The 129579-nt window shown below is 33.2% G+C and overlaps 1 protein-coding gene and 1 long non-coding RNA gene across 2 annotated transcripts; both read right to left on the bottom strand.

Moving 5' to 3' along the window:
* Positions 1-8196: 8196 nt before the first annotated feature.
* LOC127557027 (receptor tyrosine-protein kinase erbB-4-like) lies at positions 8197-65154 on the bottom strand. The gene is made up of 10 exons (XM_051990513.1): positions 65148-65154; positions 64721-64834; positions 63614-63740; positions 51657-51730; positions 50216-50306; positions 46790-46989; positions 26736-26868; positions 21375-21468; positions 10112-10266; positions 8197-9478 (listed from the first exon to the last, which is right to left on the bottom strand). Exons 1-10 carry the CDS (start codon positions 65152-65154, stop codon positions 9460-9462), a joined length of 1014 nt encoding a protein of 337 aa, XP_051846473.1. The 3' UTR covers positions 8197-9459.
* A 2318-nt stretch (positions 65155-67472) lies between these two features.
* On the bottom strand, positions 67473-70541 carry LOC127553149 (uncharacterized). The gene is made up of 2 exons (XR_007951685.1): positions 70429-70541; positions 67473-67596 (listed from the first exon to the last, which is right to left on the bottom strand). It is a non-coding gene; the product is annotated as an uncharacterized LOC127553149 (long non-coding RNA).
* Between the last annotated feature and the right edge of the window lie 59038 nt (positions 70542-129579).

Genomic DNA, 129579 nt, shown 5'->3' with positions numbered 1-129579 from the left:
CAAGTTTTCTATTTCTTAAACACCTTGTTAAGCAGCAGTTACATGTTCCTAAAAGATAAAATGGTCCTCCCAATAAAGATATTAATAAAGAAACTATGAAAGTTTTTCACAAAAAATACAAGGTGGAAATGTTTAATGTACAGATGTTTTGATATTGAAAAGTAAAAATGACTATGAAACATTTAATTCCATGAAACTGAAGATAAATCCATTTTTGATCTGTTTCTAATAAACATACCAACCAGTTTATATTAGTTTTTTTTTTTTTTTGGAAAAATCAGAATCTAATTATGACCCCTCAGAGATTAATTTAAGGAATAGCTTAAGCACAGACTTCTACACACTCCATCAAATATGCCTTTTTTTCTAATCACAGAGTTCTAAACTTTAAATTTTCTGGTAAAATTCTGGGCAACTGGCTTGTCACTTTTTTTTTTCAATTTTCTAAATTAACTAGTTACACTGATAATCAAGATATTTTACTGAAAGAAGAAGTGAATAAATAGAAATGAAAATAGTTGGTGTTTCTATATATCTGTCTTTCTTAATCCATAGATTATTAACTTTTAAATAAAACACTAAACTGGTTAGTACTTCTCATCTAGTGCAATTGGGAGAAGATTTGAGAGACAAAATGGAAACATGGTTGATGTTACCTAGCATGTTGTGGTAAAGTGGAATGGCCCGTCCATGGGTAGTAAATGCAGTCATGACTAGAGGGACCGCTACACCTGCAGGCAATTACAGAACAGAAAATATCACTCGCCATTCACAGGGACATGCACACTCATGCACCCTGGCTCACACTTGGAGCATCAGGAGGGAGAAAGGAAGTAAGCACTCCAAATACCTATCCATCAGGCCAATGCAGTCATCGATACTTGAGCCTATGCACCTGCAGCATATCCAGATTTTTTTTTAAAGAAAAGGAAAGAAAAAAATCAGTTATTTTCAGAAAAAACAAACATCTTATATATCACATTACTAATTATAATTACTAAATGTTTTCCATAAATTAAACCAGAGTAAAAATAATTATCTATCTGATAAAAATGCAATGAAGAAATGAAATGATCTCTCAAGTAGATCCCATAGAAAATAAGTTCATAGTAAAAGACAATTGGTTGCTGTAGATCTCTTCCAAACAAGTGGTGCTTTTTCAAAATTGTAGATACAATTATTTTGCTCCTTTCACACATATTCCTGAAAACCTGATAAGTCCATGGCAATGCCATGATTATTCTTCTAAACTTAGTTTCTTTTAAAATTTATTTAAATTCAAGTAAAACATCATTGATCACGTTATAACTCAATGCTAACATTAGACTGAGTTGATTAAGAGTGAGCATCTAGAAAATTAACATTTTGTTGAATTCAGAACAAAATCAACAAAAGATTTTATTTTCTATCAGGAACTGCCTTTAAGATACATTTAAATCAAAACAGGAATTCATTTTATAACAAATAATTTACTTTATTGTATTTCAGTTTAACTTGAAAGTTTTCTTTAAAATAGCCCCATTCTTCTTGTGATGGAAAGTGCCATTTACATCCAGAAAGAAAAATGTGGAGACTGAATGTAGATAAAAGCATAGTGTTTTCACCTTTTTTGCGTATTGTTTATGTTTCCTTGCACATGTTTTTCCCCCTTTTGATCTGATTTATTTTTTGCATAACTTGACAAATATGGAAATATGTTTAGAAGAATTGCGCATATTTAACCTATATTGAATTGTGGTCTGTCTTGGAGAGTGAGGAGGAGAGAGAAAAATTCAGAACACAAGATTTTGCAAAGATACATTTTGAAAACTATCTTTGCATGAATTTCAAAAAATAAAATACTATCAAAAACAAAAGAGCCCATTCTGACAGGTAAATAAAAAACAGGTATGTATGGTGGGGAGGAGGAGGAGGGAGAAGAAGGAGATTGCTTAAATTACCATTATATAAAAGTTAATAGTAGTTATTAAACATCCATCCTGCAAGCAAATGAATCAAAGGAGGTCCAAGTACTTAATAATCCCAAGAACTTTACATTCAAGATCAATTACATTTGTGTATCTCATTTATAAAATGAACTGGATGAGTAAATGCCATAGAAAGTTTGACCCTACTAGTCAAGCAAACAACAACAAACTTCATTTGTACAAAGCAAATGAATACTTTATGAAATCTAGATGTTAAATAAATTTACCTTTTGTTTGCCTTCTGATTTATCTAATTTCTTTACCTTTAGAAATTCTATAGAGTCTTCCAACCTCAATTTACTAGCTCATTTAAGTTAACATAGAGGCATTTTTTTAAAGCCTCCATTCTCTGAAACAAAAAAGCAGTCCAAAATTAGAGCCACTCCAAATGGACATTAAAGTGCTCCTAGAATAAATGTAGATTGGCCATTACTTCAGAAAATTCATAGAAATTAGTGATCTAAAATGAAAATGTATAATACTAGCTAAAACAGTCAATGTCTTTACTTTTAAAATATGAATTTTAACATTTCACTTATTCAGAAATCCTTTGTCATTAACATCTCGACTAAAGTGAGGCAAGATGAGCATTAATTAGCTTCCTCAGCTCTGGGACATTCACCTGTCATTCAAGTTACAATGATGATTTCATATCTTTAAAGAAACATACCACAATACATTTGAATCAGCATCACAAGGATATCCACATATCTATTTTTATACATACTTTTTCTAGAAATAACTGTCTTGACAGACAAGAGTTGTTTTTGATTTTGGGTTCTATTTTGATTATATGAACTGAGTAGCAGACTCTAAACTCTTTCAGATGAAAATATTACATTTTGAATTTGTGCCTTTGATAAACCCAGAAGAAGATATTTAGAGGTGAACTTTGAAGGTGAAGAAATCTGAAAATGAACTTATAGAGACTTTTGGTTCTATCTCTTTAGGATTATTCGTTCTTTATATTAAAATATAAACTATTTAAGCTCCTGAGGACAGTTCTCTCTTATATTTGTATCCTTAGTACTTCATGCAATACCTGACAATTCAATTCAATAAACATTTATTAACCACCTTCTATATATCAAGTCACTGTGCAAATAGTATAATGATTAATTTGTATCCTCCGGAGAACTACTGTACGTAGTAAAAATTTCTTAAATATTTCTGAAGTAATGTCATTTAAATATTTTTGAATTGGAATGAAACTGGTATGGAAAAGGTATGAAAGATTAGATATTGATAATACCTCTTGTTCATGCCAGCTTTTAAAATATTTTCCTGGTGTAACAGGCCTTATTTCATTGCTTAGTTCATCATGCAAAAGTAACTTTTTGGGCATATTTAATTAATTTTTATAATTAAAAAAATCATGCAAAAAACTCCCTAACATTTTATAAGCAGCTGAAAAGAAAAAATTGTAAATTTAAAATGATGAAATTGCGAGATGCATTTAAAAAAAAATATTCCAAGTTATATATTTTCAGAAGGAGCTGAAAGAATTGCATATATGATTGCATATATACAAACATATATTACACACACACATATACATATATATTTTACATATGCATAATACATGCATGCATGTATTAATGCCTTACTCTAAGCTAAATATCATTTGGCAGTGTAGTATTTACTGATTTAATTGTCTGATACATCCACAAATATGTCAATGCGAGTTTCACTATCCCCATTTTATAGTTAAGGAAATTGAGGCAAAGAGAGATTAAGTGACTTGCTGAGTCACTCAGCTAAGTCTTTGAGGTAGGATTCATACTCTCCATTGTGCTTCCAGTTGCTTCATGGCTGAAGACTATTCTCTTTTACTGTATACATTGACTATAGTGGAGCAACACCTAGGTTGGTTCGTTCCTTACAGGAGGAGGTGTCTCAAGGCCAGGCAATAAGTTTATTTTCATATACTCATATACATCTTAGATCAACAGAAATCTGACAGCTCCCTAATTTATATCATGGTATTTTCCACATTCTTTTTATGAGTTATTAGTGCCATTTACTTATTTAATCTAATAAAGCTGCAATTGGTTTGTTTTAAAGCAATTATAGATCCCAATGAGATGAAAGCAAGCAATTTATAGTAGCTATTTTTTAATGGTTGTTTTGAATATTTTTCAAATAAAAGTTTAAAGAATGTGTGTGTGTATGTGTAAGTGTATATATACGTATATATGCACACACATATATATTATGTATGTATATGTATATATGTATATTTAATCTGACAACAGAAATAAATCATAATAAAACTTTTATATTGGTAAGATATTGACAATATATTAGAATAAAGTGCCATAATTTATTTTTTGCTAAATAAATGATTTTTTTTAAAGGAAGAATTCTAAAAACATCTGACATCCCACTTTTTAAATTAATTATTGATCTGAAAGACCATATACAGCACAAGAAATAAACACAATGGTATAAAGCAACCCAGTATCTTATGCCCTGAAAAAATTCTGTGTTTCTAACCAAGCTATCAACCTATAGGGAAAGGAATTTAATAGATAATTTACTTGTTGATACTGATAGATCTCATTTATATTGAAAAAAATGAATTTGGGATTATGTAATGCAGTAGATTTCAAAAGAATTTTTGGACAGAAGTATGTATTGTAGGTTGGAGGAGAGTTCATTTCTTAAATATGTTTTCATAAAGCCATTTTCTTTGAGCAATTTTATACTGACAGATTTCTTAATATGTAAAAAAACCTTGGTTTTTCTTCTGAACTGTCTTCTATATAGAAAAAGAAGAGACTAATAGACTACCTTCTGTCTAGGAAAAGTTGTGATAGTCTATAAATAGTAATACATAGATTTGTTTCTTATTAAAAATACTTCTATGGTCATAATTTATGTGCCTTAAGGTAAGTTTTTGATATCAATAATTTCTGATATTTCTCAGACACCTCTGATATCTCTTCCTCTTTCAACTTCCTTTGGAATTGATTCTTTAATTCCTTCAAATGGTATCTTATCTGTCATGGTTCTACTCCATCTTTATTTGGTCTAGTTGTTTTGCTTTTCCCATCTGTGTTTTCTTCTATAAGCAATACAGGCTTATGGTGTTAGAGTCCAAGTGAGATAATTGATAATACTTGATGATGAAAAGTTATTTTAAGTTATTTAAGATTCTGAATATTACACACAGGTCAATAGAGAGGAGTATAATGGGCATAAAAAGAATTCAATGGATTGCATACAACAAGTTATGACATAGAAATAGTGTGAAGGATACTATAAATGAGATTTTAAAATCTGGCTATTTACATTGTAAACATGGAATGAATAATCTAATTCCTCTGTTTGTATTCTTGTGATTTCAGGTTAACTCAGGGAATTCATTAGCATAATGTATATACAACATTTGAACTTATGGGAGGATATTAACAGAAGATAGATAGTGAGCTAGATTTCAAATTCCATCACTAGAGAACAGAACAATATCAGAACATATTTACATTGATCCATTGGAGTATTGGCAGTAGCAGGGTGATATATTAGATAACCAGATAAATATATATCATCATATAAAATATATATATTACATAATATATATATGTGTGTGTGTGTGTATATATACACACACACACACACACACACACACACACATATTGTATAACATGTGTATTCAATGAAAGATCCATTGTAATGATATTTATTGACATTGAGATGGTCCTTAATTTTCAAGATCTCAAGATTTAAACTAATAGAATCAAAGCTCTGGAAAGTTCATTAAACTACCAAGTCCTTGACCAACAGCTTGGATGTGAAAGGGCTGTCTTGTTGCTCTATGGGGCCCAGGCTAGGTAAATTCAGAGAAACTCATCAACAGACTGGCTTTAGTGATGACTATACTGATGACGAGTCCATAGAAGGATTATTGACACTGATGAAATGATATGTCCTTGAAGAATTTGGATAATAGTATGTACCAATGATACATTCCCTGCCTTCTTATTATAGTGTTATTGCTAGCAATAATGTTGCAGCCTATACATACACATTGTGTCCTTCCATTGATCTTTGGGTTAAACAAAAATTTTTATTCTTCTGAGATCAAAGTATTATATGATTCACAGCCTTATAGATTTATTATTACAATTTTTTTGAAAATGTATTTTTTAGGGAGGAAGAAGCAAAAAGGCAGTTTGATATCATTGAAAATTTCCCCAATGTAATACCTTTATAAAGAACAAGGTAGGCTACTGGACAGGGCATTAAACACAGAATCAGAAAGCCTGAATTCAAATCCAAAATAATTATTATGTTTCTAACTGAGCCAATCACTTAACTTAACTGAGCAAGTCAGTTCCCTTACCTGTAAGATAGAGATGAAAATATTACCTACTTCGTAGGCTTATTTTAAGGATCAAAATAGGTATCTCAATCAATATTTAATCTATCATTTACATATATGAGGATATATGTGTATATATATAATACAGATTACATATAATATGTATTTTCCTATATATACATATTTGTAAATGAATAAATGTATGTGTATACAGATACAGAGAGATACAGCTATATCCATCTACATAATTTTTTAAAATTTCTCTATAACTTTTATCTATTATTATTACCCTTGGGAAATCTTTGTTCTATTTGGACTTTGTATAATACTTCCTTGAAACTGGAAATATACATATCCTCCATGAGACTGGAAATAGGTACTAGATTCCTCACCAGGATGTTTCAAATGATATGTGACCCTATCTGCATCTCAGTAAAGTACAAATACCAATAAGAACCATCAAGTTAGAACCATTTCAGAACAGAACTTAATGATTGTTTGTATGTGTGTATATGAATGTATATTTGTCTGTATATATTCATACATTAATTTATATAAATTCAAGGGCCATGTAGATAAATTAGGGAAGGCTTGAGGATGAACTTTTTGTTCATGAAGCCACCTACTAAGGTATGGAAAGCTGATACCTCAGTTAGTAAAAGGAGTACTTCATCAATGTAGTCACAAATTTTGATATATTTAAATATAAGTATTTCATCTGAGGCACTTATTATGATCATCATATTCAATATAAGCTTAATGGAGTAAGTGCTTTTTAGATTTTGTCAGATGATTTTATTTTTTGGGTACCATTAAAAAATAAAGGTAACAATTTTCTTTCTAAAATGTGATGAAAACACCATTACAATTAATTTAGTTCTTGGATTAGTAAACTGTCACTTTTGAGACTTATAAAAGTGATGCTGGTGGCTATAGGGAAAGCTGGTCTAGAAAGCCTTTACCATGAATTTCTAAGATCATGTATATCTGCACATGTTGTTAAACATATTTCAAAGGGAAAATGGTCATTAGTTGCATCACCTAACCAAAGATTCTATGATTTTAACCTGAACTGCCATGGTTTTGTATGTCCAATTTGAAAAACAAACAAAAAGGATTTTCTAATGTATGTATTTCATCAAAAAATTTCAAAGAGGAGTGTTGGCCAGTAGTAGAGCAGAAATGAAAACTCCTCAGTCCCAAAATTATATTCTGGGGCTTGATTCACACATCTGAATTCAGTGATCCTAGGCACCAAGGAGGTTGCTAGAAGAAGGGAAAGCCTAAGGCTAAAATGCAGATTAAAAACACATGGGATTGAATCAATCATTAGAGACTCCATTTGCCCCACAACATGATGCATTCCAATTCTATCTGTCCACAACCTTGAATATCCCACTGTTGAAGACTGGTTCCTTTCTATTTGCTCTCGGTTCCCAGGTGAGCATTTGGGATTTGTTCTTCTCTGTAATACACCTTCATCCTTCCTTCTGGCCAGGATCCAAGATCTTGCAGTTCAGAGAAAACGATTTCTTTTTCAGAGTTTTCTACTTCTATCTTCCCGCCTGTATGTATTTCCCTTTATTGCATAACTGTGATTTAAAGGAGCTGGGAGGAAGACATATCAGCAACAGATCCAGCCTGTGTCTCTGCGATCTCACTTTCATTTCCCTAATGGTCCCATTGTAATTAGATTTGCAAAGGCAGCAAAAGGTCTCATTTTGAATGGCAACAGCTGTTGACATCAACATTATATTGAATAATTTACTGGTTTAATTTTAGCTGCAAAACAATAAAACCCTCTTGTGGATGATTATTTTAACAAGTAAAGTTCCCTCTCCCTTACCCCTTTACCCCTTCATTCCCCCACCCCCACCCCTCCTTCACCTAGCCCTGGACTCTTCCTTCCTTTCCAAAGGTACCTGTTGTTCTTCATGAAATATTTTAACTCAGGAAAAAGCACCTTCCAAAACACACAACTAGTATCCAGTTATCACTTTTTAGCTTCCTCCATGAAATATTTCTTCGTGATGATTTTAGCCCCATGGGTCTTTGTGCTAGCATACATTACTCAATGAAGTGACAAAGGTATGTTGGCTGAACTGAACTTGGATGGCAGAGTTTTTAGTATCCCACCTTTTAAGGACTGCCACTGAGGAAAACAGCTTAAGCTGCTGGTACTCATCCTGTAGAAAATAGTTGAAATACTTAAAAATGGTTGCCTTTTCCTCTGGCAATAGGTAGTGTTGGTTGCTTAGCTTCTGCAATATCTCCTTACCAGTTGGTCATTAAACTAGCAAAGATCTTGAATTCTCATACTTACCTGCCAGAGTTAATGTATCCATAACAGCAGGAGAAGGACTTTGTGTTATAGCTTAAGGGGGAAAAGTCTCTCAGTTCTAGAATAAGTTGGTTTTACAACGAACTGGGGGGAAAGCACTGCTTTAAAAAATGTCCTATAAGCAGTTATTTTTCAGTGTGGGTGTAACTATCCAGCAAGATTCAGCATCATCTTTTAGGGGAGGTGATGGAGCTTCAATGAAATAAAAGACTTTCAATCAATTCTATTGAAAAAAAAACAGAACTAAACAGAAAATTTAATTTACAAATACAGGACTCAAGATAATCATAGAAAGGTAAATGGGGAAATACATATTATTTAAAGGTTAAATTGTTTACATTCCTAGATGGGAAATAGGTGGGTGAAAGTATTTCTTCAGATTTTCTTCTTGTGTTTTTTATTCTTTTTTTTTTCCTTTTTTTCCCCTGCTTCCTTATAAGTTGTTTTGTAGTCAGGATTCTCATTGTCTTTTTTGATCATTGGCCCCTACTTGTAATTCAAGAAAATTTCCTAATCAAAGCTTAAGTATGGCTATGTCTTCATTCTCTCCAAAGGGATTAACATGTACTCTTCAGGAAGTATGTGGGAATCTGATAGTCATTGTAAAATAAATTTTATTAACTAAATGAGAAAAGAGACATACACATCTTTAAACTTAATATATTGCTTAAAAAGAATTCAAGATTATAAGATAATATGAAATTAAAATGGTCTTTAAATAATGTATCTGTCTAGGTCAGTTTTTTTTAAACATTTCTGTTTTCTCAAGTTTCTCTGTTTCATCTGTCATCCCCACTTGTTCTGAAGGAGTTGGTCAAAGCTCTGGATCAAAGGGATATTTCTTCACTGAAAAACATTTATGACAAAAAAAGAAAACTGTATCTTTGAATCAAGATTTTTTTAAAAATCAACATCAAAAATATTATTATTGATTCTCAGAACTGGAAAGGAACTTAGAGGCCCTTAAATTCCTAACCCATTTAAAGAATACTATTCTTTTCACAATCTCCTTAGCAAAGATAAAATTCTCCACTTTTAGCTGAAAAATCTTCCATGATAGGGAACATTTATATATTGGTTCCATCTTCAAAAACTAATCAAATTCATCTAATGTCATTTTTTTTCCATTTTATACTGTCTGTCCCTTTAAGTCACTTAAATTATTTTTAAAAAATATATTGTTAGGTTATTATGTAATGAAGAACAACTATCAAATTCTTGAATAGTCCAAGTTGTGTTGAAACTAAATTGTTTATCATGGAATGAAAAAAAAAAAACTGATGTAAAGATAATTTTCTAATTGATTGTTTCACTTCAATGTCTCTCTAAACTCAAAGCATCAGATATGAATCAATATTAGAGCCTAGAGTAAAAATGGTTTCCAAATAAGTAGAAGGAATTTCTTCTGGCCAATTTAAAACATCTACATTGACCTGCTACATTTACAAAAGTCAGAATTTTCCCTTTCAGAAAACTTACCCTTGGGTGCAATTTGGGTGACAGGGGTGACATTCATGGTCCTGGTCAGCATATTTGAATATGAAGCTATTAGCACCCTGTAATCCATCAGGACATTTTTCCACACAGTTTGGACCATCCTTAAAATGAGAACACTTAGTACAGTTATCTGGTCCCTGCAAATGAGAAGAGAAAGAAAAATGGATATGCTTTTTTCTGAAATTATTAAGAAAGTTGGCTTGCTAGGAATACATTAAGCATTGTCTTCTCAGAAACTGGAAACATTTCCAAAATAATGAATATGGATTTAACTATGTAAAAACAATTAATTACAATGAAAAACACACAGCAAATTCTTAGGATACCTTATTGCAAACAGGACCTTTACAGAATAATACAAAAAAAAAAAAAAGTTTTGCTTTGGAATATTACAGTTGTCTTCCTTTATCAAAATTTCTTGGATCTACCATTAGGACACAATTTTAGCTTCTCTTCTCATAACTTTACTTGTTTTGTTCCCAATATTAACTGACTAGAATGGAAAGTGATCAATTCAATGGAATTAAGGAATAACAGCATTTTCTTTCCATGGTAATTTGACAGTTAACATTAGATTACAATATCTGGCAATACCACATTTGTTCTGAGACCATTTCAGTCATCTTCATTACAACTTTGAAATAGGAAGTAAGGACCCTGAAAATAATTGCTAATGTACTCAAATGGAAATATTTTTTCCTTATGTACAACATTCTAAATATTATTGATGAATGAAAAAAAAATTATAAAAACCATTAAGTACTTAATATGTTTAAAACACTGTGCTAAATGCTGGCAATGCAAACAGAAAATCATGATAGTCCCTGTTATTTAGGAGCTCACATTTCAGAGTTTTGGCTTTAAGTTACAAAGAAAGACCATTTAGTCCTTAGGGTTCTCCAACAAATCATATGGTAATGTCTCTTCCTTAATGTTACTTCAACTGAGAAAAATACAGGAGATGAACCATTTCAAGGTACCAAGGAATTTGGGGGCAAGAATTCTCTTTTCTAGGTCTTCAGTGGCTGTGGCTATGAAGAAATGGAGGATATGGTCCCTGAAGAGGTAGATACCAGTTCTCATTTTCCTAAAGTCCTCTGGAATTTAAAACTCTTTGCAACTTGGACCCTTCCTAATATTTTAGTCCTCTTATAATTCACTGTCTTCCATGTACTCTAGGATCCAATTACATTAGCATGCTTAACTGTTCCTCACATATGATATTTAATCTCTTATTTCCATGATATTGCAATTGACTGTTCTGTATATCTGGAATGCTCTTTCTTTTTTAGTATCTTTGACTTTTCAAGATGTAATTTGAATCTTATTTTATGTAGGAAACCTTTCCTATTTTCCCAACTTGCCAATGTTCCTGCCCTATGAAATTATCTTCCATTGACTCTATTTATCTTGTATGTACTTAGTTATTTACATATTATCTATATCAGTAGAATGGCAGTTCCTTAAGGATAAAGACTATTTTTGCCTTTGTATCTCAGCACTTACAGGGGCTGATATAGTAGATGCTTAATAAATATTTGGTAATTGATGGATTGGTTAATTGGTAGAAGAAGATATAGTATGCCTTTTGTCTTCAAAGAAAGTTCCACTGGATACTTGTTGCCAGGGTTGGGTTAGAAGCAGAAACAGAGGTTGGGGTAGGATCCAGATGCTGGCATTTTCCGGACTCTCAAAAAGAGCAAGCAAGCAAGTTATCTTTGTGACTATACTCTCCTAGAATCTCATCTAATGCATGGAAGAAACCTTGTCATAAAAAGGTCTTTAAAATAAGGTTTTTCCTCTACTTCATTGAAAGAGAAGGTTGGATACTACTTTTCCATTAATTGTGTAACTTTAAGGATGAAATTTGATACACAAAATCATTTATTAAAATATGCCTCCTTTTTTGTGTTTTCACCGAGATAATATCAGTCCACTGGTAGAGAATTTTTCTAAAACTTTTATAAAGAAAGTAAAGTAGGCATATGGATTAGTTATTGAAGTCTTCTCCATATTTTTCCAGTTTAAAATCCTCTCAATTATCGCCCATATTTGTTTCCATTTGTTTGGCTTTTTCTCCTTTAGGATGTTTTTAAAATTTGAAATGGTATCTTCAAAAATCTGCTGCCCCCAAGAACATATTTTTGCATGTGCTTTGTCTGGTCCAGTTTTAATAACTAATATGTCTTTGCACTTAGCAAAGAGATCTGGTCTTTTCTGGCTCAATAGAGTATGGGATTCTCTTAGTTTCCCTGTTGCAATAATAATTTTGTATCAGTTAAAATTTGTATTAATTAAAAATTGGAAATGGCAATATTTGGAAGTAGAGAGTAGAGTTCAAGTCATTACAAGAAGTAGCATAGTTCTCTTCCCTAACTCCAAGCATTAAACAAATGACATTCCATTGCTCTGGAATAGTAAATAGAAAAATCACAGAATTTCAGAACTAGAGTAACTCTAAGAACTCAGAAACTATTTAATCTAAATTAATTTCCCTAAAAATTGATATATAAATACATCAGGGACAAAGGTTATTGAAGAGTCTAAATATAAGGGCTCCATTATTATCATTGATGAAAACTGATCCCTAGAAATGCTGACAGGTCTTCTATTTCATATTTCTTGGTTCTTTTCCCTTTCAGTTTTATCTCTAACTGCTCTGTTAGTTATCTCTAACTGCTCTGGTTCAGTTAAGTCCATTGTGCCTAGCTTACTGAATCCTTCTCTTGCTTTGTGAAGTGAATCTGCTAATAATCTTCAAAGGTTCAAAGAATCTTAGACTTAAAGGATAGTTCTCTATTTTGAAAATGTCCCTTTCGATATCCCTGAGAAGCATTTGTCTAAGTCTTTGCTTAAAGATCTAAAAAGAGGGAAACCCCATTACCTCCCAAAGCTATCAAAGTTGCTTTTAAATGGGTCTAATTGTTGAAAAGGTTTTTACTATATTGAGCTTAAATCCAACTCTTTGCAGTACCTATCTATTGCTCTTCTTTGTATTTCATAGACTCAAAAAGAACAAATCTAATTCCTCTTTCATGATAGTCCTTCAAATACTTGAACTCAGCTATTTCTTCTCTAAGCCAAGCATTCACAGTTCATTCAACTAATCTTGTATTGTGGCATGAACTTTGTGTTATGGCATTCTGATTGTCCTTCTGTGGATGGATATCAATAGCCTTTATAAAATGTTATTATGTAGAAGTGAGCACATACTCAAGATGCAGTCTGAATATTGACTTTCAGCAGAATTATCATCTTCCTAATAGGTATACTAAGCATCTTTTACTACAGCTTAGATTCACCTGGGCTTGTTGACTGTCAATTGATACTGAGCTGGCAAGCTTCTAAAATCTCCAGATTTCTTTCACATAAACTATTTTATAGCCATGCTGCTCTTCTGGGTCAAATTACATTTTTGTCTAAAAGAGTTAATATGACTTTGAATTACTCTAAGAGCTTTATAGATTCCAGGCAATAGTGCTGAGGCAGTCTACCCTAGTCATATCACATATAAGATATGATATTAAGTTCTGTACATTATATTTTAGAAAGGAAAATGATCATATAGAAAGCTTCTAGAAAAGGGCAATATAAAGGGTAACAATGGCTAGTTGAAGAAAATAAATATATTTAGCATGGAGAATACATGTCACCTGTATCCTAATATTTGAAAGGATGTTATAGAGAAGAAGGATTAGACTTATTCAGTTTTCCCTCTAAAGAATAAACCCAGAGTGAGAGCTTGTAAAAATGCAAATTTAATCTTTACATAAGAGGGAAATAGTTTTCTTACCATAAGAATTACCCAAAAGGTTGTGGGCTACATCAGAAAGTAGTGGGTCATTTCTTCAAACAATGGATAGTAATTACTTGCATGCAATATAGTGAGTTGTCTGAATAAATGGATTAGACACATAAATATGTATTATTATATATTTATTTTAGATTATATTATATTACATAACTGTGGGTATCATATCTATTACGTGTATAATATTAATGAGGTCCTAGGTATCCAGGTGGGCATTAGCAGAGAAAGCCTAAAGCACTGACAGGATTATGACTCTCCCTGAGGTAAGGAGGAAGAGCATGATCTCAGCCTGAAGTGGGTTCTTTGTTCTTAAGAAATCTTTTTTTTTTTTCAAGTGGACTTTTGATTACATACCCATTCCAGGGAGAGGTCTCTGGAAATTTCACTTTTATTATATCCAATTAGAAAGTCAAGTTATGATGTCAAACCCCCAAAGTTATGTTTTCCTTATAAAGGATCTGCTCATAATATATATTCTTGCTAAGTTTCTCTAGCCTACCTGTCAATAGTTATATCTAACTCTTTTTAGGGTCACCCTGCCATAATCCTGCCTTGTGGTGTTTTTCTCCTAGTTATATTTAACTCCTTTTGGGGGTAAGTCGGCATGCTAAGTATCACAATAGCACACTTTGCCCCCACACTTGCCACACTTTGATTGAATCTTCCTCCTGGCAAATTGAAAGTTCCATTGGAAAACATATCTATCCCTTTGTTAATTACTAAAGCCTCTTTCCTTACTAAAAGTCCTTATGAATTTAAACAGCTCATAGCAGCATAATAAAACCTATGTTCTTTGATCCGGATGATGTCTAAACCCACAAATTCTTTTGAGATGACACATAACGCCATAACTTGCTATACCAGCCCATAACTCCAATATACTTTTGGGGTATCACTACTGTATCCTATCATTTTTGGTAACCTCATCATTTTGGGGCTTGGTATGGGGAGAGTCTGACTCTAGCAAATAATCTCAACAATACAATATCACTATAATATTATTTATTAGATAAATAATATGGTATGACATTAATTGTTGTATCATATATAAATGGATACTGAAGTTCCCTCTTTGAGATTTGATAATTTTTGTTCTTTTATTTATGAAGAAAATTTTTCCACTGTTTCTACCACTTTGTAAATACATTTATGGACTAAATCAGTTTTGACTTTCTGACATGTTTATGCATTTGGTAAAAGAAATAGTGGGATTTGTTTAGTTCAAGTATTTGGGGTGGCTTTTATTTTATTTTTCTTTACAATTTCTATAATGGTAATTATTTTTAATCAGTGACTTGTTGGAAATAATATTTGGAGGTGGTAAGAATTCATATTCCTGAAGAACCTGAGCATTGTTCTTTCCTGACTGTTAAGTTCTCCTTTGTCTATTGATTTCCATTGGTCTAAAGCAATAGATAATAGTATCATAAAATCTTAGGATAGGAAATAATATCAAAGACTATTTAATCCAGTTAGAATTTGAATGAGAACACTCCAAATATCATCCAATCTTTATTTGATAGACTCTGATAAGGAGGCACTCCCTCTTTACCAAGGCAGTTCATTTCAATCTTAAAGACTCCTAAAAGTTAAGAAGGTTTTTCCTTACATAGAAAAAGTCTGTCACTATAATTTCTACCCATTGATCACATATAAGGATTTTTTTGGGGGGTGAGGAGTCAGGTGAATGAACCTGTGAGTTCATCAGTATAGGATACTCTAAATGTAGAAACTTTTACTAATAATAATTAGTAACTCTTCTATTATATATTATTTTTCAAACATTATAAATGCCTGAGACACTGAGAAGGATCCAAGTTTGTAAATATAGAACTGTACTCTATTATGTAACAATTTCTTTTGTGAGTTGTATAAAATACTAGATTGTCCAACATTTTCTAGATATGATCTATGTTTGTCAATACTTTATGTTGTATTTCTTTCTCATTTTCTTATTTTGACACTAAGCAAAATGATTTTTAGAAACTTAAGGAGAGAATAAGCTCTATAAAAATAATGAATTTGTATTACAATCCACCCATAGTATTATGTTGAAAGCCTAATTCAGTATAACTCAAAGCTTTTCTAGTCTTATCACCTATTGTCACCATTCCTGAACTATGTTCTGGCCAAAGGAACCCCATTTAAAATTCTCATACATAAAATTCTACTTTCCATTTTTGATGTATAAGTATTATATATCCCATATGTATATGTATATATACCCCATACATATATATGTATAAGTAATATCCCATGCTGTGAACACATCTCATTGTATCAAGACCTCTCAGAATTCCTAATTTATTTCAAAATTCACATAAAACATACTCTTTCTCACTCTTTTCCAACAATGGTGGACCAATCCCCTTTGGAATCCTCTCCCCTTAAGTCCCATAGCACTCACATGGCAGATAATTCAATAAATCTCTGACCTTCAATATACTCTTAGAAATTCCAATTCCTTTCATCCTCCCTGTAGCTGAACACTAATATGCTTTGTCTTCCTCAATTAAATATTTAGTGTATAATGAAATAGGGGTTGCCCCTTAGGGACCTTCAACCATGAATAATACACTACCACTTGGTACCAATCCTCATGAAAGCTTAGGGTTCCTGATTATGGGGAATATATGGTAGTGTGAGATATAGGAATTCTACCTTCAATTCAAAGACTGTACAGGAAATCCTTTAAATATTTCCTGTTCATTTACTGTTTGATGATAAGAAATCTTTTTATTGACAGATGAGCTGAAGTTCAATTTGTTATACTAGTACAAATAAATAAAAGTTTTCTTTCTCTCCTTTTGAAAGAGTAATAATGAATGATTTAAGCTTCTGGATAGAGAGAAGGTAGTAGGTGCTGTTACTGGATGCCTTATCTCATCACTTCATCAAACTGGTTGTGAATTGCATCAGACTCCTTTATTTGGTCTCTTCTTGGATTTCTTTGTAGATCTTAGGTAAATTAATATTAGAGATAGAAGAGACTAGCTTGCAACTAGCTCACTTCTAAAGTTTTGAAGAACAATAAGAGGTCCACAAACTACAATCCATGGAAAAGTGGACTGGTATTCAAAGCAGATAATCTAGTTCTGAAAAATAACATGCTTCACTCAACCCAATAGGATTTGTGTCGATAGCCCAAGCAGTATTCTTCAAGCAAGGGAGAAACTGGTCAATTGAGTATGCTGCACTGTGAAATGGACTTGTTAGAAGGGATGTTTGTGACAAATACACTAAGTCTGGGTCCCCTTTCTTCAGTGACAAAATTGGTAGATAAATGTACACTTCTGATTTCCAATATTTGAGTCTTCCTCTGTCTTCTCAACAAATTTTGTGATTGTTCATGATTAACTTTTATGACCTTATTTGATGTTTTTCTTGGCAGAGCTACTGGACTGGTTTGCCATTTTCTTTTCCAGTTCATTTTATAAATAAGGAAACAAGCAGAGTTAAGTGACTTGTCCATGATCACACAGCTAATAAATGTCTGAGGCCAGAATTGAACTCATATAGATGAGTCTTTCAGAGTATTCTCTGTGCATTCTGTGCTCTGTGTTATGTAGCTGCCCATCTGGCCCCCTACCCATACCTTAAAGAATTCTTAGTCTGTACATTGGGAAAAGACTGCTAATAATGACTTCTTATCTCCTATCAAAGAGTACAGTTTTCATGCTTCCAATTTTAACACCTGCTCCAGGGCACTTATGCACATATTGTTGCCTATTAAAAGAAATCATTTACTGCACAAGTATGCACAGTAGTACACCTAAATTATCCTACAAGACAATTGACTTGCTGATGTCTTCTTGTTGAGCTTGGGGGGAAAGAAAGACTTACTATGTATGAGTCAATTGGGTTTTTCTGTTCTGGATTAAGAATCATGCAATGTAAAAATGAACTGCCTGAGCAAAAGAGACAAAGGCAATATGAGCATTAAACTCAAATTCCATTTGCATTCTAGTTTTAAATATGATCAGGTACCGTTTGTTCTATTCTCCTAGTTTTCTAAATGTCCCTAAAAATGTGATTTAGATAAACATAAATTTTTTAAGCATAAATGGATTTCTAAACATGACAAAATTCAATAAATGTTTTAAAAATCCCAAAGAAAAAATAAAACTAACTTCCAATTTCACCATAAAAAAAAAGAATTTTAAAGAAACTCAAATGGCTATAGATTTAATTTTACATACTTAAACTGATCTTTTGGACCTAAATCCCCAAAGAACCTAAGAGCTTTGAAGGCACTGATAAACATGATGAGTGAAAATAGAAGTGAAGACAATATCCTCTTCTTATCTCTGACTCCAGACCACTTCTTAACTCAAAAATCTAGGTCCCCATTTGAGAATTGGCTAAAAGCCAGAAGGTATAGACTGTATATCTCTAAGTGAATAAGTACCATTTCTCTCTGATAAGTAAGCAAAACATGTAACTAAACAAGGATTTAGAAAACTATTTTTCTCTTGTCTCTCAACTTATTTTTCTCCTTTATAGTTTGTCTCTGTCTCAGTCTCTTGATTTCTGTCAACTCCTCCAGTTGAATCCACGCAATAAATGACGAACATATGAATTCAGCATCAGGGTTATGATTACTTTAGCAGATCACAAAGCTGCTCCCCTCTTCATATCAGTTCCCTCCAGCCTCACTGATAAAAAGCAATGACTTTTTTTATCCTTACTTGTGAATCTTGTTAATCAACAAACATTTTTTAAAGAGTTTGCTAGCTTCAGGCATCATGCTAACTAATGGGATTATAAATGCAGACTGAAAGATAGCCAGTCCTTGCCCTCAAGAAATATCCATTCTGGGGGGGGGGGGGGGGGCAAAACTTTAAATGGAAGATGATAAGGATGTGTGTGGAGGGGGAAAGGAGGGAAGGGGAAGAGGGGAGGGGAAACTTGGAAGCCAAGGTAAAGAGAGTGAGGAATGTAGCTTAGAGCTAAAATGGTAGGTCTATTGCCTTTTTTGTTGATTCCAGCAAGATCCAACCACTTTTTTTAAAAATAGTTTTTAGTTTTAGAAGCTGCAGGATTAAAGGGTATTTCCAATGTGCAAATTCTAGGGCTACAATGAGTTTCTAGTATAAAGAGATTTCTTGAGCATGGTGGACAAAGTCTGAAGTGTACCCCAGAGCAAGGTGCTGCTTCATAGAATGATGGCCGCAGAATAAGCAAACACTACAGAATCAAACTACTCAACCATCCTTCTTATTACAAAAGAGGAACCTGAGATCCATAGAGATTTGTCCAAAGATATACTCGTATTCAGTGCTAGGTTTGGGATCTGAATAAAGATCCTGAGTTCAGCAATGAATATGTTATTTTTCAGTTTGTTATATGCCTTGAAGAAATTTAGAAAGAAAAAACAAAACAAAACAAAACTAGTGCTTTCTTTGAAACACCCTCCAACTTAATACTGCCCATGTCCAAACATGCTAAATTTGAGATTTCTTAAGGAAATCCTCTCTTAAATTTTCCAGGATTTACTATGTCATGTTTGAGAATTTCAGCTCTATCCACAAGAAAACAATAAACTTGATTACTTCTTATTATACTATAATAACAATGATCCCTACCTCAAAGAGCTAATTTTTAGTAGGATTTGAAGAATTATGCATTGAAAGAAATAAATATAAAAAAGAAATTGCTGCAGAAGTTTATGAAGGTTCTTCTTCTCCTTAAATTTTCCATCATACAACTAGTCTCAGTTTTTAATAGGATTTAGTGGATTAGAATTCCCACCACTTTAAGATTATAAATTGCTGTTAGGTTAAAGAGTTATTTATAAACCCCCAAATCTCCTCCTGAATGAAGAACTTTATTAAGGCTGAAAAAAAGTCTTGGAACTTAGTAATCATAATGTCAGTAGGCATCTTTGAAAAGAAAATTCCAGTAGACTGGTTAGTCAGTGAATAAACATTTATTAAGCATCCGCTGTATGTGAAACGCCCTAATGAGTACTAGACAAACAAAGAAAGGGGGAAAGGGAGATTTTGCCACTCAATAAGGATGAATCAGAATCTTGGAGATAGAAGCCAAATGAGAAAAAGCAAGTAAATCATGACAAAGTATACTAGATAGAACTCTTTCTAGAACCTTGGCCCTGAAATGCAAAAGGCTTATTAATGTTTATAAATGTTTAAAGAAGGAATGAGTCGAGAAATGGTTTTCTCAGGAAAGGGAAAATGAGAGTATTTATGGACAAAGAGAAGGGTAGTAGACAGAGAGGAGACCTCAGAGCTACAAAGAACTGGGTTCAAGTTTTACTTCTGATGCATAATGTTTTTTGTGATCCCAAGTAACTCATCTCATTTCCTTCTAACCTAGGAAATTTTTCTAGAATTCTAAGTTTCAGAGTCAGTACTGACCTGCATGGATAGAATCAGTTTTCTCATCTAAGAGTTTTCTACATAAATTAAATGACAGATCCAAACCCTAGACACAGAAAGAATAAAGGAACAAGAAACTAAGGGAATAAATAATGCACCAAGATACTCTGGAAAAAGGATAAGGGGAGAAATGAAGAGAGTATGTGTTTTAAATTGGTGTATCAGTTCAGAGAACAAATATATTTAAATGGTTTTTGTTTGGTTTGGTTTTACTTTTTAAAAAGTCAAAGTAATTTATTTTGAGTGAGGGAAAAGGGTTATAGTTAAAATTAAGAAGAGAATGAAAGGTTTGGAAGAAATGAAAAATGATTTGCTGAGTTATAGTGAGAGATCATTTCAAGTTAGCTAGCATGAAATTTGTAATCAAACCAATAAGCATACAAACGTTACTTTTGTAATAATCAGTAGCCTGGGATTGAAAATGGAAAAGAAAGATTATAGGTGTTTTCTAAATTTGGTGATGAAACAAATGTTTAAAATGTTAATGTTTCCTTTTGGATTAATGTTTGTCTATACTGGAAATCTTTGCCCCTACATTTATTAATGTCTAATGATATTTGAGACATGATAATAATGATACCTTGAAAAGTGATGTGAAGGATTATTATGATAATTTGAATGAAAGAGGCACAGTGACTTTAATAATAATAATTAGACTAATTCATGGATAATTTATGACACAAAAAAGAAGGCTCTGCTTTAAGTATAACTGTCAAATAAGCAGCAGTTATCTGTATGCTGTATTATTCTGAAGTCTCTAATCTCCAAGGGAATCTTTTTTGATCACACTGTCCTTCCTCTTGTCAAACATCCATAATAGTTGATATAATTACTTTGTGCCATTCTTAGTAGTATGTTATGACTATCCTGCTTCAGTTTCATTATTTGTGGTTTTATCTCCACTACTAAATTATAAATTTATAAGATTAGATGAACAAATAAATGAAACAATGCTATGATAAGCATATTTGTACATCCAATAAAATGCCTAGCTACAAACAGGGATGTTACAATATCATATTTACTTCATGCTTACCGGTCCATGGCAAGTCAAGATGCCATCTTCCATCTTCTCACATTGAGAGTCACATTCCACACAGATGGAACCATTCTCAAACTCTCTAAATTCACTGGAAAAAAAAACATCAGGCACATGAGGATAAGTGAGCAAGAAGGCCATTGACATGAAATACATAATAACATCTGTTAAAAACTCTTCTTTCAAAGATAAATAATAGAGTTGTTTCTATATATGCTACAAATTTTGGAACTTTTTTTTTTTTTCTGTACATGGAGGAATAACTTCTCCATTAGGGGAAAATGCAATTGTTAGCCAGATGGTTTTCCATATTCTCCACTAGAGTGAATACTCAGTTCCACATTGGGGAAAGCTACTTAGTCATGTAATATGATTCAATTCAGCCTACAGTATAAAAGTGAAGATTTCATTGACATGGCAAAGACATTTTTTTAAATCATTTTACCTAAAATTAATGAGTGTGGATGTCAACGAGTTTAAAAGTCATTAAAAAATTACTTAAGGCTAAAGCTTAATATTTTAACACCTGAGGATAGCTATTGAATTATTATATTTTTTGTTGTTGCTAAGTTACATGAATGCTACTGATCCTTAAAAGCTCAATATTCTTCAATTTCTTTTTGATGAGTCTTTCAATTTTAAGAAGAAAATCTTAATGTGATAAATTTGGGGTTTTTTAGATTTCTGATCTAGTATCATTAATATTAATGCTTTTATTACAAGTATCATTGAGAGGCAGCATTGTGTACTGAATAGTGCAAAGGACCTAGAGTCAGGAAGATCAGTTTTCAAATATTGCCTCATATATTTACTATGTAAATCCTAAGCAAGTCATTTAACTTTTATCTGTTTCAGTTTTCTCATCTAATAAAATGAGGATAATTAGAGTACCTTTTCCACAGAAATAAAAGTAAGAGTAAAATGAGATGATAAATACAAAGTGGTTCATAAACCTTAAAGTGGTATATAAATCTATTATCATCATAATCAACATCCTCTTCTTTTTCATCAAGAGTTGGCCTCTGAATCAAGAAAAAATGGGTTCAAGATTTGCCTTTGATATATTATGGTTGTGTAACATGGGCAAATTAATTTATCTCTCAAATGCCCAGATAACGTCTTTTGAGGGGAAGTTGTAAAGGTACTTTCCTAGAGGGAATGCCTCGTTGTGATGATTTTTTTAAAAAAGGATTGTTTTAATTTAGTTATATTTTCCCATGTAGATTCATTTGAATTAAATGATTTTTACATAAAATATAAAAGATTTTTTAGAAAACCTTTCAACTTTTTAATTATGTCATCTAAAAATTAATGTTCCATCTTCTCTTAAATTGTGGATATTTGCCTTTAACATAATCATGTGACTTCCATCTATCAACTGCTATTGTTTATGATACATGTGCAAAAGTAGCTAAGAATCAATGATATTGAGTGATGGGATGGTAGAGGGTGTAAAGAATAAAATAAGTACATGTGATGCTGGCAAGAAATATAACTCTGTAACATAACTTCTATAATCTACATTTACCAGACACTCAATGGTTGAAAGCCAAAGAATCAACATTCAATTCTCCTATAATAAAGTTTCCTTTATGTTACATATTTTTGACCTCTCACCAGTTAGGATTTCAGGAGGGAGTGATTCTCTACTTTACAGATCCTATATCCTCTAAGTGACAACTCATGGCACAGACTAAGGGAAGAGACCCTCAACCTATGAATTTGCAAAAGTGGTTAAAAGGATAATTCACAATCTACTTCTAATAACAATGATGTTCAAATTAAAAAAGGCCATCTGGTAACTATGTAATAATTGCATTTGCCATAGAGCTGCCAAAATGATATTTCTAAAATGCAGGTCCAATCCTGCTGAGGAAGCTTCAGAGTTCCCTATTGCCTCTATGATAAAATATGAACTCAGTTGTTTGGCATTTAAAACCCTTCACAATCTGGATCCAGCTTCTCTCTCAGGGATTACTAACATTATTCACATTAATACTCTCCCTCACACACATTTCATTCTAGCTATTCTTAACTGTTTTGTGTCATGGACTCTTTAGGTTGTCTGGAGAAGGCTATGAATCCATTCTTAAAATGATATTTAGTATCTCCCTTTACAATTAAAGAGTATGATAAATTTCATTTAGAGATTAGTGGGTGTTAGGGGGAAGAAGCACCTGGGTAGTACCGTGGATAAATAAAAAGATAGTCTTGATTTCAGGAAAATGAATTCAAATTTAGCCTTAGATATTTACTAATTGTGAATAGCTGTTGACTCATTTTTCCTACATATATAAAGGACTAAATGTCACTTTTCTGCCAGTGTTTTGAGAATGAAAAGAAGTAATATAATTTTAGCATAGGGCTTTGTAAACCTTAAATTGTTAAATATTATTATTAATGCTGTTGTAATTATTATAAATATTTAAGATTTCTCATCCAAATTTATTGACCTCCTAAAATGTATTCACAGAGCCCTTAGAGGTGTCTATATACTCCATGATAAGACTCACATTTCAACTTATTTGCTGCTCTCTTCCTTAATTTCCATTCTATATCTTTGTTCCTTTGCATATATTATTCTCTATGCTTAGAATACTTGCCATCCTTACCAATGCCTTAGTATTTGTACTAACTTCATCTTCTTCAAACTTTATCTCAAATACTATTTCTTTTAAAAGGCTTCTCCTGATTACTCCACTTATTAGTTCATCTCTACCCATTTTTTTAAAATGTTATATTTACATGCATGTAGCTGTCAATATTTTGTAATCCCTATCCCCAGGAGGATTCTTGCTTATTGGATATAAGGAATTTTTCAAAAGAATACTTTCAGATTCTTTGGAAATTCCTTTCAATAACATAATTCATTTCCTGATAACATCCAAAATCAAGATTTCAGCCATAGAAAATACTGTCTATCAATATAATTCTGTTTGTAAAACTTGTTCTCCAATTAAAGATGCTTTTTTATTCAAAAATAGGCAAATGCTAACCCTTTTTCTGACCTCGTCTTAAATCTCCAAATATTTTTTGAATATTCCCTCCAATGATATGGATCATAATCCCTTTAGGTCTACTCATTTTGTATGACTCATTTCTATATTTCTGTGTAGATTAGGCAGAAAGTCCCAGAGTTCTTTATTTCTATTGATATTACAATGATGGCAATAGGCAGTACATAAATGATTTCTTGCTCTTACTACATATTCAGGTCATTTTCTTTTTCAGAAATATGTTTCATAGGCTCATAAATTTCAGAGTTAGAACAGAACTAAATAACCATACACTATTTCCTCCATTTTTTGCAAATGAAAAAACTGAGGCACACAGAAGGTAGGTGACTTGCTAAGAGTAATACAAAGTATATTTCTGAAGCAAAAGTTGAATTCAAGATTTCCTTATTCCAAGCCCTATCCACTTTGTCATGACAACCCTTTACTTTGTTTCTTCTGAAAAATTCTTTCATCATGTAACTTATCAAGTAAAACACTCTTTATAATAATTATATGAAGCATAAAAGAAGACAATTCAAAGGGAAAATATACATCATGTGTTGCAATATTTTGTCTCAATTATAACTGATATTTTTGGGGAAAATATTAAGAGTGTTGTTTTCATACTTAAACATTTCTTTATCATCTTTTCCTCATTTCATAGAGGATGTTTTGCCTTCTTTCCAAGAGACTGGTATAACTAGGTTTGAACTCTTCAATTATTATCTGCTCAATGACAGGTACTCTCTGATACTAGTATAAACCAAAGAGATCCAGCAAAAAATAATTTTGGGAGCTTTATAGGAAGATAGGGGACACAGGGCATTGAAGTGAGACAGAGCAAATCTAATGTTTGAAAACCCTTGCAGTTAAGCATATGAGAACATCTGATTTGGGATCAACAACAAAAACAAAAGACACATCATTCCTAATGAGGGACAACCATGATGCATGAAATGACATAATATGATAAACTAATTTTATGAGGATATGAAATTCTGCACAACAAGGTACAGGGTTGATATTATTGTTTTCAACAAGATAGCTGTAGTTCCTGAGGGAAAACAAATTAAAATGTTCTTATAACTGATTGCTATAGTCCTAGTAGGAGAATATTTCCAAGAAAGACTTCACTGTAACCTTCCTCCAAACATTGTCATCTATTTACATGACAGATCATCAATCAAGAAACTGAAACAATAGTCATCCCAAACATAAAACCTTGTAAACACATTGCACTTATTGATATAGAAGTGAGTCATTTTACTTCTTAATGCAGCTAGGTGGTACAGTAAATTGAGGGTAGGAATTAAAGTCAAGAAAACTGAATTGAAATCCTGCCTCAGAAATGTATTAGCTGTGTGACCCTGGGGAAGTCATTTAACTCTGTCTGACTCAGTTTCAGAATTTACCTCTGAGGATTGTTATAATCTCAAATTAAATAATGTGTTTTTTTTTAAAAGCTCTTATCATGGTACATGACATATAGTAGGTGTTTAATAAATATTTGTTCCCCTACCCCTCATTTTTGACATTCATTTTCATCTGTAAAATGATAACATGAATACTTTAAAAAAAAATCTAACTGGGTTATCATGACATTCATATCAGCTAATAATGTATATAAAATACTTTGTAAATCTTAAAACAGTATGGAAACATCAATAACTTGTATTAGTGACCTAATCCAAAGTTACAATAAGAGATATTCTTTCACTGCATATTTATAAACAATATAGGGAAGTTTGACATGGACCTAAATTTGGAATGCAGAATATAAAGGTTGGAAAAAGGAAGAAAACTGGAGACAATCATCTATTTCAGGTAATATGTTAGAATTATCTGTATTATCCAAGCTGTCTATTTAAATTATCATTCAATCAGATCTACATGCTACTCATAAAATTGTTTTACCATCGAGTTGTCAGACTCATAGTTTACCAGATGCAATGGGTCCCTCATATGGCAGCAATTCAGATTAAAATGTGATTGGTAAATATTTAACAAAAAAGTGAACAAATAATAAGAAACAGATAATTTTAAGTTGTGAGTTTTTTAAGTCAATGTGTGGTCAATAGAAATCTATATTTATTTGAATCTTACAACACTCTTCCTAGGTAAGACACATATAGATTTTATTCCAAATCTATGCCTTCTTTTTCTTTCTAAAGAAATATCTTGTACATTTCTATAAAGCATTTGATCCCTCAAACAAAGGTTAAGTATTTGATGTTCACTGAAAACTTTGAGCAATATGCACATCCTCAAAGTTTATTAGATTGATATTGTCTAAAAATGCCAATATGATAGAACGACATGAGAACATAAGAGGAAAAAAAATTAGTGAGCAAGTTTTTTTTACCCATCATAGAGGTTACAGGATTCAATGCAAGTCCGTCCCCTGCTGAAACGTTTACAAGATAAGCATTGGTCTGGGCCTGGCCCCCAGCAGCCATCACTTGAACACAGAAGATTACATACCATTCCTTCTGCAGCTGGAAAACACAAGAGGAAGGAGGAATAAAAGTTAAGCCTGAATCCAAATGCACATATATATAAATGTAATTTTTAATACTTTGAATTTTCAACTACAGAGTCAAATGAAACACCCTATCTACATTTGAAAAATATAAAAGCCTAAAGAAAATAATTATTATCATTTATTATGATATTATACATATCTATTCAATGTTATTATTCTTTAAAATAGTTCATTCACTTCAGAGAAAGCAGAGACAGCCACTACAAATCATAAAGTGTTACTTAATGGCACACTGCCATGTGAATGAACTACATTCTTTTTTGAGGCAGGGCCATTAATTTTTGTTTCTCCATTTAAGATCAAAGTCCAGGGTAGTCTACAGCCCATCAACCTCCACCTTCTTAAAGATTATATATTATAATGATGGTTATAAAAGAATACCAAGACTGATGCCTTGAGGAGGGTGACCTTGAGAAAACTTTTAGTCCATCCTCCTTCAGGATCATCGTTTTTTAGTTTTTAAATCACTTTCAGTCATGTTTTATACTTTGTGAATGTATTTGGTGTTTACTTGGCAAAAATAGTAGAGCAGTTTGCCATGTTCATCTCCAATTCATTTTTATAGCTGGGAAAATTGAAGCAAATGGGGCTAAGTGATTTGTGCAAGGTTACTTAGCTAGTAACTATTTGAGATCAGAACTGAACTTAAGAAAATGAGTCTGCTTGACTCCAGGCCTGGCCCTGTATCTACTTTGCCACCTAGATGCCCTGATTATGTATTAACTATCCACCTTCCTCAAAAAATATTCTATTTCTTAAGGTTCTTCGGGGGGGGGGGGGAAACTACACTCATTGGAGAGAATGTAAGTTCCTTGAGAGTTGAAGATCAGTTTTTTTTTGTTGTTGTTTGTTTTTTTATTTCTCATGCTAATACAATGCTTGAAATAATGGCATAGGGATTTATTTAATGTTTATAAAATTAAATTTCAACTACAAAGTCAAATGAGATACCCTATCTACATTTCAAAAACACAAAACCCTAAAGAAAATAATTATCATTTATTATTATATTATACATATCTATTCAATGTTTTTATCTTTAAAATAGTTCATTCACTTCAGAGGAAGCTTCAGAGGAATCAAATATAATGCTTGAGACAACATAGGAGCTTATTTAATGTTTGTAAAATTAAATTCAATCATATAACCGTAATGCTTTTATCATCAGTATGTATTAATCTGTTATTCACCATCATAAGTCATTTCAGAAAGAAGAGATAAACCTAAATGACATAGCTTCAATATTGCCAACCTTGCCAAATTTTATAAATGTAAGTCCATTCCCTTAAACTTGTTTTATAGACTGATTATATCTGATTATAAAGACCTTAGAAAGGAAAACTCAATCACTGATAATCTGTGGTGAATGAGCTCATCAGATTCCTCCCAACAAAACTATACTAGAAGAAATCAACAACTAGTGGTAGGAAAACAGAGAACATAGGATGTCTTGAAAGGTGAGAAGCTAAAATACAAGGATATTATGGAGGAGAGAGGAAAAAGGGAAGAAAGGATAGATACAGGAGATAGAATAAAGGATGTCAAGGAAAATCAAAACTAATTCATATAGGTGATAAAATCTCAAGTAAAAAATTAGCTTGTATAATAAACTTTTACTAATCTCATATTATATGCTAGGTATTGTGTGGAATTCAATGTATACAAAGAAAGAGAAAATTCCCTAAAGGGGAAAAAAATACATATTAATGGGAATGATCAGAGAAGTAAAATAGCATTTAAATAACTAGATACATAGAAGATGAGAATAGCAGGAACATAATTTGAAAGGAGAAGACATCAGTACCTGGACAGATAAGGAATGACTACCTGCAAAAGGTAAGCTTGGAGGTGAGTCATGAAGGAAGCTAAAAGAAGTAGACAAAATGGAATGAGATCATTTTAGACCTGGAAGACAGCCAATGGAAAGGAACAAAGAATACAGACAGAATATCATGCTTGAGGAATTTCAAGCAATCTAGGACTAGTGTCTAGGGAAAGAAGTAGATTCTAAAGATCTTTAAACACCAAAAGATAATTTTATATTTTATTCTGGAGGTCATTGAAATTTCATTGTATTCTACTGAGTCAGGATGGTGGTGACGTCATCATATGCTTTAGAAAAATCTCTAGTCACTGAGTGGGAATATGCTGGAGTAGAGAAAAACATGGCAGGGAGCACAGTTTTAAGATTATTGCAGTAGTTCAGCTAACAGGCTAAAGGTCTTGAATTAGGATTGTGACTGTATGAGTGGGGAAAAAAAAAGGCCAAATAGGGAAATGTGAAGGTTAAAAAAAACCACTACAAAATATGGCAAATATTTGGATTCATGTAGGGTAAATAAGGAAAAATTTCAGGAAATACTGAGAATTCAAGCTTGGGCAACTGGAAAGACATTGGTGCCTAGACAGCAAGAAGGAATTCTGAAAGGGAAAGGTTTTAAAAGTTAAGAAAATGAGTTTATTTTGGATACGCAAGTTTGAGCTAGTGGTAGAAAATTAAGGTCAAGAAATTCAATGGTCAATGTAATATTAAAGCTTAGGAAAGAGACTTGGACTGAATATATAGAAATGGGAATCTTCCTGCATATAGATGATAATTGGTTAAATTATCAAGTAATACAATAAAGATTGTAAAGAGAAGAGAGTTCAGGTCGTGGATAATATCTGCAATTAGTGGGAATAACAAGAAAGAATTCATGAAATATAGTAAGAAGAAGTTGAATGATAGGAGTGTAAAAAAGGGAGGAAGTGGGTGAAATGAAAGACTTTTTATGAGGGATGAGAAGATACATAGTAGTTAACCTAAATGGGATATCAACTCATTTAAGGAAAAAAATATAATGGTTGCCCAACTGCAGTGAGGCTCCAGTGGAGAATAATTAACATAAATTTATATTGGATTTCATTAGCATATTCAGATACATTTTAAAACTTTTAAGGCAATATTATAGCTTTTATTTCTTTCTAGACAAACCATTTTGTGAAAATATATAGATAAATAATATTTATCAAAAGAAGTAGTGACTTCTTTGACAATAAATGCAAGATGTTTGTGCAGTGAAACTAGACTATATAGTTTAATTTTTCAGAAGATTTGAGATGGTGATTAGACTAGACTGGATGTATATAAGGATAAAATCAGAAGTCAAAAGACCTTGAATGTTATTTTATACTTGAGGATAAGTGGCATGAATGGACTAGCCTACATCATAGAGGTATTAAGAAATAGAGCCAAGATTGGATGAAAGTTTTCTAATGACAAGTTCAATGTCTTCTCTGGGCTGTGTGTAAGCAAAAATATATCAAATCCCTCTGAGAAGATCTGATGCTCCAAGTTATCAGAGAGACTTTGAAATTAATGACTATAAAAAGAGTAAGGATTAGGGATAAGGAGGATGAAGATGATGATGAAGGCTTGAAAACAAACTTCCCAAAAACATTATAAGGAGCATGATGAGAGTAACTGTTTCCTTTTTGGTATTAACTTCCAATCTTAAGTTTAAGATCAATAGCCATAGATATCATTTTCCTAGAGATTCGGAATAAATAATAGGAAAATGTAATCAATTAGTCAGAGATGGAATAGTTGGAAATTCAGCAATCAGATTTCTTTGATGTTCTTTTTCAAAAGACTGAAGGACTGGAGCAACCCAATAAGACTTTGTCTTTGAACTGAGAAAAATTGAGTTAGGAAAAAAAAAGTTTAGATTACTCTTTCTTTTTCCTTTTTTTGGGGGAATAAACTAGGTTTTATAATCAACTTCATTGATACCTCTTCACCTAGTGTAGTTGCTCTTAATAAAGTACTGGCACTTATAAATAGACTGGTATATAAAATTTTCATTCTCTCTCTCTCTCTCTCTCCTTCTCTGTCACAATCTCTCTCTCTCCATACATGTGCAAGTGTGCCTGCACACACACATGTACCCTACAATAATACTTGGTCAATAAATAGATATATACGATTGTAATAAACATGAAAGCTAAACTAATCTATTGTCTAGACATTGGCTAAGGGACACTACTATACATTGGTAAGTTTGGGTTGGTGTTTGGTTGTTCTATATTGAAAGTGATATTTTGAAATAGTAGTACTTGGGCTAAATTTATTATACTATGGATTTCTAAAGTTTTTTTTTTTTTTCAGGAATATCAAATGTTCTTTTGTAGTATTTTGGCTGAGAATAAACAAAAGAACTAAGATAGCCTAGGAAGATGATCTGTGATATTGTATATGAGAAAGCCCAGATAGGTCTTTTCTATAGAAAATGAATTATAGGCATTTGATTGTCTTTAAATCAGACTACCAAGAAAAGAAATTCAGAAGTTGATAGAGGCCCAATAAGACTTTGGTGAAAAGAGAAGGTCATAAGCTAAGAATAAAGTATTTACTTTGATTCATATCTTTTTTCTACAAAACAGAACATCTCAAAATGGTCTATTTCAAAAGTTTCTTTTGTCTTTCTAGTGCATTATAATCCTAAGAGAGATAAATTATATATGTGCTTATTTTGTCATTTATTAATTGATTCACTGAAAAGTCATAGAAATTGTTTCTGAGGCGAGGTTCAAGTTCTCCCTCTGAAACATATTAGTTATATAATTCTGGGAAGTCACAAAATTTCTTAGTGTTTCAGGAAATTCTATCTTTATAAACATGGTAATGTCTTTTGATTTTTTTTATTACCTAAATTTCCCAATGTATTCCCCAGATATTCAAAATAGCAAGCTCTTAATGAAAGGGAAAAAAAAAAAAAACATGTGGGGAGGAGGAGTTCAGCAGATACAAACTATTAAAACTTCTACAATTGCATGATGTTTTCCACTCCCATATCCTCCCATCTTACAAAACTTCAAGAAAATTCCAGACAATCACTTGTCTGTATTCACATATGTGTTTTATTAGATGCCCTCTGGGATCTTTTCCAATACTCAAAATCTCTGATCTATGCAATGAGGTGAGATGAGATGTCTTCTCAGAGTTGTCATCAACTCCATTTGTTTCTTGCTCTGTATATCCATGCAATTGTGAAGTATTGATCCTATCTTCATAATATTTTATTTCTGCAGCCTATTATCTATTAACATGGCTACTGAACTAATTCAGACTTTCCTCATGTGCCCAAACTATTTCAATAGACAGTCAATTTTCCTGCCTTTATTTTCTCCTCTCTCTAATCTATTCTCTACAATACTGCCAAAGAAAAATTCCTAAAGCATATGTCTGATCATGTCATTCCATGGTTTAAAAAGTGTTAATGATTAATGTTTCTAGGCTAAAATATGAGCAGCTCTTTTTAAATATTTCAAGTTCTTCATAATTTTCCTTCAGTCATATCACCAAATTCCTTTTCACCTGGGTTCTTCTGAAAATGGAAAGGGAGGGAGAGAGAAAGGATGAGAGAGAGAGAAAAAAAAGAAGGAAGGAGAAGAAAGGGAGGAAAGAAAGATTTTGTACCATCCTAAATCTTTTAAAATATTATGTCATTTGAGCCTCACAACAATTCTTTCTATGTAGGTTCTTTTACTATCACCATTTTACAATGGAGAAAATTTAGGAAAACAGAAATCAAATGAATTCCTCAGGGTCATATAACTCGTGTCTGAAGGGGGATGTGAAGATTTTTGGAGAAAGAAGATTCAAGTTGGCAAAGAGAAGCCAAGAAGTTGCCTGAGCTCTCCCCAGTTCCATTGGAAACAATGTGAAATAAAGTCTTTTAGTGGATTCTAGAGTATCAGAACCCACAAAAAAGATGGAATGAAACAATTTTCTAGATCAAGATAATTTAGAAGGAATTAAAGAAAGTGCTATCTAATTTAGGTAAAAGGGGAGCACAGCCCAGAACAGGCACAATATGGGAAAACTAACAAGAATTCATAGCCATAACAGAGATCAACAATCAATCCCTTTGTACTTGTTCAGCAGGCTAGTTGTGAGACTTCCAGCCCCAGCATAGAGGGCAAATTTGGAGTCCTGAAATTTCAGCAAAACAGATGCGGGCCAGGTCATTCCGGCAGAGTGGACAAACAACCATCTCTTCCAGCCCCAGTGTAGAAAGAGAGTGACAAGACCCCTGTCCTCCAACAAAAGAAGCTTGGGACAGCATCCCCTGTGCCCTAGAAGCAGAATTCAAATTTTTGAAAATGGGCCAAAAAACCCCAAAAGAGCGCCAACCACAGAAATGTACTAAGACAACAGGGAAGATCAGAACACACAAAATGCCTACACAAAAAGTCTCAAAGATATATATATATATATATGTCTGTCTCAAAAAGTTCTCTTGGAAAATCTCAAAAAAGATTTTTTTTTTTAAATCAGGTAAGAGAAACAGAAGAAAAATTGGGAAAAGGAATGAAAATTCTGTTGGAAATTTTTTGGGGAAAAAAGAGTCAACAACTTGGAACAGGAAGCACTGGTTGAAGAATACAACTCCTTAAAAATAGAATTGACAAAATGGGGGTAAAAAATCTCCTGAAGAAAAGAAATCCTTTAAAAGAAGAGTTGGCCAAATTGAAAGGGAGGTAAACAGCTTAACAAGAAAATAATTCATTAAAAATTAGAATTGGGCCAGTGGAAGCTAATGGCTATGAGACATTGGCATCAAGAATCAATCAAACTCAAATCAAAATCAAATATAAGCACTGGAAATTATATGAATTACAATTTATTTAAATTTAAAAGAAGATCAAGTCTAAGTAAGATTTGCATTTTCTTTTTGTAAAATTCCCTTACTGTTCTCAATGGAATTTCTTTATATGGCACCTGAAGTGTGTTTATGAGTTGTAAACATGCTACAGATTCAGTGAGAGGTATTTGGAAGTCTTATTCTTTGTAAGCATAGAAGATCTTTCTTCTCAGAAAAAAATTCAAATAATTATATTTTGAACTGGTGAAGCAGACTCTTTGTATATTTTTGCCATCATTTCGCCTGGATTTTGAACTAAGAAGACAAGGGTATTTTATGATCTAATAATTAAATTGAGAAAAGAAATTTACTTCTCTGGATTATAAAGTGTGAATAAGAATTGAAATGATATGGACTAATATCATTGTTTTCCTAATAATATTTATAGATTCCCAAAAAGGAGAGTGATATTTGTTTAATCAAATAAGTCATAACTTTAGAATATCATGTCAAAATATGTGTAGTAGAAGAAATTCAACAGAAAAGGAAAAAGAAAAAAAATAATTATTTTTAAGTAGCACAAAAATCACTAATTTTCAGTACTTGTAATGGTTCAGTACTTGTAAATGGTTGTGGGGCAGTTATAGGAGAAGCAAGATGATATAATGGATAGAACACTGGGCCTGGAATTAGAAAAAAAACAGAGCTCAAATGTGACCTTAAACACTTTCTATTTGTGTGACTCTGGGCAAATCACTTAAACCTTATTTGCATAAAACTGGAGAAGGAAATAGCAAACCACTCCAGTATCTTTATCAAGAAAACCAATGGACATGGGCTCATAAAGAGTCAGACATGGCTGATGATTGAACAACAAATAGGATAAAAATAATAATAATGATGATGACCACAGCACCCAACCACAACAAAAATGACAATAACACTGTGTTGCTGTTTTCTTTTCTTGATTTCATCCTGAGCACTTCTCAGTAATATTTTTAGAAAGGTAAGATAAATCATTAAGAATATGAGAAAAGGTAACATGGAGGCTAAGGTGGGGGCTATTTACCCAGTTTCACTTGGCAATTTTTAGGGATACTAAGCAGAATACCTGTGCCCTGAGCAATGTGATTAATTTTATCACTGACTACTTGCCCACTACTTGCTTGAAGTACACTTCTCATGAGATGTGATAAGGTGCACTCATCTGAACCCAGTTACCCTACAGAATCTTCTAAAGGTCCACAGTATAGAGGTAATGATTTTTCTTCTTTTGCTTCCTTCACATTTACGAGGAAATATGAATGAGAGTGAGAATACCAAAGTGATAAATCTGAATACAGATTATGAAATTCTATAAATATTAAAAAGAACAGTTCATATTTTATCCTTAAGGCTTTAGGGAATAATGATTCCCTAAAAACCATTTCCTACAGTTGGAGGGAAAAACAAATAAACAAACAAACAAATAAACATATATATTCACACACATATACATATGTATTTATATAAAAATATATGCATGTTATTTTATTTTCATCAGATGGAATTTTAGGTTGGCTTATCTTTTTCTCCCCAATAGAAAGCTAAAAAGAAAGCTTCTCTATATAACATGGAACAAAAGACCAGGGGAGTCATTTCTTTGAAACTCTTAAGAGAAAAGAAGTCATCGATCAGTACTGAAGCTTCAACAACCTTTGACTTTCCAAAGTGATAGTTGCATGCTGAGGAGGGAAAATGCTATATTCAATGACAGTGCATGAGAGCATTATACAGCTCTCTAAGTAAACTTTACCAATGTTTTATTAGACAACTTTTAACTTTCAGTGTGTTTTCCCTGGAGACTTTAAGATAGATTTTTCTTTATCTCACCTATCAACTAAATTTTATGGAAGGAGAATAAAATGCCTATTTTTCTTGCCCTTGTAAAGAATAATAAGTTTATATTCAATCAAGTGGAGGCAAATTTAAAATAATACATTTAGTCATTAAGTTATCTAAATTAAAAAATACCTAAAACACATGAGTGAATTATATTTCTAAACAAAGACCTAGATGGTAAGAGGGATCAAAATATATGCATTGTTAGACAACCATGACCTTCTTTTCCCTCCCCACAGTAGAACAAAGTTATTTTCATTGTTCTTTAATGAATGATGGCTTTTTTTTCAGAGTTGATTCTAAACTCTTTGTCATCTGCCATTTGAAGATCTTTTGCATTCATTAAGGTTGAAGATGTTTTCATCTTATATAGCAGAGAGTATTAGCAGTGGGATGAACATTAGATGATGAATCCTCTTATCATGGTCATCCATGAAATATGCAGTGTTTATGGGTTAGAATGGGAAAGGAAAAGATGGTGGAGCAAAGAGTACCTTTAAGGGTCATAGAGTGTTATTTATATCAAAAACTAAACTAAACAATGATGTAATAACTGATACTCTGCATGATATTTTTGTTCAAAAAAAGAAGAGCTGATGTGCTACTACTATAACTAAAGAGCACCAATTTTGAAACATTTAATATAAATAAAAACAGAAAGTAGAAAGAAGTTGTAACAAAGTAAAAAGAAAGTTCAAGGATTTTTCTTGTAAGTATAATATAGGACTTAGAAGATTTGGTTTCTTTTTGTACCTAAAGAAAAATAAAAGAAATAATCTACCATATGATACTTGGACATTTCCTTTTTCAGTGTTCCTGATTCAGTCCTGGTCAAAAGGACCGCTATAGAGAGAAGATTATGTTCTATCAACCTTAGCAGATAGTGAATAGGGGATATATAAGGACCCTGGTTGAGTCTTTCCAATGAAAGCCCAAGCAAAGAAGAGATGACAGGCTAAGCATTATAAACAATGAGATAACCAGTATTTTTTGTTTGTTTGTTTGTTTGTTTTTGGTTTGGCTTGGTTTTGTTTTATTTTTTTCTGGACCATAATGCACATGGAAAGGAATAATGTACAAAAAGGTTGGCAAGTTATATTAATGACAAATTATGAAGTATTTTAAATTTTAAATGAGTTTGATCTTAGAAGTAAAGGGAGCCACTAGAGTTTACTAAAGAGAAGAAAGAGATGATGAAATCTGCACTTTATGAAAACCAAATCACTTTGACAGCTGTAGTAAGGATAGATTGAAGAGGGAGGAGATTTGAGTTAGGAAGGCCATTTTGGAAGCTATTGTGATAATGTGCCTGACAGGCTGTGTTCTTCCATTCCTAACATAAGGTCTCAGACCGCTGGGGGCCATTACTATAACATGGCCTCACATTACATTGTCAGGAATAAGAAAGTATACAAACTGCTACTCCCTGGACTTTTAGGCAGCCAAGATGAACAGATTTCCCTTCAACTAAATGCTGTGGGAATGTAAATTGGCTGCTGGCAAATTTAGCTCCCTTAGGTACTACAGAAATCTGAAGGGATGATGGAGACAGCCTCATAATAACAGGGGCCAGACACTATGTGACAGATCAAATGTACTGCACAGATGTGACCTTTCATTTAAAAAAGGTGCCATTTGGCCCTTTTGCTTCAGAAATCATAAGCTCATCATGAATGTGCAGACATCATTTGGCTGTAAGACAGTAGGCTTTTGATAGCAGAAACAGTTGAACACAGACAAATGTAGAATAATTTTCACAATATAAATGGAAGAGAAATCTTAGGTAGATCCAAATCATTCTCTGGTGATAAACTAAATACAACTCTCAAACTGATGATAAGAAAATCTTCTTGCTCATCTTCTTCCCTACTCCCAATAAAAGATTGCTCTCCATTAAAAACCCCCTTTAAGTATGACTTGTCCAAGAGAAACAACTTTCTAAAATTATTCATTTAACACAGAAGCAATGTACTTCAGCTTACAGGGCACTGGACATGGAATTGGGAGAGACTTCTTGTGTTCAAATGTTACTTTCCAATTTTAAATATCTTGTATTCCCTAATAGTATGTAAACTTCTTAAGAGTATGTATGATTTCCTTTTGTTGTATGCCAAGTTCCTAGGCACAGAGTAAGGCACAGAATAGACTCCCAATAAATACTTGTTGTTTACTAGTTGTGTGAGAGTAGGTAAGTCTCTAAGTCTCAGTTTTCTCATTTATAATTTTTTTCCATGAAAACTTAATAATTAAGAAAATTACTTGTTGGAAGGATTGTGGGAAGATGGCAGATCAGAAAATTCCAAATTTTCTATATTTCCCCCACAAACAAAACAAAATCATTCCTCATGGAGAACATAGACCAATGAAAAACAAATAAAATTTGGGGTTGAACAGGGGTCCTCCTGGGACAATCCAAGAAGACCCAAATAAAGATACCAGAATGGGATAGGTGTGAAGTGTAAATACCTATAGGTTAGCTCCACTGAAACAGTAAGAGGGAGTTCTAAAGCTAGCTGGATTCAAAGGTAGCCTCGGCCCCAACCATAGGAATTTCCCTCTTTGAGAGAGGGAAGTCAGGAATTTGAGTCCAGAAAGATGAGGGAAACTGCTGATTACAAATAGGAGGCCCAGCTGTGCTGCTGAGACACTGCTCTGGGAAAGAGGGAACCAGCAGAAGCACTGGGGAAGGGATACTGCTGGTGGTAGGCACTTAGAGAAGGGTGGAAATTTTTATTTGGGATTCAAAATCAGAGGGAAGAGCTGAAGTAAAGGTAATGGCACTTTTCCCACTCTAGGCTTAGAGGTCCTTACAATAACAGTTCTCATGAAAAAAAAAATGATCAGGAAAAGAAGGATCCAACCAAAAAACTAATTATGAGAATAGGAAAGACCAGGATTCATCTTCAGAGGACAGTTAAGCAAAAATGTTAAATGGCTACCTGCTCAGAAAAAAATTTATAGAACTCATAAAAGACTTTTAAAATCAAGTGAGAGAGACTGAGGAAAGACTAAAAGAAAAATTAAAAACCATCCAAGAAAAACAATATTATAAAAAAGTTAACCAACTAGAAAAGGAGATACAGAGTCTCAGAGAGGAAAATTATTCTTTGAAAATTAGAACTAATCAAAAGAAAGCCAGGAAATAACAAGACAAATATAAAGAATGAAAAAATAGAACACAATGTGAAACGTATTATAAGAAAAACAGCAGATCTGGAAGAATAGATCAAAAAGAGAAAAGATACAAATAACTGAGCAACCTGAAATCTGTGACCAAAAAATCAAACTTGACACAATAATGCAAGAAATAATAAAAGAAAATGGTTTTGGAATGACAGAACATAAGAAGAGAAAAAAGAAATTTAAAAAAAAAATCCACTAATCAGCACCTCAAAGAGATCTCATATGGAAAACATATAGAAAAATGATTGCTAAATTCTGAAACCCACAAATCAAAGAGAAAATTCTACCAAAAAAATCAAATGTGCTAGAGTGCTACAATTTTAATAATACAGGATATATCAGCAGCTAAAATAAAAGACTACAGACCATAATATAAAGTGAAAAAAAAAAAGGACAGTCAATGAACTTGCAGATTTACAAGACTTTTTCTCCAATAAGTCAAAACTTAATAGAAACTTTAACATATAAGGCCAGTAGATTAATGGGAATGGGATAAAGAGGGAAGAAAAAGGTGGGGGACATAGATAAAGGAGAGAGCCAAGGATTGGAGGAAGTTAAATAATAGGAAGAATTAAAGAGTTGGCAGAGATAAGACATAAGAGATACACACAAGCATAACATGGATTGGAAGTAGAATTCATTTTTTAAAAAAGTAGGGCTAAATAATCATTGATTTTAGACAAAGTCAAAGATTCGATTAAGAGAGAAATCTACATTATATGTCAGCCATATTGATATTGCTTTAGATGCACATCTATCTATGTGTAAATGTATATATGTGTACATGTAGGTATATGTATGTGTGTAAATAGATATATGTGAAGATTAGCATTTTAAATAATGTGTCACATTTTATTCCATTTAGATATTTAATATATAAGGATTTCCTTAGCATTATATCTTAACATGTGATGACGATGTAAAATGTTATTTCTGAATATATCTTTTAAGCACACTGATATATGTTGAAAACTGATACATATGTATATGCATATATGGTTAATTTCATTTTTTCCTATATTGATTTTCAACATGAGAAGATTTTTCAAGTATCAAATTTTAGTCCTATCAGGTCCAGCTCCAAGAAGGGGCAGTAACTTCTTTCTTTTTTTAATGGAAAAAGCTGGTGTACATCACATTAAACATATTTCTCCAGAAAATGCTTTCCTGTAATTCATTTTTTATGGAGAATTTCTGATAACATTAAATCTATTATATATTATGCAGCAATATTTCATGTTGGATTTTTATTAGCAGCAGAAAGAAATGCAATAGAAAGAAAAACTCATACTTTAAGAGATCCTCAAGGCACTGAATTTTTATTCATTTAGGATCTCAGGAGGTCATTTTGGAAGAAATGTACTAGTAGTAAAATTCATGAGTGATCTTATGCTCCTCTGCCTGACTGCCATTTTTTTCTTTTGTTGTCAGCTGATCAGTTTTATGGAATTTTATAATCTAATACAACGTCTATGAGAAACATTTTCTAAGGAAATATTTAGTTTCCTATGAAAGGGAAAAAATATGCTTCCGTTATCAGCATTTTTTTTTTTTTTTGCTTTTTGCTGAGATAATTGAGATTAACTTGGCCAGGGTCACACAGCTAAGAAGTATTACGTGTCTGAGGCTAAATTTGAACTCATGTCCTCCTGACTTCAGGTCTGGTGCTCTATCCACTGTGTCACCTAACTGCCACTATCCGCATTTTTCAGCTAAAAAAGCTTTGAAGAAATCAGTTCATGTCTAAGAAATTAATTTTCCTTTATAATTTTTTCAGATAATATGAAAACTCATATTACCTACTATGCATTACCTCTCTACCTCTCTTTTCCTCCTTGGTTAAGAGCAATAATAAATACACAAATTGTCTATTGGAATTCTTCCACAAATCATGAATCACAAAAATCTTAGTAAAATTCATAAAATTTGGCCCATCATTAAACATATCCATTCTTTCTCTTTTCTAAAAGTCTCCCTGTTGATTGAAATATTTATCTATTATAAGGATAAGAATTTATGGTCTTTATATGCACAGTAGCTTCTCAGATGCTATAGTTTGTGAATGACATTATATTGTTTTCATCAAGTATATTATATTAGTCAGAATACTATACAAGGTCTTCTTGATGTCATTCAAAAGATTGACCATTTACATCAATGTGTATAAAAATACCTACTATCCAGATGTTGAGGCAAGATGGCAGAGTGGCTAGAGTCTGAGCCTATAAAATACAAAAAAGTGATGATATACCCATAGTGGGAGTTTCCATATAAATGGACTGATACTAATGAAATCAGAAATAAAAACTCTGTTCCCCAGTTGCATGAAGCTGGAATGGAATTGTTGTGTTTGTCCATAAAGACATAGATACATAGTTAATTATAGCAGGCATTTAAATACTCATCTACATTCAATCTCTTATCTGATTTTCAAAAGGAACCTACCTGTTAGGTTGATATTATTTCTTCATTTTGTTGATGGCAAAACTGAGATTCATAGAAGAAAAATGACTTGCTATGGTACCACAGTAATTTAGAAAGAAGGAATTGGACATGAAAGAGTTAGAGAAATCAAAAAACCATGACTTGGACCATATAAAACCTTTGGGATGAATTAAATGACAAAAAGATGGTCTTTTGTGGCACTGAACAACTTGGAATTGAATCATGTGGAATACCTCCCTAAGGCAATTATAGTCATTTTGGAGTTGTGAAGGACAAAAATATAATACAGGGTAGAAGAATAAAAGTAAATGTATGTTAATGAAGAGAAAGAGTGAGAGAGAAACATACAAATGCATCTATGTGTGTTTGCAGAAACATATACATTTTTAATTTTTTTTAAATGGGTAGATACCTCCATCAACTAGAAGAGTTTGGAATATGAATGCATATACATATGTATTACAGAAAACATAGTATATATAATATATTACCATAAATTTATTTTTGAAAATACATGTATATGCATATGTATATAATGTGTAAGACGTATGTGTGTATATATGTATGCATATATATATACATATATATATATATATATATGAATTTGTAAACACACAGTTACTTTTGTTTACATACATTTGAAGAAAAGGATAGTATGGGAGTGATGAAAATAATTCTCTTAGAATGTAAATGCTAAGAGTTAGGTTTGTTTAATTTTCATTTTTATATTATTCTCACCTGACATAGTGTCTTTTCCAAAATGTGAACTAAATAATGTTTGTAAAAATGAATTTGTCAATATAAATTTTAAAAGTCTACTTAGATGAAGAGGCAGATCAGAATGTCTCTCAGAATAGACCCCAGGGCATCTCTTCCTTTGATACCCCATTGACTAACATGGATTGTGAAGATCACATTGGAAATGGTGCCCCAAATGCAATGGCACAGATGCAACAGACTGTTCCAACTCCTAATTCAATGCCAGATGACCAGGACAATACCACACAAGGTTAAACTCCACAGGAGATCCCTGACACCCCAACATTCAGGGATCTATGAATGTCCCCTCCCAAATCTAGACTTAGTGTGCCTATTCCCACTTCCCTACCCACATGGACCCCCACCATTCTTCCCTCCATTTCTGTATTTCCTTCCCAACATCTATATCCAAACACAATAAGAATTCCAAGGAATAACATCACAAAAAAATCCCATTGCCTATTTCAGATAATACTTATTTGTTGGAGGTCATGGCTGGTTCCCTAGATTCCTACTTTACTGTTCTCATTCTACCTCTCTTCCTCTTGGCTGGATATGGCCAAATTAATCAATCCCATGCCGCTCCCCTCCCTCTCCCCCCCCCACATACATATTCTCTTCAATGTATTGCTAAGTGCTATGACAAATATTTTATTACAGGTTTTTAACTATGATATGTAAGTGTTTTAACATGATGAAAATACTATGAGGGAGAGAAAGAGAGATTGACCAAAACATTGACAGGAGCTATTGAGGCTTTCCCCTTTGGCAAGCTGACCTTACATAGAAAGATGCATGGAGAAGGAGTGAGAGGGAAGAGTCAAGTCTTTCTTCCTCAGAAATCCATTTCCACTGTGCATTTATTTCATCGGTCCATACTATCTCAGGACTTAGACATCTCATTCAGCTTTGTAGTTTCTAAGAGCATCTCCTAATGTTCCTAAGAGAACCTCCAGTGCTTTGGGAGCCTCTTTTCTTAGGCATACTAGAACAGAGTGGTCCTCAGAACACCTGTTTCTAGAAGATCTGCTTCTCCAAGTAAGGGTGCTTATGGAAATCCTCTTTCTGTTCAAAACCCTTGCAAAACAGATCTCAATAAAATGCAATACAATTGAATTTTGCTTTGCCAATAACTAGATCTTGTGGTAAGAGCTAGCCCAAATCTTTTATCTCTAATAAGACCATCCAATTAGGAATATTTAGACCAGAGAATGTATATTTTCCTTACTTCTTATTTAAATCGTATAGTGCCAACCACTAGATGAAAGAAGAATCTTAAAAATAGGTGGAACTGTCTTGTAGAATGTACCCTTCTAGAAAATAAAAGTAAAAGATATTTATCACTGTAACAATTTCATTTAAGGTTTAGAGTCCTTTGTAATTGGGCTTTTTTTTTTTTTTTTTTTAGATTTTCACTCTATTCACTCCAATTTTTTACTGGACTCATTCATTCACCTTTGTCTGCTCTTTGCTGCTTTAGCACAATTAAATGGTGCTAAGGATCTAATTATATATAGATGCATCAAGGTAACAAAGCTCTTTGCAGGTAGATGACTTGAAGACCTATGTTTGATGGCCACATAAGTGCATGTTCCCAAAAGATTGTAATTTTGCTGCAATTGTAATAAAAATCTGTGATGGGTTGTCAAAAAAAAGGCGGGGGGGGATAGCAGAGAAGAGGATGGACAGATAGACATGGATGTTATCATGGAAATAATGAACCACATTTCATATTTAGCCCATTTTTATCTTTAGATAATTTAATTTATTAAAGTTTTTCTTTTTTTACACTAAGTCTAAATTTGACTCTTTATCAATTCTATTAATTGATCCCAGTTAAACTTATTTTAAAATTTTACTCACTCATTGGAGAAAATGTTATCTGTAATACGTATATGAATAAATTATTTAGGAATCACTAACCTAGTCACACATCATAATAATAATGTTACTACTAGAAAGGATCTTTGACTATTTGCCCAAGTTTAATACCCATTCAATGATTTCAATGAGGAAATTTAGAACCTAAAAGTGATAGATGACCCATCTACATTGACTCTTCTTCTTAAGTACCTAATCTAAGAGTGAAATCCAATTTTCTTGACCTTTTCAGTCCATTGTTCCTCTCCCCCCCAGTCTATGAAAGTATAGCTATTTAATTATTATTTAAATCTAATCAACACTTGCTAGGTTCATTCAGTAAAATGAGTCTTAATCACTTATTTTAAAAACCTAACACAATCATTTCTAAGATCTAGTCTTTGATGTTTTCTCAGTCCTGATTATAAAGAGGTAAAGAAACAACCTTAGAATCTTTCTTTAAGAAACTTTCTCCAAAGTAATTAATTCATCACATATATATGAGCAGTCTGCCTTTATAACATTATTTTATTTGAAGTCTTGCTTATCAGATGTTTTTATACATTTTTGAATCAATAATATTATTAGGCATGAAAATTATAAATACCTGTCTCGTCTACAAGGTTTTTTAACCTAATTAGGGACACACAATATAAAAACATGAGGAAAATCAGAATAGAAGGACTTAGATAAACTGATACAAATTGAAGCAAGCAGAACAAAGAACATGGTATATCCAAATTAAAAGACATCACAACTCAGATTAAATACAATGACAAATATTGTTTGCAGAGAACCAATGATGAAACATATTTCCCTCCTCTGGGGAGAGCAACTGTGTAGTACAAGTATGAAAAGTTTCAAAAACTATCAAAATATTTGATAATTTGTTTAGCTTTATTTTTGCTGTTTTTTTTATAAAAGAATTCTATAAGGGAGAAGAAATTATGAGGCAATGGGAGAAAAGTAAAAAATATCAAATATACTGTTTAAACAAAAGAGATTATGTGAGGCAGAGTTCCTATAGTTATATAAAAAAATGAGATTTTTAAGTATATGTGTGTATGTGTGTGTAGTGCTTAGAAAAATTTAAAGCATTTTATAAATAAAAATTATTATTGGTAGTACTTAGGTAAAGTTGATGAAGAAAGGAAATATAGCATAGTAGAGAAAGAACAGGTCTTAGAATTAGAAAGACCCAGGCTCAAGTTTTGTTGTGTGTGTGTGTGTGTGAAATATATATTAATATGTGTTTATTATTATATTTTACATATATTATATGTATTTATATATATACATACATATACATATATATATGTATATATATATATATATATATATATAAATCTAGAGATAGAGAAAGAGAGACAGAAAGAAGGAAAGGGAAAGAAAGAGACAGAGACACACAAAGAGAAAGAGAAATAGAGACAGAGAAAAAGATAGTGAGACAGAGACAGACAGACACTCAGAGAAAGAGAAAGAGAGATGTGTTTGTGTGTGTATTGGTATGTCTCTGTGTATGGTATGTTGGACTTCATGCTTTAAGATGACAAAAATGACATCACTATTGTAGGGTCAGATTACAGTGTGTCCCACTGTGGCTAATCAGTATGAGCTTTAAAGGCTTTGGGCACAAATAGTCCATATGAATATGTAGAGTGCAAATGTCTCAATTTGCTCATTTCATGTTTCTCCTGAAATATGTGTGAAAGTGTGTGTGTGTGTGTGTGTGTGTGTGTTTGGGTATATATAAATATGTATAAAGTGTTTGACTATGGAAAAGTCATTCAATTTGCCCAATGATTCCAGGCAACTTTCCAACTTATTCAAGTTGTTGATCATCATCAGTATCATCAGTGGAGGAAGTTTCCATAATAGAAGGTACCTATCCTAATGAAATCATAGATCCAGAGTCCTGTCTCCATAAAAAACCATCATAGTAAATCACCACCAAATCAACATAGAAAAGCCTGTCAACTGTTGTAAAGGTCTATTCACAGAATGATAAAAGCTCAGTCATGGAAGGGATCTCCAAGGCCACTTATTATAAGCTAGTTGTATATAAATTATACCAAAGAGCCCTAAGAATATTCTCAGTGAGTAGTGATTTGGCCTTTCTATGAGAACTTAAAGTGAGGAGAAACCCATTATCCCTAGATGTAAGACACTCTTTCTTTGGAGAACTCTATTAGGAAGTTGTTTCTTAAAATGAACTCATATATGTGTCTCCACAGTTTCTACTGCCTTGACCCTCTAATGAACATATATCCCATCAGAATGTATAATGCCATTTAAGATGTCCTCTTGCTGGAGAAGAATAACAGTTATCAGTTTTGGCCTCTGGTAGATTCAAATAACTCTAATCTCACCTAATTTATAATAGGTAAAAATATTAAAACCATATTGATGAAAGAAAGAAAGAAAGAAAGAAGGAAGGAAGGAAGGAAGGAAGAAGGAAGGAAGGAAGGAAGGAAGGAAGGAAGGAAGAAGGAAGGAAGGAAGGAAGGAAGGAAGGAAGGAAGGAAGAAGGAAGGAAAGAAAGAAAAAAAGAAAGAAAGAAAGAAAGAAAGAAAGAAAGAAAGAAAGAAAGAAAGAAAGAAAGAAGGAAGGAAGGAAGGAAGGAAGGAAGGAAAGAAAGAAAAAAAAGAAGGAAGAAAGGAAAGAAAAGAAAAGAAAAGAAAAGAAAAGAAAAGAAAAGAAAAGAAAAGAAAAGAAAAGAAAAAAGAAAAAGAAACTTACATAGATATGTTCATCATCAGTCATGGCACACGAGGTTAAGTGTTGGACTTAGACACAAAATGAATGACACTTGGTAGCTACTAGGGCCACTAGTGCATCCCTAGAAACTTATTTAATGTCACTTTGCCTCAGTTTCCTCATCTGTAAAATAAGGATAATAATGGCACCTAATCCTGAATTTTTGTATTTTTAAAAATGAAGTATTTGTAAATTTTTTTCATCTTAAAGCTAGCCTATAAAAAACAGCATATTCTTAATTTTATGTTTTCAATTATATCTAAGTTGACCACCAGAATCATACTCTTCATCCTGCCCTCAAAAGCTCCCATAACAAGAATCATTATGAAAGCCAACATTTTCTACCTTGGTAGATGTACTTACTACAGTTTTCTGCCTTCCTGTTGTCACGAATTACTATTCTTTGGTTGAGAGTACTGAAGAGGGTGGTCCAATTAACTGTATGATAATAACATAGGTTGGTGTTGTCAGTTATATAGATGTTTCCTGCACTGATTTCCTTTAAGGACTGGAATTGCAAAGAGGTGATGCCTTGTTGCTTAAGAATAAGCAATGAGAGACCACTAAAGGAAAAAACAAAAGAGAGAAATTAATGTTTCTACAACATTAAATTCATTCATAAAAAGGTTGTCATATCTTACCTACCTGCCAAAGGAATGTTAATAAAACATAGACAAAGAATGAAATTCCCAGATTTTTTTTGCAAAAAAATAATTTCAAAGCACAATAATTGTCAGAAATATCTAATTCAAGTGATCCAAAGGAAAACAAAAGAAATTATTAAAATGCATTACCACTATTAGTTTAGACAATATTATTTTTTCACGTTTGTATTACCGCTATCTAATATTATTACTTGGAACACAGTAGGCATTTAAAAAATTCTCAGGCTATCCTGAGCCAAACTAAATTGAAGCTCCCAATAAGACTCAAAACCAAGTGACTTCATGATAGTCTTAAGAATATTCCCTGAATGAAATCTGAAGGCATTTTCAGAATGAACTGGAAATACACTGATTCTGTTTGCATTTCCAGAAAAAGACAAGAATGGAATAAATGGTCAAAATCACTCCCTACAGATAGTAACTAAAGAGAGTTTTCTTATTTTGGAACATTGGAAGGAATCTACAAATTGCCAACCAAAAGCATTTAGATCTTATCTTTCACTCAGGAGAATAGGAAGATAATTATTAAAATAGACATGCTTAGAAGTGAATACTATGAAATTCGCTATGGCAATTTACCAGAAGAGCTGGTCTTGAAAATCCATCAAAACTGAAAGATGACTGAGCAAATATGAGAAGGATGGGCAATAGTATTCTACATTATTCTACAGAAAGTTTGTGATATTTATGTTTCTGACTTTATTTTTGTTTTTCATTTGCCATCCTCCATTCTTGGAATGGACTCCTTCTCTTCCTTTAAAATGCAGCTCAGACATTATTTTCTGTATAATGCTTTTTCTGATCTCTTAATTTATAGTTCTTTCATATTATCGTGTATTTAACTATTTATAGATGTATATATGCTTATATGATTATATTACATTTATAATTGAGGATAGTTTTATATATAGTTTTTCCCCCTTCATTAGAATGTAAGTTAATTAAAGGAGAGATTATTTGTCCCCATTGCCTACCAAAGCATGTGGTACATAGTAGATAATACATAAATAAATCAGTATTGATTGATTGATATAAACAACATTAAAAAAAATCTGTGGAATTTCAAAATCATTTGGCCCTTGTTGGAAATTTCTAGAGGACAGGATATGTTGAAGCCATCTTCTATTTGTTCTTATCTTCCATAGCTATTAAGACCATAATGTATATATAAAATAAAAACTACTATATAGTTCTTAATAGAGACACACATACATGCAGACATGTACATATACACCTACCACAATGTCCTACCCCCCCACAAATATAAATACACACACACACACACACACACACACATAAAATGAAAATTGAATGTTTAATTTCCCAAAGGAAGATGCTAACTAACTTGATCCATTCCTTAATGTCATTGCTATAATAATATATTTAGGTATTCTCTAAGATGACATAACAAATATAATATATGTAGAATTAATTGGATTATAAATTGACCTCAGTGATTAAAATGTTCCAATGATAATGGAAAGAAGATGGACGAAAAGGAGTGGGATGTAAGTTTTAAAAATCAAGGAATGCCATAAAATGAAATTAAAACACTAAAAACTCAGATGGCTTAAAAGTTTCCCTCAAAATTCAGTAAATATTAGTACAAAAGTGAGTTTTATGTCATGGACATTTTTATCATTCTACATTTCCCTTTGGGAAGAAAGGGATTTATCTTTCTTTTTTATAACTTGGGGAAAAAAAAAAAAACTTTTTTTACAATGTCACCAACCAATGGATGTTATTTATAAATTTACTAATAACAACTTTTTTTTTCAAAAGATAATTTAAGATGACAATAATTGCTTCTCCAATCTGCAAGAAGAACAAGTAGCTCAGGATGAATAACAATATTCAATTCAATCTGAAATCTTTTTTTCCTCTTCACAATCTTTTAGAGGTGCTGAGTGTTATTACATCAGCAAAATGCTTTGCCTGATTGATAGCATTTGGTTTGAGAGACTCAGCATTAGTGGTATACATCATCCAGATGGATTGTTCCCATTGGCTATTATTTTTCATTACGTTGGCTTCTTTTTAGTTTTTCCTATCAACTTTTATACAAATATAGCACTTGTGTCAATGGACTTTGAGGGTGTTTTTTTTCTGTGAAACTTTGGAAGAGAAAATTCAGTAGCCATTTTTCACAATTTCATTTCTTAGCAAACCCCACAGGTTAGCACAAAATTTTCTACCTCAAATTCAAAGTTCATATCTATGTATAGCAGTATACACATGTGTAGCTCGAGGTCAGGAATAACTCCTAAGATATTATCACTTGGTAATCTAACAGAGGTGTCAGATCACTCTTCATACTTCCACTCATGTTTTCCTAGAACATTGCTATAATAGTGGCTGCTTTTATCAGATTCTCTTTTCTTTACATGAATACCAAAAGAACATGTAATTTGCCCCACCCCCCTCCCCTCACCTAGCCTGTCCCTTCCCATTCTTACTTCATGGACAGCCTATCTCTTTTATTTTCCCATCATCCATTTCTCTAATAACTTCCTTAACATTGAGTATACTGAATAATTCATCATGTGTAATATGTTGAAACATACTCACATCTACTATGTTCCATTCCATTAGAGATCTTTGACTGTTTCAATTACTGATCCAGTATGCTAGTTAAAAATCTGTCCTCTGGATTTATTGAACTCTGCTTTGATCTCACTGTCATGAACTATGTTCATATAGACCCATCGACTGGTAAAGTAACTAACTATTCAAAGAATTCTTGATCCAAATGTCAGCACCAATGGTTAACTGTCACCCAAATATATCTTTTGATTATGATGAAATATGATGAAAGGGTAGACTGAAATTTGTGGTTTATATCTTATATTTTCAACCCAGAAAATGCATTGTATTATTTTAAATGATTTAGGGAGTTGGAAAATCAAGAGGCATACTCCCTGCATTCTATAGTCCATCATTTGTGGCATGTTTTTTATTATGAGCTTTATCTCCAGGATGGAAAATGGAAAAGTTGATTTTTCTAGAACAGTGAAATCAATGAAACTAAGATTTCTGATATTTTACATGAGCCTTTAAGAAATGTATCTATTTCTAGTGAACTTTGAGAGTTCTACAGACTAAAACACAGATATTGAACACATACCTATAAAGTACTCTTCCACCAATGGTGACCAGGTTAGAAAAGACACTGAAATCTGTCATGTTTGGGGGCCAAGACTGTATGTTCAAGAAACCTGAGGAAGATAAGGGCAAAAAGAAATGTCAGTATCTTATTGTCTCATTCACGGTGAATCCTTCAGATATTGAAACATGACAGGATCACCTTATGCTGAAGTAACATGATAGGCATGTGAGAAAACCTACAAATAGGTCAAGAGCATTTCAGATTGGCAGTTGTGTCATTCCAATAATAGGATTTTTCAGCAACTCAAGGGGCTCAGAATTGCAGTCATACTTTCTGTGCTGAAATGCATGTCCAATGAGAGGTAACAAAAAGTACAAAATGCCATGTTTCAGATGCAAATGTATTCAGAAAGAAAAGACTTAGGCTTCAAAGGTCAGCATAGTGTAGTGGATAATAGATTAGTCTTGTGTAAGTGGGAATGAATTCTTTGAACACTAACTAACTCTTTGGACTCAATTATCTTTTCTCTGTGTTAGTCTCCTCATTTATCTATCTGTGGGAAGGATCCAATGGAATAATATTTATAAAACTTACTGCAGCTTTAATGTCCAACATAAATGTTGTCATCATCATTATTAATAACTCTAATAAAAACTGCCCTTTAGTTAGGGGATGCAGTGGATAGAAAAACTGGTACTACAATCAGGAGGATCTTAGTTCAAATCTGGCCTCAGATACTAGCTATATGACCTGGGGCACATAACTTAATTCTGATTGCCTCCAAAAAATGATAATAATAACTTCCCCTAATTTGATGCTTTCTAATATAAAATTTGAAGGCTTCCAAGTTCCTGTGATTTATAGATTCAGGGAGTGGATGATAAAGAGATTTCATGGATTTGAGTAAGAAGGGCTATGCTCAAATTCTAGCTTACCTGTAAGAAGCTGTGAATTTGAAAAGGTCATTTAGGTGGTTTGAGGTTTACTTTCTTCACTTGTAAGATGGGAATATAATAATTGCTCCATCTACCTAATTGTTGTGAAAATCAAATGAGATATGTGTATGTCCTTTGTAAAGTATTGATAATTATGTAAATGTGAGGAGCTATGACAAAGATGATGGTGAAAATGATGAGATGCTACACTTTTGCTATACTATCACAACTGTATTTATTATATTAAAAAACAAAATATCATAAAAATGTTGTTTCTGAATAAAGATTATTTGATACTTGCAATGCCCAATAATTTTCAATTTCAACATAATTTTCCCCATTTGCAGAATTAAAGAAAATATATGTAAAATATTAGGTATTTGCAGACCTTTATGAAAAATTTCATGGTTTTGAGAGGCTCACGTTTATTTTGAGATGCTGATTAAAATATTGGATGTGCTTTAAATAAAAGCCCCATAGAATACGATTTGCTTTACATTACAATTCTGTTTCTCCCTAGTTACCTGTTATCTCTCTTACTGTCCGGAAGATGTTCAGTTTCTCAGGATCCATAGCTTCAATTGCATTGTAAGGATCCCTAAAAGATGAAGATAATCTCAATGAATGACTCAAGAATAAGCCAGTATTTTTTCCATATAAACAATTTTTTCCATATAACTTGAAAACTTATTTGACATGAGAATAACATGTAAGGTGTCTTGGACACTCTTTGACTCCTCATCTTTTGAATGAGAGACTTGTTGAAAGATGATCACTAAAATCCTTCCCAACTCTAAAATTCTTGATCAATTAGTAAAACAAATTCCATTATCTATCTCTGTAGTGATGTTATTTAAAAATAAAATACAGTAGAAAATTTATATATTCTTTGTAAACTCTCATATCAGATCTAAAAGGGAAATGCTATATAAAATGATGTCATACTTTGTTTTTTTTTTGTTTTTTTTTATTATTATTATTTTTTTAATTTAATAATTACATTATATTGACACTCAATTCTGTTCCGATTTTTTTTCCCCTCCCTCCCTCCACCCCCTCCCCTAGATGGCAAGCAGTCCTTTATATGTTGGATATGTTGCAGTATATCCTAGATACAATATATGTTTGCAGAACCGAACAGTTCTCTTGTTGCGTAGGGAGAATTGGATTCAGAAGGTATAAATAATCCGGGAAGAAAAACAAAAATGCAGATAGTTCACATTCATTTCCCAGTGTTCTTTCTTTGGGTGTAGCTGCTTTTGTCCGTCATTTATCAATTGAAACTCAGGTCTCTTTGTCAAAGAAATCCACTTCCATCAAAATATGTCCTCATACAATATCGTTGTCGAAGTGTATAATGATCTCCTGGTTCTGCTCATTTCACTTAGCATCAGTTCATGTAGGTCTCTCCAAGCCTCTCTGTATTCATCCTGCTGGTCATTTCTTACAGAACAATAATATTCCATAACATTCATATACCACAATTTACCCAGCCATTCTCCAATTGATGGGCATCCATTCATTTTCCAGTTTCTAGCCACTACAAACAGGGCTGCTACAAACATTTTGGCACATACAGGTCCCTTTCCCTTCTTTAGTATTTCTTTGGGATATAAGCCCAATAGAAACACTGCTGGATCAAAGGATATGCACATTTTGATAATTTTTTGGGCATAATTCCAGATTGCTCTCCAGAATGGTTGGATTCGTTCACAACTCCACCAACAATGCATTAGTGTCCCAGTTTTCCCGCATCCCCTCCAACATTCATCATTATTTTTTCCTGTCATCTTAGCCAATCTGACAGGTGTGTAGTGGTATCTCAGAGTTGTCTTAATTTGCATTTCTCTGATCAATAATGATTTGGAACACTCTTTCATGTGAGTGGTAATAGTTTCAATCTCATCCTCTGAAAATTGTCTGTTCATATCCTTTGACCATTTATCAATTGGAGAATGGCTTGATTTCTTATAAATTTGAGTCAGTTCTCTATATATTTTGGAAATGAGGCCTTTATCAGAACCTTTAACTGTGAAAATGTTTTCCCAGTTTGTTGCTTCCCTTCTAATCTTGTTTGCATTAGTTTTATTTGTACAAAGGCTTTTTAATTTGATGTAATCGAAATTTTCTATTCTGTGATCAGTAATGGTCTCTAGTTCATCTTTGGTCACAAATTTCTTTCTCCTCCACAAGTCTGAGAGATAAACTATTCTATGTTCCTCTAATTTATTTATAATCTCGTTCTTTATGCCTAGGTCATAGACCCATTTTGATCTTATCTTGGTATATGGTGTTAAGTGTGGGTCCATGCCTAATTTCTGCCATACTAATTTCCAATTATCCCAGCAGTTTTTATCAAATAATGAATTCTTTTCCCAGAAGTTAGGGGCTTTGGGTTTGTCAAACACTAGATTGCTATAATTGACTATTCTGTCTTGTGAGCCTAGCCTTTTCCACTGATCCACTAATCTATTTCTTAGCCAATACCAAATGGTTTTGGTGACTGCTGCTTTATAATATAATTTTAGATCAGGTACAGCTAGGCCACCTTCATTTGATTTTTTTTTCATTAATTCCCTTGAGATTCTCGACTTTTTATTGTTCCATATAAATTTTGTTGTTATTTTTTCTAGATCAATAAAATATTTTCTTGGAAGTCTGATTGGTATAGCACTAAATAAATAGATTAGTTTAGGGAGTATTGTCATCTTTATTATGTTCGCTCGGCCTATCCAAGAGCACTTAATATTTTTCCAATTATTTAAGTCTGACTTTATTTGTGTGGAGACTTTTTTATAATTTTGCTCATATAATTCCTGACTTTCCTTTGGTAGATAGATTCCCAAATATTTTATGGTATCAACAGTTATTCTGAATGGAATTTCTCTTTGTATCTCTTGCTGTTGGGTTTTGTTGGTGATGTATAAAAATGCTGAGGATTTATGGGGATTTATTTTGTAGCCAGCTACTTTGCTAAAATTATGAATTATTTCCAATAGCTTTTTGGTAGAATCTCTGGGGTTCTCTAGGTATACCATCATATCATCTGCAAAGAGTGATAGTTTGGTTTCCTCATTGCCTACTCTAATTCCTTTTATATCTTTCTCGACTCTTATTGCCGAGGCTAGTGTTTCTAATACGATATTAAATAATAATGGTGATAGTGGGCAACCTTGCTTCACTCCAGATCTTACTGGGAAAGGTTCCAGTTTTTCTCCATTGCATATGATGCTTACTGATGGTTTTAAATATATGCTCCTGACTATTTTAAGGAAAAGTCCATTTATTCCTATGCTCTCAAGTGTTTTTATTAGGAATGGATGTTGGATTTTATCAAATGCTTTTTCTGCATCTATTGAGATGATCATGTGGTTTTTGTTTGTTTGGTTATTGATATAGTCAATTATGCTAATAGTTTTCCTAATATTGAACCAGCCCTGCATTCCTGGTATAAATCCTACTTGGTCATAGTGTATTATCCTGGTGACGATTTTCTGTAATCTTTTTGCTAATATTTTATTTAAGATTTTAGCATCAATATTCATTAGGGAGATTGGTCTATAATTTTCTTTCTCTGTTTTCAGCCTACCTGGTTTAGGTATCAGTACCATATCTGTGTCATAAAAGGAGTTTGGTAGGACTCCTTCAATCCCTATTTTTTCAAATAGTTTATATAACATTGGAGTTAATTGTTCTTTAAATGTTTGGTAGAATTCACATGTAAATCCATCTGGTCCTGGGGATTTTTTCTTAGGGAGTTGATTGATAGTTTGTTCTATTTCTTTTTCTGAGATGGGACTGTTTAGGATATTTACTTCTTCCTCTGTTAGTTTGGGCAAGCTGTATTTTTGGAGGTATTTTTCTATTTCATTTAAGTTGTCGAATTTATTGGCATAAAGTTGGGCAAAGTAACTCCTAATTATTGCTCTAATTTCCTCTTCGTTAGTGGTGAGTTCTCCCTTTTCATTTTTAAGACTAACAATTTGATTTTCCTCTTTCCTTTTTTTAATCAGATTTACTAAGGGTTTGTCTATTTTGTTGGTTTTTTCATAGAACCAACTCTTAGTTTTATTAATCAATTCAATAGTTTTTTTACTTTCAATTTTATTGATCTCACCTTTTACTTTTAGAATTTCAAGTTTAGTGTTTGACTGGGGGTTTTTAATTTGTTCCTTTTCTAGCATTTTTAATTGCAAACCCAATTCATTGACCTTCTCTTTCTCTATTTTATACAAATAGGCCTCTAGAGATATGAAATTTCCCCTTATTACCGCTTTGGCTGCATCCCATACATTTTGGTATGATGTCTCATTATTATCGTTTTCTTGGGTGAAGTTATTAATTATGTCTATGATTTGCTGTTTTACCCAATCATTCTTTAGTATGAGATTATTTAGTTTCCAATTATTTTTTGGTCTACTTCCCCCTGCTTTTTTGTTGAATGTAATTTTCATTGCATCGTGGTCTGAAAAGGATGCATTTACTATTTCTGCCTTACTACATTTGAGTTTGAGGTTTTTATGTCCTAATATATGGTCAATTTTTGTATAGGTTCCATGAACTGCTGAAAAGAAAGTGTATTCCTTTCTGTCTCCATTACATTTTCTCCAGAGATCTATCATATCTAGCTTTTCTAGTATTCTGTTTACCTCTTTAACTTCTTTCTTATTTATTTTCTGGTTTGATTTATCTAATTCTGAGAGTGCAAGGTTAAGATCTCCCACTATTATAGTTTTACTGTCTATTTCTTCTTGCAGCTCTCTTAGTTTCTCTTTTAAGAATTTAGATGCTACCCCACTTGGTGCATATATGTTTAATATAGATAGTGCTTCATTATCCATGCTACCCTTTAGCAAGATATAGTGTCCTTCCTTATCTCTTTTAATTAGGTCAATTTTTGCTTTAGCTTGATCTGAGATCAGGATGGCTACCCCTGCTTTTTTGACTTCACCTGAAGCATAGTAGATTTTGCTCCAACCTTTTACCTTTAACCTGCATGTATCTCCCCGCTTCAGGTGTGTTTCCTGTAAACAACATATTGTAGGATTCTGGCTTTTAATCCATTCTGCTAACCGCTTCCTCTTTATGGGGGAGTTTACCCCGTTCACGTTTATGGTTAGAATGACCAATTCTGTATTACTTGCCATCTTGTTAACCCCGGTTTATGCTTTCCTCCCTTCTTTCCCCTTTCCCCCCCTTCCAAGTATTAAGCTTGTGAGCACCCCTTGTTTCTCACAGCCCTCCCTTTTTAGTGTCCCTCCCCCCGCCTTAGAGTTCCTCCCCCTATCTTACCCCTTTCCCTCCCAGTTCCCGTATTCCCTTCCGCTTAGCTTATTCCTTCCCTTTCCACTTTTCCCTTCTCACTTTTCAATGAGATGGGAGAAGTTTCACCATAGATTGAATATGTCTTAAGATTTTTCACTTAAAGCCAATTCTGAAGGCAGTAAGATACCCACTATATTCATCCCCCTCCATTCTTTCTCTCAGATATAATAGGTTTCCTATGCCTCTTCATGAGATGTACTACCCCCACTTTACCCTTTTTCTGGTACAATGTCCTTTCCACATCAATTTCTAGAACAAGGTATACATGTATTCTTTATGCATCTATATAGTCAAAATATAGTTCCCAAGATTAATCTTTACCTTTTTAGATTTCCTTGAGTTCTATATTTGTAGATCAAACTTTTTATTAAGTTCTGGTTTTTTCATCAGAAATAGATGAAATTCGCTTACTTCGTTGAATGTCCATCTTCTTCCCTGGAAAAAGATGCTCATTCTCGCTGGGTAAGTTATTTTTGGTTGCATACCAAGTTCCTTAGCCTTTCGGAATATCATATTCCAGGCCCTTCGATCTTTTAATGTGGATGCTGCCAGATCCTGGGTGATCCTTATTGTGGCTCCTTGATACTTGAATTGGGTTTTTCTAGCCGCTTGCAATATTTTTTCTTTCATCTGAGGGTTCTGGCATTTGGCCACTATATTCCTTGGTGTTTTGATTTTAGGATCCCTTTCAGTGGGTGATCGATGAATCCTTTCAATGTTTATTTTTTCCTCTGTTCCTATGACTTCTGGGCAGTTCTCTTTGATAATTTCCTGGAAGACAGTGTCCAGGCTCTTTTTTTCATCATGTTTTTCTGGGAGTCCAATGATTCTCAGATTGTCTCTCCTGGATCTGTTTTCCAGGTCTGTTGTCTTCCCCAGAAGGTATTTCACATTTTTCTCCATTGTTTGATTTTTTTGGATTTGCTTGACTGATTCTTCTTGTCTCCTCGAGTCATTCAATTCCACTTGTTCAATTCTGATTTTCAGTGAAGTATTCTCTTCACTCACTTTTTTAAAATCTTTCTCTAATTGTCCAATTGAGTTCTTTTGTTCTGTGGAATTTTTTTCCATTTCGCCAATTTTGTTTTCCAGTTCACTAATCCTATTTTTCAAGGATTTTACTTCTTTATCCACTCTCTCTTTAACTGACTTCTCCAGGTTCTTTTGCCAAGCCTCCTCTCCTTTTCCCAAGCTTCCTTCTCCTTTTGCCAAGCCTCACTCTGCTTTCCCCATTTTTCTTCTAGCTCCCTTGTGAGAGCCTTTTTAATCACTTCTATGAGGTTCATCTGTGCTGAGGAACAGACGATCTCCTCCTTTGGGGAATCACCTGGGGACTGCCTGTTTTTAGTCTCCTCAGGATTTAGAGTCTGCTCTCTATCTGTGTAGAAGCTGTCTAGGGTTAAAGTCCTCTTCAGCTTCTTGCTCATTCTGTCTATTAATCAGAGACAAACTACCAAAGAAAAACAGAAAAAACTGGAGTCTTTCTTTGGGGGGGGGCTGGGTGTGTTATCGAGCTTCCTCTACAGACTGCAGGTGGCAGCAGTGAGGCACTAGCAGGACTGTGCTGCGCCTGCGCTCTGAGATCCCAAAGCGTGCTGAGTCACTGAGGGGGGGAAGGGGGGGGCGGCCAGGTCCTGAGAGACTCCAGCTGTTTGCGGTTGTGTTCTTCAGCCCCGGTGTTTTTAGCTTCTCTGCTGGGCTGTTGACTTGCTGCAGGTTCCAAACCTGTAGCGAAGCTCTCCCCGCAGAGACAGCTGCGATCACTCCCCACCCCCTCTCCAGTCTGCTCCCGTGCTCTCACTGCCGCTGCCCGCCGCCTGCGCCCGATCTAAAACCGCCCCAGCCCTCTAGTAAAGACAGACCTTTCTTGGCGGATCTCAAGGATGGCTTCTCTTGGTAACTATTTGTGGGTTTTTTTCAGTCAAGCATTGATTCAGAGGCTTGTAATGAAGTGGATAGTGAGAGAAAGCGCGGAGCTTATGCAACTGTGAGCCTCCTCTCCGCCATCTTAACCGGAAGTCCCATGATGTCATACTTTGATAATGAAGAGGGTAATTAGATGTGTGTGACCTCGAATATATTTCAGATGGCTAATCAAACCGATTATTAGTTAACAATTAATTAGTAGAAATAAATAAATGCATCTGGGATTTTAGATTCATTTGGAATAAGGTTTCCTTTTTTATCTATGTAAATTATTATTTTATTAGAAAAAAGGGACACTGTTGTCATCATAAGCTATTCTTTACAGAGGCATTTTTCTTTTATTCCAGCTATGTACTCATCCATTGATTAAAATATGTTACACGATACCACTAAATAACCTTAAATTGGCATTAATTCATCTGTATTTGCATTGCATGTGAAAGTAAGGAACATGTGAGAACAAAATGCAATTTAACCATATCATGTACCCTCAAAATAATAAAAAAATTACTTAATATTTCATTTTTTCATAGATGATAAAGAATTTCTGTTATTAATGTTATTGGATTCTTCATATTAAAATCACATTAAAGATCAGGAGAGTATGTTTTCTTATCTCAAAATCTTAAATTTATCTGCAAACCTCTTAAGAAATTTCCAGTTTAGGAAACTAGCTATGGTATTAAACACAATGGTCTTAAAATCTTGATTAACTAATGATGAAGTCATTAAACAAATTATAAACATTGTAGCATCAAATAAACGTTCTAAAAAAAAAAAAAAAAACAGCAAGTGTCCATATTACCCTAGACAAGACATCTAACTGCTCTGGTATTTTGAAACTCATTTCAATAGGGTTGAAAATGAGTTTACTTTTGTAGTATAATTCCCCCCCAAAAAGGAGCTTCAAAAAATGATTATGGCTAAGATCAAAAGACACATGGAAGATATTTTTCTTTAACTCAGTCACAAATCATGGATTAGTGCTTTTTGATCATGCATGATTTATATTTCTCTAGATATCCAAAAAGCGCTCATAAATTATTTCCTCGATTCGTTCCCTATGACAATAAATAGATACTAACAAAATGTGAAATTCAGGTTGAATAAGAAAGCAAAAAGACTAAAACAATCATTTATGTTGCTAAAATAATTTTATAGGAACCATTTGTATGTAGAAGAATTTATATTCTCTTGTGTACAAATATAGTACTTATATACTTTATGGAATAAAATAGTCCATTCCCTTATTTATTAAATGCTCAACATTCAGTCTGGGCAGTGATAAATTGAGTTAATTCTAATCTTTACAGTGAGTACTTACAGGTTGCCAAGATTTAAATGAATTCTGAAATGTTAACGAAAAGCTCAAGAATCTCAAGAGATTGATATGCTTCATTTGGCAATTTAGGGCACTCATCAAAAAGAAAATAACAGATTTCCAATCATAAACTTTTTAAACATATCTGTGTCATGAAACCCATATCTATCCCCACCACTACCAATAAGGTATATTAAAACTTAAATTGAGAAGCATTCTAAAAACATAGTCAGCTTGTCCTTCTATACATGACCTCACAACATGCAATGTAACTCAAAATAAAATTTAAGCATATGTTAAGATATACTAAATGTATAGATTTTTATGTTCAATTTTAATCATAGTCAATGCTTACAAAAGTAAAATATTATTTGCTATTTATTCTTCATTACCATAGTATTGGAATATCAGCCTCCCTAGTTTCATCTGGCTGCTACTGACAATGTCCCAAATGATATATTTTGTAAGTATGTTCCCAGTTTACTCCAATGCACAGAAACAATATCAAGTGTGGCAGTAGAGAAAAGAAATATTGTCACTTTTATTAGTTAAAGCAACTGAGCATTGTCTGGTTGTCATTGTGTTAGATGAGGTATAAGCCCTTATTTTTTCTATAGGTTGTACAAGGCAGTTAATTTCTATGGGACTCAGTTTGCCTATCACAAAATAAGATTTAAGTGTTTGATAACTTGTAGAGCAATTTAAGGTCCTTTTGAGAAAACTCGTCCCAGATACATATCATCCCATTTCATTTTAATATGACTTTGTTCTTCTTGTGATAGTTTATAGAAGCCTCTCAGCTATTTTAACCAAGCTACATGATCTTATTAAAAAACTGGTTAGTACCTTATTGGGGGTAATTAGAGTAAAGTAGTTGATTGAGATGCCATGAATTTTGAATTTGCATTTTCTTTTATTTTTATTTTTTTACATTTTACAAATAATTAAATTGTAGATATTTTTTGGAAAGTAAAGAAATCTGCCCTACTGAGATGGTTCCCAAGATTACAGAAGACTTCAGAAAATACAGGTCAAGTTTATCATTGTAGCAAGAAAATGGGAGGATGAGATTAGAGAAAGTAGAGTCATTATTTTTATACCAGGAAATATTAGATGTCACTTTTTTAGATACATGTTTCTATTAATTTTCCCTTCAATTCTTCAGGCATAATAGCTATAATTAAACACTGACAGTACTTGGAGTGACAACTAAGGCTCATGAAATCACTATTTAAGAAACACTGTCATCACAAGAGTCACTTGGCTTTAATTTGCTATTTGCAATTCTAGAAAATACTATTTATTACTCAATATGTGGTACTGAAAACTGGATGTTTTTAATCCAGTGTCCTAAGAGGACAATTATAATTTAGCACACATCCAGAAAGCAGTTATGCTTTTAAAAAAAACATAACACCAGAAGATAGTTTAAGATTTTATTTCTAATACATGACCAAGACTGATTCTGAGCAGCATATTTTGGACATTTTTGAATACTTCTTTCTCTACCAAAATAAGAAGGATAGAAGTTCTTTTAGTATGGAAAAAACTACTTTTTTTAAACACAAAATATATTGATGTGAATGGATTACAATCCTGCTATATAATACAGTATTCCTAGAAGAGGCATTTCTACTTTTAATAAAGTTGCTTCCCATATATTAGATAAATCCTTTGTGGAGATTGTTTTGGGGAGGGTGTGGGCAAAAATCACACATGATGAATGGATATAGATTGGTTGGAAATTGTAATACTCAATTCGAATCAACAAAAGCGCTCATCATTTTTTTTTCTTGAGTACTGAGTACTGATTATTATAGATACTTATGAATCTCTGTGTGTGTGTGTGTGTGTGTGTGTGTGTATAAAACAGTAGAAAGACTGTATTTCATTTCTGTGTTAGTAATGGAATATTTCCCATTCTAGATAATAGACCCCCATTGCCATCTCAGGTGTTCCTGGATCCCAGATTAAGAATCCATGCCTTAAGGAATATAGTCAGGGGAATCCCCATCTCTCTCAAAATTCAGATCTCCTGAATACCTCCTTGTTGAAATATCTGATTTCCAAAATTTTCATCTAGTATTCATAGTGTGAAAAGGTACCAAAATGAAGAGGAAAATACAGTTGCTGTGGTTAATCAACAGAATGTCATGTAAAAAACATAATGTAACTAATTAGATAGCTGTTTTCTAATGGTTACTCCTTCTGCATTAGGAGCGCTAATTTCATTTATTATTTTCAAGTGTCAACACATACCATGATATAGATGGATATGTCTTTTTTGTTATTTTAATCCAATATGTAGGAGAAAGGCTTTGTTCAATTCCTAGTCATATTGTGAGCATAATTAAAAATTAGGGAGATGATGTCATTGTTCTACATATTATACTTCCAGATGTATGAAAATAAATATTATCAAGATCAAGGTCAGAACTGCTTTAACACTTACTCCAGAAAGCAATATGTGGATCTAATAAATATTTTAAGCAATAGAAGTATTTTAAATAATAATATACACATGTATAAAACTGTTGTTGTACATGGAAACATAATTTCTTATTTATAATGTCTCTGTTGATTCTACTTGAACATATATTTCTTATATGTCACATTGATTTTATTATATGATAAATGTGCACAGTAAAACTTCCTACTGTTAGATGTGAGTTGATTTCTATAACTGTTTAAGCTAATATTTTGGGATTAAAAAGAACAAACATACACAGATAGATAACATGGAAAGTGAAAATTGGCATGTTTATTGTGGTTCTAGAAGGATAAGATCAGTTGTTTTCCCAGATAAAACCAGCAGGTGGTTCTATAATGAAGGAGCACAGACACAGTTTCTCTTATATATTGTAAAACTGAAATTTATTAAACAGAACAGGTACAATAGTTACTACTTCTGAAATGAAAAATTGGAGAGGAGAGGGAAGGAAAAGGAAAGAGGGAGCGGGGAGACAGAAAGACAGAGAGAAAGAGAGAGAGAGAGAGAGAGAGAGAGAGAGAGAGAGAGAGAGAGAGAGAGAGAGAGAGAGAGAGAAAGGGGAGGGATACTCTCGAGTATAGAGTGATTTTTCAAGTACAAAGAGTAAATCACTCCTTCCAGAAAATAATATACTGGCATTTCAACTTAAAGTAACTTGCCGAGTTTAGAAATTTAAAAATGTATTGATTTACATAATTTTGTTTTATTCAACTAATGATTTGAACGCTTTTCAAATACAATGTGCTTTTTAAATCTAAAATAATGCCAATATTTTCTGAAAATTATTTTTTTCAGGAAATCATGAGCAATGTGCTCAAAGTTTAGAAGAGATTCACAATCTGCTCTCCCCTTAACTTTTTGTGTTTAAATTGTGATCATCAAACTTCAAATTATAAATATATTTTCAAAGATTTGTCTGTTCTTTGTTATTAATTAAAAATCAGATGTTTTAGTACAGCATAGTTAGGAACGAGTGTTGTTAGTAATAAAGTGCAAAATTAAGGGGAAAAATCAGAAAAAAAACTATCCAATATTTAAAATAAATTTCTCATTTTCTAAATACAGAATTAAAGTTGGCTTTTTTAAAACTTTCCCTATTGCTCCAAGTCAGAAGCTTAGTGCCCACTAAAAGGAAGATTTCACTACTCAACATCACTGAAGCTTTGCCTGCTCCATTTTCAACTTGGGCAAGTTTGCCCTTCCTTCTGTCTCCTCTTCCCCTCTTCTCAATCCATTTCTATGGATTCTCAGCATTACTGCTAGACTTAATGTGGATGATCAATCAGCTTAGCTCTTTGCAGTGCGGCTAAGAACTCCTAAACCCAAGTGATCTACATGATATCTCCTTAAAAAACTTCTTTCCCCTTTCTTCCCAAACAACAACAACAACAAAAATAGAATGAAATTTTATCACTGACCCATGAATACCAGTGACGAGGAAGATCAAATTCCCATTGATTTTGGTACAGTTTATGAACTTGTCAATGTTGCTGGAATCCACAGTCTGAGCAGACATCAGAGTTCCTGTGCCAATGCCATCACATGCTGTATATATTTTTTAAAAAATCACAGAAAAATATAAAACTGCAGTTTCCAATAAGTAGCTAGTCCAATTCTTATTTTCATTAGTATTGACAGTTATACATTTGAATACTAAGTTGAAACAAGGATCCATTGAATATCTGACCTTAAAATCAACTGACATCTTACTGTGAATTATATTTATTACAATGAGCTGCAATTTTGTCAATGTGAGCATTCCCATTAACACAAATTACTACCCACTTTATGACTTAAGAGAGGCTTCTCAAGAGCTGCTTTACTAAGAATATTTGTCATCTTGTAGTTCTTCCAGGGATTAAACTCTCTCAGCCTAGGCTGATCTTTACAAAATCTGTTTCTACTGTACAAAGCCTTGTCCAGGATTCAAAAGTCAGATAATTCTTGCTTTCCCTATGAGAATTCTACTCTGTTTGAGACTATCCTCCATCATATGGAATATTTGGTACTAATGCAACGCAATGCAATGCAATATGCCCCTTCCCCCTTTAAAAATTCACACATGTCTTGTATCCTATCTAAAATCTGTACCCCTGGAGAGCAGAAACCTAGTTTGAAATATTTTTTGTGCCTTACATATAATCAGAGCTTAAGAAATATTTGTTGATAATGTAGCAGTAATGTTTGTTTATATGCATATTGAATATATACCCCTGAGGTTTCTTAAGTATAGAATATAGTACAATTTTTTGATGATCTGCTACTTTAACTAAATTTTCCAAGTATATGGGTCACTTTGCTATATTAGACTGTGAACTTGTTGAGGACAGGGAACTATCTATCATCTCTTGTTTCTTTTAAGCACAATATCCAGGAATATTGTATATGATTAGACTTTTGACAATATTCTGAAAGCAAAAAACCCATAATTTTCCTTTTTGATTTTCTGAAATCAATTTCCCATTTACAGGGACCCTTAATCTTATCCCCAGGCTCTTTCTAGATGAATCATAGGTAAAACCTACCTTTGGGACAGATGTCAGTACAAGGTTTACACATTTTGATCCCATTTTCTTCAACCTCCATTTTGGAACTAGGACAAGCCCGCACACAAGAACTGGAATCCACCACAAAATTATCTGCAAGGAAGCAACAAAATGTTCAGTAATAATGTTTGGTTAGATGTTTGGGGGATGTCTGGTATTTGGAAGTGACCATATAAACTAATGATGCATATGACTTTCCCCTTATAATAGGTTTGTACTTTTCCAACTACACACTTAATGGTTAACTAAAGGCACAATGAAGGATCAAACACTATACCTGGAGTCAAAAAGATCTAAATTCAAATCTAGACTCAGATATGTATTATCTGAGTGACCTTAGCAAGTTACTTGAGATCCTCTAGTATCAATCTTCCCATCTAAAAATAGGGATTGTGGTAGTGCTTACTTGCCATAGTTATTGTGTGAATAAAATAAAATTCATAAAACGTTTTGCAAACCTTAATGCATTAAAGATATGATGATGATGAAACTTTCAGAAAGAGATTTGTACCATCTTTGTATCTTTGTTTAAGAATAAGATGTAGGAATGACTGCTAATTGTTTGTTTGTTCTTATTTAATTTTTTTTCTGATCTCACATAGCCCCAGAGCCCTCAGGACACTGTAAATTTCTTTTACAGGCTTAATAAACTACATGACATTTAGTTTGTTTTTTCCCAGTAGTTCTACTTCATTTCATATAGTGATGCAAGTTTGAAATCTAGATGTGCTTGCAGTTATTTTAAAACACAAATGAAGCCTAAATTAAAATGCTTTCGATCAAGAAAAAAATATATTACATTAAAACTAAAGAAGTTTTTAAAGTTTGTGCTATATTGAAAGGAACAGTATTATAGAAAATTTTAGTCATGGGGGTTTTCTCTGCCTGTTTATATGAATACACTTACATGAAATTTCAAAAGACAGTGACTTGAGAAAATACTTTAATAAAACATCTTATTAAATAATGTAGATGTTACTTAAAGCCAAGTTTCTCCTGATTACTCTACCTTATGGGAGCTTATGCTAGATGAATAGGGACCTAGTGGATTCTGAATATAGGTATAGACAAATTGTAAAATATTCTATCAATTGCTATAACTAACCTAATTTAATAAGGACATCTTGTGACATTATACAACAAGAAATAAGCTGGAACTTGGGGCATCCATAAATTAAACTTTATTATGTTCAGAAATAGTCTGCAGGTATCCTGGATGCTTTGGAAAGGCAGCTTCTAGGATAGCCAGTTTGTAGAAGAAGGAATAATTCAGAATATAGGGAAGTTCCTTGAAAAAAAGTTCCTTGAAAATAGGAACATGTTGTTTCTATTACTGCATTCTTAACACAACATAGTAGGTGCTTAATAAGTGATTGTTGAATTAAATGCTATTAAGTTTTCTGAGTTTTGCTATGGCCTAAGCTATAGCAATATGCTTTTAAGCTCAGCCTGAGGTTCATGAGAAAGAAAGATGATGAAATTCCTTTCATATTCTTTCTCAACTTCACTTCTCTCCTTATTTTACCCTTTATTGCTTCTGAAGCAGAAAGAAATATGGCCTTTTTCTGCTTCCTTTTTTTCCCCCTTTCAATGATATATTCTCTTTCACTAATTCTCTTTCTCCCTATTTCTGTCTCTGCTAAGTCACTTTTTATAAAATAACTTTTTATGGAGAGAGACAGAGAGATGGAAAGAGTGGAGAAAGAGTGGAGAGAGAGTGAGAGTGAGAGAAAGTGAGGGGTGGGGAGGGAAAAATATCTTAATTGAATGACAATAAACAAAGTCAATTATATAACAAAATATTGTTGCACCCTAAAAACCAAAAAATATGAGGAATATGTGTCTTTCATGGAAAGACACAAACACTGACACAGAAATAATAAGAGTCAAGAGAACAAATGGGCAGTAACTACAATACTATAAATAGAAATAAAGTTAGTTAAACTCAGATTGAGTATAATATGTAACTATAATATGTTCCTGGAGAGCAAAAGGACAAAATAACATTTCTTAGTAGAGAAGAGAGGATTATAGGATAAACATATTAGATAGGTTATCAGGCAAAGTTATTTTGTGTATATTTTGCTTAACATCCTTTTGTTCTTACATGAGCAGGTTCAATAAGGGAGGAGGACATATTGGAAATGGAAGACCAACTTAAAAACATTTTTTTTCAAAAAATAGGAGAAACACATAAAAGTGAATAAATGTAAAATTGGATTCACCATTTTAAAGAGATACATAATACTATTCTAAATTTCCCAAGAGCTCCTTCCCCGACATGTAAAACATTTTGTCCTCTAGTATTCTCAGTATTCACTAGTATTGCCATTATCATCAAAAGGAAGGAAGCAAATTCTATCAAAGACTAAGGAATTTTATGATACCATATTCTCATAAGGACTGACCAATTAGCTTTTGGATTCTTTAAGAAAATTAACAACTTCATAAAGGACCTCATGACTTTTCTATTTTTTTTTTTTTGTTGTTGTTGTTGTTGTTGTTGTTAATTCTTCTTGTTTAAATGCAGATCTATCTTGGCAATGGTATGCAGTTTATCCAAAGCCCTACTATCAGAAATAGAAATAGATAGATATACATATGCATATACACATACATATACATACATACATACATATACACACACATTAGGGTCTGCTCTCACATCATGTCTAGTAGTTCTACCACAAGATCTCTGGAATTAATTACTTACGTGGACATTTCTTGACACAGAAGGCGCCATATGTATACTTTGCATTGAAATTGTGCTCTAGTTGAAAGGTGGTTGGATTGTAGACAAATGTTTGGGGGCATTGAGTGACACATGCTCCACTGTCATTGAAATTCATGCAAGCCTGGAACAGAATTTAAATTGTTTAGAGCAGGTCTTGGCTTTTGGGAGACATTTTCATAACAATGCCAATGGAACCCTATGGGCCCTGGATTTAATCTTGTTTGATTTGCCATTTTCTCCTATGTATCTATTTCCAAAACTTTTTTTTCCCCAATGAAAATTTTAAAATAAACAATAATTGATCTTTTGAATTCAAAATGTTTTTAAGTGATTATTTCCCTCATGTGTGTAAACAAATTTTCTAAATACAGCAATGCTAGGATGAAGTTTTGTTTTGTATTTGTTTTTAATCTGTTGACTCATTTCAAGCTTGATAGTGTGCTTAAAATTAGCTAGCAACAAAAGAACTATTTAAACCACCCACACTGCTAATGCACAAATGATCTGTGCTTTGATGTTCTGACCTTCTGATCTTTCCTGGCTTTATGGTCTCTACTGGTATTAGGCCAAATGCCAGCTGACAAGCAAGCTCCTAATTATGCCATCAAAGTAGCAGGATTTCTTTTGAAGCGGGGAAAGTGGACAATATTCTTAGTGTCAAGTTAACTAATGTTATTTGCCATCTTTCAGGATGAAGAGGAGAATAGTTGAACTTTTTGTTTTCTTTTAAGACTGGCGACCATCCACTACTGATTAAGGAAAACACCTTGACAGGTGACTATTTTAGATTTTAACTACAATAACTATGAAAAGAAGAACTCTGGAAAGCTAGTGATTAAATCATACAACACACTTCTCTTTGTCTTCTCATGTTATATTTTATGTAAATCCCCCTACCACTAAAATAAAAAAAAAGAAAGAAAGAAAGAAAGAAAGAAAAGTTTTCTTTTCCAAATTATTAAATGACCCAGATTTAAACTTTCACCCTCAGTTTGAAATTACTAAACATATTTTTCTGGATATGCCAAAACAATTTTTAATCACCAAAGGATTGTGGAATTTTCTTTTAGGAGTGAATATATGTATCAATATTGTGCTGTGAAAAAAAAAAAAGATGGTTAAATGAGTTCTCACATTACAAAAAGTTTTCATAGTAAGATATTTTAGGCTTTGCAAAGCAAATGTGAACCAAGCAAAACTTTTCATTAAATTGTAAATTATCGGTGTGTTTATTAATAAGCATTAATTTGCTGTGTTGCCTCACCACATTTGCTATATCCATTGTATTTAAGCAAGCGCTTTATCACAAACATGACAATTTCCTCATGATCGTGTACTAGATATATAATCAAAATGAGGCATATTGATAGTATATTTCTCCCTAAGATGACACTCTCCAGGAAGAATCTATTAAAAACCAATCTAGAAAACTCAGTAAGTTTTAAATTACAACTACAAATGTCTGTGTGGCCTTATAATTGCTACACTGGCATATATTATGTAATATTATACTGTTTGCCTGGGAACAAAGCAAAGTACCCTAAAGGGAAAAAATAATTAAACTTTCTACATATTGTCCACCCACTAAGGTTTTGGTATTACATTTTTAAGTTTCCTGTGCCATAGGCCAAAGTAGAACCCTAGATCACCAAAAAACAACAGAGAAATGAGTGATGTGAAGATCAGGCTACAATTTAGCTAAACAGTGACTCAATTGTGCTCAGTAAATCAACACAAAAGTATTAAGGGAGCTTCCAATATGGATGTTGCTATAATTATTATAAAGTCGGAAGGATATCATGATCAAAGAATCATAACTGCAAATTTTGTGATGGAGTTGTCATAAGTAATGCTTGCCCTGGTTTCAATTCTAGTAGAACAAACTACTAGACTAATGGAAATCTATAGAAACACCTTCCTAAATCTATCTACACTTTGGCTCCCTCCTCCTCATTCAATACCCCACAGTGTTTCTTTTTTCATCATTATAGACTTACTGTGGATTATAAATCTGCCTGTTGTCTGAAACAGCCTTAATTTTAGAATATGGTCTTTAGAGAATTGAACTTTTTTTATTAAATGGTTTTAAAATGATGTTCTTTTCTAACTATGTTTTTAAAAGAAAAAAATGAAATCAAGAAAATTTAGAGTCTGTATATGATTTTAATTTAAAACTAATTGGAAAAACTAGGAAAATATGGAGAGCTGTGTTTAACTACAGCTTACAAAATGTTCTCAAGATCAGCAGGAACATGAAGAACAATATTGAAAATATTAAAGTATAATTTAAAAGAGTCCCAACAAGCTATAAAAGTTAATTTTAGGGAAGTAAAAGTGTCTTCATTTAAGATAAAAATCATACAGATTAACATATAAATAGTTCTAAATCTGTATTTGTAAAAGCCATAAATGTTTTAATAGGTAATTTAAGCTTGTAAGCCATACAGACTGGCAAGGAAAACAGATAAGTTCATAAAAATATCTGTTAATATTTTGAAATATATTCTGAAAAAATAGTTTAATAAAACAGCTACATGGAAAACATAGAGATTCAAACTTGAAGATAGTAAACTTTGAATTAAGGTATTTGTTTAAAAATTTAGGACAGGATTCACTAATAGTGAAAATACTCTAAAGAAAAGGATATTGGTAGCCCTTCCTTCTTCCAAATGACCAATTAGAATGTCATTCAACCCTGTTCTTTGCAGAACCATCTTTTAAATAGTTTATTCTGATACATAAAGCCCAGTTAAATGAACAGCATCCAATAATCCAAAATAAATCACATTACCTGATAACTCCATATTAAAAAAATTTATTTTTCTTTCCAATGTTGACAAACTTTTTCTGAATTTGGTCAAATTGGGTTTTCTTTTGATTTTCAGATGTTTGACCTAAAGTGTGAATGTGGCAAATAGGAAGGAGAGGGAAAGGAAAGGAAAAGGTAGCATACAAAGCAGTCTGTGTCTTTAGGTCCTGAGCAGCCTCCAGCACATTCTCGGTGGCAGCAGTCACTTACATACGGGCCATAGCACCTGCCATCACACTGTTCAGCACATACAGTCTTGGTCACTGCAAAATACAAAGACATCATGAAATTCAAAGGCAGGCCAGGACATAAACACTTCAGTAAATGAGAGATAGAAAGGAAGGTCTGACAATCATAACAATAACTGAGATCTGAGATGTTTTGATTGCTAAAACAAGGACCCTAGAGAAAACTGTATTCTATCTTAAATAATTTGTCCAATATTATATTTATCTTTTTAGAACCTCACACAAGTCTTTATAGGCATTACTGAAATGTGATTTCCAGGGTCATGCTTAATTTTAATTCACAAAGAGTTGATAAATGCAAAAACCTAGACTATCTATTAAAATTGATAAACTTATTCACTTACGAGTTTTGAGAAATATAATGAGAACACTTTGAGAATAAGAGAGGCAGTTCAATATATAAATAATTAAAATATTTGATGTCTGCTATATGTCAAGCACTGTCTAAGAATACAAAATCAAAACCCAAAATAATCCCTGCCCTCAAGGAGTTTATAGTCAGTCAGACATCATGGATTTAGCACTAGCCTTGGAAACCAGAAAACCTGTATTTAAGCCCTACTTTTATTATATGCTAGCTACATAACAACAAGCAGGAAAACATAAAATAAAATACACAAATGTTGATCTGTAAATAACTTAAGATCAATTCCCATGAAATCATAAGTTTTCAAGCCCAGAAACTTTTTTTTTAACTTTTTGTTTTTAAAACATATGCATGGATAATTTGACAACATTGATCCTTGCATAGCCTTGTGTTTCAGATTTTACCCTCCTCCTCACCCCTCCCCTAGATGGCAAGCAATCCAATATGTTACACATGCTAAAATATATGTTAAATCTAATATGTATAAATTATCTTGCTGCACAAGAAAAATCAAAACAAAAAGGAAAGAAAATGAGTAAGAAAACAAAATGCAAGCAAACAACCACAAACAAGAATAAGAATGCTATGTTGTGGTCTACACTCAGTCCCCACAGTCCTCTCTCTGGGTGCAGTTGGCTCTCTTCATCACAAGATCATTGGAACTGGCCTGAATCATCTCATTGTTGGAAAGAGCCACATTCATCAAAATTGATCGTCATATAATATTGATGTTGCCACAGACAATGATCTCCTGGTTCTGCTCACTTCACTTAGCATCAGTTCATGTAAGTCTCTCCAGGCCTCTCTGAAATCATTCTGCTGATCATTTCTTATAGAACAATAATATTCCATAACATTCATATACCATAACTTATTCAGCCATTCCCCAACTGATGGGCATCCACTCAGTTTCCAGTTTCTTGCCACTAGAAAAAGGGCTGCCACAAACAGTTTTGCACATGTGGGTTCCTTTCCCTCCTTTAAGGTCTCTTTGGGATATAAGCCCAATAGTAACACTGCTAGATCAAAAGGTATGCAATTTAATAACTTTTTGAGCATAGTTCCAAATTGCTCTCCATCATAGCTGGATGCATTCACAATTCCACCAACAATGTATCAGTCTCCCAGTTTTCCCATATCCCCTCCAACATTTGTCATTATACTTTCCTATCATTTTAGCCAATTGGACAGGTGTGTAGTGGTATCTCAAAGCTGGCTTAATTTGCATTTCTCTGATCAATAGATTATTTTCATGATTAGAAATGGTTTTAATTTCTTCATCTGAAAATTATCTGTTCATATCCTTTGACCATTTATCTATTTGGAAAAGGCATGAATTCTTAAGACAATTTTTTTATATATTTTAGAAATAAGACCTTTCTCAGAACCCTTAAATGTAAAAAAAAAAAAAATGTAAAAATATTTCCCCAATTTATTGCTTTTCTTTTGATCTTGTCTGCATTAGTTTTGTTTGTTCAAAACCTTTTTAATTTAATATAATCAAAATTATCTATTTGGTGTTCAACTATGAGTTCCAGTTTTTCTTTGGACTCAAATTCCTTCCTTTTCCACACATAAGACAGGTAAACTATCCTATGTTCTTCTAATTTGCTTATAATATCACTCTTTATGTCGAAATCATGCACCCATTTTTGCCTTATCTTAGTATGTGGTGTTAGGTATGGGAAACTCCATACTAGTTTCCAATTTTCCCAGCAGTTTTTGTCAAATAGTGAGTTCTTTTTATCCCCAAAGCTGGGGTCTTTGGGTTCATCAAATACTAGATTGCTATAATTATTGACTATTTTGTCCAGTGATCCTTATCTATTCCACATCGAATACTCTTATTTCTTAGTCATTATCAAATGATTTTGATGACAGTTGATTTCTAATATTTTAGATCTAAGCATAGTTAGGGTATCTTCATTGGCATTTTTTTTTTCATTCATTCCCTTGAAATGCTTGATCTTTTGTTCTTCTAGACAAACTTTATCATTATTTTTTTTAGGTCTGTAAAATAATTTCTTGGGAGTTGGATTGGTATCAAGCCCAGAAGCTTAAGAAGTATATGAAATAATCATAACTGTTTTATATATCTATAACATAGTTTTATATATCTCAAGCCCTTAATAAATGTTTTCATATTAAATTAAATTGGACTAGATGTTCAGATCTTTGTAATATGTTTGATCATCCAAATTATGTGAAATATATACGGCAGTCATTATCTCTTTATAGAAACAAAGGAAAATGAGAAATAGCATTTTAGTTAGAAGAGTGTACTTTGTATCATGTTTATATAATATGAAATCTATTGGGTTCATAAAAATGAACAGTTTTCCTCAGAAAATATTATTAAAATTCACAAATTTCACATCATAAAAATTAGCAATATTTTTCCAAAATCAAATCAATATCATATATTGGATACTGTACAGAAAATGATATAACCAATTAAAGAAAGGAAGAGATGATAGAATATTGAGGGAAAAAAGAACACAGATTGTAGAAATAAAAATGTATTCAACAATTTAAAAAGGCAAAGCAACCATAAATATTTCCTTTCAATTTTCCATGTTTTATTTGTGATTTACATTTGAAGACTTTTCTGTTGACCTTTAAACTGCTATTTATAAAAATGTCAGGATATACTCCATAATACTTAAATGAAATAGGTACATTGTTCTATTGCATATGATATTATCACTCATATTTATATTTATGTGATCAGAGATAGATCTGGAACATATGGGGAAATCAAAAACAATACAAGATAAACTCAAAACAAACCATAATTTGACACATCAGAACACAGTAGGTTTTGATTTGAGTTTCTATCTAGTTCTGAATATGTAGAAAGAAAATTACTGCAAAATGAACAGGGTGGTAGACAGAAAGCTAGAGGTTTGATACTGGCAAATAATTTTGCCATGTCATTTAAGTTTTTGGTGGCCTCTGTTCTTCTATTTATAAAATATTTATTAAAAATTATCTCAATTCTATTCTAATAATAAAGTCAAATATGTTATAATAAGAAATAAGAAATTCTCTCTCTGTGTGTGTATATACATATATACATATATATACATATATATGTATATATATATATATACATATATATATGTATATATGTGTATATATATATATATGTAATCTTTAAATCAAAAAATTTCAGAAGGTATATAAACCAACCTGGATTTCTGAAGATAAGTTTTAGAATTCTTAGCTAATTGGATATCATTATAATTCATGTATTAGATTTTTAATAAGTTTTATATAACTTTGTTATATATATGCTGTATTTTGTCAAATTAGCTAAAAATCAACAATTTACTTATACGGTTTTCCCTTTTCCCAACTTAATGATATGATTACTGACTCTTTAACAGAGACTGCACTGCACATAGGAGGCATATAGTGAATGAAGTAAGAGAAAGTAGTGAAGTGGCAAAATGCCATTTCAAAACATTCAAAAACAGTCCTTTGACTTGGCAATAGCTTCCAATTAAGGCAACAGCCAGGAGTTAAATAAACAAACCATTAGGTTTAGACTGTTAATGGAGACATATCCTCCTAATCTGAGTAGAGAATGGAAATTTCACCATGAGTTAAATAGACATTAACAACAAAAAATGTTAATGTGAGGTCAGTTGAAATCCTTAATCTAGTTGGAAATTATACCTTTTAAAAATATGTATATATTTTTGTTTCTATGTTAACTTTAAGATAACTTAAAAATTGTGAGGACTAGAAAAATGTATCATTTTCCCCATTATTTAAATACAATTACATATAAATTGATCATGCTTAATAAATATCACTAACAAGATTAGGGTTTTTTGTATATGTATATTATAAGAAATTTTAAAATCGAACCTGAATTTTATTTTAAAATATTATCCATATTTTCTAGAAAAATACCATACTTTTGGTACTTATAAAGAATAAAAATAACTTTTTAATAGTATACAATTCTATTCTAGGATTAAAATTCATGTTCTGAGCTTAATTTGTAAAAAACAAAAAAACAAAAACAAACAAACAAAAACAGCCTAATTGTTAAGAAAATAACTAGAACTTCCAGTTGTCACGATTCAAAATAACCAGTAGAAATTCTGTAATACACACAATTATTTTTTTTTGCTAAAGCAGACAATTCAAGATAATTCAAAATTATGAAACTAAAGATTGCTGAACTGAATTATGCAGCTCATTTTGTGTGTTTGTAAACATATATACATATACATATCTATGTACTGATCTGACTTTTATACTAACCCTGAACTTTTATAAGCACTATTCATCTCTTCATTTAAAAAGATCATAGTTTTCTTGGTTGCAAACAATATGTATCAATTAATACTTTAAATAAATAGAATATTAAGGTTCATATTCTTATTCTGAATTTAATTTGTAAAAATATCCAAGTTATTAAGAAGATAATTCAAGACAATATACATTTAAAAAACAATAAATGTTACTGAACTTGACTGAACCAGGTGGGGACATATAAAGTTCTTTAGAAAAATATATATCTAAATATATGTGTATATGTGAATATAGATTGCTCCAGAGAAATATGTTTATGTGTATATATGTGCATATATGTATATAAATGTAATGTATAGGGACATGTGTATATAATTATATGAAAAAAACCTGAAACTTGACTTGGAACTTCTTTTTAAAATATTGCCCATATTTTCCTATGAAATGATAAGGTCATATTTGACACATATAAAAATATTCTCTAGGATAGTAAAATATGGAGATTACCATTCCTGTTCTGAGCTAATAAGTAAAAATAGCCTAGTAAGATAGAAAGTCAACTAGAGTTTCTAGCTATAATGATTCAAAATAAACAGCAACACACACACACAATTTTTCCAAAGCAATTACAGAAAGTTAAGACAAATGAATTTATTGTTTCATATGAAATTTGAAAACCCACATTAAATGAGTTATGTTTGTTTTCTTTTCAAGATTTTATTTCTTAATAAAAAAGAGACAAATACCCCAATATTCCCTTACACAAGGTAAATGAATGGACATGTATCAATTAGTGTTATTTTTCTATTTTGCTTTCAGCTTAGAAGCAATATTACTTTTTAATTATTAATGCTATACTATTTTGTGATGATAAGGTTTTAGAAAATCCTGAGAAAACTTGTATGATATTATGTAAAGCAAAGTGAGCAAAATTGGAAGGATAAATATACAATAAAAATATAAAGGCAAACAACTTTGAAAGATAGACGAAGTCTTATCACTACAATACAACTAATTATTTTTACAAAGAATTCATAATTAAACATACTATCTACTACCAGATAGAGGGATGGCAGACTCAAAGGATAATTGAAGCATATCTATATCTATATATACACATATATATGACATAGCCAATATATAGAATTTATTTGAACACTTGCATATGGGTTTGTGTTCACACACTATATATAATCATAGCTTTGATGATTCCAGATATTTTTTTTGAAAAAAAAATGTATATGTATAAAGACAGATACACATACATATTTGCTTTCTTAGTGTGTGATAGAGATGGAGGCATTCAGTACTGGAAATAAAACAAAACAATTTAAAAAACAATAGCTAAATAAATTAGCACAGCTATGTTCCAAAAAACTTTACTATTGACACTAAAAGAATTGCTATAATGTTTTGATCAATTTGAAAGAAGCAGGTATCTACATAAAAATGAAAACATATAAGATAATGACTAAGGCAGTACAACTTTTGCTTTTGAGGAGATAAATAGGTAGATATATAAAGCAACCCACTACTAGACCTAGATTAATGTAAATAATCATTCCCAATTAATGCAAATAATGAATCTTATAAAGCGGTCACATATATTTGAATTTGAAATATGTGAAGTTATAATTATGTAAAATATAATAATTGGTTCCAAACCCAAGGAAGCAAGAATTCAAATAACATGACAGCTTTATAAGACTCATTATTCTCACAGAGGAACTACTCTCTGTGTATATATGTACACATATGTGTGTATGAATGTATGTATTTGATTAGGTATTAGCTTCCAAAAGAGCTATTACTTTAATTTTGATCAATTTGGAGAAGGAAAAGTCCTGCTTTGAAGCTGAAGATTAAGATTTTATCAACCCTTCTTAATAGTACTTTGTCTTTTCTCTGAATTATTTAGGTAGCAAAGGCAATGTATATAGGGAATATTTGTTAATTAATCTCAGTACCTTTTGAGGGGAGGAGAATTGGAGAGAATGTGCTGAAGAATCTGGTGAGTATCGTGAATGTTTTAAATTGCTGTTATTGATCATGGGTTAAGGTCAGTCAATCGACTGATCAAGTATTTACTAAGCAGTTATTTTGTTCCAGGCACTGTGCTAAATGCTGGGGATACAAAAAAGGCAAAAATTCTCCAAGTCCTTATACTAAAGGGCACACATATACACTCATACACATCTATAGATACCTATATAGGTAGCTATAGATAAATATTCATACATGTAAAAATATACACATTCACATATAATAGACATAAATAAATGTATATGTATATATATATATGTGTGTGTGTATATATTTGAAATACATACAAGATATACACAATGGATAAAAGCTAGCAGCAGAAGGATGGCACTGAGAATGAGGTGAGAGAGGAAGAAAATTTCCTATGGAAGACAGAATTTGCACTATATTGAAAGAAGCCAGAGAACTCAGGAGGGAGAGCTAAAGAGGGAGAGTATTTAATGTAAGAAGCATGGGAAAGACACTGAGTTCAGAGCGTACCACCATGTGTGACAAATAGCAAACAGATCAGTACTATATTGTAGCACATGTCTCATAGATCTCTTGTAAGATTATGACATCTTAAACATTTTCTGTGATGGAGGGGATTGGAAAAAAAACTGTCCTATGGGAACAGGGGACACAAAGCAACATAATATTCAGCCTCAATCTTATCATATAACTAATTCCAATTGGAACTTTACTGAGTAGGAAACATTTTGAAAATATTTGAGGAATAAGGAAATATATGGATAATAATATTAAAAAGAGGGAATAATGACTTGAAATTTCAATCAAATCCTCCTCTTCACAAATTCTGGCAGCAATTACTTAATCTGAAAATCTAAGAGCATGTTTCAGTTAAAGGCCTCTCTGCCAAACAAAGACTAGTCAGCTAATGCTTAGGGTATTGGAACCTTTCTGGCTACAGCAACCCTGGAAAACCCAGTAATGGAAAAGTTTGTACTTTTTACTGGTTGGGGAAATACCTGTCCTGATATAATATGAATACTTCAAGGATTAAAGAATGAAAGCAAAAATGTAAGGCAAGGAAATCAAACAGAAATTTCATCTCTAAGTATTCAAGTATTGCATCTGAGATACATTTCTCATGTTTATGTACTTTCCAGTTTATGTGGAAAAAAGTTAATATTCGGTCCTTTATAACTCACAAATATACTATTACAGGATAAAATGAAGATTTCCGCAAAGTAACCATATTTAATCCTTCTGACTAGATTTATGAGCTTCATGTACTTTGTATAAATTAAGCATCTCCAACTATACCCATACATCATTAAGATAGAAACAAAAAACAAAATCAACTAAACACACCAAGTTGACTTGCATGGCCTCCACAGTAACATTAACATATAATTACCTTGTTTTTATTAGTTTCTATCCTGACTTGAACATTATTTCATTAACTTTTTTTTTAGTATTTAGTATCTTTTCTTAATTACTGCATAGGGATGCATTAGAAACATTTGATGGGATTCTAACTGGTCCTTGCATTTGTTAACATACCATTAATAGCAGTTGGTTAACTGGAAAAGGTAAATACTCAGAAGTTTAAGTGTTTATCATAATTGAGTCAGAGTCTTTGAAAGCAGAATTAGGGTTTCATTATAAATATCCAAGAACTCTCCAAGGGTGATATTTAAAGGTTCAAAAGAATTATACATATAATCTACCTTGCAGGGAAGACAGCTCAACTAGCGAAAGAAAATATATGAGATAAGCTTTACAACATCAGAGTTGCCTTTTCTATTTGACTTCTGCCTCTACTTCTAACATATATTAAGTTCATCCTAAAGAAAGTAAAACATCCAGTTACCTTAATTAGAGAAGTCCCTAGACATATGATAACATTTATATGAAGTCACCTAAATGAAGTTATTTGTTCATTCATTTCTTTTTTCCTTTTTTTTTTTTTTTTTTGATTTTTAATGAACATCTATTTCACTGAATACTTTAAAAGATCTTTGAATTCATTGTCATGGCTACTCCCCATCCTCATCCTTATAGATGGCCTAAGCTAATTGAGATGGTTACACACACATACATACACACACACAAGCATAAACACATAAAAACATATATAGTGCATATATATGCATATATGCTATATGTGTATTGCATATATGTGTGTGTATAGTATATATAAAAGCTATACAGATACATCCCTGAAAATGCATATATATATGTATTAATTAGTGGCCAGTCTTCTGATGATTGGCCTGTTTCAACTTAGCCAAATGGATAATTAGATAATAGACATAAACTGTTTCTCAATTTGTTCAACTTAATAGCAGCCAACGGAGCTTACTGCTGGTTTATTCTTTACAAATTCACCTCCATTACAAAATAATCTTTGTGACACTACGGTATTAGGAACTCAAAAGAAGTGAGTACCTTCCCTTGGTCTGAAAAACAGGAATGACTCCAACCTTCGCCCTGCCCTTTCCTGTTCTTTGCCCCAATTAATTCCTACACTTTATTTCAATTGTACAAAGAAAGACTTTAAGACTTAAAGCAGACTTGCCCTGAGGCTTTATCTCTTTAGTCTTTTTAAAGACAACTAAGGGGAGTACTGGGGTGGGAAGAGTCAAAGAAAAGTCTACATCCTCTCACAAAATATAACTGCTTCCCTAGAAAGTATACACTGCCTGTTGGTCCAACTGAGGTTCCAAGAGATCTAGTCCCAAAAGATCTTCATAGAAGCCTGTATCAATCCAGAATTGAGACCACACTAGAGAACAAAACATGTCTGACATGAGAGAACATCCTCCTGATCCTTACTTGGAATATGCTTGATTTAGATCTTCTACAAGCCCTAATATTAACCTATTCTTATTCTGCCTCAATCTACTGTATTCATATAATCAAACATTTCAAAATTGGATGGCAACTTCAAGGCCACTTCATTCAAACTCCTTATTTTATAAAAACAGGAAACAAGTGAGCATCCAAGGTCAAATAGCCAGCTAGGGTAAGAGACTTAGAACCAGGGGCTCCTAGTTCAGAGTTCTTTTCATTATATCATGGCCCTTCCACAGTTTATGTTTTCTATCACCCTGGACTTTATTTTATTTAGTGTTTAGTGACAAGCATAGTTTATCTGACAGTCAGTAATGCATCCATATTCTTGATATTATTGAATTTCTGACAAAAAGGATGCAACTGTAATATATCATCTTCCATAGAGTTATTTGTATATTTCTGAGATTTTAGTGGGTGGTCCTGTCTAATTTTTCTCTACCTTAGCATCATATTATTTCCCATATTATATTTGGTTGCCTCTTTAACATGAGGAACAATTAGACAGGACTATCCTCCTGATAGCTTACATTCAATAGTACCTAAAGCTTTACAAAGTGCTTTTCTTTTTTCTTTTTTTCTTTTTTTCATCTAGTGCTAACAATGACTCTGTGGCTAGGGTCTAGAATGGAGATAGGTCCTAAAATTTCATTGAAATACAATACTCTAAGAAACTTCTTTTTGCCAGTCCAAGTCAGCACTTTCTCTGTAAGTGAAAAAAATTGTCTAGAATTGAGGTGTCATATATACTGCCCATGAGCTGCGCTGAGCCTTTCACACAACTCCAAGTGGGAAATCTTTAATAAAGTGAGTCAAAATACAATTGGGATCATCAGGTATGATTTAATAGACTCCATGTTTAGCTGGTCTAGAACACCAAGAATTTAAGTGATCAGCCCAGAGTCTCACAAGCAAGTAGTTTGTGTCAGAGAGAGCACTTAAAGACTGGCTCTTTACCTCGTATGCCATGATGTCTTTTACAGTTTCTCATTCTATTTGGTAAATGTGGAAACTGAGATTTAGAGAAGTTACCAAGTAAGATTGCAAGAAATCCCTGTATATTTTCAGAAAGAAAATGATTATGTAATTTGTACAATCCAGACATTTACCTCCTTAAAGACAAAGGACCTAAACCAGATGGTTCTTATAGGTTCCTTATAGCTCTAGAAGCCATAATTTAATTGTCAACATTGAGGTTGTGATTGAAAAAAATAATCAGCTCATTGACTAGGACCTACTTTTAGTGATCTGAGTAAATCACTGTCAACATGAGATTCAAAAAAGCATATTATGACTTGTAGAACAAGTTGAGATGGGTTACCAAGACAAAAGGCTTCTATCCATTACCAAAAAGAATGAATGGACTCCACAGCATCAAAGAACAATGGGTATAATAATCTCCACTGTCAATCTTAATGCATTGTTGATCAGCCTGTTCAATAGTAAAGTATGGTGTGACAAACTCTTTCTGCTGAATCTACCAAAACAGTAGAAGTGTAGGAGAGCTGTCCAAATGCTCCCTTAAATACAGCTAATCTCTGTTGCCCTCTATATGATTACAGAGTAAGAGGCATCAGCACTTTCTCAGGGCAAAAGGCACTGGGGATATGAGTAAGTAATGATGAGTTTTCAATGAGATTTCTAATTCTCTATAAAGACGAAGAATTAGAGATAAAACAGCAAAGAAATTACCAATCGTCTCCTTACTATATAGCATTATAGCACAAAACTTCTTTAGAATCCTGGAAATATTGTGGCCATAGCATAGAAATGCATATGTACTCTTATTATTATCAATGAAAACCTCCTTTTTTTGTTGCAGGAGCAGCTAAGTAGAAAGGTTGCAGTTTTTCGGGCTACTTCTCACCAATCCACCTCAATTTCTTTCTCCCCTGATTTCTATTATGTAGAAACAAAGTCCAATCAAGCCCAAATCAAAAAGTGAATATGGCTTAAAGAAGTCATGAAGAATATGCAAAAATCTTCTCATATTCTCTTATTTGATTTAGCTCAAACCCAGCATTTTATCTCCAGATCTTTTGCTTTTTTCAAAGGCTGCCTTCATGTTGCTTGTATTGTTTCAGAATCTTAAAAAAAAAAAACCCTTCCATATCCCTCTGCTTGATAATGCTCTTAATTCTTCTCAAATTTTCAAGTATTTACCATCCCGTGTGTTGTATCTTCCTTCTCCTCATCCAGATACATAATAGAATGGAAACTTGAGGAGAGAATTATTTTTCATTGTGTCTTGGTACTAGCAATATCAAGTACAGAAATTTGTACATGATAAGCACTTAAATGCAGATTAGATTAAATTCAATCATATTGGAATGAATTTGGTGACATTCTGAGAATGATTAGTTCTTCTAATAAGAATGAGAAATTTTTCTTCACTTCCTTGGTCCTATCATATTAACTGGTTTCCCTCACAAAACATATTACAGTGTTAATGCCAGAAAATTTCAATAGTATCATCATTATTTCCATTTTCAAAAATAAAATGTGAAAAACGTACAAGTTGATATAATTTCATGATACTGCCTTCCCATGATGCAACAATATTGTCAAAGTTTACACCAAATAGAACTACTCACCATTAATTCCCAGGTTTAGTAATAGAGCAAAATGATTTACTTCAGTCTTATTTAAGATATGTGGGTCAGATATAGAATAAATAAAGTGAATGACTTCCAGTCTTCTTCATATCACTCATAAAATAATATCGATGCATAATGTCTGATAACTTTATTAGGCCTAAGATTTTTGGTACTGACTAATTAGCATTGACCCTTTGCCCCAGATACATTCACTGAGTTCACCAAGATTCTTAAGTTATGCCATAATGATACTGAGTTATGTCAGAATGGAAGGTATCTTGTTTGATCTGTTCCTTATCACTAGTTACTTTGTACCATTATGAAACTTATTCAATCAATTTTTACAAAGCCATGCATGAAAACTCAATGAGGAACCTCAGAAATGATTTTAAATGAAACTTCTGGTCACCAGGGAAATTCTAATTAATAAGCTACAAGCATCACCAAAGTTCTTGAGACATCCAACAAATGCCATAGTCCAATAACTGTTCATGCATACAATCCTAAGGGGGAGATCATGGACTGTTTGGCAGACTCTGAACAGAACTATGAACTGAGAAGTCTCAGAACAATATTGGAAATCCATAAACCCTGAAGAGGATATGATTCTGGAGCAATAGAACAGAAAAGCTATAATTGAATTATGGTGCCTTTGCAATGTTTTTCTCCTTTATCTCTTTCTGTTCCCCTTTCCCACAGTGGTATGTTGAAAGACAGATAAACAGATACACATACAATAAAACAATCTAAAAGTTAATATCATTTAGGAGTCTATCAGAAGGATGTATCAAACTTAACAGAAAGAGTTAAGAAAAGTAATGTCAATCTTTTATAATTTTAAGTCATTAAAAAAAAAACCCTCCTTTTTGCTTTTCCTGGACAATACCCTTTCTTTTCTATTCATCCTAAATTGCATGTCTACCATCAGAAGTGGAGATGAGCAATAGAGCCCTGCACTCTCGAATACAATATGCATGGCTTTCCTTTCCATGAAAGGAAATGTAAGAGTTTAGAAATTCTAAAATGTTTATATCATTACATTTGTATTCACTTTTAGCATTTGAATATCAGGGTACATGATATTCAAGGAATTAATTTCAAAATTATGAAGACCTCCTTTTTTTGTTGCAGGAGCAGTTAAGAAGAAAGGTTGCAGTTTTCCTGGCTACTTCTTACCAATCTACCTCAATTTCTTTCTCTGCTGATTTCTATTATGTAGAAACAAAGTCCAATCAAGCCCAAACAGAAACCTCAAAAAGTGAATACGGTTTCTTTAAATTTCCTTTCATGTCCAAAAAAGAGGTAACTGCTTTTTGATTTGTTTTGTTTTTTTAAGACAAGAACAGTTCTGGTTTCAAATCATCAGAGACAGTGACTATCTCAATAATAGAGTTGTGTAATTAAAAAAATGTAATTCTAGATTCAGAAGGTAAATGGATAATATTCCACAAATACTTACAAGAATATCAGTTACTTATAGAGTAGCTAATTTATAGATGAATACAGACCTTATGAGATGGTTGATGCATTTTTTATAATGAATATGAGATATGGTATAAATACTGTATTAGAGAGATGGCCTTGGAACCAAGAACACCTGGGCCAAGTGTGAAAGGATTATAATCAGCCACCTAGAGTTATACTATCTTCCTGAAAATGGGTGAGGCTCTAGAGACCTACAAAAGCCAGAACTTGCTTCACACAAGAGTGGGACAAGACTCAAGCTTCATGGTAGCTTCAGGTAGTATTAACATGACTTTCTGACTACTTCAGCATAGATGATCTTACCACATTGGATCTTAATTCTTGCAAATTTAATGGGTGTGTACAGACCACACAAATCACTATATACTGTTCTACTGACCAGATTCATTTCTATGTGGAAACAAGGTTAGAAGAGTCTACTGAAGTTAAATATTGCTATATCCTGTTTGCATATCCTTTTATGTTAGGACTAAGGGAACCTAAATTAATAGGGAGTTGACATCAATTGACATCCCTATAAGTAAATTATTTAATCTCAGTGGTCAGGACAACTCTTTAAAATTACAAATTACAGAGAAAATATATGTCTGCATTGGTACATGGAGTTTCCTGATTCAGTGACTCCCTTTATTAATTAAATCATTAATCCAAATCTCCAACACTTTGGATATCTCATTGAATCAGTTACATGTAGGTGATCCAGATATTTACAGGTGCATAGTTTTTTAAAAAGCCACTCTAAATATAATCAATTATCCTTCTGGAATAGAGAGTGAATAATCCAATGTAATCTATCACCATTATATGGAAAAGTAAAAGAAAATGTACTTCAAATTTAAAAATTACATTCTCAAACAAATGGAATCTTCTCATTGTCCTTTCAACTGCCTTGCAGTTGTAATTGTAATTGTAATTTTCTATTTGTAATTGTATATATTGTACAACTGTACAGTGTAATATTCTATTGTAATTGTAATCATACATTTACTTTATATATTGTATAATGGTAATATTCTGTTTCACTTAACTCTATGTTGTCATTGATCATATATCTATTATGTGAAACTTTGTAACATTATTCCAATGTACAATGATTCTTCCTAAGCCGAGTCACAGATCTTTCCTTCTCTTTGGCACATTTTGGCACATTATTCACTTCTTTTGACCTATTATCTGTTTCTCTAGACTACTGAAATTTATGAGGAAAAAAAAGAACATGCCTCAAAGTTGATATATATCACAAAATAAGTGATTAATATATACTTGTCACATTGACTTGAATTGTCTTATGTCTGGACATGTACCAAAGAACAGGATTAGGCAGTAGTTGTGTTCTGCACAGAATAGTATTCCTTCCTTAGTAGGAAAAGGATAGTACTTTCTGAGAGAGGGGCAAAGAAGTCTATGAATAACTATTTCACCAAAAAATAGGAAATAAAATCTTCCAAGTTTTTTCAATCATTAGGTAGAGTAATTAAAGTACAATGAATGCAACAACCAATTTGTATCAAAATCACTAGTATCTTGGGAAATTTTTACATTCTTCAGAATAGGTCAGTTTTTCTTTTGTTTTGGGGTTTTTTTTCTGAATCTCTTGAACTCATGCTTAGTTTTACTTTCATAAAGGCATTCAATTAATGAGTGTATTGTAATGTTTCCCTTAATTTTACAATATGTCAAGAAACCATAAAGCCACTAAGAAAAAAATGGGAAATAACTGAAATCAATAAGGAAGGCTTATGAACATGCAAAGTTATTAGTGAAATACAAGGATGTTAATTAAAGATGTTGGCTTTTCGCAAAGGCTCTCTGTTACTCTGATTGATCTTGGCTGCTGGTTCAGCTCTTTCTCTCTTGCCCATTAGCTCTCACTTGCTTTTCACTGCTCTAATTGGATATTTACTGCATCGGCACCTTCTTTTAAACAACATTTGTTGCAAAAAGACTGTAAATACTATTATGCTTCAGACAAATGATACATGTACAAATGCATGTTTGCATAAATAGTTTATTATTTTTTGTAATTTGGCACTGGAACTTTTACAGATCTCCATGAGTCTTTCTACATTTTGTGGAAATGTTTGATATTTTATTTTCTGCATAAAACATCTTTTGAATTAAAAATCCTACTTTAAAAGCAGCTGCAAAAATAACTTCAGAAAAAACACTATGTCCCACATTTTAAGTAGTTAGAAAAATTAATATTAGAAATGATGATTTTAAATTGTAATCCACAAATAAAACCATAGAGGGTCTTTGTTTCACCAAGGCAAAGAATATAATTTATGAAAACTCTAGAAAATAATATGCTTTCTAAATAAACATGATAAATTATTGTGAAAAATTCCAGAATATACTAAATTTTTTCATAAGAATTTGTAATCCTTGTATAGAAATAATATCTACTACAAAGTTTTTTTTCTGTAATTATTTCATTTTACTTGCCCCATGTAGAAACTGTCACAAAAGACTTTTATTGATAAAATAAAAATCAACATTAGTTATCTCCATTTATCTTTCACTATCTGCTAATTTCATTTTTTTTCAATTTTTCAATCAGAAGCAAGGAGTTAAGCTGTTTTCCTTAGAGAAAAAGGCACATGTCACACAAGAAAAGGACAGTAGGTTCAATGAGACCATTTGTGAGGGACACAATTTATATTAGAAATTTGGCTTCAGTGAATAAGTGAAAATTAATTATATTAAAAAGGATTTTATCAAGCAAAATAAGGAGTTCTCCATGAATATGTTAATCACATTCACTTAAAAGGAAGATTTACCTCAATTATAATTCATGAAAGGATATTTTGGCATGTATAGTTATGGATGTAGATATAGCTAGGTAGCTAGATGGTACAGTGGATAGAGCACTGTGCTTAGATGCAAGACTCCTGTTCCTGAGATCAAATGTGGTCTCAGATAGATATTAGCTATGTGACCCTGGGCAAATCACTTAAACTTGTTTGCCTAACTTCATCAGCTATAAGAGGAGTTAGAGAAGGAAATGGCAAATCACTACTATTTTTGCCAAGAAAACTCCAAATAGAATCATGTAGTTGAACACAACTAAAATGATTAAATGGCCACAAATATAGATATTTGTTCTAGCAAACAGCTATATAAACACCCCCTCCCCGCTTTTACTAGGGAAAATACATTCATATCAGTAAAGAGTTCTCCAATAACAGGAAGAAAACTTTGAAATACTCAAATATAACTTTATATTTATATCTATCTAGTCATGTCAGATTTCTACAGCCTAATAATACCCATCATGCCTTCTTCTATTATCTTTTGAGTGATCCACATTTTTGTTTCTTAGCAGATTGTATCATTTCATGAGTCACAGCCTATAACATCATTATGGAAACACTACTGTTAGAAAGATCACTTTTTATACAAGCAAGAAAAATCAGGATTGCCCAAAACACTACACAATTCCCCAAACATAATCCATATTGCTCTCTTCCCCTATCCCCGCCCCCAATACACACTGATGGAATAAGTTGGCCAAATAGCTACATGTCAGAATTTAGACCAAAAAAAATATATATATTCCTCATCCAAGGTAACTACATGGCATAGTATTTGGAGTGCTAGACTTGGAGTCAGGAAAATTCATCTTCCTGAATTTAAATCTGGGCTTAGACACATTAACTGCATGACCCTGAGCAAGTCACTTAACTCTTAACCTAAATTCACCTCATTTTCCTCATCCGTAAAATGAGCTGGAGAATATCCTTGTCATGAAAACTCCAAATGAGTTTACAAAGAATTGGCCTGGACTGAACATGACTGAATAGCATTATTTTGTTTCTACTTTCTTTTTCTTTAAGAGATGATTAGATCCATTTTTTTTTAATACTATGGATACTACTGAAGTAAAGCTATACTGAAACATGACACAATCAGTACCAAACAATCTTCCAGGAAAATCATCTAGAAGAATTTGCTAATTGCAATGAGTTTCATTTCCAACTCATTTCCAAAGAGAATATCCTTTTTAATAGTGGTTAACCCTTTGGAGAGCATATATCTCCCTCTTTTATATAATTTGATATCAATAATCAGATCATTGAACAAAACAATCTCTGTATCTGTGAATATATTCTAGATAGATGAAAGAATTGATAAAAGAAAGATAGATGATAGATGAATAAGTGATAGATATCTTGTGTGATTTCAACATTCACAAGGGAGGCACCTTGTTGGAATGTAAATAGGCTAAAGCATATTACCAACAGAGATTTGTACCTAAGAAATAAGATAAAAGCCACAAAATACAGTGCCTGGCATATACTGCTCTTATTTGTTGTAATTATTGAGTATTTATGGTCAGGTGTGACTCTCCATTTGGGGTTTTCTTTACAAAGGTAATGGAGTGTTTTGTTATTTCCTTCAGATCAGGAAACAGAGGTAAACAGGGTTAAGTGATTTGTCTAGGCTCACACAACTAAGTATCTGAGACTTGATTTGAACTCAGGTTCTGTTGAGTACTCTATCCATTGTACCACACTACTGTCCTGCCTGGCACAGAGTAAATGATTTAACAAATATTTAATGATTGATTAAAAGATATCAACCAGGAAACTGGGAAAAAAAAATACTTGAGATGGTTATATAGCTTGAGCAAGGAAAAAAAAAAAAAACAAGTGGATAATATTATGTTTTTTATTTATTTGTTTGTTTTGTTTTTTTACCAGTGTCCATGAATTGCTAAATGATCAAAGGAGGGGCTTCAGTATCTGGGTAGTTTCTTCCTCTGTGGATTATTAAAAGACAGAGGAAAGAATATCTGTAGGCAGAAAGATAATGATGATTTGTGATCAATCCATTAAAGGCAATACTTACATTGCTGAGATTTCAGAGCCAATAAAGAAAAGAATTAATAATAATATATATATTAGAGCATCTAAGAATGAAATATATAATTAATATAATTGAATAATATTTTAAGAGTGGTTATGACATCTATGTGGTACAGTTGGATAGATCTTTCAGCTTGGAATCAGAAGGATCTGAGTTCAAATCTCACCTCATACATTAGCTATGTGACTTTGGCTTTTCCCTCATTTGTAAAGGAAGCTAGACAAGGAAATGTCAAACAACACTAGTATTTCTGTTAACAAAACTCTCAAAACAGGTCATAAAGAGTCTTTTTTTAAATTTGCACATACAGTGGATTTAAGAGAGGCAGAGTTTTACAAAGTCATCAGCTCATTCTCTCTCCTAGAGCCACCATTGTCCAGGGGCAAGACAGAATCAAGATGACTGGTGATGGCTCAAGATGTAGTGGATGAACTTGGTATCTGCAGTGTCTAACCAAGATCTAACACTTGCTTCGCTTGCCTTAAGAGCCATTGGAACAAATTTTTCTTATCCATCCATTCCACCAGGGAAGTCTTTATAGGCTTGGGCTAGACATCCCTAACTCACCAAAGGGTTTGAGACTCTTTGGTTTCCCTGAACCTGATTTATAGCTCCTCTGCTGAGAAGCTTTACTGGGGTGTGATCACTGTGTGTGCTACAACTTCTTGGAGCCACAAATGAGAGTAGGTGCATCAGGTGGACACCAAAGGTAGAAAGCAGCCCTAGGCAGCCTTCACACCATAGGTATTGTAGAGTGTGTTCAGGGAAGACAAAGAATCAGATATAACTGGAAAACAACTAAACTACAACTTTAAGATTAATAGCTTGGAAATCTGTGAGTATATAGTCCATAAACCTCATGCAGTGCTGAACTAAAAAAAAAATCATCTAATACTAATAACAATCAATAGTAATCCATGCTTATATAACATGTGAGATTTCTATAGAGAAGAACCCAAAACTGGGAGGGGAAAAGTCATAACTACGATTACATTAGCTAGTTGGTGACAGAGCCAGCTTTTGAGCATGGACACAAAATTGGTGTTAATTTTAAAGAACAACTAACTACTGTTCTGAGAGGTAATACCTTTTCCTTTCTTCCAAATGCTGTATTTAGCCAACACGACACATTTGCTAACAGTACAAAAGGCATATGTGAGATGAAACAACAAACATGTCTGACAACAGGATCCCTCCAAAAGCTATGCTGATAGTGTGCTTAAAGATAAAAGGGCATTCAGGAGCTATTTTAAATGAGATAAGGGGGCTCCATATATCTTGCTGGCCCTGAGATAACTTTATTCCTTTCATCATCATTATTGATTTCTTAAGGCTTAGTCACCCTCATATCAGTACTCAGAGGGCTCAGCTCTTGGGGCTCAATTTTTTTACCAATGAAGAGTTGTCATTCTTAAGCGAAAGGAATAACTAAGCCTACAGAATAACACGTAAAGGTTTTAGACTTCAGTTCAACTGATAAGTTTTCCTCTACCCGACATGACTACATTAATCCACTGAATCAATTGCCTTAATCTGTTCTGTGTAACAAGGTATGCCACGATTTCATCCACCTTAAAAATACCGTGTTGTTAGGATCCCAAATCCATAAGAGGCAGGGCTCCCAGTTTTGATCAAAAAACCTGATGCATACCCTGAATTCTCTATTGAGATTTAGATATGGATATGATCACTCTGATGTCAAATGGGAATTGAGGAAATGGATGTTAAATAGCTTTATAAAACCATTTTCCTATGCTAATTTTCAGGTGGGGTCTAAAACTACAAATGCATTACATGTTTTTGGTTTTCACAGATGTCCACTTTGCTCTAATCTTCACACAAAGCCCATAACTTAGTGTGATCTGTAGCATATAGCACTAGAAATAAATCCAATTTAAAGCAATCTCCAACAATGTTGTTCCAAATGTTCTTGTCACTGACTGGCCCATCACCAGCAACAAAAGCAGTGCTTGCATTAATCACATTTCACTTGGTCTTGGACGGTAATTCACCAGGAGCTTTATAAAGGTACAAATGTTGGCAAATTTAATAGGAAAATGAAGAAGATGGACTGCCATAGGGGAAACAGTTGTTAATCTTAAAATCAGTATGTGCTTTGGGAGGAAAACACAAAAGTTTGAGATACTTAAATTATGTAGCATCAGATCAAGGCTAACCTCAGCTTGCAGACACACTGTACAAATTAAGTCACAAAGCCTTTTCATTGCCAACTTTAGGTCTGGCAGGTTTGCAGATGATTACCCCTAGCAAATTGTCAGAATAGTCACACTTTCAGTTTCAAGTTCCACTAATTCTATAAAACACTTTCACTTTCCTTCTTTTAAAAAAAAATAAAATTCTGCCTCCTGCAAAGCTCAGCTCAGGTTCATAAAAGTGTGATACTTGGATTTTTCTTTACCAACCACTTTGGTTCAGGCCAAGATGTTTTGTTCAGATCTTTCTTCTTTGCTTCACTTCCCCACTAACAAGACATTCATTATCAGGGCCTTGTTCTCCCCAAGACTGTGCAATTTGTCATTTACTACCACTCTTTACTAGCAAATGACACACGAGATATTTCCTGCTTCATTTTCAGTATCAGAAAGAGACACCTCTTGGAAGATGTCATTTCCTTGACCCTGATAAGGGTTGAAACAAATAATCCCCAGTTTCATTATCCTCCCCTCTTTTGAACTTCCAGAGCACTGTGTCTAGAGCACAAAGCACTTTGGCATATGTACTTGCTTATATTGTGGTCTATTTCTTTTCACACTCTTACACTTCAGACAAACTAGACTAATTGCTATTTCTCAGACATAAAATTCAACCTACATTCTCTGTACCTTTGCACACCTTGCTTCCCACACTTGTTATGTGTTTCCTTTTCACATTCACCTCTAATGTATAGGGATTCTATCAAAGTTTAGCTCATAGGTCACTGCTAAATAAGGTTTTTCCTAATTCTTGTGAATGCTAGCATCTTATCCTGCATCAACCAAAAGAAAAGCCTTGAAATGAATATTTCCTTTTATTTAGATTTGTATATTTTCCCCCCTCAGGAAGTTCAGTACCTGCTTTATAGGTTTCCTCTACACTTGAATGGCCATATTGATAATAAATATTCTCTCAAAGGACCATGGTCTCCAAATGCCTCAGTCTCTATCCTTCAATCCTTCAGTCCTTCATAGCCATACAGAGGACTGATTATATCCTGATCTTATCACCTACAAGTCATCTATTTTCATTATCAAAAATTCTGAAATTCTTTCATCCAGTAACAACTTCCTATTTTTCCCTCTTTCTTTGCCTTTGCCTCAATTCTCTCATTTTGGCTCACCTCATTATTTTACCTCTCTTCAGCCTTCCTCAGACCTCTTCTTTTTTGATTGCCTTTGCAACATTTGAGAATCTCTTCCTGGACACCATCTCCTCTCTGTTTTCCCAAGCCAGCATCCTTACCACTGATTTAGTTTCTTCCTTTCCCAGTTTTGACACTGTTGTTAACTAATTCAGCATGACATATTCTTCCACTCTCAAATTCATTTCTTCTTTTCAAATTATTGCTCTAGTGTCTCTCCTCCTTTTCACAGTGCACTACAAAACTAGCTATATCTTCCCTCTCACCCCTGGCTAGTGAATTAAACCAAATAGAGGGCTTATGCTTGTGATAATATTGTAGTTATTTGCACATGGTTTCCCTTATTAGACTCAAGATCCCCCCTCTTTTAAATCTCCCATGTTTAACACATAGACATGTTTTCCTATGCCAAAGGATTAGGAAATTTTTAAAAAATGACCATTTTATCCTCCTTTTTTTCTTTTTCCTTCATGTCAATGACTTACAGCTTTGGCAGTGGTGCTCTGTGGGTCCCCAACATCGGCCTGTGCAAGACTTGTGACACCGTCCACCTACAGGAGAGAAGGAGAAATTATGCAAATTAGAATCTTTCGATTTTTGACCAAGAGTGATCATTCACAGGAAACAACTTTCACTCCTTTATGAGAATGTTTATGCTGCACTAGAGTTGAAACATTGCCTATAAAAAGTCCACTTAAACGGGAAGGCCTGAATGTCAAATATATATGGGACTGGAGCACCAACTCGTGGTATTTGAAAACCTCCCATCATTTTATTTAATAACAACAAAAACATTGAATTTATGGAATTTTCTCCTGGTTGTTTTAAGGGAATAGAGGAAGAAGGTACATGAAACAAGTTTTCACTTTTTCTAGCAGATCTGTCCTGACTCTTTTGGGGAATTCCACCTCTCATACTAAATCCCAGTTAGGGAAGATTAAATTAATATTCAAATAAGCGTACTGAAAACCACATAGAGAATAACAACATATTCTAATAAATAGGCTTCTAAGAAGAAAATGTTCTAAGTATAATTCTCATACTTCTTCATATAGTGAAACAATTTCACATATGTTTTTAAGAGCCAAGGGCCTTTAAAATCCAATTTAGTGTGCAAAATTTGATGTGGGAACTTTCCCAATTACAAATGTGCCCTTTATCTCTCCCAACTGTCTCTTTCCCCTTATGAGTATTTTGTCAAAAGCATTTGCCTAAAGCAAACAGACAGCTTCCTCATAGGCAAGATTCATAGAACTCAACCAAAGGATCTAAGAAAAGGATGTTGAGAGCATTCAATTTCTTCAGTTTCTTATCTGATTTTTTTGCAGCTGGATGGTGCAGAAAGTAGCGTTTTAGGTTTGGAGTCAGGAAGACCTGAGTTCAAAATCTGACTTAAGGACCTACTAACTGTAACCCTGGGAAAGTCATTTAACCTTGTTTGCCAGTTTCATATTCTCTAAAATGAGCTGGAGAAGGAAATGGTAAACCACTCTAATATCTTTACCAAGAAAATCCCAGAGTTATGAAGAATCTGCCATTAGTGAGCAAAAAGAAATCAATTTCTTCAACTCACTGAAATAATAATATTGGCAATGGATACTTAAAGATGAACCTCACAGAATTAGGGATTACTAAAGGTGAAAGTGATTTACAGACAATCTCATCTTTAAATCCTTATCCCAGAGATGAGGAAATGAGGCTCTTAGAAGTTCATAAGACTGAGATAGAAAGAAAGAGACAGAGACAAAGAGACAGGCACACACACAGAGGGAGAGAGATAGAGATGGGGGAGAGGGAGGGAAAAGGGGAAAAGAAAAGAGGAGAGGAATAGGAGGAGGGGAGGGGCAGGAAGAAGAAAAGGGAGAAAGAAGGGGAGAGGGAGGTGGGAGAGGGAGGAAGAAAGGAGGAAAGGAAGAGGATAAGGGAAAGGGAGGAGGAGAGAAAGGGAAAAGGAGAAGGAAGAGAAGGGGGAAAGGGAGGGAAGGAATTTAGAGGCTAGTCTAGATTGCTTTACAAATTTAGCAATTAAACCCCAGAGATGTTAAGCCCCAATTGGTCGTTGTTTAGGTCGTGATTGACTCAGATTAAATGTAAATAGCAATCATGTCTGTGCTGGCTAGAAATCCTGATGGGCTTCCCCTCCTAGGTTTATTTATTTACTTGGGTTTCTCTCTCTCTTTTTTTTTTTTTTTGGGGGGGGGGAGGGGTAGTGGAGACTAGGGGAAAGACCAGATTCTTTGCTTCAATTGCTACCTAGCCTTAATTACTGAATAGGTGAGCCCTCAGTCAAACTGAGACCTATTGAAGACCATAGTTTAAAAAGGACAAAGTCTCCCATTGCATCTGGGGCCATCTTCAGTCCTCTTGCTCTATATCTGGCTATTGGACCCAGATGACTCTGGAAAGGAAAGTGAGGCAAGTGACCTTTCACAGCCCTCCTTTCATTTAAATGCAATTAAATTACCTAAATTGGTAAGTTAGGTAACTTTACCTCCTTGATGTCATGGTTTTCTTCAAGAACAAAGGACAAGCAACAACAATTACAACAATAGAAAGTAATTTGCTCAAAATCAAAGAGATAATACACCCAAGGAGAGATTTAAATACAGATCCTCTTAATCCAAAGCAAGAACTCTGTCCATGGTACTATCATAATTGCCAATGACTTATCCAAAGTGGCAAAACAGTTTTTTTTTTTTAAAAAAAATGCAATTAGAATCTTAATCTCTTAATACTTAGTTGCAATGTCCTGAAACCTACTTGCATGTATATTCCGTTATATCATGTGAGCTATACTTGGTGAAACCATCTCCATGTGAAATCTGTTAGAATTTTTCTACCTAACCTTTTCTATTAAACACTATTTCAAACTCTGTGATCAGTTCTGAGTGAGCAGATGCTTCTTGGATAACTGAAGTAACTAATTATGTCATCTATAAAACATTTCTTCAAAAGTATAGATGTGATACCAATATCAATCTTTAATCTGATTTTAATTTAAGAACTATAGTCTGATTAATTTAAATTATATAATTTTCACTTACATGCATAGCTGCCTGGTCAAGCAAAATAAATTACCCTTGATCATGTCCAAAAATCTGTCACATTTTGCATCTTTGGTTTATTTCTCTTCTGGCAGGATATAGCCTATAGTATTTAAATCCTCAAATGGGAAGACATAACAATCTGGGCAAGCACCTCATTTTTCACTGGTAGACATCTATTTGAACACAATGTTTAAAACTCATTGGTTAAAAGTATGCTGATAAAACTCTCCCTAACTCCCCTCCTCCCACAACACACATAAGTTTTCTTCCAACTCCTCCCAAGTCCTTTTACCAAACTGGATAAGGATGGTTTTAATGATTAGGTTATATAGTAATTATATATCATATATTCCAGCCACCTTTATAAAAGCATCAGATCCTTGCTATATTATAGTTCATTTAAGGCAATTATGCCTGTGAAGCGCGATTGCTGACATCATCAGCATATAATTTCCTGTCACTCTCTGCCATCTGTTTATTTAGATCACAAACACATTATAACTACATAATGCAAACTCATTCTGCCTGACAGGAAAAGGGCTCCATCTGGCATGAATAATATAACTTTAATCAGTAATAACGATAATTATTATTAAGAACCTACTGGAGTTCTTTTGTATAAAGCTAATAAATCTAAATTGATTTATAACAGCGGAAATTAGAAAAGACTGTTAGGAAAAACAGAAAAGGGTGGAAACTTTTCATAGCACAAAACTTTTTTTTTTTAAGTGAGAAAGTAGTTATTGTGGGGGTTAATGGATGCCTTGTTTCTCTAGATGTGCTAAAATCCATTAAATCGACCCATTAAGTGGTCAGTTAATTGCAGTTTTCTGAAGCAGGGGATGATCTGTCATTTATTCTATGGCTTCTTGATCCACATTTGAGCTAATAAAACATTTAGCTTTGTTCTTTATGGCCAAAATGTTATATGTGGGTTGGAATACTCGAAGGTTAGATTTCAGAACAGGTGACCTGCCTACCCTTCTCTCTCCAAATACACTTCTCTCCCCAGCCAGCCTTCTTTAACAAGTCCTTTTAAAATTTCCAGCTTTGTGGATCACTCTCCAAATCCACCTACTCCCATGATTTTTGTAGAAAAGATTTCTTTCTCCTTACCAAAGCTGGTGGGACTAGTTTTTCTTTTTGAAGATTCTTGGTAAATAGCCAACTATCCCTTGCCAAGTCTAAAACTCTTTGGAAATAAGGGTTTAAGCTTATCAGAAATCATTTTTTTAAATGAACCTTAAACTTGTCCATTTCCTGTTATAGACTTCAGAGGGGTAGCTCAGGAGATCATTTGCATTTATATGGAGATATCTAACAGTACCCCAGGGGGAAGCAAGTCAGAGGCTCTTTCCCCAATCTGGAACAGTGTTGGCGTTATTCCTTTTCCCCCTTTCTCAATTACTTAGGCAAAGTAGGGTAGTGAGTATGTGCTCAGCACATTTCTAAATTAAATGATCACATTTAAAAGACCATGTATTAAACGTTCTCAAATAAAATATCCTTCAGCACACTGTCATCCTGAAATAGTAGCATCTGGAAGATATCACCAGCCAAAGGGAATCCTTCCATTTGTGCTATTTGAGGATGGTAGCAATAAGACTAAGAATACCACAATTTTCTCCTAGTTCTATTGCTTCCACATAGTCAAAAGGGATGCACATAATAGTCTACAGAGGAAAAATTAAATTGGTTCAGAATGTTAACTGTCAAGACTATGATATTCATTTGGAAGAACAGCCCACTGGGTTAGCCTATCAGTGCGTAGATACGGAAAAGCACTGAAGTTAGATAAGGAGCTGGGTGCTGAACATAATTGATGGAGAAGGCTAGATCATATTGGATTTGGCAAACTGTGCATCTTCACTGATTCCAAATTGTTCCCTGATACAATATAATTTTATTTTATTATTTATTTATTTATTTATTTATTTATTTTTGCTGAGGTGATTGGGGTTAAGTGACTTGCCCAGGGTCACAAAGCTAGGAAGTGTTAGGTGTCTGAGGCCAAATTCGAATTCAGGTCCCCCTGACTTCAGGGCTGGTGCTCTAGTACCACTCACTATGCCACCTAACTGCCTTTACAATATAATTTTTAGAACCGATATTCTTTTGGTGATGTTATGTGAGTAGGTATCAAGGATCAATACAACTTCAGAAGAATCAATACTATGGGTAAGTCAAATGGAAATGAAGAGGCATAGGGTGGACTTAAGTCAATCCTCCCCATATCTATATGGGCAGATCATTTTTGACTTCTAAATACACTTAATAAATGTTATATTTATCTTGTGATTACTGAATTCTCTTTCAGCTCATAAGGTAGATCATTACCATTGAAAAAATATTTCTTAATTGGGAGAATTATTATCAAACTTTCAAGAATGGTGCACTGATGTTTGTCAAAGATCCAAACAAATGATAATATATGAAAAGTTTTAATTAAATCATGAGTGAAAATTCAGACATAGGTAAAAACAATTTTTTTTCACTTCTGTAAGCACACTCTCCTTCCTAATTTATCTGCTTCATCTGCACCATCATGAGCCTTAAATTTGGCATGAGATGAATTGAGTTCAAATCTTAGCACTGCTGCTCATTCTTTGTGTGAAAATAGACAGGCAAGCTGTCAGGCCTTGTTACATCAGGCTCTCTAATATCTCATTTTTATTCACTTCACATTAATACAACTACCACACAAGTTCAGTCCTTTATCACCTCTCACCTGGACTACTAAGAGTTACCTAAATACTTTTTCTGCCCCAAACTGTTTTCCTTTTTCAATCAGCCTCCTATACTGCTAGATGCCAAAGAGATATACATAAAGCACAGATAACTCAATTACCCAAGCAGCTTCAAGAGAATTCTTTTTGCCTCCAGGAGGAAAGACAAACTTCTACTTAGAATTTAAAACCTTTCACAAATTATTTCCAGCCTACCTTTACACAGCTTATTGTACTCCTTCATATAATCTGTTTTACCCATATTAGCTTTTTGCTGTTTCTGTTCCTATATAAAATTTCATCTCGACTTGGACTTATGGCAGCCGAGATGGCAGAATTAGCATATTGAAATAACTCTCCAATGTTCACCTCCAAAGAACCATAAAAATAGTTCCCTAACACAAATCCTAGAATAGCACAATCAGTCAAAAGACAAGGTGAAACAATTTTTATCCCAAGAAATTTGGAATATCACTGAGAAAGACCTGCCTCACTTGGGCAGAAAAGGAATGTAGTCCAGGACAGGAAGGGTCCCAGCAAACCAGAAGCAATGCATCCTCAGGAGATCCTGAAACCCACTGTGGTGTCACAATGTGCCTCAGAATAGATAAGGGAAAAAGCAAATTCCACTTCTAAGAACTCCCGTGTGCTTCAGCGTAGCCCTGGGCAAATAGGCAACCTCCAGGGGCCTGGACAGTCACATTACTCAGTGTAGCTCCAGAAATATGCAGAAACACTCCATTAGGCTCAGCCCAACCCAGACACCAGCACTAGGACCCCTGCTGAACAGCAGGTAAACTGCTACAACCTTTAGCAGTGTTACCCCCCCAAAAACAAACAAACAAACAAACAAACAAACAAAAACCTATCCTTGCAATGAAGCTGCAGATAAGATGAATCCCAGGACCTTCAGGGCTATCAGGGCCTGTAGCCTTTGACACAAGAAACTTTCCTTCTTGGGAGCAGAGATCAAATTTTAAAGGAAGAAAAAAGGGCTAAAAAGATGAGCAAACAACAACCACAACAAAGACTGACCACAGAAATTAATTATAATGACAAGGAAGGCCAAAATCCAAACTTCAATGATGAAGCACCTATTGGCAAAACCCCAAAGAAAAAGAGGAAGTAATCTCAAGGCTGGAAAGTGTGATGACCAAGTTAGCACCCTGGGTACTTTAGTCAAGATCAGCAAAAGTCCTTGATCTTTATTCTTTGTGGAGGTGAAGGAAATGGCAATAAGAAGTGAGAGCAATCACAACACAAATCTGCCAGGAGTGACTGGTTTTCTCACTCCACCTACCAAATGCTCCACCCAATTTCCTATACAATAGATCAAGCTTACAGCATGGTAGGCAGGGCCATTTTTTCCTCCAAGCATATACTGATAGAGTATTGTCCAATTGGTAATTGGCCTTAAGTCCTCTGACTTCAGTGCATCTGCTCAGAGTTTTCAGCCCTTTGCAGGAAAGAACTCATTGAAGAGATCAAAAAAGAGATTAAAAATCAGATAAGAGATAGAAGAAAAATGTGAGGAAAAATAAGAGGGATGCATGAAAATTATGAAAAAAAAAAGTGAACAGCTTGGGAAAAAAACTCCTTAAAAAGAATTGGTTAAATGGAAAAGAAGATATAAATAATCCACATAAAAAAAGAAACTCATTGAAAAGTACAATTGGTCAAATAGAAAAGGAAGTACAAAAACCAAGTGAAGAAAAGAACTCCTCAACAATTAGAATTGGACAAAGAGAAGCTAATGACTATCCGAAAAATCAATATTCAATGAGACAAATTCAAAAAAATGGGGAGGGGGATGAAATACCTCATTCAAAAAACAAATGACCTTGAAAGATTCAAGAAAGATGTCAGAATCACTGAATTACCTAAAAGTCATAATCAAAAGGAGGACTGGGACAACATTTTTCAAGAAATTATGACGGAAAATTGCACTGGTATATTGAAACCAAAGGGCAAAATAGGCATTGAAAAAAAATCCACTGATCACCTCAGAATAGAGATGCCAAAATGAAAACTCCAAGGAACATTACAGCAAATCAGAAAACTCTTTGATCAAGGGGAAAAATAAGTAGCCAGGAAGAAATAATTCAAATATTGAAGAATCCCAATAAGGATTACATAAGATTCAGCAGCTGCAATATTAAAGAATCAGAGTCATGGAACACAATATTTCCAGAAGGCTAAGGAGCTAGGACTACAATGAAGAATTACCTGCCTACTGGAATTAATCATAATAACTGAAGGGGAAAAAATGATCATTCAATGAAATAGAAGGATTTCAAACTTTTACAAGGAGAAGATAAGAGTTGAAGAAAAAAAGCTGATCTTCGATATCCAAGACCTCTAAGAAAAGCCTAAAAAGGGAAGAAGGGAAAAATGAGACTGAGGAATTCAAAGGAGTTATTGCTAATTCACGGGAAGATGATACTGATAAGTCTTACAATAGACAAAAGGTATAAGTTGAAATTAAGGGAATCACACACACACACACACACAAACACACACACACCATAACTATGGGTTGAGAAAGAATACATTGAGTTCAGAAGGAAGGGAGAGGTTGAATGGGATAAGTGATTTGAAATGAAGAGGCTTAAAAAAACTCATTATAATAGAGGGGAAGATCAGAGGGCAAGCAATAGGCATCTTGAACCTTGCTCTTATAAGTAGTGGTTGAAAAAAAATATACTCAATATTTTACCTGACAGAGAAGTGGGGAGGGAGGACTCTAAGTAAAAGGGGGAAGGGAGACTGATGGGAAAGCAGATTGGGGGAGATAGTAGAGAGAAGCAAAACAATTATGAGGAGATAAAGGGTAAAAGGAGAGAGAAGATAAATAGGAGGAAAAAAGAAAATGGAGGGAAATAAACAATTAGTAATCATCAGTGTAACTAGTAATGGGATGAACTCTTCCAGAAAACAGAGGTAGATGGAAGAGTGCATCAGAAAACAGAATTCTATAATATATTGTTTACAAGAAAAACACTAAAGAAGATGCCATCCAGATTAAAAAAAACTGATAGATCTTGAATGAAAGTCAAAGCATACTTTTTCTCCCACTTATTTTATTTTTGGTGGTATTGTGGTATTTTCCCCTTTTGATCTCTCTTTTTTCACATCTGTGACTAATATGGAAACATGTTCTGCATGATAGCATATTTATAATCTATATTGCCTATAATCTACCATTTTCTAAGTTAGGGACAGATGAGGGAGAAGAATTTGGAACTCAATCTTGTAAAAATTATCTTGACATGTAATTAGAAAACAATAATATACTATTAAAAATAAAATTAAGTTCTTATTTGCTACTACTTACCCTCAATTAGTTTTAGAAATTTTGTCTACATATATATTATGCAAATCATCCAAAAATCATCACTATCATATATATATATATATATATGTGTGTGTGTGTGTGTGTGTGTGTGTGTGTGCAGTTTATTTCTTATTCACTAAATGTTGACTTATAGAAATGTTATAATTTCATCCTATGTGACTGGGGAAACCATTTATCCATTACTTAGATTATCCATCCACTGAATTTGATCACAGTTGAACCACATTCTAAATCTCTACATTACTGTTGGCATTACTTAGAAAGAAGGATAGAAACTAATAAAACCACTTTTTATATTTCAGGCACTGTGCTAAATGCCAAGTATACAAAAGTGTATGTGTAGAGAAGGAGAGATATGAAGAGATATTAATGATGTGTATGTGTAGAGAAGGAGAGATATGAAGAGATATTAATGAAGCCAAAATTGACAAGCCTATGAGATATGATGGGTGAAAGACAGTTTAATGTCAAGGAAGACATCTAGGTAAAGAATGTTGGTGACTGGGAGAATGGTGATTTCGTGAAAGTAAAATAAAAGTTAAGAAGAAAGGAGAATAGGGTTTGAGGGGAAAGATAATGAGTTTAATTTTGAACTTTAATGTTGAGTTAAAGATATTTATGAAATATTCAGTTTTAAATGGATAATAGAGAGAAAGAGATTCAAGAAAGGAGTTCAAAAGAGAGGTGAGAGCTGAAATAATAAATATGAGAATTATCTTCATAGAGCTAATATTTGAATCCATGGAAACTGCTGAAGTCATCATGCAAAATAGTATGGAGGAAAAAGAGTTCCAGAGAGAGCCATGAGGGACATGTATGCTTTATGTGGATAACATGGGCAAAGATCAAGCAAAACAGATCAAAAATCATATGAGAAAGGAAGAATCATGAGGAAATAAAAATATTGTGAAAACCTAGAAAGGAGGGAATATCAAGGAGAATATCAAGGGTAACCTACAATGTCACAGCCTGCTGCCAAGACAGCAAAGATGAAAACTGAAAAACAATTAAGAAATCTTTGTAATTCTGTAGAGAAGAATTTGAGTTGAATGATGAGGCCAGAAAGCAGCCTCCAAATTTCTGAAAATACAGGTGGTATAAGTTTGATAAAGCACCTAAGATTTTCTAAAAGTAAAATATAGGATTCTTTTAATTTTATAATTATAAAATTGTCACAAAACAAAGAAGAGCATGAAGATCTAACATATAAAATTCAAATAAGTATCATAACTGATTAGAAATTCAATGACAAAGGAAAGGGGAAAGTATACAGTGACTTCCAAAGTTCTAGTCTTTGCAGTTGGGAGAATAGTGAAACAATTAACAATGGAAATTAGAAGAAAGACCTTTTTGGGTCAAGATGTTTGAACTTGGGAAGGGGATATTTCAAGTTTGATCATGATGAATTTGAATTTTATGAAAAATATACCAATGGAGTCATTAAGAAGGGAAATATGCATGAGGTAAATTATCCTGTTGTTGTAACTGAAATAATTCAGGTAGATATAACACTATTCACAAGCTTTCATTTGCCTTCTCAGACTTTTCAGTGTTCACAAATTTAATGCTACAGAAAAGGAATTATATGGCAACCAGTAACCTCTGGTACATGTCAGGATGGTCAAGTCCATGCTCCTAGAAAGGGGTTTCTTCAACTGACAATTACGCTGAAAAGAGAAGGACACTTACTTCTTCTACTACTACTCCATTGAAAATAAACCTTGAAATCTCAAAAAAATCATTCTTCAGGTGGGAAAGAATATTTAAAAAGAAAGGATGTTACCACAAATGTGGTAAATGTTATCTTTTCTATAACATGGCTCCTTTAGTAAGGGTAGAATGTTTATAAAGTATAATATAAATAAACTATTTCAATAAAAAGGATTTTTGAGCAAAACAAACACATGAAGCAGTATTTAGAAGCTACTTGGAACTCTGGGAAAGTTTCAAACCCATGCTAGAAGTTTGATTTGCCATTTTAACAAGATGAGAGTAAAGAAGTAACTTGATTTTGGTCTACAATTCTTTCCATGCTGCCCATTAATACCATAAGACTGTTAAATGGTTTTAAAAAATAGGAAGTTCAGGAAAAGATTTTTTAATGTTATCAAACAGCCTCTGGCTAAAAACAATGCAGATCTATCCTCTGTTCCTGCTAATTCCTGACATTTTGCCCTGTCAAAACTACTTTTTATTTGTGAAAGAAGTGAGAGTATAATAGTTTCTATTAAGATAAAATTAAGAAAATCATTTTTCTGAAGTGTAGGTCCTATCTTATCAACCTCATATTCAATAAATTCCCCTGCCTCCCTATAGGTCCAAAAATAAAACACAAATCCCTCTGTTTAGCATGTTAAGCCCATCATAAGCTATCTCTACATCTTTCCAGTCTTCTTATATTCTCATTTCATCTTTGCTTTTGCCTCTTTATTTGTATACATGTACTCACACAAACACACGTATTCTTTGGTCCAGTGAAATTGGCCTCTGTACTGTTCCTCAAACAAGAAATTCTACTTGACTTCTGGGAATTTTCTCTGGATATTCTCCAGACCTAAAATAGTCTCTTTTCCTTTATCAACCCCTTGGCTTTTCAACTAAAACTCCATTTTCTATAGAAAGAAAGACTTTCCTAACCCTTATTATTTCCCATGTTTCCCCTATGTTAATTATTTTTCACTTATTCTGAATATTTTTTTTCTTTTTAGGGGTGCATATGTTTGCATGTTGTCTGTCCCATTAGATCCTAAGCTCCTTTAGAGCAGGGATTGTCTTTTATACTTCTTTGTATGCTCAGCACTTACTGCAATTGCTTGCATGTAGTCAGTGCTTAATAATCACTGGTTGTCTGGCTAAGCAGCAGTTCTGTATAAAGAACTAAGGATATTTAGATTTTGTTTTTGATACTAGATTTGACTTGATTCATGGGTATCAAAGTTTAATATCAACATAACCTAGATTATACTATCTTCCCAGCTTTCTCTCTCACTTGTCAGTTTTTTAAACATCAATTTGTCAGATACATATAATTTTACTTTCCCCACTTCTGCAGGCATTAAAACAAGTTTGTAACATATTAAACAAGAGTCATTTGATGGGAAAATCACAATATAATTATGGCATCATATTTGATGGGAAGATTCAGGAATTTTTCTTCTCTTTCAGCCCACAATGCTTTCCATGCTCTTGTCTGACAGACTCTAACATATAAAGATAGATAGATAAATAGATAGTCATTTTACCTAAAAGAGTATAAATGTTTATTGATTCATATTCTTTTAAATAAAGGAAACATGTTTTTCATCCCAATGAAATTTCTTTAGATTTTTTTAATTCAAAAAATTATTACAAGGAAATTCTTACTTTCACAATTTTCTTTAATGAAATAAAAACAGCAGCATCAGCAATAATGATTACACTTTAAAAGGGTGGAAGAAGATTGGTAGATTTTCATAGAGCACATATAAATAAATCAAAATCCTGCAAAAATATTTTTTTTGGAATAATAAAGTCCAGCACATCATCAAACAATAGAAGAGCCTGAGTAAAGATACATTCCACTGGATTCAATGAAGAGAGATAAAAATGGTTTACAATTTTGGATGGAACCAATGAAATGATTAAAATCTAAAAATGGAGTCAAAAGGGCTCTGAATTGGTCTCCTGCATACCATGGAGAAGTAATAATATATATTCACAAAGAGCATGAAACAAATAGCTGAGTCATGAGGACTTCCTTGTAGTAAAAGAGGGATTTGCTGGGATAACTCAAGCATAGACAAATGTCACCAAAGAATAGAGAAAGGTTATTCATGATGGATTCCATGTCATTGAAAGAGCTGTCTGTTTTTTCCTGATTTGTGTTTCTGTTTTATTCTAGGTCTAGTTCAATGTCCATTTGCACCATCTGTCATTATGTATATATACTATCTAGTTATATAAAAACAGTAATTGTGTATATAACTCACATACATGCATGATACATATATAACACGCATGTACACAAAATATATACATATGCACACTGATGGACGAACATCATATATTGTACAACTAACTGCTTAGTAAGGAAAATAGGCAGTAGCTCTTCCTCTAAGAATAGTTAAACCAAGTTATTTGTGGCTGATCTTACTTAATGATTATGGATCATTTAATGTTTTGAGTTATTAAAGAGTTACCATTCATCAGGTAGAGAAAAGAAAGAAAAGGATGAAAAAAGTCAAACTTTTTGCCCAAAGTTGGGGGCTTCAGGGACCATATTATCAATAACACTGTTTTGATGACTTGCAGTTATGAGGAAACAATTTGATAATGAAAAAAGAAAGGCTTGCACATATGAAATGATCTAATATTTCATTCAGGGCAAGCAATTAGAAGCCATTAATTATCAGGGCTTACAGCTGTTAGCTCAGCTTAGGATATGTGACGTCCCCTACTGTGGAACAGAATTAGTTCCAATCAGTGTCAAATGAATTTCTGAAGTAATGAATAAGGATTTTGAACAAATCAGAAAAGCCCACGGGAATGATGGAAATTTGCTTTCTCTTTGGTAGCCCCATTAAGAACAATAAACACTTGGAATGTATTTGATGCAAACATTATTTTTACTATTACATCTGCCCTGTTTCCTGTTCTTTGCTGCCGCAAAAGTCTTGAAAATATTATTTTCCCAAATGTTTTAATGGTATTTATTAGAGAATTTATACATTTCTAACTTTGGGAAAAGAAAATTATTATTTAAAAGGATCCCCTTGTTTTCATTGTTCACTAACATCTTTCTCATATTCCAACCTAACTAGAGTGTAACTTATTGTAAACCCCAAATTTCTTTTGAGTAATATTACAGACTAGTAAAATAGTATGGATAAGTCTGACCATGTGAGTCCCTGGCTCAGAGCTCTCCAGTGGCACTCTAGTAGTCAGAGTTAAGTTGCTTTTGAGCATTTAACCCTTACAATATTCTATTTTGCCCAATGCAGCAAAGCAAATAATGTTTGAGTGAGAAGCAAGAAAATCTGGTTTCAGATACTTGCCAGGTATGAAACTTTGGGAAAATAAATCTTTGAGGACTAAATGATGGAATATAAAATTAATTGTAAATATTTTAGCTTTATATCATTGTGAATTATATTATTATTATTAACATGTCATAATTACTAATATACACTATGGATAAATTATATATACATATATACACATATTATATATGTATAAAATTCTAAATGGATTATTTGATGGAAATATAGTTCGCTTCCCAATTATGTTGTAAACTTAATAAAAGACCTAAAAAAAAGATTTTTTTAAAAAAACCTGAATCAACTGATTCCATCTTGCTTATACTGAATACATAGAACTTTAGTGTTTCATCCTTTAGCTTCAATAAAACCTCAATGTGTTGTACTTATTGCAAACAATGTTCTGTTTTCATATTATCTACATTTCCCGTCTATATCTCTTTCAATTCCCTCTCAGACATCTGTATATTACAACATCATTTTTTTCTTTTTAAAAAGAGGAAGAAAAAAACTTCAGCAAAACCACCACACAAATATGTCAGATATTGTATGTCATGGTGACATGTGTGAACCTCCATCTTTGCAAAAGAATGCAAATAGGTATTTTCTCATTTCTTCCTTTGGGTCCAAACTTCATTAATATAACTTTACAGCATTTAAGGACAACTGTAATATGGTTGCATGTTGTTAAAATAATGCATATGTTTCCAGAGTTTGCTAGTTCTGTAAATATAACTTTGCTTCTCTTCATTTAACATGTTTTTCCGTGTTTTATAGTACAGCAATATTTCCTCTCATTAACCATAATATTCACCATTCCCTATTCTATGGACATCTATATCATTTTAATCCTTTGTTATCAGGTCCTGAAATCATATTTTAAAATATTTTAATGGTCACAATTAAATATTTTATAGATTCCTATCTCTTTAGGGGAAAAATATATTTCACAGTGGAATCTCAAAAAAAAAAAAATTAACTGATCTGGGGCCACCCAATTATAGGCTCATAAAAGTGAGGGTGAGAAGGGACTTCAGAGATCATCTAGCCTGGGGTTTCTTAAACTTTTTTGTGTTGTCATAAACACTCTTAGACAATCTAGAGAAGCCTGTGGGTCTCTTTTCAGAATAATACTTTTAAATATAGAAAATAAAAATATTGAAGATTGAAAAGGAAACCAATTATATTCAAAGGCTATTATTTAAAATTTTTCTTAAAGCTCACTGACCCCATGTTAAGAACTCATCTATCTCAACTCTCAATTTATAGATGAAGAAGCTAAAACTCAAGTGATTTCCTAAAGCCAGTACTAATTAGAAATAGACAGGATTCAAATGTATTTCTTCTGACCCATGGTTGTTTCCAATAAGTCAAGACTTTAATCTTTTGAAATTCATTTTTATTTCTTTAGATGTGAAATCACAGTTAGTCTTTTGTTAAAAATTAGTATCCTATGGCAGTGAGTTGAGCACATAAGACTTTATTGAGACAGATAACAAAGAAAAATGGGGAAGAAATTGCAAAAAAAAAAAAAAAAATTGGGTAGCTCAGTGACAGTGTTTATTAAACAAACCTTCCTGAAGCCTATCAGACAAAAAAGTCTCACATCTCATATGGCTAACATTCCATCATCTGGGAACTTAACTGTTGAAGAACAGAACTAACAAACCTCATAAATCCTTAGAGAAAGAAAAAAAAAAAACCTAACATCACCAAATGGTACTGGATCCTATCTTTACTGTGAAGGTAAAGAATGGAAACATGCCTTAAAAATTAATGGTGTTTGCAAGAAGGTGATATAAAATGCATCATATTAACATTCAAAAATATTTGCTCTTGAATTTCACCCCCCCCAAAAAAGCTTAAGAATAGAAGACTCAAAGGATTTTAGAATAGGAACATAATTTCAGAGATAATCTAGTGAAATCGGTTTCTTGGGGGAAGGGGGGGGGCAGGGAGAGACATCATACTATGAGGTCTTTCAGATTCTGCTGTGGTACAATTAAAAGATCATTGACGCTGGAATCCCAGAAATAGCTTCAAATCCTATCTCTAAAGCTTAATGTCTTGATGATTTTGGGCAAATAATTTAATCTCATGAAGATCCAGTTTCTTAATCTATATAAAGTGAGGGACATGTTGTTCTATACGGTTTCTGCTGCTCTTGATATTTGATATATAATGTTTAAAAAGTTCAAGAAACATAATTCCTGGGTAATAAATAATTTCACTAACAATATTAATCTAATCTTGCAATAACTGTTGCTTATTAACAATATTAATATTATTTTATTAGTAGCAATAGTAGCAATTAATAGCAAAAATGTTATTAATAAAAGGGTCAATGATACATTCAAATGCCAAAGATGAAGAGTCAGACACCTTTGAAAAACCTAAATAACAAGACTTCCAATTCGCTCTCAAGATGCTTCAGTAGCCCTTTGTTACCTATAGAATAAAATACAATACCCCCCAGCCAGTTGCTGTTAAAGCAGTTAATAATCCTATCCTAACCTTTCTTTATATGCTTATTATAAATTCATCATTTTGCCTTCCATGCTTCAAGTTTCAGCTTGAAAGCCCTACTCCAATAGCCCAACTATTCCACAAAAGACATTCCATTCCTAAGCACAAGCTGTTTTTGCTGGGGGTGGTACATGTCTACACTACTTAACCTCGAGGTTTAGAATCTCTGTATTCCCCCAATGCTATTAAATTACATCTCCTACAACCCTGGCCTTCTCCCCACACTCCTACAAACACATACCACTACGTTGTACTTTATGTATATTTTATATTGACATGTTTGTGTCTTTAGAGCAAATTTTTCTTTTTTCTTTTTAGTCTTTTTATACTCAAGCCTAGCACGATGATTGGTAAAATCAGACTCTAAATAAATTGTGCTGAAGGAATTTGAGTTTATACAGTTATTGTTGGGTCACAAATCAATTTTTGGATTAGGTCTTGAAGGGCTTTTAAGCTTTTTGCCGTCCAGTTGTTTTTCAGTTGTGTCTAACTATTTGTGACTCCATTTTGGGGTTTTCTTGAAGCAGTTTGCCATTTTCTTTTCCAACTCATTTTACAGGTGAGGGAATTTTAATAGATTTAGATGACTTGCTGAAGATCATACAACTAATAAGTGTCTGGGGCCAGATTTGAACTCGGATTCCAAGCCTGGTACTCTCTTCAATGCACCAATTACTTACCATTTAAGTTTTTAAAGTCTACTATTAAAATGGAAAATACTTTAGAGGAGGTAAACTTCCTATGAAACAAAACCTTTAATTTTTGAATTAAATGCTTTTTAGGAATCTGAATTCTACTGAGGAGGGAAAAAATGGGGCTGGAGGAAGTATTTGAAATGAGTTGAACAAGTACAAATTTAGAGACATACAAAGACAAAGAAAGGAAGGAAGGGAATAAGCATAGAAAATGTTCCTACTATGTGCCAATCACTTTCCTAAGCCATAGTCATAGAACTCAGGATTTCCTCTATTAGGTTATTTCTTATCCACACAAATGTCACTAGCTCAGGAAGTTGTGTGCTTCACAATTTCTATTTCATTTCACCAATACCATCTTGGTATTATAAGTGTGTCATAATTTTTTGAGGGAAGTAGGAAGGAGAGAAGATTTAATGTACAAGTTTTAAGTTGTTAAAATGACCCTGAGCTTGTCAATAGTACAAATTCTATATGAAATTCTACCAAAAGTTTAGATTGAGTTTCAGCCATGGTACTCAACCTAAAAGATGAAAAATGTCCTTCTCTGACCACATTTTTCCTATATTATAAATCAGTTGGTCATTATGTAAGCTAAGCTTAAAGAAAAGACACTGCAGTTGTCCAAGTCATCAAAACTTGATTCTCAATTGAGCTCCTTTCATTTTCTTAAGAAAGTCATTCAGTGTCTCTTTAGCTCAATCTTCTATTGTTGATCCAAAAAGGACCAGTAAATTTCTCATGAGATTGCTTTAGACTATTGGGTCAGCTACCTTACTATTAAACTCTACACTTTAAAATTAAACCAGTTTCTTCTAGCCTCAGTTTCCCTATTACACTCTAGATGTGTTATATAAAATGGGCTTGTGTTTTTTTTCTTTTTCTCTTAACAAAAGCAGAAAATATATATCTTACAACAAACATAAGCATTACTTAGTAGAAAACAACAATAAAAACAAAAATGCCCACCAAGGATTAGAATAATAAGTGTATCCAACTGGTTTGGGCTTATTCTATGATAATAGCTATTCAATATTTCTTGGCCATATTATTTTGAGTATTTACATCTAGAATGTAAATGCTATGAATCCCCCTTGCATTATCACCACTGAATAAAATTAAATAATAGTAACTATATTTCTTAGGCTAACTTATTATTGCTAAAACCATACATACATTTGCACATAACTTTATTAAAGCTACATAAAGATTAATATAAACCAGTTGCAATTTTAAACTCATTAGATTATTCAAATTTATATAATCTATATTTCTTTAATATTTTTGCATTTACTTCATGCTATAAAATGTGAAAGCCAGAAAGCTCCAAAGATCCATATCAGTTATGTTCAATAGAGAATGCCATACATTTGTTTCATATGCACACAGACACATATACACGATTCCTATATGTATAATATGTATTTTTTTTTTGTATATGTAAAATTTGCTATAGAGTTCTGTTATTTAAATTTGGAATGAAGAGTTAATAGTTACAGATTGCAATATAATTTTCAAAAATAGATCCACTATTTCATTTTCTTCATAAAATGTAAATTCTCCATTATTTTTAAAAACACACTTTGGAAATGTGGTTTTAATAAATAATATTGTGATATATTTAGTTATTTAAGGTTTTGTAACCTGTAACTATAGAAATTATATTGAAACAGAAGAAAACATCAAGGAAGGAGGTGGGTAAATTATAGGTAAGTATTTTTTAAGCACCTGCTTTATGCCAGCACTCTGCTAATTGCTAGAGAGCCAAGAATAAAGGAAAAGGAGGAAAGAAATGGTGTTAAAAGAGTATACACATACAAACAGATACAATTAATCTTTCTCTTCCATTTATTTATATGTCTTCTTCCTTATTTTGAACATATATTGAGTAAAAAATTAAGAAATGTCTCTTCTATATCATTTCTTCCCTTATGTAATTCAACAAAAATTTGGGAAATGCCTACTATGTGTAAGACCCTAGGAATTACAAAAATAAGGGATATTAATAATTATATGATAAAATAATACCTATAAGATAAATAAAAGAACAATAAAATACAAAAACAGTTCTAGTCCTACAGGAACTTGCATTTTAATGGCTGTATTAAGCCTGTATACAAGTATAATATTGGGAAAATTGAGAAAGGAAAGAATATTAACAACCTAGGGGAGGGAAGAGGGAAGTAGAACAAGATTTATGAAGATAAATGGCCCCATAGCTGAATTATATGAATAGACAGAAATTTTAAAAGAGCCTCACATGGAGAAAGTTCATTCTACAATTGTGGGACAACAGCAAGGAGGGACATAGAGCTGAGAATGGAGAATGATCACTAGTCCACTTTGGATGGAACATAGATGCTCTAATGAGAAGCAGTGGGAAATAATGGAAGAAAATTAGATGAAAACCAGAGTGAAGAGCTTTGAATGCCAGGCAATAAATGTTTAGTATTTTATCCTAGAGGCTGTGACAAGTTACTAAAGGTTTTCCAAATGAGAATTGATAAAATCAGAATGATAGTCTGTGGAAATTATTTTTGTATTTGTGTGGAAGACATTATAGAAAAGATCCCTGGTTCATATGAATGCTTAGAAACAAGTCATTATTGTTCATAGATCTTTCTTTATACTCAACAAGATCTGTCCTTGCTAAAGGATTATCAACAAACAAAGCAACTGTCCATTTTTCTTTGCAGAGAGGAAAAAGAGATTCAAGCTAGTGAGGTTTTTCAGATTTTCTTATTTTCTACCTATTCTGGGCTGAGAGTGAAAGACTATACTATCCTCTCAACCCAGATGTAAGATGTGAGATCAGACTTCAGGCCTTGTTCTTTCTTTCCTCCTGTGATTAAATGAATAAATAAATAAAAATTCTTATATCCCTATTCTGAGCCTGGAAAAGAAAAGAAGTCCTGATTTTAAATACCTTCTTTTAATCAATTATACAAAGCCTCTTTCTTTCTCCATTCCCTCTGTCTTTTGTCAAAGAGGATTTCACTGTAAGTTTATCAAAAAATACATGAAAAAGTAGCCTTAATAAAAGTTCCAGATACCAAAGGTTCTTGCCACTGTTTATTATAATTTGCTTTTCTTTACTAAGGGGGTGTGAGATTCTTGATTATTAATGAAGTTTGCCTTCCCTGCTGGCTTAAAGAATACCCAGACACTTAAAAAAATCTTTGCCCATTTTAGAGCAAACGAATCATGGAAAAAAGATAGGGACAATATAAGTAAACAACCAGCAGGTTTTCATTCATTTTCATATTGATGAATTAAATACCTTGAACATTTGTCATACTCATCCTATGCTTTTACTTCCTGAACCTACTGCAGAAAACATTTTCAATTGCTTTTCAACATTGGACAGGTACAAATTGAATCTGGCTTCTAGATCCAGAACAAGTTTAATTTGGTAAGGATGATTCTCTCACAGCACCAAAGTCAGTATCATTTCTTTGTCCTCGCCCTCTAAATAGTTCCCAGGCTCCAATCGTTTTCATGTTACTATCTAGTTACAAGAAGGAACTTTGTAGTTACCTACACAGAAAGACTGAAGAAACACCTGATCATCTAATAAAGGGCTACAATCAAAAGTGTGATTCTCTAGACTGCATACAGACTGTATGGCTCTGAAATTAAACTAAAAGACAAAACAAAATAATCATACTTAACTCTCTTTTGTTTATTTTTAAATGGCATATTTTGAAGGAGTGAACAGAAAAGAGCAGACCTAGAAATCAAAGATGAAAGAGGACCTAGTTCTTCAAAAATCACAAATAAGTGATTGGGAAGTTCCACCCAAGAGAAAAAAAAAATGAGATTGTGAGTTGCTTTTCATCGCTAAATACTGCACTGAATTTGCTGATTATTTGTGAGAGCCAAAAAATGTTATGCTTACACAGACTTTGGGGAACAACATAAGTAGAACAAGATCTTGGAGATCATCTGACTCTGGGATTTCCTACCTCTAAGTCTTTGCTTATTCTATTTCATCAGCTTCCCTGCCCAGGGAGAAAAGAGCCTTTGCAGAATGAGGAGGAATGCTGGAGCATGAGATTTTTTTTAAAGGGGGGTAAAGCTGGATATAAAAGAAGAGGCTGAGAGAATACCACCTTGTTTGGAGACAGCACGTGTATATTTTCTTTGTGACTGATTGGCTGAGACTCTAATTAACTGGCTTTGTGCTCAGTTCAGCTGGGGCAGAAATGCAAACTAAATATATAACAGAAAAAGCACTAGGCACCAGGAAGTGGAAATGGTGGCCACATGGATGTGAGATCAGCCTTAGATGAAAATTGCTTTTGCAATCCATACAATTCTCTGCAAAATGTTCTGAATCTCTGAGTCACCAAAAACAAATTAGATACTACTCTCCCAGCCTAAAGGGAGTTAAAAAGAATCCTTGGGAAAGAGTCCTTCTAGCTGCTATTGAAAGAAGCTGGTGGAGGGTTGAATAATCTTCAGCATTTCACAGTGATACTCTTCCCTTGTTTTGGATATTCTTTCTTTTCAAGATATATTTCTCTTCTCACATTCTCACTGGCAACTCATAGCTCAGTGGTTAGGGAAAGGCAGCCAGATGGCACAATTGATAGAATGGCTTGGACTCAGGAAGTCAAGTTCAAATCCAGCCTTAGACAATTACTTAGAATCAATGAACTCTATTTGCCTCAGTTTCTTCATGTGTAAAATGAACTGGAGAAGAAAATGCCAAATCACTCCAATATCTTTGCCAAGTCAGACATGAGTGAAATGACTGAACAACAGCAAAAAAAAAAATGTTTAGGATTTCCAGATCTATATGTCTAACCCTTGTCTCTCTCCTAAGTTCGATCTAGTGGAATATTATCAACTTTCTAATGGACATTTACTACTATTCAATCAATAAACATTTATTAATTTCTCCTCTGTTACTGTCAATTGCCCTCTTCTTTTTGATACTCTTTTTAAGTTTTCCTGATACTAGTTCTCTCTCCTGGTTCTGTCTGATCATTTTTTCCAACTCTAGTGAATATTTATCCAGGTCACATCCAATAACTACAATTGTGTCCTAGGCTCTCTTCTTTTTTCATCATATACTCTTTAAAAAATTTTCAATAGTATTTTTTTTCAGTTACATGGAAAAATAGTTTTCAACATTCATTTTTGTAAGATTTTGAGTTCCAAATTCTTTTTTTCTCCCTCCATCCCTAACTTCTCTCCTCCCCAAGACAGCAAGCAATCTGATATAGGTTTCATATAATCTTTTAATTAATAATTGCATCAGTTCCCTTGGATTCAATTATCATCTCTATGTTGATGATTCTCAAATCTATTTATCTAGACCTTAGGGTTTCTTGACTTCAAGTTGTGTATCTTCAAATGACTAATGAACATCTCAGACTGGATATACCATATATATCTTAAACTCAACATGTCTAATACTGAATTCTTTTCCAAAACCCCTCCTGCCTTGCTTTTTTTATTTCTATTTATGGTATCATCATACTTCCCAATCACTTGAGCTTCAAACTGACTTGCTATACTTGACTCTTAACTTTGACCTCCATTTTCCATCTAATGCCATTTCCTGTAGCTTTTATCTTTTTAAGATCTTCCTCACCTGCTTCCTTATCTTCTCATACCCTGCCATTACCTTGACTCAGATCCCAAGCACAAGCTATTTCAATGGCCTACTCATTGGTTTCCCTGTCACAAATCTCTCCCCCCTCCAATCTAACCTCTACTCTATTTCCAAAATATTCTCAAAGTTTATATATTACTGTTTTAACATTTGACTTTCTACTACCATTTGATAATTTTCAATGGTTCCCATTCATTTTTTAGAACAAAATATAAAATCTAATATTTGAATTCAAAGCCCTTAAAAACTCATTTCTAGTATTCACTGTAAATACTCTGTGACCTAATGGCATGATAGCTTTGCTGTTCCTCACACAAAATATTCCATCTAATGACTTTGGGCATTTTCACTGGCTATATCCCACATTTGGAATTGTCTCCCTTTTCATTTCTTTTTGTCTTCTTTGTTTTTTTTTTTTTTCCCCATGGCCCAACTAAAATCTAAACCTCTAAATGAAGTCTTTCCCAATTATCTTAATTCTAGTTCCTTCCTTTTCTTGGTTATTTCCCACATATCCTATTCATAGTTTGTTTGTCCATAAATGTTTGTATTTTGTTTCCTCCATTAGCCTGTAAGCTCCTTGAGGATATGATTGTATTTTGCTTTCCATCCCCAGAGCTTGGAGAAGTTCCTGGAATATGGGAGGCAGTTAATAAATGTTGACTGAATATTATGTAAGGAATTATATTATATAGACACAGATTTTTAAAAGCCATGTTGTACAAGGAACTTGGATTCAGTTTTGAAAGAAAATGTGAAATAGTTCATTAGAAAAGCAAGTGATCTGAACAATATATTAACAAGGCATAATTAAAGAATTATTGAATTCATAAAATTCATGGCCACAAAAACTTTTATCAAGGAAAACTCTTTTAATATCTAAGATGCAGAAGGTAAAATAGAAATCAAAAGAATATACTAATCAGCTCCTGAAAGGATCCTCAAATGAAAATTCCAAGGGATATTATAGCCAAATTCCAGAAATCCCAGGTCAAGGAGAAAATACTTACAGTAAACAAAAAAAAATCAAATATTGTAAAAGCACCATAAGGATCACACAAATTTTAACAGTTTCCTTGTTTAAAAAGCAAAGCATTTGGCATATCATTCCAGAAGATAAAATAGCTAAGATTAAACCAAGAATTACCTACTCAGAAAAACTGAGTGCAGTCCTTTGGTGGAGCTGGGAGGTTGAATATTTAATAAAAGAGAGGATTTTCAAGAATTCCTGAGGCAAAAAATACCAAAGATGAATAGAAAATATGACATTCAAATTCAAAATAAAAATAAAAAGGTAAACATGAAAGAGTAATCATAAGGGACTCAATAAAATTAAACTTTAACATTTGTGACAGGAAGATAATACATGTAACTCCAAAAAACCTTATCATTATTAGGGCTGTTATAAAGGAGTGTAATAGACAATGGGCATGGGTGTGAGTCAATTCTATTGGGATTTTTTTTTAATTATTTAAAAAATAAGACTTGAGAAAGAGTCATTGGAAATTGGGAGAAACCGAAAGGGGAAAATTTTTGTCACATAAAAGTGGTGCTCCAGGAAGAATTTTTATAACAGATGGGGAACTAGGAATGGGGTAGTAGGTAATACTTGAACCTCACTCTCAATTAAATTGGTTTAAAGAGGGAAAACTATATATGCGTGTATATATATGCATATACATACATGTGAGTGAGTGAGTGAGTGTGTGATCTAGTAATGTCAGGCCTAAACCTGCATCCAAAGGAAAAGGAGCTATATGTAAAAATTATTCATAACATCTTTTCTTGGGATTTAGCAAAGAATTGGAAATCATCTGTTAGGGAATGGTTGACTAAACTGTGGAATATGATAGTGATGGAGTACTATTGTGCTATAAAAAATGATGAAGAGGGTAGTTTTTGAAAAAAAATATGATAAGATGTACATGAAATGATATAAAATAAAGTGAGAATAATTAAAAGGTCATCATGTACAATGTGGTAATGATGACCCAGTACATAAATTTGACTATTCTAATCAACACAATTCTCCAAGGCAATTCAAACAATTATTAATGAAAATATGCTATTGACCACCATGGAGAAAAGTGATGAACTCTGAGCATGAATTGAAGCATGATTTTTTCTTTATTTTTCTTGAATTAAAAAAAAATATATAGCTAATATAGACATTATTCTGTGTGATTTCACATGTATAATTAATGTCATATTGCTTGCCTTCTCAGTAAGTGGGACAGAGTATATAAAGAAGAGAGACAATTTGAAAATCAAAATTTTAAAAGGTCTTTTAAAAAATGTTTATATTTTAAAAACTTTCCTATGAAAAGCCAATTTAAACAATACAATTTATCAAATAGGTTTTTAATATGATGCTAGGACACATTTTTTTTTCCTATTCATAGGCATATTTCTTCGTTGTCTATCCTTCATTCTAGAAAAGGACCATGATATCAGGGAGGTAATGCATATAAATTGTATTTAAGTGAGGGAGGGCTGAACACAGCCACTTACCCCACTTTCCCCTCTAAAGCCATCTGAGTCTAGTGGCAAGATATAGAATCAGAGTCTTGAGAAAGTAGCAATTCCTGAGAAATGCTAAAACTGACTACTGAATTTTGGGAGTGCCACAAACAATGCTGACCAATAGCAGTAATTTAATACTTTTATTCTATTGGTCAGTAAGCTGTAGAGTTCAATGCTGGGAACTACTCCTTCCCTACCTTTCTTAAACTGTACCTCTAAAACATAATATTATAATATCAATATAATCTTTGTTTCTCTTTTCTACAAAATTATTTCCTTGATTCTGTCTCTTTGCTAGATTCCTCTAGAATTAGTTCACTGTCAAGTAGCATGATTACTTCTTGCTTCTGCCGCTTTGCTAAACTCCTTTGGAATTTTAACCTGCTTTCCAGCAGCATAATTAATCTTTATCCCTTAACTTGGAGACTTGGAGAGTGAGAGTGAGTTTCTTTACCCCAAAGCACGACACCAACCAAAGGGGACCCTAATCTTGATGGAATGGCTTTCTCTGAAGCATTTTTGTTGCCCAATATGGGGTTCCCATTGCCCTACAAATTTTATGCTGTCTTTGGTAAGTTAAGGTCTTTTCATCTGATCCTAATGCTGAAGGATATCCCCAAGCTCTAGAAAAGCTTGCCTGGGTCATGTGAACTCCATGCTCTACAAATTTTCCTTGCCAGGAATGCCTGACTTGGAATCTCATTCCATGTCTTGGTAAAGTTCCTTCATGACGAAGGAACCTTTGCCATCTTTTTTCATTCTCTCTAGGCTATAGGTCTAGGAATTGTAAGGCTTGTGGCAAAGATGGGACAGTTCTCTATCTTTAAATCTACTTGAGGAGAACTGAACACTGATCTCTTAGATGACACTTTCTTTTCTGCTCCTCCATGAACAAGGAATCCCCCATTTGCCCCTTCATGCAATCCTTCTCAGGAAGCCTCAGAATTCCCTCCGGGATCGCCTCCTTATCAAGATTTGAACCTTACATCTGGCAATATTTCTTCAACCCAGTACCTTCCTCTGGACCCTCACCCTTTAAGCCTGTTTCAGACATCTCCCAGACCCCATTCCTCAGTCTCTTCCATACAAGGAGCAGTATCCCTTTATCAATTCCTAAGGATCCTGATTTAGCTATCCCTTCTAAACTCTGCACATTGAGAAAAATAGCAGACTGTCATGATGGAATACCCAGGGTGCATGTGCCTTTTTCAGTGTCAGATTTATCAGAAGAGGAAATACCCCCCAGGAGCTATTGCTGTCCCAATAGGTACCCTAGGTGGGACTATCAGGAGGGAAGCAGAGACAGAGAGAATGGTTCATTTTGTACTCTGCATCATTGGAGGTATGAAGAAAGCAATTAAGCAGGTTAATTATAAAAAACTAAAAGAAGTTACCCACAGAGCTGAGAAAAATCCTGCTCTCTTTCAGGGGTGCTTTTAGATGCTCTAGAGAAATACAGTAGCCTGGATCTCCCCTTTTCCAGAGAGGACCACGGCCATTAGCATGCATTTTATTAGTCTGTCTCAAACATTCGGAGGAAACTGCAGAAGTTAGCCCTGGGTTCTCAAACTCCCCAGATACAGCTGTTGGAAACAGCTTTTGGAGCTTTAAATAATGGGGTACATACTGCAGCAGAGGAGGGAGATTGCAGAGCCAGGGGGATCACAGAACAGTCTCAAATTGTAGTTGCTGCCATACCCAGGAACCAAGTAAGCTCATGCTTCAGATGGCACGTTTGGGACCATAGGTCTTTTCAAATATCCTCAGAACTTTAGGCAACCAGGAGGGACACAGGAAGAGAGACTGCCCACAGTGGAGGTGAAGCTGCCTTTACCCCATTTCCTCTCCTCTAGTCTTCTCGGGTTCAGAAGCCAGGCTCCCCCTTGCTCCATCATGATGGCCAAACCCACTTGGATGTGGCAGGGCAGTCCACTGACTTTCTCTTTGACTTATTTTCTGCCCTGCCTTGGTATTCTAGCTCCACCTGCTCCTCCTGTGTTGAGGTGATGGGGATTAAAGGGAATTGTTTTGAGACCTTCTCTCTTCCTTGTCAGTTTGGTGACCTGCTATTCAAAGACTTTTCTTATCATCTCCTGTCCTTCCAACTTTGTTGAGGTGTAACTTAATGGTGAAATTGGGGGCCCAACTTTCTCTTCTCAGACCCCCCAGGTGCATGTGGACAGGTACTGGCTAAAGATTTAAGAAACCTGGAGTGGCTTAATAGCAGTCTCATTATCTTCAGCCCAACCCAAGAGGCTTCTCTGGCAGCTGCCATAAAAACCTTAACTTTCTAGACTTCCGAGGCTATAAAGTTTCTTTTTCTAAGGCTTACTTTGCCAGTTACTTTTGAGGCTCCCTCCTGGGACTTCTGCTCAGTGGGCTGAAATCCTTGCCTTCGCTGGAGCTTTAGAGGTGGGGAAAAGAATGAGAATGAACATCTATACTGACTCCAAATATGCTCATGGCACTATATAGAAAAGAAGGAATTTTTGACAGCTAAACTTTCCCCCCATTGAGTAGGCAAGGGGATTTCACAATTATTGCAAGCTGTTCATGCACCCAGGGAGGTTTCTGTTATGTTTTGTAAAGGACACCAGAAGGGGGATTCACTTCAGACCAACAGAAACAGGCTTGCAGATTCATCGGCCTAAGTTTTTGCCAGGGTGGCCCTGATGACACCTTTGATTCCCCAACTCCTACACTCCCTCTTTTAGGTCCCACTTTCTCTTTCTGGGTGCTTTCAAATACCATCTGGCCAATTTTTAATCCCAGAGACCATTCAGGGGAGATCTACTCATTTGGGGGAAAAATGCCCTCCAATCCCTTGGGAAATTTATGCGCGCTGGTCAAACAATTAGGTCTGCAGCCTATGCTTTCTTTTTATTGTTGCCATTATCTCATTTTCTCCAAGATAATTGTTTTCTCCCCTACTCTAGAAAGCCTTGTACCGTCCAGACTCCAGGCCATGAACTTCCCCACCTGAATTCCACCTGCTACCTGATCCTAAAACTCAACATCCCCTGGATGCTGCTGCCATCATCAAATCTTCCCTCTTTAAACTGGACTCAGCTAGGCAGGGCCATCTCTACACTTCTTGTCAGCCTGAAACAGCTGCCTTTGCCCCAAAAGAATTTGGATTTCAATTATTTGAGCGGGGAATGACAGCATGTGAGACAGTAGCATTTCCTTAGAAACCCTAAGGCTAGTCGGCATTGGGGAGAGTGCCACTGGACTATGGCAGTAACTCAATACTGATTCTGTTGGTCAGTAAGATGTAGAGTTCAATGATGGGAAATACCCCACCCCTACCATTACTCAATTGTACCTCTAAACCATAATATTAGCATATCAACCTAATTTTTTTTCTCTTTCTTACAAAATTATCTCCTTGATTCTGCCTCTTTCCTAAATTCTCCTGGAATTAGCCTGCTGTCAAGCAGCAAAATTTCTTCCTGCTTCTGCCTTTTTGCTAAACTCCTTTCGAACTTTAGCCCCTAATCAAAAAGCATAATATATAATCTTTTCCTCCTTAACTTGGAGAGTGAGTGTGTGAACTCTTTTGCCAAATCCACAAGACACTGACTAAGGAGGAACACTAATCTTGTTGTATTTTTCTCCACAATATTTTGTTTGTAGCCTAAGGATTTCTCAGAAATTTCTTCTTTCTCAAACTTCTCTGGATGAGTGGGAGACCTTAGATTTTTTTAAGCTAAGGTTTTCAGCCAGTCTCAGATTGACCCAGACAGCATCCATTCAGTGATTAAGGCTAGGGAGCAACTGAAACAAAGAATCTCCTCTTACACCTAATTTAAAAAAGAAAAAAAAAAAAAAAAACCTAAATGAATGAATCTGGGTAGGGGAAGACCCTCAGGGTTTCTGACTAAAGCTGAAATGATTGCTATTTACATTCAATCTGAGTCAATCAGGACCCAAACAATGATTAACTGGGGCTTGGCCTAGGACCTATTGGTGACCAATTAGAATCCAGAGTGATTATGGTTTAAGAAAGAAATCTAGCCAAGTAAACCTCTTAGAAAAATTAAGTTTTCTATATATATATATATATATATATATATATATATATATATATATATACACACACACACACACACACACATATATATGGAATATATAGGGAAATTATATGAGGGGAAAGAAATTCAAGTTGTATCACTTTATTTTTATGCATTTATTCATGCGTTTAATGAACACACTAATAAATTGAAATATATGCATTAAAATCAAAATGGCACATATCTAGAAGACAGCAAATTAAATGTATAGTGTCCTCTTAATACAAATGAAGGTCTTCTATTAGTATAAGATATATCTCATTGTTGTGCCATGGTCAGTTTTTCCAGCCTAGAACTCTAATTCTTTTGTAGGCTTGACTGAATATTTTGCAGCAAGATAGGGAGAATGTTCTCAAAAAATATAAACATTCCTGACTTATTTTCTGTCCCATTCATAAACTGTGAAATTTAATTTTCCTAAGTCTACATGAATTAGATTACAAGATGAATTAAATTCCTTCTTATCCATCTAATGAATTAACATAATAGCTAGAAAATATCAATATACTTTTGAGTATAAGAAGATCTAAACAGATGACCCAGAAGATGATTTTGTTGTACTGGAGTATTCTTACTTAAATGAATATTCAGAAATTTTCTAAGTATTTGTAATAAATTAGTTTATTAACATATATAATTTCTTAGACTTATCTTAAACAGAATGAACAATGTGGTTTTCTGCTGTATGTATCACCTTACCATCAATTGATACATCATCCATGAATGAAAATACAATTCATGTGATTTTTCTAAATGAGCACTAGTACAGTTTCATTATTTATGCATATGATGCCATTCAGAGCATATAATGTGCCAGGAAGTAAAGATACTTAACAGCTATTTAAAGAATAAAGCTTTGAGAAACATTTGGCAAGTTAATTTTTAAAGGACCATTGACCATGACATCCACTTTGCATTTGCAATTTTTGCACCTGCAATTATTTGCATGCAAAAAATTGCAGCCACAGTTGTCTAATTGTAGGCACAATCATCCAAATTTGCCCTCAAAAGGAGATTAACACAAAAGGGATACCATCTGTGATAGTTCAACAAACCCCTCAGACCTCTATGGCTTCAGAACCTGAGAGGCTGGTGGGCATCTTTCCCTCTTGGCTCTGGGTTTAGACTTCACTACTGCTTGATCTCATTCAAGCATTCCAGGCCAGTCTGATTATTTGGAAAGCAAAAGTCCAATCTTTCATCCGGCCAATCTGCCTTTTCACTCAGATATTAAAAAATGTAGGAGGGATCCTAAGTCTCAAAAACTTCCTTCAGGAGCTAAAGAGTAATAGGAACAAATGATTTTGTCTTCTCCTATAGGGTAAACAGGCCCAATTTCTAATTCATTTCAATATTTCAAAACAGCAATTAACTATATGTATTTGTGCATATGTATATATGCCTATATCTGGTATTGTATATGTGTGTGTGGGTATGTGTATATATATATATATACATACCCATATATAAATATATACAGATACATGTGTAATCTGTATACCCATGTATAAAATCTTTAGTAAACTATAATTGACTGTAAAAATGAAACATCAATACAAATCTCTTCTAAATGGTGTCATAAAATTTTTTCACTTAAAAAAAAATTTAGTCCTTTTTTTGAAATGTATGTATATATGTGTAGATACATATACATATATATGTAATATCAACTGTCTCTTTTTATCCAATGTCTTTTTTATGTTCCTATTATAATATTTGAGTCAGTCAAGATGTATAATCATTTCCCCTGGCAGATGATGTCTTATAAAAAGTCATAATCCCCAGCTTGTAATACAATCACTACTACGACAAATAATTATAGAGCCATAGACGGACAGTTATGATTTCAGATGGGGAATATATTACAGCAGATGAAAAATATAAAATCCAGATTATCCCTTGACAAAGATGCTGTTTTCATACAAATGTCAGTAATAATAAATGTGGGGAGAACATAGTTCATTTTATTGAAAACAAAATTGAATCCAGACAGCATTTTTTAAAGGTTCTGATGATAGTTGAGATTTTTTAAAGGCATATAACACAATCATAGCTGACATTACTGTAACTGAAATAAAACTAAAGGAAGATTTTAAGAATGGAACAATAAGATGAGTTATAGGGCCAGCCACTAAAACCTGTGAATACTATGCAAGGATAAGAGGTCATTAGCATGCTGCCCTTTTTGTCAGATTGGAAATACTTTCATAATTTTTTTACGAGCCTGACTGTCAACAAGCATTTATTAAGAGCTAAGCATGTGTTAGGCATTATGCTAAGCTGTTAGGATGCAAAGAATGTCAAAAATGTGATCCTTATTATCACACAGCTCCCATTCTGGCTCTTTTGTTTTGTGAATAAAAGCCTTGAAAGAGATTTTCAGTCTAACATAAGTAGTAGTTTATAATATTATTTAAAGGGAATTATTTTCATTCATTACTCTCCTATTTTTCATTTTCACAAACCCAACAAGGAGTTGAAATCTTATACTTCTGTAATAAACAGTGGAATAGAAAACAAAAGAAGGAAGCAATTTGTCCTTTGGAAGAAGTAAATTATTTGAGAGGAAGGAGGCATGGGAGAGAGTATTCATGACCATGAAGACGTAAGTAAGGTTCTGAAATGGTCCATTAGGGCAGGAAGAGTAGAATCTACAGGTAAAACACAGAATTATGGAGAGGTCACCTATAAGTTTTTCAAAGAACATTTTTTAAAAGTCAATATATCTTTTTCAGGTATGATGAAAAATGTGAAGTTTACAATTATCTTATTTTGCAAAAACATTCTAATATTGAAGTAGATTTGATAACAAAAGAGAAAGATGACAATACTTACATCCAGAGCTACCATTGGTTGAAACAAGTGTAAAATTAGAAGGCCATGGATTGCGAACAATATCTTGCCAATGAATGGTGTCTGCATAACAGAGGAATTTGTTCTGGTCAACGTATACTCCTCCATTTAAGATTTCTGTGGAAATGAAAAACAAGGATTTGATATTAATTTGTTAAATTTTTGGGGGGGAAATTGGCGAAATGGGTTTACTAGTTATTTCTAAAAAGAATAGGAGGAAAATGCATTACAGCTTCATTATAACATAGCTCATATGTTTGAATTCAGATCTACTGAGGGTCAAATTGCCTAGAAAATAATATTTATATGGCAAAAGTTGACTTTGGTTGGCAATATTGAGGATGCTGCTTATAAAAACTTTATATTCACCAATGACCATTATATCAAAGATCAAGAAACCACTCCTTATTCTTTTCTAAACATTATTTTCTGTAAATAAAATATATCCTGATTCACCTAATATAAAAACAAAAATGTTGGCTAAAAAGGTCAGAAGTATTGCATATACTATGTGTGTGACCTTGGAAAGTCACAGCCTTGAGTTCCTTGTCTATAAAATGGAAGCAAATAATGATTGCACTATCAACTTCATAGGACTGGCACAGGAAAGGTGCTTTCTAATGATCTAAATGTGTTGACTTACAATTTCAAAATTGCATTTTACTTTAAATTTAATTTGATTGTAATCTTATTTTCTAATATGTTGCTTCCTATAATATTGGTTATGCTTAAAGAATAGAAAAATGACTTTTTAAAAATTAAAGTCAATTAAAGATAATACTGGAAGATATTCAGAGAACACTTTTCAAACCTACATATGAATAGTAAATAAGTCGTTATCCATTTGATGTGAATGGAAAGGTGTCCGAATGAAACCACCTCAAAATCAGGAATTGAATTGATGAAGCTTTTGTTTTCTTATAACCTGTGTGTCACTGGGTAAGTTTTTCTTTTACTTTTATGGCAACTTCAAATCTAAAATATTTGTTAGAAACAAATCTCTCCAATAAACCTTGTTCCCTAAAGGTAACATATTTTCAGAGTGTAAATACTCCTGAATAGGTCATATGATTAATACCAATAATTTAGAGTGGATGAGTTTGTTAAATAGCCTTTCTCTCTGACCTGAAGGATTTGGGATAGTACTAAGCAATGTCAGGAACTGTGCTTTTACCAGAATATCTCAGAACCCCCAAATATCCATCTCCCTGGAACATCATATTCCTTAAACATGTAGCAAGAGATGATATTAGCATCAAATTAGTAAATCATGATGATGATAATAATAATAATAATAATGTAAGAAGTCACCAGAGGCAAAACAACTACATCCCCAAGAAAATTCTACCATTTACCCCAAATATTCTATTTCCCTAAACGGTCTTTTCCCTGAAGCAACATTTTTGGTATTCTGAGCACAAAAATTTTGCTTATTTCTCTCTCTTTTTTTTTTTTTTCCAAATGCTAACCTTGACTGAACTAATTTTATCCTTCATGGCCAATGGCAAACTTTCCCTAAGAGTTCTCAGTCATAGTCACCCTGTCACCAGAAGCACATTTGAGGATGTTAGAGGAGTGTTCCCTGAACATATAGGATAAAAAGGTGCAAATTATTGCAATAATAATATAATAATAATAATTATATAGAATGGTATGATGATAACATAATAATAAGATAATAAGATAGATTTAAAAGTGCAAAATATTTCATATATAATCTCATTTGATCCCCAAGAACTGCATGTTATTTCCAATCTGCATAAGTGGAACCTAAAAATGGGAGAGATAATGATAATGTCAAAGTTGACATTATCAATATGTGAGGCAGAATTCAAATTTAGACCTTCATATCTGCTGGTGGCGCAACAGAGTAAAGAGCACATTGCAGTTTGGTGCCAGATCACCTGAATTTGAATACTGGCTTTTTTCTCTATATCACCTTTAGCTTCAATACCTTCATTTGTAAAATTAGACTATTGAACTGCTGGCCTGGGAGATTTCTTTCCTCTCAAAATTTATCATTACATGGAATCTTTATCACAAATCTTTGTAGGGACTGGATGTTTTTTCTCATTTGCTAAGTGGAGAGGATGTAGGACTTAAAATGCTATTTTGATTTAGAACTTAGAATCTTATACATTAAGATCCTTACATCAATACTCCAGACTCAGTTCTGATATAAGAACTGCAAAGAATTATTCAAGCTATCTTGGGATGCTCTCTTGCCCTGAAAATCACTCCTTATTATGATGAAAAAATACAAATGTTATCTACTTGAAATAAAATGAAAAGTGGCTTTTTTCTTTTTCAGTATACCTAACAAAGTGGTTTTCCCCCCTAAATTATATATAGTAAAACTTTTGTGATTGTAGTTATCTAAAATTTATAGAAGCCACATAATTAAAATCAATAGCATAAGGTAAATACATGATTAATTTAGAGATAAGTAAAAATGAAAGAAGATACTCTGAAAGAAATCACTGTTTGTGGTATTGTACCCAACTGTCTTTCTAAAAATACTTAAAATCAGATTTTACTTGTATGAAATAATCTTACAAAAGCTCTTTTGCTCCAGCCTTATGAATCAATCACTCTAGAAATGATACTTAGTTCCTAGAAATAGATGATTCAAAAGCTCAATTTTTACATGAAAAGGCTTAAAAATTATATAATAGCAAATAGAATATAATCTCACTTGACAAAAATTTAAATGAAGAACACAATAGTGATCATTCTCTGTGATATTTTTATGATGCCCAGAATACTAAACCCAACATCTGTTAGCAATTCTGATCTAGGAGATTTATAATCTTTTGCATATACCTATAGGCAATTCATGACCATTTTGTTTATTTCTTTTCTTTTTTCCCCCTTTGTCACTTTTCTACAGACTAGACTCCTGTAATCTATGTCTGGATTATATTAATCTATATGTTTACTAAAATGATATGAAAACTTATGATTTCTTTAATATTATAGTGGAGTTGCTAAATTTTCATTATATTCTTTCAATCAACTTATATTTCTAAGTATCTACTAAAGGAATATTTTTTGTTGTTCATTCATTTACTTTTGACAACGGTCAATAAAATGTTTTCCAAACATGGAAAGTCAAAATTTTCTTTTTTTTTTTTTAACTATTGAAGACGTATTTTGACAGGGAACAGAAATGTTTGTTCCCTTCAGAGCATGCAGTTATTCTCTAATCTTTTTTGTCCACTTAATTGTGGCTGAAGAAAAGGCTTTTTTGAGGCTTCTAAGCTAAAACTGTGAGTATATACAAAAGCAGTTACAATGGACAAATTTTCTTTCTTTCTTTCTTATTAGCTATGAGATATAAGGATAACTCTTTACACTTTGGAAGGTCAGTGGAGTAGCTCCTTATCCACATCATATCTCCCAAAGTAAACCTGTTTTTGGAATGGGGCTACTTCCTGTTTAATCTTTTTCCTTTTTCAATAGAGTCTTCTGATAACTTGAAAGGTCTTGGGATTGCATGCAACAGCAACTTGTGCTAAGTACAGTGAGAAACACAAAATTATCCTTATACTTAGTAGCCAGAAGAGAAGAAAAAGGGGATGAGTTTTTTCCACTGAGACTTCTTGTATCCACTCTTTAGTACTAACTCAATAACCAACCAAATGATATTTTATTTCCTAAACTCATACAATGCAATGAGAAAATATTCTTAAATATGTCCTGAAGTAGAGAATCAGATACTTCCATTCCTTGTTAAAACAAACTTAAAGAAGCAGACTCACTAACATCCATATGGGTCCATTGCATACTCTCCAAGAATAAAATTTCATTAGTCAGTGCCCTATTTCATGTGACACTAGAGCTGGTTTTTCATGTGTTCAATTTACTTAACTTGAAGGTTCCCTGATTCTAGGAGAAGATAAAAGATGGAAATAGGCTTCTACAATTGGCTGCATAGCTGGAAATAGCTTCATCTTCAAAACTGCCAGAATGGGAAAATCTTGCTCTTTTTATTTACTGCTTATTTCCATCTAGTCCATAAAGAGCGAAGGTTCGAGTTTGCCCAAATTTGGGGTTTCTTGGATTGCACAAGTCATGCCAAACTAGTAATAAATGAAGCTATTCCACTCCTCCTTCTAGGGGCTGTTAACCTGGGTTCTCTGAACTATAAAATACACAATAAACACACACATTACAATTTAAGTTGGTTCTTAGATTCCAAGACTGCTCTCAGCCCTAAATTTTGTAGACAAATCCATCTATCACTCCCCTGAAAATTTGAGTGATAGATGGATTTGTCTACAAAATTTAGGGCTGAGAGCAGTCTTGGAATCTAAAAACCAACTTAAATTAAAATTAAATTGTTAAATATGTGAAGTTACATGTTTAATCAATAGCCAAAGTTCTAGTAAACAAGGCTGATTGTATTCATTCATTAACATTTCATTTCTACCACAGAAATCACAACATGTAAAAGTTAAAATATCTAGTTCTCTATACTTCTTGATTGTATAGAAGTTAAATTGCCCTGTGGAACCTTCAAAATTTGTCTTTAAGAAGAGTTCTACAAAGTTGGATTATATAACAGAATGGCACAATCTGTATTACACTTTAAAAGCTTTACAAAGAACACATTGTATAGTGTTTTTCATCACAGAATGATTTTTTTTACTATATTTTAACTTTTAATAGCTCTCCAAAGATTTCCTATCTTCTATTGCTTATAAGCAAAATAAAAGGTCAAAATTTCCCTTTGTATTTTCTGTGTAAACAAATCTTTAAGTCAGACCAGATTCCAAATCAGCTGAAGATAGTAAAACTTAATCCCTACACATCTAGGAACAA

The sequence above is a fragment of the Antechinus flavipes genome, chromosome 3 (genome assembly GCF_016432865.1).
Source record: "Antechinus flavipes isolate AdamAnt ecotype Samford, QLD, Australia chromosome 3, AdamAnt_v2, whole genome shotgun sequence".
In the NCBI taxonomy this organism is placed as follows: domain Eukaryota; kingdom Metazoa; phylum Chordata; class Mammalia; order Dasyuromorphia; family Dasyuridae; genus Antechinus; species Antechinus flavipes.
Note: the sequence above shows the minus strand (reverse complement) of the source record. Positions and strands in the feature narration are given on the sequence as shown.

Excerpts from the sequence above, each read along its gene's own strand:
- LOC127557027 (XM_051990513.1), bottom strand. Across the intron at positions 21,469-26,735 it reads TCCTGTAACCTCTATGATGG|TGAATTTAGAGAGTTTGAGA; the intron begins GTAAAAAAAACT and ends TTTTTTTTCCAG. Across the intron at positions 10,267-21,374 it reads TCTTGACTTGCCATGGACCG|GGACCAGATAACTGTACTAA; the intron begins GTAAGCATGAAG and ends TCTCATTTGCAG.